This window comes from Hyperoodon ampullatus (assembly GCF_949752795.1).
Source record: "Hyperoodon ampullatus genome assembly, chromosome: 6".
NCBI lineage: Eukaryota > Metazoa > Chordata > Mammalia > Artiodactyla > Ziphiidae > Hyperoodon > Hyperoodon ampullatus.
The window spans coordinates 6,430,745-6,565,220 of record NC_136919.1 but is presented as its reverse complement, the minus strand read 5'-3'; the positions used below and the strand labels follow the sequence as shown (position 1 = coordinate 6,565,220).

At 41.3% G+C, this 134,476-nt stretch overlaps 1 protein-coding gene and 1 pseudogene across 2 annotated transcripts; one reads left to right on the top strand and one right to left on the bottom strand.

Moving 5' to 3' along the window:
* Window positions 1–13,326: 13,326 nt before the first annotated feature.
* FNBP1 (formin binding protein 1) lies at window positions 13,327–112,282 on the bottom strand (the record flags this gene model as incomplete). Its single annotated transcript, XM_079707059.1, has 16 exons — window positions 112,181–112,282; window positions 102,390–102,505; window positions 86,047–86,103; window positions 85,219–85,366; window positions 70,304–70,366; window positions 69,768–69,872; window positions 41,752–41,880; window positions 40,078–40,224; window positions 37,937–38,134; window positions 36,807–36,902; window positions 31,219–31,233; window positions 26,726–26,835; window positions 17,819–17,951; window positions 15,782–15,903; window positions 15,341–15,477; window positions 13,327–13,505 (listed from the first exon to the last, which is right to left on the bottom strand). Exons 4-16 carry the CDS (start codon window positions 85,324–85,326, stop codon window positions 13,327–13,329), a joined length of 1,542 nt encoding a protein of 513 aa, XP_079563185.1. The 5' UTR covers window positions 85,327–85,366; window positions 86,047–86,103; window positions 102,390–102,505; window positions 112,181–112,282.
* LOC307054245 (HIG1 domain family member 1A, mitochondrial-like) lies at window positions 23,364–23,706 on the top strand (annotated as a pseudogene). The gene has a single exon. The product of its transcript is annotated as an HIG1 domain family member 1A, mitochondrial-like (transcript).
* Window positions 112,283–134,476: the final 22,194 nt, after the last annotated feature.

Sequence of the window (134,476 nt, the reverse complement as noted above, 5' to 3'; positions counted from 1 at the left end):
CATGTTTGCATGAATTCTTGCAAACGGCTTCTTACATTTTCTGGAATGAAAAGTGAGAATTTATTTTAAAAAGATGTGCTTTTTTTAAAATATGTAAATTTATTTATTTATTTATCTTTGGCTGCGTTGGGTCTTTGTTGCTGTGCGCAGGCTTTCTCTAGTTGCGGCGAGCGGGGGCTACTCTTCGTTGAAGTGCACGGGCTTCTCATTGCAGTGGCTTCTCTTGTTGCGGAGCACGGGCTCTAGGAGTGAGGGCTCAGTAGTTGTGGCTCGCGGGCTCTAGAGCACAGGCTTAGTAGTTGTGGCACACGGGCTTGGTTGTTCCGCGGCATGTGGGATCTTCCTGGACCAGGGCTCGAACCTGTGTCCCCTGCATTGGCAGGCAGATTCTTTTTTGTTGTTTTTTTTGTTTTTTTAAATAAATTTATTTATTTATTTTTGGCTGTGTTGGGTCTTCGTTTCTGTGCGAGGGCTTTCTCCAGTTGCTGCGAGCGGGGGCCGCTCTTAATCGCGGTGCGTGTGCCTCTCACTGTCGTGGCCTCTCTTGCTGCGGAGCACAGGCTCCAGACGCGCAGGCTCAGTAGTTGTGGCTCACGGGCTTAGTTGCTCTGCGGCATGTGGGATCTTCCCAGACCAGGGCTCGAACCCGTGTCCCCTGCCTTGGCAGGCAGATTCCCAACCACTGAGCCACCAGGGAAGCCCCAAAAGATGTACTATTAAAAAAACCTGATAAAACAGTTTTTTGAGCCTATATATTTAAAAAACAAAAAAAGAGTGTGTACTGTAACTCTTGAATTCCTGTGTGCAGCTTTCTTCACATGGAGCTTATCTACTCCATATCTGTGTTTCCCAGTGATTCACTCTCCTGTGAGATGGTACACATTTGGTTCAGAAACCAGTTTTTATTTCTCCCATTTCCTGTCTTATCAAGATTTTGTTGTTGTTCAGCTTGAATTACAACACCATCATTTGAATATATGCAATTCAGAAAAACTCCTTGACGTGTTCTAGCCTTAAAGGTCCTGCATATATTTTAAACACATCTTAACTATCAGCTAGGTTACTGTACTGGAGACTGTTTAGTGCTTTGCTTTTAGGGAAACAAATGTTGAACCTCACATTTTTATAAGGTAACAGTATAATTAAAAGGTGTAAATGTCTTCATCTCTTAGGCTTGCTTTCTCCTAAGGTTGCCCAAGCAGTGGGTGGATTTTATTCACATTACTGCAGAAATAATACTGAAGTTGGATAAGACCTTTCTATGTTCATGTCTTTCTTGGGGCTAGCATCCCTGATTCAGTATAAACCACTTGTGTTTAAGAGTAAAAACAGTATATGCACTTTTCACTGAACTTAAAAATGAAAATCATGTCACCCTATTGTAATCTGTTGGTGCTTTTTTAGAATGTAGCTTAATCACGACAGACCTTGATGTTTATTTCTTATTTAAACCCTCTTCTTTACACTTAAGCATTTTTAGAAGGGTCAGATTTCTTGTTTAACTTATATGGAACTGTGTATAGTACAGCCCAGTGATATCAGACAAGAATTAACATTTCACTCTATTTCAAATGCTTATAAAGCTTTTATTGTGAGTTAGATTGCTAATGCAAAGTTTACAGCCTTCTGGTACTGAAAACTAGATACACAAAACAATGTTACAGACGGTGAAGATAAAGGGTATGTTTTCTTTTAAGGGCTTTGGAAAATATCACTTAAACTCTTACTACTGAATAGAGTAAGCCTAGAATCCTATTTATATTCCAGGGAAAAGAAAGTCTGCATTTGTTTCATGGCTTAAAGCATCTGGTTTATACATATTACATTGCAATAGTGATATTGAAAAATTGTTTCTTGCCTAACGTTTTTACTGTCCTATGAACAGGAATTAAATTTTAAAGTGCTGCTTGAAGATGGCTGTGCTAACTAATGTCAATGCAGCAGCAATATTTTTACCTGTTTCTAGATGACAGTATTACTAAAATTTCTAGAATGAAGGCATTTGTTTAGTCTCAGTTACTTAAGAAAAATATAAATTGTAAAATGGACTCAGATAAATCATGATGAACTCAGAGGAACTTTCAGATCGTCATTGTTCAGAAGCCAAATAAATACAATGGACCATCAAAAAAAAAATTAATGTGACAAATGACCACACACCACGGGGGGATTTGCATGGCTCCCCGAGAGTCAGCTCATCCAGAGGCTTCAGGAGGAAGTGGAGGCCGAGCTGCTTTAAACACCCGTCGGCCTGTGTCTTTCCTTTCCTGGAACCACAGCCCCGGCCCCAGAGAAGGGGGGCCAGATGTGCTCAGGGGATGAGGCCAGCACAGCCCACAGGCCGCTCCCCTCCTGGCATCCCACCACGGACTTGGTGCCTCCCGGCTGCTCAGAGAGCAGCCTCAGAGCAGGGGCTCCCCTCTCTGGACCCTACGAGGGCTGCACTGGGGGTACCCTTTCCCTTTCCTCCCCTGACGGCTGATGTCGGCACCTCCATCCCAGCATCGTGGTTGCTGGTGTGTGGCATCGGGAACTCCCCCACATTTAGTGATGCTAGTGGTTTATGGTCCCTGTGGTTTTGGTTGGTTCTGTTTATGCTTTGGGGGTTTGGAGGGGAGGGGGGAACTTGAGATTTTATGTATGACTTTAAACACTTACTTGTGAAATCCCATCAGACACGCATGTGCAGAAACAGGTTCAACACAGAGTGATGAAACAGGTGACAGATACCCGCCCCTAGGCAGGACTGTTACCAGTTCCACTGAAGCCCCTTCGGGGCCTCCTGATCACCAACCCCCTGCCCACCCCAGAGGAAGCTCCTTCCCTGCGTTTCCTTCAGCCCTCACTTTTCTTTATAGTTTCACAACGTACGTGCGTGTCTGAGCATCATTTTAGCTTTGCTCACATTCCAATGTTGGATCCCATGGTACAAATTTTGTGATTGGCTTTTCCTGTTAAACATGGAAGATGGGAACGGGAAAGCTTTGTCTGGAGGGTTGCTTGATCCGGAGGTCTGGAGACATTCATTTGTTGTATGTACTACAGGAAGGTGAGAGAGAGAGGTAGGCACCAGTTGGCCTTAAGATGTTTCCTCTATACTTTCCCTTGAAATAACCAGGCTTGTCAGTGGCTCGGCCGAGATGCTGGCATGTGAAGACAGGACAGGAGCGTGTGGTTGTTCACCTCCAGTCACAGACGGGCGGAGACAGGCAGTGCTGGGCGGCAGGGGAGGCCACCTCTGTGTCCTCTCTCCCACGTGGCGTCCCGTGGTCGGGCTTCTCCTCCAGGCTGGCCCGGGCCTCGATCCAGCGACACCTTTTAGAGTCACAAGCCAGCCGGCAGACTGGGGAGTTTGTAGGCCACATGTGTCTGCAGGCCTTTCCACCTGTCTGTGCTTCTGCTGACAAAGCTGCATCAGAAAGTACATTCCCTGGTGGTCCAGTGGATAAGACTCTGCGCTTCCAAGGCAGGGGGCACGGGTTCAATCCCTGGTGGGGGAACTAGGATCCCACGTGCTGCACGGTGTGGCAGGGAGGAAACAAAACCAAACAAAAAACATTTGCAAGGTGCAGCCACCCCAGGAGTATAGCTTCCTACCTTTGTTCTAGTTGGAATTATGTGCAAACGTAAATTATCCTGCGAGTCTTTCACGACCTCATTTTGAGCCCCAGAGAGCCTCTGGGGAAGCAAATGGTGTTTTGGAATCATACCTCCCTCTGGCTCTCTTCCCTACGACACCTTTACCTACAGCAGAGAGAGGCCCCGTTGGTCGTAGCAAAGGCACAGGGTGCAGAAGAAATTGATGCCCTTGGGAAAAGCTGGGAAAAAGAGTCGTCCTCATTTTGGATAAAGTGTGTCCTGGAAGGCTGCCCTAGGGACGTGTTGGGATGCAGCCTCCAGGCCTTGCTTGGACCTGACACCAGCGAGCAGCCCAGCTGAGGGCTGTTTGGAGAGCCCGAACTGCGGGCAGGGCTCTTGGCCTGGCGTGTGGGAGGATGTGCACCCCGTGAGGGGCACGAGGCTCCCAGGGCAGAATGCCGCAGCACCCAGGGGATCCTCCCCGCCCCCGCTGCTTCCGGGGACCAACAGAGGAAAATGAGGAAATCCCCGTTTCCTTCCGCGGCTTTTGGTCCCTTAGCTCTGAGGACAAAGCCACGTTGGGGGCCGGCCATTCTCAGTTTATGCTGTACCTTCTGTGGCTCAGCGGCGTCTCCAGCTAATGGGAGGTCATTTAAGTAAATGGCACTCACTGTACCGTCTGGACAGAGACAGCGTTTAAGTCAGGGCCTAATGCACGCAGCTCCGGAGAAACGGCCCCTGGCACTCTCAAAGAGGCTGCGAAGTGCGAAGTGCGTGCGAAGTGCCGTTTGCAGCGTTTGCGCGTTAATCCCCGGTCTCAGAGGGCGCTGGCAACAAGGCTTATGCCTCCCCTTCTCAGAAAAGGCCAGCAGAGGCCAGGGAAGAGGAAGAGAGGCCCCCTCCAGGCCAGGTGGGCCCTCACTCAGACCCGCACCATCCATCTCTTGCTGTCCCGTGGATCGCACAATTCCAGAGATCTCTTTTGCTTTAGTTTAAAAAGTGACGGCATACTCGAATCCCCCTGCCTCTGCCCACTTCCATTTCCTTCCTGGTCACCCTGCTGGGGACCTTCGTCCTTCCCTCCTCGCCCGCCGGCTTCTCTCCCACTAGGGGTCGCCAGCGCCTCTGCGCGGCGGCTGCGGCGGCGGCGGCGGGGGGGGGGGGGGGGGCGGGGCCTGGGCGTGGCCGGCAGGTGGGGAGCGGGGAGAGGCGGGGCCGAGCAGGGCGGATGCTGAGATTCCCAGACCTACCGGAGGAGCCTGACCGACGGGTCTGAGTCAGGGGTTTCTGCGCTTACAGAGGCTGCCTTCGGGAGCACACCGGGAAACCAACTAACTGACCGCAGCACATACTGCGCTGCCGCCGCTGGTTTCCCTGTGCGATGGGGTGAGGCGTCACCTCCCCAAACGCTTGAACCAAGTAGGTGCGTAAAGACGGGCCAAGCTGGGAGGCGGTTCAGTGTTTCAGACCCGCGAGCGCAGTGTAAGGTCACAGAGGTGCCAGCCGTGAACTCTGTCCCCGAATCAGAATAACACAGGCTCCATCACGGAGCCGGGAGGGAGCTCGGAATCAGAGCTGACAGCTAAGATCTGTGGCTGTGGAGGTGGCGTCCACCAAGTGTTTTCCCCACTACTGGGGAAACTGAGGCCCAGGGAGGTGGGGACACGCGCCCTATTCAGACCCAGCTCCCAGCCCCTCACGATGGCGGGGTCCTGCAGGGGGGAAGGTTCTACGTGAAACAGAGGGAGACATTCTTTCTCTTACCGACTGTTAGAGATTAGTCCCCAAATATTGATAAAAGCCCAGAAAGAACATGCTGGAGACATTCTTCCCAGATTAACCTTTTGCTGACAACCTGGACAAGAGAGCCTCAGTAGGACGGTCGTAGAGCCACCTAGTTCCCTTGACCATCCCGTCTCCTGCTGAGAACCCCGACTGGATTGTTTGGAGGCCTTGGCTGCTGGACACCATCCTCCCCAGGACCGACGGCAGCAGACTTGGCTGAGTACTTGGCGAAGCTCTTGCTTGAAAGGCCAGTCACACGCGTCTGTGGGAGGAGGCCGCGGCCGCAGCGAGGCCTGGCCCCTTACGGGTGGCCTCACCTCCCACCCCTCCGCAAGCGAGTGGCACTTGGCATTAGGCCGCCCTGCTCACTTAATATTTCACTCCCTCAACAACTGTCTTCCTAAATCAGCTCTAAAGAGCCTTAGGAAACAAAGAGGTGTGGGCACGAACCAGTCTTCCCCCCAAAGCCCGGGGTGAGATTTTCAACTCAGGGTATGGAGAGGTCCTCCCTCCGGCTGCATGCAGCCGCTTAGCGCAGGCACGAGGCCCTCACCCTTAAACGCTGCACGCTGTCCGTGGCCTCATAGAAACCAGTGATTATTCCAGCCAAGCTGCCAAGGAGAGGGTGGGCTTGAGCACTCGTGACACCAGACCGCCAATGAAACGCAAGCCCGCTGCGATTTCCCGGCCCCTCAGTCCCCACAGTAGGGTCCCCGAGACCCCAGAGTAGCTGCCAGCTGAATTTGCATGCACAAAAAATGGCCTGGGCCTAAGGAGCCTCCCCAAATCCCTGCACTGACTCAACCGAATCCCACATCACTGAGGTCTCTGACGGTTTCCCCCAGTGGGTGGGGCTGGAATTTGGAGCTCCCTGGGTCTCAGGCCCCTCCCCAAGCAGATGGCACCACGACACACAGTAAATCAGTGACATGCAGATCGGAGCCCAGCCTCCAGCCCAGGGGACTCTGACTGCTTCTGTGACCCGGGTCGCCTCTTGTGCAACAGAACAGTCCCGCGATACCGTGCCAGAAGTTACACTTTTATTTAACATTTAGAGGATTAACATATAGTTACAAGGTCAATATAAGCCTTCCAATGGAAGCAGTTTATTTGGTTTAATTCCATCTCCAGAGACAAATGGGCAATTCCATAACCTTTACGATGGCAATGGGCCGTTTACAACACTGAAATGCCTCCAAAGTGTAGAATTAGTGCAACACACACAGATAAACCAAGAAGTTTAAAGGTGCTCAACACCAGGTTAAAATAAAATTTTTGATCACTTTTTAAAGTTTTTTGATATAAGCACAGGAGGCAGAGCCATTAGGAAGTATGAAATCGACATTTCTGGAAAAATACTTAGCATCAGCATAACTTTTTCATGTTCAGTAAACTTTTCCCCAGTAATTACAAATGTTACCAAAAGGCATTAGAGGCCTCTGCGCTACTGCTGGAGAGACAGGCTGCTCGCACCCAAAAGCTTCAGGATGATCGTGATATAAACCCAAAGGAAAATCCCGTTACAGCTTTCCATGCCTTTTTACTTTTCCTGTCCTGCAAAGGAAAAATTGGGTAAGCGACAGGTTCCTCTCTTTCATTTTGTTTAAGTTATTTTCAGGGTAGCTTCTTTAAAAATGAGTTATTCTTACGGCACAGCAATATCCTAGCATTGGTGGAGAAGTGACGGGCAGTGGATACGAGGGAAGGCTGAGAAAGAAGCACATGGGAAGTTCCACGTTTCTACTCTATGTGAACTGCTCTATAATAATATATAGATGATTTCACAGTAGGATTCCCAGAGTAAATGATATATCTCAACTATCCTATAATAACTTATTTCCTTTACTAAGCCCAGCTGGTACAGCATTGCCCTTTCCCCATAGCCACACAGACTGTCAGAGAAGCAAACACCAAGGTTAACATTGAAAAGCACTCATTATCCATTCTTTTTTGGACGCAGGTGGTACAGAGAAAAAAAAGGCACAGGGGATACAAGAAGATACCAGCATATTCTATTTTGGGTTTAACAGACATTAAAAGAACAAATTACTGCACTTTATGCCTTTTCCCCTAGGTTGTAAGAAATTCATCTATCCTGACCCCTAATATGAAAGATGCAATGCACATGCATTCCCAAGGCTCTAAAATCAGATTTTTAAAAAATGTTTAGCATCCTTGTAGAGTGAAGAGCGGGCAGCTTGACTTGGTGAGATTCAGAAGTTCCTGAAGACACCCGGTCACCCTGCCACTGGGACTGTCCATAGGAACCACGCACCTGCTGGTTTGCAGGGACACGGGTGAGGCCCTGACTCTCCTCGCCCTTTGGCATCCTGGCTTCACCGTCATCCGCCAAGACAGTCCTCTCATGAGACTGAGGAGTGTGTGACAATGGGGCCGCCCCTTGGGTGTTAACGGAGCAGCCCTCAGATGCCCACAGCTGCAGAGGCTCAGTCTGGGGAAGAAAGAGCGAGGAGGTGTCTCACGCTTGCTCAAACCTGAAGCCACTTCCTCTTCCCCTGCTTGCCCTTGGTATTTGCTCCCTCTTGGTTTCTTGTCACCAAGGGTTGACTGAGCCACTCTCAGAGGCTGGTGTGTGGTCAACCCTGGTTTGCCGAGAGGAACCGTATTCCTACCACTGAACAAAGGCCCGACCCTCAGGACCTGTCCTTTCTGTCCTTGTCCCTTCGGCTCCTGTAAGATTTCCTTGTCTTGATTCCTAAGTGTTGAGAAGCAGTGAGGATGCTCAAGGCGACCTCCTGGTCACCAAAAGCCAAACAAAAGAGGAAAGATGCCTGGTGGCATCCTCGGGCTTCTGACGGCATCCTCGCTCACAGAAACTCACAGCCAATGATTTCTCTGGGCTGTTTCTGCACCAAATAAGTAGAGAAGCTATGCTGCTCTAAGGCATGAGTGACCACAGGGTACATGACCTCATGTCTTCCTCAAAGATCCATAAGAGGAAGGAAATTTAGCTCAAAAAACAAACTTGATTAATTCCACTTGGCCTGGAGAGCAGGTGGGAAAATGTGGAAGCTGTAGCCACAGGATCACTTGATGGACCACAAGAAGCACAGGGTCTTTGGTGATGAAAGCACTAGAATCCTAAGATGCGGATCTTGGACTTCATGGAAAGGGGAGAGTCTTCCCTTGGCAATGAGCTAATGCAGAGGTGAGACGCTCGTTCACGATCTGCAGTTCTCATTAACAGGTGGCCAACGGGGAGGAGGTGGGCTGGGGCCTTCCTTGACCCCGTGAAAGGTGGACACAGGCAGGGCAGCAGGGCTGGCCCAAGAGCTGGAATTTGACTTTCGCTGTGGACTTTTCCAGGCCACTGAAGACAGGGCCCCAAACAAAAATGTGTGTACGTGTGTGTATGTGCGTGTACATGCCCCAGTGCCTGCCACGGACATTCTCAGGCTGTGAAACGTTTCAAGGGCCAATTGTTTACTATGAGGTGAGGACGCACAGTCAAGAAAGGACCACCGAATACCCAGTGGACTTGGGAAAAGAGTATTTTCTAACGTAAAGGACACAGGGACACATGAGTGACATTCGGGCGCCCAGTCCACCTGGTGCAGGCCTGACCCTCCTTGTTCAGATTCGGTTTGTCTCCCCAGGAGACCAGTGGCAAAGTTTTCACGAAAGGCACGGTGTGAATTGTGGACGGGCCGGGATGCGCCAGATGGACTGAGGGCCGAGGCCCAGGAAGGAGGGACCACGCGTCAAGCCGCCTTCTGTGGCCCCGAGTTGGACGGGGACCGAGACAGGGACAGACCTCCCCGCAAGAGGCAGCCAGGCTGGGCCAGGGGAGGAACCAGGCTACGAGGAACATGCTGTAAAAAGAAAAGAAAGAAAAAGGCAAGCAGCTGCACGTGGGGATGGATGTCGCTTCAGGCTTAGGTTCCGAGGGCCACACACCAGCAGAGCCCCAAGGTGCTGGCGGGCACCCAGGCCTGTGGAGACAATCAGGCCGAAGGTTTCTCCTGGGAAGGCTCTCCCGAGGCTCTGGCTCCCGGAACCATCTTTAGGAATCTACAACACAAAAGACAGAGAAAGGAAAAGGCTGTTAGAGTGGCTGCAGCAGGTCAGGGGCGGGCACTCTGCAGCTCAGAGCAAACTGCACCGCCCTGGGGAGGGGGGAGGGGAAGGAGCATTTTGAGAGCAATGGGTTACCACAGGGCGAGTCGGAGATAAGGAACTTTCACGGTTTTATCTGCAATCAGAGCAGCTAGTCTTTCCTTCAGGGGTAAGAGAAGCCGCCTGCCCAGGAGATGATGCACCCACGCACCCGAACTCATCTTTCTCATAAATTGAGTTCTGAGACAGAGAAAGAAACCAGCTTCCCAGAAGGACGCCGGGAGCCCAAAGGCCTGGTTCTCCCTCCGACTGACACTCTCAGTTCCTTGGCAGTAAAAGGCGACACCTTTGGTGAAAAGGAAAATCTGTCACTCAGCGTTTACTCAGCAATAAACAGTGAAAGTTCTTCATCTTGAGGGGACGGAAGAGAAACAGGAGACAGACTCCTCAAGCCCGGAGGTGAACACAGGGTGAGAAACAGAGGTGTCATCATATAAAAGGGGGAAAGGGTAGGATTTTTTTTTTTTTTGGAAAAGCATTTGGCTAGAAAATTCCCCATTATTGAAGACGAAAGAGTTAAATACTCGGATTACACAGAATAATTTTCTCGGAAAGGTGGAAAATCATTTAAAATACACAACACTGAGAAAAATATAACGTTTATTAGAGAGGCAGATACGAGGGTACAACTAAAAGGTGCCAGACAGATTCTTTTCTTGTAAGATAAGGAGAGAGAGAAACAGTCACGTTGGCCATATTCAAACAAAACTTACTCAGAACCCAAGTGTCTACAATAAACTCAAGTGTGGATCAGCCGGCAGGGGACCTAGCTACCACTGTAACCGTCCTTCCGGCTCCCCCAGCGGTTACAAAAACAAAAAGGTCATTAGACATCAGAATCACCAATAAAACAAACAGAAAGAAGAGTAAAACATTAAAACAACGAATTCAAGTAATCCTTTTAGTTTTTCTATTGCAGTATATACAAATCTATTGGGGCGGGGGGCAGTTATGGATATATTTCACAGAGAGCAATTAAAAAAAACAAAACCAAAACCATAAAAGAGGACAGTCACAATTCAGTTGACCAGTTGGAACTTACTCTAGTCTAGCTATTTTGGCAATTATTAAATAGTCACATGGTAGACACCACACACACACAAAAGTGCACTGGCATTACTGACAATAAAACAACTCCTTTTGAGTTATGGGCCTCGGAAAGCAGCAGCCCCGCCCACCTGGGATGGGCTTAAGGGGAGGGCAGTGTTTATGGAGCAGGCTGAACAGATTTATAAACAAGGCAGGGAAGGAAGGCTTCGACATACATTATTAACCTCTAAGTGTATCTCTAAACAAAAGGAGAAAACTTTGTACACAAGCTGAGACTTTGCTACTTTTATTTTAACAGATAACTGTTGGAAGTACATAAAGTATACTTTGGGTGGAAACGGAAATTTGTGATTCTCTGCGAATCAAGACTTTTGCTAATCCTCTGTGCATTGACTAGATGGACCTGAAACTACAAAATATCTTTCACTGTTGAGTCGCTAGTACATAGATTCATCTGGTAAAGGTACTGAGGCATACAACCTAAAATAATGATCATACTTTATGTGCCCAAATCGCCCGTCCCATCCCCGAAAGCCAGCTGAGCTATTTCCTGAAAGAGCAGGGGAAAAACTAAAGAAACAACACCAACCAACCTCGTGGAATGCCGTACTTTTCAAGTCAGGCTTTTAAAAGACTAATGTTATCCTGCCTCATTTTAAGACTTTTTCAGTGCTTAGTTTGCTGTCTCCAATAATTCACAGTCTGGAAATGAGTTCATCACAGGATAGAAAGGTTAGGTTTGAATATCTTAGGGATCCACTTGGTTACCTGCCCAAAGCTGTGACCACCTACTGCTCGTTAAATCCCCGTGGTCAGCTGATTTTCTTGCTGCCGTAGTTAAAAGGAAGAACTGAAATGATTCTCCTGAGAGGTCCGGGGTCAGGGTGAGTGGCTTTATCAATATTACGGCAGCAAAGGCATAATAAAGCAAAATATATCTGAATTACAAAATTATACTTTAAAAAAATCAGGCTGGCCAGGGTCGGTTTCCCGCTTTTGATATTGGGCCACAGTTGTGTCAGATGCAACCACTGGGGGAAGCTGGATGTAGGGGATCTCTCTGCGCTATCTTTGCAACTTCCTGAGAATCTATAATTATTTCAAAATAAAAAGTGTTTTAAAAATCAGACAGTCAGGGCTTCGCTGGTGGCGCAGTGGTTGAGAGTCCGCCTGCCGATGCAGGGGACACGGGTTCGTGCCCTGGTCCGGGAGGATCCCACATGCCGCGGAGCGGCTGGGCCCGTGAGCCATGGCCGCTGGGCCTGTGCGTCCGGAGCCTGTGCTCCGCAACGGGAGAGGCCACGACAGTGAGAGGCCTGCGTACCGCAAAAAAACAAAACAAAACAAATCAGACAGTCATTAAGTAAAGGTTACTAAATTCCATCTTGGCGGCCCTCGGGAAACGTAAGAGAGCTTTCTGCTAGACTCTGCAGCAGTCCCCCGTAACTCCTGCCAGCTCCTAGACCCCTGATGTGCTGCTGCCAGTTTTAAAATCAGCTTTAAATTGATCTGACGTTCTAAAAGGAGCCCACAGTGTAGAAGCAAGGAGCTAATTTCCTATTTAAGAGTAGGAAGGACATGAATAAATAATTTTCAAAGCCAAATAAAGAGAATCTCAACCCCATACCTTTATTCTGACTCACTTCTAGCTGGTTCTCTGTGATCTCAGGGAAGATTCTAGAAATGAGCGCAACCATTGGGCATGTCACCAATTTCACTACCTATCCTGCCAGTTTAAAAATGCAAATCCCCATGTGACCCAGATTCTTTTAAGATGGTGAACCATAAAACGAGCTAGAAATTCTAAAACAATTTTCAGTAAATTCACACTTTGGGTCTTAAAGATGCCAATGATTAGAAATCAAACCAAAAACCCTTGAAAAGTGACGTGCTGGGGTCTGTGTGTAGAAGCAGTTGCTTACAAGGGTCTATTCACAGCCCCACCTGGGCACGTATGAGCGGAATACAGCTCCACCTCCCACAAAACCCCCAACAGAACAGAATGAAGTGAGCTGTTTTTATGTAAGTTTATCTAAACAGCACTAGCACATCTGATCAACTCTGTCAATTGGCAGAAGGAAGGAAGATCAGTAGTCATATGTAAAAATCAACTGGTTGATCGACCAAAGTTTTCCATATTTCAATTGGTTGTTTAGGATCATATAGACATAACCTGAAAACACGGTGATCTAACAATTATCTTAAACATGTTTAAGGAAATATACACACTTTTGGTACCAATCTTATTCTTTACTTATTCTATACTTCATTGATGACTTCCTTCGAAGTGAATGACTGTAAAATTTAACAAACTAGCGTAGTTCAGTTTATGAAGTTACAAAGTGTAACATTCTAAGGTAGTTCAATTTCTGGCAGATACTACATCTAAATAAGAGAACTGGTCTTCTGCACCCCTAGGATGTGCACGGACTTTTAGATTCAGAAATACGGATTAGAAGCTAGAAGGCAACTTTTTGGTTATCTACAGATGCTGCCCAAGAAGAAATGTTTATCAGATTTCAAAGGACACAGTTGTACATTGGCAGCTGGCAGCTTTCCAAGTAAAATGTCATTAGCAAGTGAAACTTGATTATCGTCAAAACCAGCCCAGGAAATTCAGGTGTAAGATGCCTGAACGTCCACCTCGTCCCTAAAAGAAACTGCGATGCTCCCCATCCAGTCTTTTGAAGAACTGCCTGTAACAGTCATAGTTGTGGGGAGAAACAACTCCAATGTTTTAAAGTTTTTTGTTTTTTTGGTTTTTTTTAAGTTGTATTAAATATAAGTCTTAGCACCTTTGGCATTTTTGTCCAAATAGACTTCGACGTATGAAGTGGGGACATAACCCTCTTCATCTTCATTTCTCCGGATGCGGGTCCATCCGTCCCCTTTGTCTTCCTCTATAACGTACAGTGTTTCTCCTTCAACTACTGAAATGGTTCCTTCGTTCTGACCTGGAAAAGCAATATCAGAGTATTTTAGGTTTCTTGTCAAATCCGGGTTGAGAGCACAGCTTTGCAACGAGGAAACAAGTGTAGGAAAAGATGGATGCACTGACCCTTCTGCTCTCCTCCCACACAGAAGCTTCGAGGTCCTCACCTTGCGTCTCTCTAGGACCCTCTTCTAACTCCTCCTGGGAGCCCTCTCGTTCCTCCCTCCCAGAACAGGAGGTATTTTCCGCAGAGGAAATCTTGGGTCCGCTTCTCTACTCTTCCCTGAAGGTACTCCTATGGCGTCAATTACATCTCTTTACACAGCACCCCGACTTTTCTTTCTCCTGTTCTGGTTCTCGTCTGAGGTAAGGTTCCACTTGGCCTTCTGCCTGAAGCCCATTTCCACCTTGATGGTACCCGGGCACGTGGAACGCGATAGGGGTGAACCCGGACTCACTGTTTTTCCTCCCAAACTAGATCCTCCTCCCACTTTCCCCTTTCAATGGCCATCTCCATCATCCCAGGAATGCAACTTCAGGGATCATCTGTGATTTCCTCCCCTCTTTGTTTATTGGCTGCAGCATCTCTGCATCCATTCCTTAATCAAGGCCCAGAACGCCATTTGCTAAGACAATATCAAAAGACTAGCCGCCATCGCCCAAGCAGTGTCCTGAAAGGCAGACTGTTTAGCGGGCTGTTAATAGCGGTACTGTGGGCGCGGCGGGGAGAGGGATGGTGTGGACATGAAGTAAAACCGGGAACATTTAACCTGGTACTTCTCTTTCTTATTTTGTCACAATGAATATTTAGTTTATTAAAGGCTCTAAAAGTCCTAGAGTAAAGGGAATTCCCTGGTGGTCCAGTGGTTAGGACTCCGTACTTCCACTGCAGGGGGCCCAGGTTCAATCCCTGGTCAGAGAACTAAGATCCTGCCAGCTGTGAGGTGTGGCCAAAAGAAAAAAAAAAAAAAAAAAAGTCCTACAGTAAAGAAATTCATTTATCCCAGGGCTTCTGAAAATGATCTGAGCTCTGATTGCTTCTTTCACATCATCCTTATCAGCATCCTGCAAGATGCCGTTTCAAGACTCATCGGTTTAGGAAACACTAGGCTAGTCTTTCTAACCAATTTCCCTGTCTTCTAACTGATCCTACACATACACTAAATGTCTCAAGGTACAGCTCTGCTTGTGTCAACAACCTGCTCAAATACTTTCAGTAGCTTCTCGACGTCTGCCAGATAAAATCCAGATGTTTCTGTTACCCGTCCCCCCACTGGCACCTCTTACCCCCTCAGCTTACCACCTAAGACATCTGAGCGCCAGCCATACGAACCCCATGCCTTCCTCACTCCATGCCTGGCAGTGCCCGTGCCTCTGACACACTTCAGCACGGAAAGTTCTCCAAATCCCCTTAAGGAAGTGATCTCATCCTCGCGGGAATCCCCCATCACTCTGTACCCGTCCTCTGGTGAATACTGCAGGCGGCCCTCTCTCTCCGTGTGTCTGCTTTATTTCCTCCAAAGGTGGCTGCCAGAACATACCATCTGCCTCCCACCCTTTCAGGGGTCTTTACAGGACAGAAGTTCTCTAAGTATTGAATGAATGGATGAAGTAATCGTTATTCCATACTATCTGCTTCAGTGAGGCTCACTGAAAGTTGTCTGAAAGTACAGACCCAAAGGTAAAATATACAGCCATCGACCAGATCGTAATCATAATCACAAATACCACGGGCAGAGCAAAAGAGCAATGAGGGAAAGTTCTGGATGACTTCAAAAGAAAGCCTGATGACAGAAAGAGCAGAGTGACTCAGACAGTTCACGAAAAGGGGGGGAATTAGGTGACACGCAGTGTTACCTTCGAACGTGTAGAGAGCTTTACACGTCCCTAGGGCGGGGAGGGACTCCTCGTCATCAAACTCGTCGTCGAAATCCGTGGCCAGCACCTTGACCTCACTCTCCTGACTGTGCTCCTCCGTGTAACTGCCATCCGGGCTGCTCAAGAAAGCAAAACACACAGCAACTATAGCCACTGACCCCAGCGAGGACTTGAATTCAGCCCCCGCGGGAGCAAAGTGCTTGCAACCCGCCCCCGTCCCCATCCCCCGACTGTTTTAACTAGGACCATCTTCAATCACCCCGCAGGCTCGGGCACCATCCACGGGGAATTAGACACCTGCGCCGTGGGAAACATCACAGACGCTTGGGATCTAACAGGTACCTTGGGCTCGTCTCTGATTCCAGAATCGAGAAATAAATACAAAGCCAAACAACAGCAGGCGCCGCACAGATACTGTACCTCTCGCGATCCTGTGCGCAGCTGTTGACGGCTGGGGCGTTCTGCACGTCGTACATGCCACTCTGCCGACGGGCCTGTTCGCTGCGTGCTGGGAGTCTGCCTTCAACCTCGGCCAGCCAGGCCTGCAAACAGAAGCCATGAAAGACTGGTCTGAGCTCAGCTGAGGGCCTGACCATGCAGGCTTCAGGCCCCAAATTTGGGCTGCTCGTTGGTCATTGAAGCAGACTGGAGAAGGACCCCGTGGGGGCAGAGTCTCCAGTTTGTGTGCCTTGACTGTATAAATGTACTCAAAGGCAGAGTTGGAGAAGTACAGGCAAACTTATATTTAGCCACTGCTCATAATGTGGCAGAAAGACACTGGCCTCCGTTATACTCCTGGGCTTTTTGAGCAGCTGTGTGATTTTGGATAAGTCACTTCTAGTTCCTTCTGATTCCAAGAATTCTGTGACCATGAGGTCACACTGGGAAACATGAGGGTCCTGCCACACTTAAGCCATGACTCAGTTTGAAAGCCACACTTCCCATTTTCGTTAAGGAGTGTAACATTTTTCTTTTTTTAAATAGTGAAGAAAACTCATACATAGGAAATCAAAGTAGATCGAAGTGTCTTCAGCAACATTTGAAATAGTGTAGAAGAATCAAAATGATCAGAAAAGGACATTTCTAGGTTCTAAAATCTCAAATGCTAATACCTTATTGACAGATTCTAGAAAGAATGAAAAAAGCCATATTTGACCTTTTATTGCTAGAAATAATCTATTCTGGTTGGAATGCTCAGTTACTAATTTATTTTTCCAGGCTCTGTAGTCTTTACATTTCGAGGGGAAAAAGAAGCCTTCTGCCCACAGCTTTTGAGTGCCCCGCTCCCTCCTTAAAAGATTTATTATTTGTGTTTCTTCCTCATTTCTTATGTGTGTTTCCTATTGGTTTTCACATATAACATCTTTTGATAATGGATGCTTTGAAAGAACAATAACATATTTCAATGTTCCCCCCCACCCCCACCCAGAAGTAAACCCTTGTATTTATGATCAATTGATTTGCGACAAAGGGGCCAAGACAATTCAAGGAGGAAAAGGCCTTTTCAACAAATGGTGCCGGGACAACATAAAAAAGAACGAAGGTGGACCTCTACCTTCAACCATATACAAAAATTAACTCAAAATGAACCATAGACCTAAATATAAAAGCTAAAACTATAAAACTTAGAAGAAAACATAAGCATAAATGTTTGTGATCTTGGATTAGGCACTGGTCACTTAGCTATGACACCAAAAGCACAAGTGATAGAAGAAAAAAAAATTGATTCCATCAAAATTAAGACTTTTGGGGACTTCCCTGGCGGTCCAGTGGTTAGGACTCGGTGCTTTAACTGCCGTGGCCCAGGTTCAATCCCTGGTCGGGGAACCAAGATCCTGCAAGCCGTGTGGCATGGCCAAAAAAACAAAAACATAAATAAAACTTTTGTGTTTCAAAGGACACCTTGAAGAGAGTAAAAAAACTATCCACAGAATGGGAGAAAATATTTGTAAATCATAGATCTGAAAAGGAATTTGCATCCAGAATATATTTTGAAAACTTTTACACTGATACCAAAGCCAGGCAAAGACATTAAAAGAAAATTACAAATATCAATGGTTTTTAAAAAATTGTCTTTTTGATTCACTGAGATGATGGACAACTATATATTCCCAATTATACCCACTGTCAACAGGAGATGAAGCAGAACAACTTAAGTGAAACACTTAGATGAAAAAAAAAAAAAAACAACGAACACTGTATACAAATATGACCTTAAATAGTGTCCCTTGTAAGGGACACCATTAAAATAGGATATGCTGAAAAGCTGAACACCCAGTGGACGACAGTGTCTTTTTCCTTTTATCATAACTCGTGAGACACCTGATTTTTCCAGCCGCATCGCTCACAGGGAAAGAAACGCTGGCGATTTACAACCATATGCGTCTCGTGACCCCCTACACCCACTTCTATTTCTTTTTTTTCCAACAAAGCTTTTCCACAACAGCTTTTTCCTACCTCAAATTTCTGGGCCTCCAGTCTCAGTTTTTCTATATTTTGGCTGACTTCTGCTAATTTGTGATCCAAACTGGCGGGGTCTCCCATTTGCGGATTCTTTAGGTAGACATCTTTCATTTTTGTGATGGCATCTCTGAAAAGGAGAAGAGGCAGAACGTGGTAAAGGTGAATGCGGTCGTCAGCCAGTCATACTCTCCCACCACCATGAAAACTACGGGAATGAGGGCGTGGCGAGACTGCACCGCGGTGTGGACTGGAGGGGGATACTGGGTCCGCCTCCCTTCTAAAACATCTCTATAAGGATTCTGCTACCAAGGTCTGTATGATCCAGAGACCCATATTTAAATTACAGTTGCCTTTTCGGAACGAAATCTCCCTCTTGTCTTTAGCGAGTGAGAAACATAAATGAATCCTGCACATCACTTTGCCCTACATAACAAGAGACAAAACCCCAATATTTCCATGTACGTGTTTTGCGTGCAAACCATGGGTCTCGTGGGCTGCAATGTTTACCTCATGAAGAAGCGCAGGTCATTGATTTGGGAATTCTAAAGATTAAGTTAAACAGTTTGATTTCAACTATTAAGAAACGGAACCCACAGTCGGGATCCATGACAGGTGGGCAACAGAGCCTTAAAGCTACACACTGCAAGATCCCACACCCCTCCTGCAATCCTGTCTGGAAGGCCGCCCATAGCAGCCCTCGGAAGGTTGTTTCTAGGACCAGAGAGCTCTGCTAACTGGAACCCTGGCTTCAAGGGACTTCAGGAGCATTCGAGTTAAGTTTAGAGCAAATGACTCCCTGCCGAGGGTGAGGGGCTAACTTTAATGAGCTTCAGCAAAAGAAACTCTACACCAATCACCCAGCATAAGACCAACAACACAAACTGTATTTTGAGTCATGGGAAATAGTTTAATCAAAAATACAGAAATAAGTGGAAGAGAATTTCCACAAGTCCTCACCACCCCTCCACCTGCCCCCTTGCCTCTGAGCCCGTATTGCCCCTTGGTGGGCACAGTGAACCCTCTGTTCTTCCCTAAGACCACGTCTCCATGGGAGCCCTCCACCCACTTGTCCTCCCAGCCCACTTACATCACTCTACTTTCTTTTACTTCCACTGCATGTATCTCTTCCCAACACTACATGACTTGTTATTATGCTTATTGTTTACTGTCTGTCTCTCCCACCTAGAACAGCAGCTCTCCGAGGAGCCTTCTGGGCTCAAGCCCTTTATGACCATGATAAACCCCCAGTGACCGGACCACACCTGGTGCACTATAGATGCTCACTAAGTATTTGTTACATGAATAAATGTCCCTACAACAAACAAACTGCAAGGTCATCCACATGTACACAAGTCTTCTCTTGACTTCATGGCCTATACCTCCAGTACCCTATTTCTCAGCAAAACTTCTCAAAAGAGTTGTTTAGAATCACTATCTCAGGCTTCCCTGGTGGCACAGTGGTTGAGAGTCCGCCTGCCGATGCAGGGGACACGGGTTCGTGCCCCGGTCCGGGAAGATCCCACATGCCATGGAGCGGCTGGGCCCGTGAGCCATGGCCGCTGAGCCTGTGCGTCCAGAGCCTGTGCTCCGCAACGGGAGAGGCCACAACAGTGAGAGGCCCACATACCGCAAAAAAAAACCCCAAAAAACAAGAACAAACAAAAAAAATCACTATCTCCCATTCCTCTTGTCCAGGTCTCTCCTAATCAATCTCTGCAGGTTTTTCAATCTTGTGAATCATTTCAAGGAACCAGCTTTGGGCTCTGTTCATCCTCTCTGTTGAATGTGTGATTCTTTCTGTTTCATTAATTGATACTCTTTCCTTTATCGTTTCCTTTCTTCTATTTTCTTTGGTTCAATTTGCTACTCTTTTTCTAACTTCTTGAGATGGATGCTTAGCTCATTGATTTGCAGCCTTCTTTGTTTCTAATATGTATTGGAAGCTTTAAATTTCCTTTTATAAGCATGGCTTTAGTGACATCCCCAAAACGAAGATAGAGAATGTACGTTAAGGTTAAGGCTCAGTTCTGTTTCATATATTATCTAGTATCTATAATGACTTCTTCCTTAATCTATGTGTTACTTAGAGCCACATTTCTTTCTTTTTTTTTTTTAAGCAGTAAAAACAGATTTTATTTTAAAAAAACCAAAAAACAATTGCAATCGGGGAAAAGACACCTCAGTTTAGAGCTGGGCTCAATTCCTAATACAGTAAAGACAGCTGGGGATTTTTAGCCAATAAGCAGAATGAGGGACTCAGTGGATGGAAAATCAAAAGTGAATGGATGATTCCTGCTAAACCAACTTAACAGGATTCTTCCTGATGTCATGCCAGAGTGATAACAAGGGTGGGGAGCCTTTCTAACTTGACTGAGCAGGCTTCATGCTGTAACTGAGCCATGCGGAGAGCCACATTTTATTTTATTTTTTAAGGGGGTATAGTTGTTATACAATGTTGTGTTAGTTGAGAGCCATATTTCTTAATTTCTAAATTTTTGTTGTTGATATCCAGCTTAATTGCAGCCTTCAGAGAACATACTGTGAATGATGTCTATCCTTTGATGTTTGTTGAGATTCATTTTATAAAACCAGGATATGCCCAATTTTTGGAAATGTTCTATGTGTGCTTGAAAAGAATGTGTAGCATGCAGTTATTGGATATCTGTGTATTAGGGCAGTTTTGTTAATTATATTGTTCAAATCCTCTATCCTGACTCTCTGCTAATCTATTCTATCAATTACCGAGAAAAGTGCATTAAAAATCTCCCACTATAATGATGTATTTGTATTTCTTGTACTTATGTCTGAAGGTTAATAGCATAACCTTTTCTATATTTTGAGCTGATGCTATTATGGTTGTACAGATTTAAAATTGTATCTCTTCTTGGTGAATTGAGCCATTTGTTATTTGAATCATTTATTTTATGAAGTTGATCCTTTTAAGCTGAATAGTTTGGGGTGTTTATTGGCCTGAAAGTCTTCTCACACCAGTTTTCCTTCTGGTCAGTACCTGCATGGTCTGTCTTTTTCCATTCTTTTTTTTAAAAAAAATTAATTAATTAATTAATTTTTGGCTGCATTTGGTCTTCGTTGCTGCATGCAGGCTTCTCATTGCGGTGGCTTCTCTTGTTGCGGAGCATGGACTACAGGCATGCGGGCTTCAGCAGTTGTGGCATGCGGGCTCAGTAGTTGTGGCTCACGGGCTTAGTTGCTCTGCGGCATGTGGGACCTTCCCAGACCAGGGCTCGAACCCCTGACCCCTGCATTGGCAGGCGGATTCTTAACCACTGCGCCACCAGGGAAGCCCCATCTTTTTCCAGTCTTTACTTTCAACCTTTCTGCACTTTATGAGTTGGACGTGTCTTCTGTAACTAGCATACATGTGGGTTTTAGTTTTTTGTCCAGTCTGAAAATCTCTTAGTTGGAACATGTAGTCTGTTCACATTTAACATACTGATTCATTTTATTTTACAAACACAATATGCCAGGCACTGTCCTCAGCACGTGACATACCCTGACACACTTAATCCTCATAGACAGTCATATTAACTCCCTTTTCAAGGTGAGGAAACGGAGGTGCTAAGAGCTTAAGAATCTTGTCCAAAGTTTGCAAAAGAAACAGGTGGAACCAGATTGGAATCCGGGGTGTCTAGTGTGCTTGGTATTTTAAATCTTCCACTCTATTTTGTGCTTTTGATTTGTCCTGCCTATTCTATATATTAATATTTTTTCTCTCCTTTCTTGCCTTTTTGGATTATTAAAAAAAACAAAACCGAAAACAAACAAAAATCCAGCCTTTTCCAGATCATGCCACCTCTGCTCAAAACCTTTTATTTTCTGTGCCTCCTGCACAAAATGTGAGTTGCATGAGAACAGATGTTTTTGATGTTTTGTTCATCGCTTTATCCTCACTGCTATACCTAGAATATTTCTTTGTACACAGTAAATGCTCGATAAACAGAGGCGAAGTGAATGGTTGAACGTGATTTGCCTTATTACCAGCAGGCGCTGCTCTGGGGTTTCAGACGTTAACCAAGTTCCATGGCCACAACCCAAGTGACAGAGAAACTTTTCTGCATGATATCAAACAATTAGAGAGAGTCTGTCAACAACCTATAAAATGTCATTTCAGATACTTGAGTCATACCTTGTTAGTCCTGTGCAAAATATAAGTGCTCACTTAGTAAACAGCAGGAGGTTTATAATACATTTATAAACCCTTTTATATTTGGTCCCAGATGTTATAAAACGTACAAAGACTTTTATTTATAAAAAGTACAAAAATTTTTATTTCATAAAGTATATTTTTAATATAAAACTAGAACAAAGTTCATCATATGTGTTCCTCTTTTTAACATACTGCAAAAATGTTTATAAAACGATCTATTTTTCAGGAGTTGCTCTCCCAGAGATTTAAAAAAAAATCAAAACCCACTTTTCTTTTGCATGTACTCAAACTGACTGCCTTACCAAGTTTGTTTGTTTATTTTTTGCACAACCAAGTTTTAACCCCAGCTTCAATATAACTAAATTTATGTAGGACTACAATCTGGCCTACTTATAGAGCACAAAATCTCAAGTTATCTTTTAAGTTCAAATCGCCATTAATGATGATTCACTTAATTCCCTCAGTAAGAATAGAGAAGGTGAGAGAATAAAAAGTGGCTGTTCTTTTCTTTTTTTTAACTGGAGTACAGTTGATTTACAATGTTGTGTTAGTTTCAGGTGTACAGCAAAGTGATTCAGTTATACATATACATATCTTTTTTTTCCAGATTCTTTTCCTTTATAGATTATTACAAAATATTGAGTATAGTTCCCTAAAGTGGCTTTGCAATCAGGATTATTAGCAAGTATCCCCTAAATGATGTGAAGGTATTATTCGTTATAAATGTGGGAAGGAAGTGCAAATGGGAAGAGATATTGAATCTTTTCCCAATTTTTTCTTTTCTTTTTTTGCATATGTACCAACCTACCATCCCTAAGATCAAACTTATAGAACAGCTCAGAAACCAGGGGACTCTCACAGTGGGAGCCTGGGCAGATGGGCAGATGCTTGTCAAGAACAAGCAAATATTTACACCTCTAATGGCTGGTGATGTGTACAAGACATACTGTGACTTGTTTTCTAGATACCATCAACACACTCTATAAAAAGACAAGAAGACATGAGGATCTATAGGAAGGCTGATTTTTACTTACCCTCAAATAGAAAGACAAGTACATTTTGTATCCAAAGCTCGGACGTGGGGCAAGGGAGAGGGTGGGGGTCATGCCACTTTGCTCCTCCTCACTTGTACAAAAACTTCACCTCTACACTCATGATAGAGAGGTAACAGGAGTTCCCTGGTGGCCTAGTGGTTAGGATTCCGGGCTTTCACTGCCACAGCCTGGGTTCAATCCCTGGTCAGGGAACTAAGATCCTACAAGCCACGTGGTACAGCCAAACAAAACAAAACAAAAACCAACAAACAAAAACCACCAGAAAATCTTTTTGAAGCCAGTTGGAGCCTGAGATGTCTTGTCATTGTCTGAAGATTCTTCAATCACTATGCCAAGCGACATAGATGTTTCTCTTTCTTCATATGATGAAGATCAAGGATCTAAACTTACCCAGAAAGCTAGAGAGGCACCATTTGTCCCCATTGGAATGGCAGGTTTTTGCAGCAATCATATGGATTTGCATATGGATTATATAGATTGAAGAGCAGGGGAAATACTAAAATGTCTGTTTATTTGATCCACATGCAGCCCAAGGCTTTGTTATGGGAGCAATGACTCTTGGTGTGGGCTATTCCATGTATCGAGAATACTCGGCAAAACCTAAACCTTGGAACAGGAGATGCTGTCTTGGTCTTGTTGGCGGTGCTTGCTTTAGTTAGACATCTCATATTGAGATTGTATGTTTATGTTGAAAATAAACTGGATCAGACAATAACATGGTAATTTTTTTTTTTGGCGGTACGCGGGCCTCTCACTGTTGTGGCCTCTCCCATTGCGGAGCACAGGCTCCGGACGCGCAGGCTCAGCGGCCATGGCTCACGGGCCCAGCCGCTCCACGGCATATGGGATCTTCCCGGACCGGGGCACGAACCCGTGTCCCCTGCATCAGCTGGCTGACTCTCAACCACTGCGCCACCAGGGAAGCCCAATAACATGGTAATTTGAACACTGGTGTCCTTTCTTGCAGGCTTGGTTTGCCTGGTGACCAAGTTACCGTGACTAGTTCACTAGCTAGTTCACTAGCTAGGTCATTCAGGGGAGTCAAATTAGCACAGAAGAAACATGTCACTTTTAAATGCACTTGGTAGTGGTACAATGTCCACCTTATTTTTTTTTAAGATTTATTTATTATTAATTAATTAATTAATTTTATTTTTGACTGTGTCAGGTCTTAGTTGCGGCATGGGGGATCTTCGCTGTGGCGCGCGGGCTTCTCTCTAGTTGTGGTGCGTGGGTTTTCTCTTCTCTAGTTGTGGACTGCGGGTTTTCTCTTCGCTAGTTGTGGCGCACAGTCTCCAGGGCGCGTGGGCTCTGTAGTTTGTGGCATGCAGGCTCTCTCGCTGAGGCGCGCAAGCTCAGTAGTTGTGGCGCGTAGGCTTAGTTGCCCCGCGGCATGTGGGATCTTAGTTCCCCGACCAGGGATCGAACCCGCGGTCCCCTGCGTTGTAAGGTGGATTCTTTACCACTGGACCACCAGGGAAGTCCCCAGTGTCCACCTTCTTAAACTCTTCTGATGAAATTAGGTCTAAAGAGGACAACACGCCAATCAATCCTGAAATGCTCCCAGTTAGTTGCTGCAGAATATCATATGCTTTTGATGTAATGTAGGACTCTTATTTACCCCAGTTAATTTAACTCTTTCTGACTGCCTGGTGGACTGAGTACTGTTTTGAGGGCTGGTTGGCTTTTGAGGAACGCTTTCAGGAACGGAATACAACATTATAAACCTCCTAGCAATTATGTGTATGTTTTTAAACCAAACCTAAAAAGCTGATAACAGAGCTGCTTAGAAGTAGTATTTATTTCAGAATCATAGTTGTAAACATGAAAATAACTTAAGGGACTCGCCTGGTGGTGCAGTGGTTAAGAATCTGCCTGCCAATGCAGGGGACATGGGTTCGATCCCCGGTCTGGGAAGATCCCACATGCCACAGAGCAACTAAGCCCGTGAGCCACAACTACTGAAGCCCGCGTGCCTAGAGCCCGTGCTCCGCAACAAAGAGAAACCACCGCAATGAGAAGCCCGCGCACAGCAACGAAGAGTAGCCCCTGCTCGCCGCAACTAGAGAAAACCCACACGCAGCAATGAACACCCAACGCAGCCATAAAGAAATTAATTAATTAATTTTTAAAAAGAAAATAATTGTAGATCCCCGTTTAGCACTTTTGTAATTGCAGGGCTATATTTTGCTGCTGTTATATTAGAATATTATTTTTTATTGGAGTAAAATTGCTTTACAGTGTTACGTTAGTTTCTACTGTACAATGAAGTGAATCAGCAGTATGTGTACATATATCCCCTCCCTCGTGGACCTCCCCCCTGCCCCCGCATCTAGGTCATCACAGAGCACCAAGCTGAGCTCCCTGTGCTATACAGGGAGGTTCCCACTAGCTATCTATTTCACACATGGTAGTGTATTTATGTCAAACCTAATCTCCCAATTTGTCCCATCCTCCCCTTCCCCTCCGTGTTCACATGTCTGTTCTCTACATCTACATCTCTATTCCTGCCCTACAAATAGGTTCACCTGTACCATTTTTCTAGATTCCACATATATGCGTTAATATACGGTATTTGATTTTCTCTTTCTGGCTTACTTCACTCTGTAGGACAGTCTCTAGGTCCATCCACGTCTCTACAAATGAGATGTTGTTCCTTTTGTTTCAATGTTGTTCCAATTGTGTTCCTTTTTATGGCTAATATACATTTTGAAATAGAAATGTGTTTTTTAAGTGCTAATGCAAAGGTAAATGAAAAACACTTTTTTAAATGTGTGCAGTCTGTTTATTTTCTCTATAAGAATCCTAAATATTAAACTAAATAGATTACCTATAATGGAAGTGATTTATGAGCAAACTGGTTTGGTCAGACATTATATAAACTTCGGTATGCTACAGAATGCTTTGCTGTACTTGTGAAATTTTCTTGTCTAACCTAAATTTACATTCCATGGTGATAACATGGTAAGTGTAGCATTATTAAAGTAAGTGCACACATACAAAAATAAAGAAGATAATCGTATGTATTTTGTTGCCCAAACTCAGAATAATACCTATTTGTTAAAAGAATCCTGCCTGGGCCTCCCTGGTGGCGCAGTGGTTGAGAGTCCGCCTGCCGATGCAGGGGATACGGGTTCGTGCCCCGGTCTGGGAGGATCCCATATGCCGCGGAGCGGCTGGGCCCGTGAGCCATGGCCGCTGAGCCTGCGCATCCGGAGCCTGTGCTCCGCAACGGGAGAGGCCACAACAGTGAGAGGCCCGCGTACCGCAAAAAAAAAAAAAAAAAAAAAAAAAAAAAGAATCCTGCCTGTCTTTAATAAAGCAATCCAGTAGACTACAACCAAACACAGGGCTAAAATAATCACTTGGATTAAAATCTAATTTAGGGCCTCCCATCTTTCCAAACTGAACTCAAATTTCTCTCTTTTTTTTTTTTTTTTTTTTTTTTTTGCGGTACGCGGGCCTCTCACTGTTGCGGCCAGTCCCGTTGTGGAGCACATGCTCCGGACGCGCAGGCTCAGCGGCCATGGCTCACGGGCCCAGCCGCTCCGCGGCATCTGGGATCCTCCCGGACCGGGGCACAAACCCATGTCCCCTGCATCAGCAGGTGGACTCTCAACCACTGCGCCACCAGGGAAGCCCTCAAATTTCTTAATAAGTCATATTGATCCACTCTACCTTTGATCCATCTCCTTTTGAATTTCTTTATTTAATTCATCGACTTTCTGTTGTAGCTTTTTCCTTCTCTGTTCAGGTGGGAGGTTGCTGAAATCTTCTGGAGCCGCACCCTGCAGATGCAAATAGAAATAAGCCAGAAAACCTCACGGCACTCCTTGACAGAAAGACACGGAGGGAAGTAGCCTGCGGGAAAGATCACCCAGACAACAGGGCAATGCAGACGTCTGCATGTGTTTTCATGAACTAAATTAAGCTCTTTCCCACGACACCCAGCTGAGATGCAAAAATCAGTGCATGCAAACCTCAAAAGGCCCGCAAACCGTTTCATGCCGGCCCAGACACCTCCGACAAGGCAGGGAGCACCGAGACAGGAAGATATACTTTTGACTCCAGAGAGGATCAATGAAAAGCAAATTTGGAGACTGATTCTGCACTTTACTGTCAGTGTCGGTGGCAACACTGAAGCTTTAGGTTTATGTTTCTTCACATAAAACTGGTAAGTACCCCCGCCAACTGTTTCATTTTGATGGCACTGCTTCCCCCCACCCCACCCAGTCTGAGTATTCCTTCCCGTCTCTTCACACAGGCTGAGGCCAAAAGTTTCCATCCCTGTGAAGTGACAGATGGGACGTCTAGCTCCTCAGAGAATGTGGGTAAAAGGGACATTTAAAAAAAAAATCCCCCCCCACCTCCTTCCCATGCACTCTTCTTGCCTCTGCTGCCTCTAAAACTCTGGTCGGTTCTTTTTCGTCATCTTTAGGATCATCTCAGAGAATTCATAGAGAACACCGCCCCCAGCCCCAAATTCAAATCCAACTTCCCACAGTGGATGAAATCAGCCTCAGCTGTTTCTAATTCATCAGAAGAAGTGTACTTTGATATCTTGATTCCCTTTCAAAAAAATTGCTCTCTCTCCTCTGTGCATGTGATTTAAGTGGAAAATATCATCCGTGAGTTTCTAGACTCCTACCTACGCTTACATGTCAGAAGCTGTAGCTAAGTTGTGGCCATCAAGTGCTTTTCCTTAAATGAGGCTATTTTCATAAAGAAAGATAAATTTATCAATAGCCAGGGATAAGCCAGGGAATTTAGAAAAGAGATTTTGCTTTACAACCAATTAAACAAAGGCAAGACAGGCTTGCCTGGGAGCGGGTGGAAAAGAAGGGACCCGGATAATGTAATTGCAAAATTAGCTTGAGTTTGCCAAGCAGCTTACACGGGGGCTTGTGACTGAAGTTCCTAGGCTGCTTATGAGAAAATGCCAGGCTGCTGGGCTGGAAGTTTGTGATTCAGCAAATAGTTCACCACTAAGGCCACCAAAGACCTTTCAGCTAATAGTCTCAAAGACTTGTGTGTGTGTGTGTGTGTGTGTGTGTGTGTGAGTGAAAAGCAAAATAGAAGTGATTATTCCCTAATGCCAAACCAAGGAAGTTCAACTTGCTTCTAAAACTAAGATGAAGCCAACTATCTTCAATATAAAAATAAAGCAGACTTGTTTTTCCTTTTCCATATACTATTGTGCTATAACACTTGAAACCTTAATTAAGTGCTTTTCTTTTTCTTTTTTCCAGTACGCGGGCCTCTCACTGTTGTGGCCTCTCCCGTTAGCGGAGCACAGGCTCCGGACGCGCAGGCTCAGCGGCCATGGCTCACGGGCCCAGCCGCTCCGCGGCATGTGGGATCTTCCCGGACCGGGGCACGAACCCGTATCCCCTGCATCGGCAGGCGGACTCTCTACCACTGCGCCACCAGGGAAGCCCTAATTAAGTGCTTTTCAATTTTCTCAACTCAATCACTGAACCTGAAAGCTCAGTACTTTTTCTCATGCTGAATTGACTTAAAACAGATCAGCATGTTTTCTAGAACAGAGATTTTGTTTTTGTTTTCATTTTTGTTTTAATGCTAGAATGCGACAAAACACAGCGTGAGATACGCTGCTGCAGAAGTCAGCAAACCTAGTAAGCAGTCAGTGTTAATTCATACATATTTATTGAGCCTCGCTATGTGCTATGAGACCCAAAAGAACTTTCTCAGTGATGGAAATGTTCTCACATCTGCACTGTCCAATATAGTAGCCACATATGGCTGTTGAGCCCTTGAAGTGTGCCCAGTACAACTGTGGAACTGAATCTTAAAATTTTAGTTACTTTTCATTTAAATTAAGTTAGATTTAATTAAGTTACCTGTGGTGAATGGATACCATATTGTACCACATAGGTCTAGACTGTGAACAGGGTGTAAGATTTGCACTGGATAAACAGGTGCAAAGAAATCTGTAGTAAAAAACACTCTAACTTATGACTTATAAATAGATAGCCCAAACAACAACAACAAGAAACGCAACCCTGATTATCTACAAAACGAAAGCAATTAAATAATAAGTGAATCCTCTTCACTTGATCAGGAGTTAGTTTAACTGACCAATTAGGTCCCTTTCAATAGATATTCTATATTTCTGTGTTGTTATTTAAAAACTAATCCCTGTAACTATGCCTCAAACAAACTTCATGTTACCATTGGAGATTCAGGTCAACAGCTTCTTCTAGATCCAAAGAAACTTGAGGTTTCTGGAAAGTACCTTCAAAGGTTCATTTTGTCCTATTCACCTTTTTTTTTTTCCTTTTTTTTTTTTCGGTATGTGGACCTCTCACTGTTGTGGCCTCTCCCGTTGCGGAGCACAGGCTCCGGACGCGCAGGCTCAACGGCCATGGCTCACGGGCCCAGCTGCTCCGCGGCATGTGGGATCTTCCCGGACCGGGGCACGAACCCGTGTCCCCTGCATCGGCAGGTGGACTCTCAACCACTGGGCCACCAGGGAAGTCCTGTCCTATTCACCTTCTGAAGCTTGAATTCTTTCGAACAATACTCTCACCTATGATTCATTTTGCCACAAAGGAATTTTTATTTCTACCTTCGAGTCAGAATAGATTTTCTGAACTCTTTGGAGGGACCCCTAGGATACTGGCAGTACCAGGGTTTGGAAAAGGGGCCAAAGTACGTATATTTTCAATGGCTGTGGCTCTAAGAGGATCTTGTTTTACGTGCTACTGGAATCAAACACTTGCTCCTGGGCAATAACACGAGCTGCTTCTTGAGTTTTATTATTTTTACACCCAAGCCATCTGTGTGTAACTTCTTTATTAGCTTCAACGTAAGGGCATCAAGCAACAACTCAGTACAAGGTTGGTAAAATGTTTGATCTCAAACAGAAACACTGCCTGATAATATTATCTTTAGCTGCTAGCATGTGAGCAAAAGAATAAGTAAAGGGCAAAAAATAAACCCCGACATCTGAGAGACTCCCAGTTAATGGATCCAATTTCTCCCAAATTCATACTGCTGCTAATGACTGATGTTCATTTAAGATCTTTCCTTCCGCAAAAAAAAAAAAAAAAAAAAAAAAAAGATCTTTCCTTCTTGTAGAACTCTTCTCGGAATTTTATTTTGCTGACTAAGAAATGTTTAATTTAATAAAATATTCCTTTTCCTTAGGGCTGGAACAGTCGCCAAATACTGAGTCAGGTAGAAAAATTATGTCTATATATGTTTATGTATATACTGAAACACATATAAAAGTATGTATAAGGATAACCATAAAATACTGTCCTACATTCTCAACAGCAGCACATAAAATGCTGATCTTATTCCTGGTTGAAGTGTCACAGTTCCTGGTTGAAGTGTCACAGTTCATCATTGTCCGTAATTTTAGGATATTTCTCAGCTGTGGTGTTTGAGACTATTACGTAACTTACACATATTTGAAGTACAGTAATGGGTTATGTGGTTAAGAGTTTCTTTTAATAGATTTAATGATTAGTTTGACTATTTACTAGGGCTATGGAATTAAAAGTAGAAACAACACCGAACACTAAAGAAATCATTTTAGAAAGGCTTAGGAGGCTCTTTTCATTGTCTATAAAATTGTCTTTGATTTCTTAAATCAGCTATGCACAAGGCACCAATGTATTTATGTAGCAACTTAAAGATTTCATGACCTCCAATTCTCGAAGGTGCCTTAGACCTGAGTTGGAGCCTGGCATCATTCCTGCATGTCTCCCTCAGGTCCCCAGCATTTTTCATCTGCTTCTGTGGCTCCCGGGGAGGAGCAATTTTCAACGATTATATTTGCTTTTATTCCAAATGATCCAAAACATAAACTCCCTCATATTTAATATTCATATTTATGTTCATATTTAAATAAAGTTTATCAACATCTGTCATCCTCTTAAGACTCCAGTGGTAAAGAAAACCAAATCATGAGTTAAGCGTTAATTTTCTTAGCAACTTGAAGAAAAGATTACGATCACCTCTGTTAGACTCTGGACCTTTGTATTCCAGAGGTCTAATAAAGAAACACCAACAAAAGCACACACAAGAGAAACACAAATCAACAGTTAACTCTGAAGATTTGTTGCACAATGGCACAGCACCCACAAAACATACACCAAAAAATCTGATTAGATTCAGGACATGCATGGAGGAATTGTGCTTACCAGCTTGAGAGAAAGCTTCGTGTAAAAATTGAAGGGGTGACAGGGAAAAAAAGAGAGCGAGAGAGAGAGAGAGAGAGAAACAACAACACATGAGAAGAAGAGGAACTTGGTCCATTCCACTGAATTAACATAACACATCAATTCACCTGGCGCTTTGTGAAAATGATTTTTAGCGGTTCTGTGCCAAAGTTCCCAAGAGGGGCTGATCGACCAAAACCTTTCTTTAGCTGCCACGTTGCCAGAGCAGAGAATAAAGATACAAAAGGAGAGTTTCCGTTTACTGTTCTGGATTGGTCACATCAGCCTGAGTATAAACCAATATAAGTTTGCAGTCGGTGAAACAGCATGATTATAAAAGATGGAAGTAATCACATAGCCTTTTGTTCACCAAATTTCCCATGGAAAGTTTCACACAGACTAAAAGCGTTGGGAAAGCGATTAGTTCCACAACATCCCAGTAATATTTTTATCTTAAGGAGATCTAATAAATACGAACAGTGGCATTTCCTAAAGGTATTAAGGCAAAGTCTCAAACTGGTAAATGGGAACAAAGGACTGGAAGATGCTCTAAGAACCAACCTCCAGGGAGCCTTTCAGCGCCTGGCTGGAGGTGGAAGCATGATGCTCTCTCCCACCTGTGGACGGCATGCACCTCTTGCTCTGCAGAAGGTGTCTCCTGGGGCTTTCTATCGAACTCAGAGCCCTACCCACAGGGGTTCTATAGCATCTGGGGAGTTAACAGAAGCTGCTGCTCTTACAAGTTACCTTTAGGAAATAGATAGCCAACTGTCTCAACTACTGAGGTGTACTCTCTCCTTGCTATGGATTTCCTGTTAATTACCAGGACACAGCAGCTGCAATTCTGCTAGGCCTGGAGACTGGCAAAACTATACTAATTACTGGATCCAAAACCAGATTAAAAGGCATCTCAAAATTAGGAAAAGAAACCTTGGTTCTTCAGAAACAGGTGAGACATGCTTTTTGGCTATAAAGCAGTATTTTGAGAGCTCAGTGCACACTTACTTAGCTGTTATCAACCCTAAAGTTTAGGCAATTGGTGGTAGGATCCAAAAATATGTCAGAGACAAAGTACCAAAGAAAGTGTCCTTTGATTTTAAATTGGGAGGGGAGAGGGTGTTAAAAGTTCCTTAACTAGATTTAAAAAATCTTATTCTTCAGATTAACTCAAAGTTGATACTTCTTTGTGAACAAGCATTAAGCTTTTAAAGAAATTGTCCCTGTGGGGAAAAAGACTTTTAAGGAAAAAAGTAGCAAGACAAAACTCTGGGGGCAACAGGTACAGTCATATTCATGACCGCTCTCCCGTAGGCAACCTACACGAATGCCTTGAGCCCCTCCTGTGAACTTTAGCACAGATTCTGTTCATCACAATTTCAGTTCTTTACAGACAACACGTATGGTGCACAGCAGAAAACTTTGCAAATATCTTCCCTGCAAAGCATACGACCATATACAAATGTTTCTCAGACATCACTGTGTAAATGTCGCTAATTTGAACTCGGCACTCTATCTGCTTTCTATTTGGCTACTTCCATTGCTTAAAGTAATATATTCTTTCTTAAGCATTCCAAAAACAGAATTCTAACATCAAAACTAAGAGCATAGGAATATAACCACTTCGTAATAAAAACAAGTCATTAGGATTGAGAACAGATCCCAGTAGAGATAGGCAATATCGAATTCTCAGACACATTCAATTTTCTGAAGTGAACAGTGATGGATAATCTACAAGAAGTGCCATCACAGTATATGGTATCCTTTTTAACAATTATAAACTGGTTTTTGGTCTTAAGCTGTAAGCCAGCCAGTTAGATCATTTCAAATTAGAAACTGAATCATCTGCCAAGAGAATACTTTTAAAGGTTGCATTAAGTGCATGGCAAGACACCTGAAGAACTAAAAAGCTGTCAGTTTCAGGCAACAATTACGGAGCCTGGGGAGCCACGAGTGTCAATAACACATGAGGGCACACAGAGCTGGCAGATCCATGTGTTATTGGGCCGTCACAGGTACTAACCTCAAGTACAAAGAAAGGGGACAGTGAACATGAATATCTAAGTATCTGGTTTAAGGTCCATGGAAAGTCATTTCACTGCTCTATGACCTTGCTCAGCCTTCGCTGATTTTTTTGGTTGTCCCTTACGGATCCACGGATCCATCTGTTTCAAACGTGGGTGTGGGTAAGCGTGCTACACGCTGCCGTCTGCGAGAGTGTCATTCTCCCGTGACCAGCTGCCTTTTAGGGGTGAAATTCTGCCGTAAAATCATACCCAGTGACAACAGCTCAGACGGCAATCCCAATCAATGAAAAGGGGAAAAACACAAGATCAGCTCACTGACATTTTTAGGAAGTTGGATAGTTTGGTTCCTTTTTCCATGTAACTTTTCCGGAAGAAGAAGCCTGTGTGGTTGGATCGATACAGTGAGGCTTTTCCCAGTGTCTGGGTCAGAGAGCATCTGGGTCCCCAGTCTTGGTGCTGTCACAGGGGTTAGTGCCTGTGCCGTGACCGTATGACCTAGCCGTCACAGGTTAACTTACAAAATAATCCCTAGCTTCAAAAGCATACGTGGGTTTCCCTATCGTCCTCTTCATGAGTTCTTTGTGAAAACAGAGAGACTGAGTCTGCCAATAATCAGCAAGAGAACAAGGTAAAATAAATAAAATGAAAGTAACCAGAAGATTGTTACATCTGACAAACAATTGGTAGGGATTTTCTGATCAACGATGATGGTATTTTTCCGTACAATTAACTCTAAAACGTGGGGAAAATATGTCCATATTGTAGATTTAGAAGCCCCTTGCTCACACCAGAAAAAGAAATGTTAAGACAATAAAGTTACTTTGTAGACTGCAAATTGAGAACACACAATCTAGCTTCATTTTTCTTTGACTTCGGTAAAGATGAAATAATGGTTAATAATGGTGGCATGCCAATCTTTAAAGATGTTCAATGAGACATTTGCTTACAAATGTGAATGATTTACAACAAAGAATATTTTATCCTACTTAGCTCTTCAAAAACGAAATTATTTATGCGAAGAAATGTTTGCATAGGATTTATACATTCTGATAATAGAAACAAATGATTAAAATCTGGATCTGAAAGCTGCAAAATATGATAAATTAAAAGACATTAAAATAACAGATTTGTTATTCTCCTAGAATCCTTTTCCTATCTTTGGTGCAACAGTCTTAAAGTTAAAAAGTAGAATAAATGAAATAGCAAGGACAGCATCATTTTAGTCATGGATCCTGTTAAACCATGTACCTTCCGTTTTGAAATTGCTTTAAAATCAAATTTATTTCCCCAAACTTCAGATTTTTTTAAACTTCCTCATTTACTTCTATGATGTATTTCCTATCCTTTTTTTTTTTCTGCACTGCTACTTCCTGAAGAAAAGTACATCAAATCTGATCCTAAAAACAGATCAACTAAAAATGAGGGAAGCAAAAATATGTTTCTATTTATTCACTGATGCTTCTAGTGTGTGTGTGTGTGTGTGTGTGTGTGTGTGTTCTTGAAAACACACGGTTTAGGAAATTTTTTTTAAAAAATAGAAGTTTGCTGAGCACAGATTTGAGGTGTAAGAAATAAAATTTATTTTTGCTAATTATTTTTTTAATGGGATAGGGTTCCTTTAATTAATCAAAATAACCTGTTTCTCATTTCACTGTTTTTGTTTTCAAGTGTTAATTTTTTCCTAGACATCTTTTCTTACACTTATTGATTACTGACATTCTTGGTCTCTTCCTAAACATTTAGAGAACACCATGAAACATGATTCAGAAACCATTTGCAACCAACAGACTGTGATATTGAGAGAAGAGTGGAATAGATACATACACAAATGGTAAACAATCATGAATATTCAACATCCTTCATTATGAGATTCCAAAAGACAATGCAGAGATATTTTTATAAATATAATAAATGAGTGCTATGTGAAGGTTTTGGAAGCAGCAGAGATGGGGTAACTGATTTACAGTTAATGTAAAATTTTATAGTCTATAGTCCACTATAGCAACACATAGTCATATGTTGAAAATTCTTCGATGAACAAGGAGCAGAGATGGATGGAGAATTCTAAAAGCCAGCATAATGGAGATCTAATTATAGAACTCAACACGATTCATCATCCACTTTTGAAGCTATATTCTGCCTTCCAACAAGGCCTCTCTTGAAATCTTTAGGAAATTAAATTCTAATTCTTAACCTGGATATGCTGGGTAACCTTAAAACAGGATAATTCCACCAACTGCATTCTTTGCATAAAACTTTGAGATTCCATTACTAAAGGAACTCTGCATATAAAGAAATGAGGTTTTTGTCCCTTATTTTAAAAGGTAACAATGTAGCTATCTACTATATTTACAACTTTTTTACACAGAGGAAGGGAAAAGTAAAAATTATATTTGTACAAGAACACATCCCACTACAACTATATTTCAACTCCCACAGGACAGGACAAAAGAAAACCTTACTGGATATGTTAATGCACTTAATGTTTGTTTACTCATTATTCATTATAAAGAATATCTGGGGATGGCTTAGACTAGACTGACCATTTAGGTTTATTCAGGAGGCTAGGAATGAGCTTGTTCCAATCTTTTTCTAAAAAACCGAACTGGTATCTACTTTGGATTGCTGATCAATTCCATAAAACCCTGTGACTTAAGCACATGAGATCTTAATTAGGATGGCAAACCTGAGTCTAAATAACATCCACTTATGAGTCAATCATAGTATAATAGATTCTCCCTGAGTATGGACTCATAGAATCTCAGATCATAAGCAGGCTCCCTGGCTTTAAATCCTGGCTGTCTATCTTCCTAACTTCATCTTTGTATGCACCAGTTTTCTTATCGGTAAAATAAAGAGCTCTTAGTACCTAGGTTCATAGGATGGTTGAAAAAAGTAAATGAGCGCATAGAACAGAGTCTGGCAAATGACAAGCACTCAGTAAATGTGAGCTGCTGTTATTTCCCCCTTTAAGATAAATACGGCATTAGGCCTTTTTGCAGTCAGTCTGTTATCAGATATTTAATCAACATCTTGTACATCACCAAAATAGCTAAAGAAACCGCTGTAACCCATACCATTTCGCCTCAAATCCTGAGGCATAGCTCAGAGAAAAGTACCCTCACTACACATTGTTTCAGTAATTATTAAGCAAATATTTTCTGACTCTGCAGTGATTTCCAACGCCTCAAATGTTGCTAGCTTTAGAAACGAAATCCAAGTTTCCTTTTTTGGTAAAATCAAGGTAAAATATTAATGACTTAGATGTTTCAAAAGGGAAACGGAGAAAGGTCCATCCAAAATGTACTACAGACAAAAAGAACTCTGGGGTGGCTGGCTCCCCACCCCTCCCCCACCCATCCTGCTTCCTTCCTTCTTTCCTCTCTCTGTGGCTCTTCTTCTTTCCGGCTATAATGAATCATAGGTTCTTATTGTTTTATGTTATGGGAAAACACAATGGAGTCATTCACAAACAAAATAAGTTATGCAGAACAAAACATGCAACCAAAGCGCACAAGAGAGACAGGATTCCAGAGCAGAACTTACCCCACGCTTTAGACTCCTGAAGCAGTGGATTTTGGGTTTGGAGGTCATGAACTCGTTGAAGCGATGGGAGAGGGGTTCCTTTTGCTGCTTGGGAGACTGGGGGCCGTTGGGAACAGCAGAGGGTGAGGCAGAGGCAGGGGGAGGTGGGGGAGGCTGATGGGGGGATGTTAAAAGGGACATAAGCTACGTGTAAGAGACGGAGCAGTGACAGAGTAAAAAATCAGAAACAAGAAGATAAGACACAAAACAAAAATAAGCATCAAATAATATTTGAAACCCAAAGCAAGTCAAACACAAACAATTAAATATTTAGGCCATGGTCCAAAAGAAAATATGTAAGGATATGTTAAATGAGAATATGATGAAAGTGGGAGTTTTAGTAAGGAAAGCAACAGAAGAATAGCAAGAAATATCTGACAAGAAGCTCATGCAGACTTTCACATGCAAACTACTGTTCTAATTAGTTACTCTAAACCAGTGTAAGCCAGAAGGGTAAATATTTCTAAACCACCTAAACTAACACAGCTTGATGGGAGAAAATGAAAGTCCTTAAATGCTAAGGTTGTGAAAACAGCAAAGACAGTCTTGAAATATTAAATTATTCTAAGGTTAAAGCAGTCATGTCGCCTTGATCATACTTTATGCCTATGTTAATGCTGTCATGCACTTACGTATCACACTATAAAAAGAAAATGAAAAATGTTCATGGATACATATGTTAACATGAGTTGGAAACCAAGTTATTAACCCATGGAAACAATTTCAATTAGATATGCTGATACATGGTTATAGAAATGTTGTACAATTTTCCTTCTCCCAGCCCAGGTAACCAGCAATCTAGGAGACTTAGGAGTGAAAGGCATGATGCAAAACAGGCAGAGGTCAGTAATTTGTTAGTGTGGGTGACACGGTGCAGGTGATAACGCATCTGAAATAAGACAAATGGCCATGGCCAAGGTACCATCACCAAAGAGAGATACTGTCTTAAAATAAAATAGCACACTAGCTTTTTTTTTTTTTTTTGCATTCTGAAACAAGCTTAAAATCTTCGTTCCTTTAAGACTAAAAGATAAAGTGAACATCTGCACACTTTATAACACTCATTTCACACTGGGTCCAGCCATCAGTACCTTATTTTTTTTGATGAACGGCCATAACTTTCCTTTGGATTTGCCAACAAATTTGAGCTCTGATTTGCCTTCTCCTCTGGAATTCGAAAGGCTGTTATCTGACACAGTGCGCTTCATCGGCTGAGTGTAATCCTCAAATTCAATGTCTCCAGGCGGCTCAAAACCGGACTTATAAGCTTCTATGGCCAGCTGTGAATCCTGAAATTACACCCATAACACACAAATACGTTCAAATGCATGCAAATACCTTTTACACAATGAACTATGATGACCTCATACAGATGATATTCTAAATAAGTTATATTGATTAATAATAGATTTTCTAGTAATATTTTTATCATTAGAAAGAATAATTTGTAAAGCTACATGTCTAGCTGAGATTTGAAGATACTTTTAATAACTAACCATTTTTCTACATTTACAGAAACAAATATTAATTAAGAATGACTTTGCTAAAAGCAGAAAAATTGGGCCATTTATTATGCAATTCCCTTGAAAAATACAGTAGTACAAAAACTGCTTCTCATCAGAAGGTCTTAAAGCAATTTGGCATACACAAAGTCAAAGCAAAGAGTAGATAATCTCTCTGATTTCTTTGGTTAATTGTGGTTCAAAGATATGAATTTATTGAATAAGTTTTCTTTATGTATATATTTGTTCACAGCCTCTCCTCTACTAGAATGTAAGCTCCCTTCTGTTTTTCCTCCACTGTGTCCCTAGTACCTAGATGGTGCCTGGTGATAATGGTGCAATAAATGTTTGCTGAAGAAGTCAGTGAACTGATTGCCTACTCTGTGCTGTGCACCCTGCTAGGAACTTTGAGTTCAGAATCTTCTTGGGGTCGGGTGGTGAAGACCAATGTGTAAGGAAACGGCAACTGTCATGTCAAAGATAGACAGATAGATGTATAGTTAAACCGTTACAAAAGCACATGTGATTTGTAATAACTTTCTAACTCGGTGATCATCTGATTTAAAAAATCTACTAGATGGGACTTCCCTGGTGGCGCAGTGGCTAAGAATCCGCCTGCCGAGGCAGGGGACATGGGTTCGAGCCTTGGTCCGGGAAGATCCCACATGCCGTGAAACAACTAAGCCTGTGCACCACAACTACTGAGCCTGTGCTCTAGAGCCTGTGAGCCACAACTACTGAGCCCACGTGCCTAGAGCTCGTGTTCCGCAACAAGAGAAGCTGCCGCAGTGAGAAGCCCGCGCACTGCAATGAAGAGTAGCCCCCGCTTGCTGCAACTGGAGAAAGCCCACGTGCAGAGACCCAATGCAGCCAAAAATAAATATTAAATAAATAAATAAATAAATAAATAAATAACTCTTAAAAAAAAAAAAAAACTACTAGAGAAGACAATTTGGAAAAATCTCACCTTCCTACAGTGAGCCCACATTTTAATTTGCCGTAGCTATTTCAGTTGACACCGATTTTGTAGGTGTGCCATAGGCATCAATTGTCTTGCAATAGCCAATCACCCTTCCTTCTTAGTAACAAGAACCCTGATTTTAAGTCAGGCACATGGCCACCCAGCAAAAAGGCTTCACTCCCCAGTCTTTTGTACAGCAGGAGGTGGCCCCTAAGTTTTGGCCTCTGAGATCTCTTGAGATGTAGGCAGAAGTACAGGGAGCAATTTTAGGAAGCCTCTTTAAAGAGACGGCATGGGCCCTTCTCTATATAATGTTTTCTGGAGTTTGGATGTGATGGTTGGAGCTACAGAAGCCATATTGAGTTTGAAAGTCATATCATCAAAAGCTTTTAACTAGGAGAAGCCTGGGTCGCTGAGAACTTGTGGACCATCTGCCCATACCATGGTTGGACCCTCTTGCCTCTAGACATCTTTACATGGAAGGAAAAATAAACCACCTTAAGACACTATTGCCATTGTTATATGAACCTAAACCCATACTAGCAGATTCAGCTCTACAATCCTAAGTGTGCCAGGGACTATACTAATCCAAAACACAGAAGGCTGAATTAAAAAACTCTAAAATGGTGCTGCTACTGTTGAAAAGTATTTGTGACCACTGAAAGCAACTACTTTCAGGTGATTAAATATGGTCACTGTGGAAAGGGGCAGGGAAATAATGGGACCCCAAACTCTTAGTTATAAATTAAGTCCAAACTATAGTACTTACATTTTTCGGATCAATTGACTCGGCTGCCTTGACTATTCCATCCAAGCACTTCCCGATGATTGGAATCACCTGCCGATCCAGCTCTGCATACGTCCTCACTGATTCTCCAATTCTCACTATCCTCCTCTCCTCCATCTCTTGTATTTTCTGAAACGTTAGAATTTGCATAAAATTAATTTGGTCCACCGTTTTCTGGGTTTTAAAAAAATTAATTAATTAATTAATTAAATTTTGGCTGCGTTGGGTCTTTGTTGCAGCGCGTGGGCTTTCTCTGGTTGTGGCGAGTGGGGGCTACTCTTCGTTGTGATGCGCGGGCTTCTCATTGCGGTGGCTTCTCTTGTTGCGGAGCATGGACTTTAGGCACACGGGCTTCAGTAGTTGTGGCTCGTGGGCTCTAGAGTGCAGGCTCAGTAGTTGTGGCACTCGGGCTTAGTTGCTCTGTGACATGTGGGATCTTCCCAGACCAGGGCTCGAACCTGTGTCCCCTGCATTGGCAGGCAGATTCTTAACCACTACGCCACCAAGGAAGCCCCAATTTGGTCCACTGTTACTTAAGGAAGTTTTTTTTTTTTTGGCAGCACTGTTACCTCTAAAAAATTCTCTAGGCGGGAAACAGGCCTATAAAAAGGTTAGAGTTACAACCGTAAATTTCTTGTGCCTCTACCTTAGCCAGCTGGACACCTATTTTATGAATTGCTGGGCTGCCTAAATGTACACTTTACACAATTCCATTCCAATTTCAGTAAGAACCCGAAACTCAAGTAGTTTTACTATTAACACCATTTGGTATTAGATTTTAAACATCTCTATCTTTGAGGCACTGCTTTATCCTTTACCAAAAGTATGGTGTTGGGCTTCCCTGGTGGCGCAGTGGTTGAGAGTCCGCCTGCCGGTGCAGGGGACACGGGTTCGTGCCCCGGTCTGGGAAGATCCCACATGCCGCGGAGCGGCTGGGCCCGTGAGCCATGGCCGCTGAGCCTGCGTATCCGGAACCTGTGCTCCGCAATGGGAGAGGCCACAACAGTGAGAGGCCCGCGTACCACAAAAAAAAAAAAAAAAAAAAAAGTATGGTGTTTGTTTAACTGCCTTGACACAACACAGGCTTACATTAACTAGTATACCTGCCTTCTACAAGCTGGAGGTTCTTGTTTGCTGTGTAGATACTATGACACAAATATTTATTATTTTTTCTACAGTTGGACTTTAAGTTGTAAAAAATTCCCAGAGTGGGAATGTATGTATCTTTTCTCACACTATTTTTGACAACCTAAAGTAGCCAAAAGAAAAACAATTCAAAGGAAAGAACTGCCATCTATTCAAATCCTACAACTGTCTCAATGCTGCTTAGATTCCTAGAGGTAAGTTGGAATTTTTGTAACCAGAATGGTCCTTTTAGCAAAAAGAGTGTTAATCTGAGAATCACAATTCTAAGGCTGACCAAGAATGGCTGCAGGGGCAAACCAAGGAAGTTTGCGAAGGCTGTTGATTAATCTTGAGATTCATGTTATATTTCATCTTAATGTCAGTCAGTGCTTGATCTGAATGTTTAAAAAAATGGTTTGTATTAGAGGAAACTTAGAATTATATAAATACTTAGAATATAAGCCCAGAAATCATGATTCCAAGGCAACATTTTTCTAAGCAAAGCAAATCTGAGAGATCTGAGCTCCTTACCTGAAAGATATTGGGAATGTGAGTATGGTAATATTCATGCTGCTCGTGGTTGAATTTCTGAAGAATTGATGAGTAATCTGCTTTGCTGTCCTCTGCCATTTGGTGACGCATTTGAGCTTGTTGTCGTGCCTTAGGGCAAAAAATGAGAATACCCCCATGTTTACACATAATAAGTAAAAGTCTAGGATTGCAAACTGGAAGAACTGGGGGATCAAATTTACCTCCCATTTGTTGTATTTAGCAGGTGCTGTTTTAAAAAAAATTGTTTAAACAATCCAATCCAAAAATGGGCAGAAGACCTGAAAAGACATTTCTCCAAAGAAGACACATAGATGGTCAACAGGCACATGAAAAGATGCTCGACATCACTAATTATTACAGAAACGCAAGTCAAAACAACAGTGAAATATCACCTCGCGCCTGTCAAAATGGCTATCAGGAAAAAGTCTACAAATAACAGATGTTGGTGAGGATGTAGGGAAAAGTGAACCCTTGTACACTATTGGTGGAAATTGGTGCAGCCCCTATGGGAAACAATATAGAGGTTCCTCAAAAAAATAAAAATAAAACTACCATATGATCCAGCAATTCCACTCTTGGGTATATATCCAGAAAAAAAATGAAAACATTAATTCGAAAAGATACATGCACCCCGATGTTCATAGCAGCACTATTTACAATAGCCAAGACATGGAAGCAACCCAAGTGTCTATCAACAGATGACTGGATTAGGAAGATGTGACACACACACACACACACAGACACACAGACACACATATACACACACAATGGAATATTACTCAGATATAAAAAAGAATGAAATACTGACATTTGCGGCAACATGGATGACCCTAGGGAATATTATGCTTAGTGAAATAAGTCAGACAGAGAAAGACAAATACTGTATGATCACTTACACGTGGAATCTAAAAAAAATAATACAAATGAATATCAGACTCACAGACAGAATACAAATTTATGGTTACCAAAGCAGAAAGGGACAAATTAGGGGTATGGGATTAACGATACAAGCTACTATATTTATAATAGATAAGCAACAAGGATATACTGTATAGCACAGGGAATTATGGCCATTATCTTGTAATAACCTATAGTGGAGTATAGTCTGCAAAAATACTGAATCACTATGCTGTACACCTGAAACTAACATAATATTATAAATCAACTGCAATTCAATTTTAAAAAAAGGAAAAAGAAATTATTTAGAATTTGAATTTACTTTAGGCAAGGATGTGCACCCTAATTTTTCACAACCACCAACATTCTCTGTTGTCTTAACTTGGCCTTACTTTCTAGTTTGACACACATGCCAACATTCTTCATTGTCTGCACTTGGCCCAATTTGCACATTTATGTTACCTAGATTTAGGTTCCCTTATGGGAACCGCTGATCATATTTTTTATTTCCTGAGGAGGGGACGGGTGATCCATAAATTTTTTAATCCAATTCTCAACGGAGTTCATGAATTAAAAAGGCATATCGGGGCTTCCCTGGTTGGTGCAGTGGTTGAGAATCTGCCTGCCAATGCAGGGAGGGGACACGAGTGTGATCCCTGGTCCAGGAAGATCCCACATACTGCGGAGCAACTAAGCCCATGAGCCACAACTACTGAAGCCCGCGCGCCTAGAGCCCGTGCTCCACAACAAGAGAAGCTGCCGCAATGAGAAGCCCGCACACCGCAACGAAGAGTAGCCCCTGCTCGCGGCAACTAGAGAAAGCCTGTGCACAGCAGTGAAGACCCAAAGCAGCTATAAATAAATAAATAAATAAATATTTTTTAAAAGGTACATGAATCACTGATCTAAAGGGACCTTTCTAAAACTGTCCACTATGTTTATTTTCAGAATATACTTTAAAGAAGCAGTAAGTATGGTGCCCTCTTTGTGCTTTTTATGTGTGTGTGTGTGTGCGCGCGTGTGCTATTTTGTGTTTTACTGCATTGCTTTTCTCCTAAATAATAACAGAATTCATACACTTGTTTCTCTCTTCTCATTCATTTTTTGGCTAATTACACACAGGCAAGAAAGGGGCTCTTAGTGACAAGCTGCAGAATCGAATTGAAAGTTCAAACAAGAATGTCTGTAAAGTCGAAAGTCCTCCACAAATAGCAGAGATTGTTATGCTGGTAACAGCTCCTCAGACTCCTTCAGCACCTTGGAGGCGCCTTGATAAATACAATCTCATGAATCTCTAAGACATCTGAGGTCCGTGCAGGGCAACAACTACCCCCTGCCAGATGAAGAGGTGGCTTGGCCTGTATACTGGGCAAACTTACCACACTGAACCAAGAACACAACAGGAAAAGGGCCTTGTTCCAACATACCCAAGGCAACTTTTGTTTGTTGTTTTGTCTTGTTTTACTGAACCTAACTGCTTAAAAAAAGAAAAAGAAAAAACAAAGAACCGTTCAAATGCCAACACGAAGACGAAAGGCTGGAGTCGTTTGTCCCACTCTCTGTCTGATCACTGGTACCAGATCGGTTTCTTCGCACCTCCATGTCCTTCATTGGTTTCCTGCCTCTGTGACTTGAAGGCTTAACCTGATTTCACTTCCTTGATATGCTTCGCTCATCTGTGTATCTGTGAAAGCCCAAGGTGGTCATTCAGAGCTGCTTCCTTTATTTTCTTCTCTGTTCATACGTAAACGCTTCCCAAATGCAGGGAACAATCTTAATATTTCTAAACTGATTTCCTTATTACCTGAGGCTTCTTAGTTTCTTAAGACCTTTAGGTACCTCAAAACCAATTTACCAACTTCTCACCTCCCCTCAGTTAGTTCAGCTGCCACATTCTTCCTCTTTGTCAGCGGACTGTTAACTCCCTTCCTGACCATACGCTCTGGCTTCCGCTTTACTGTGTTCGCTAGCAAATACATTAAGCTAGTCCCCAGCATGTTGAGTCCCCAGCTACCCTGCAAAATCCATGCCTTTCCAATACACAGTAACCCTCCTCCATTTAAATAGTAGCCTCCCCACCTACGTGCACTCCATCTGTTCCCCTGATGCAACCAGCTCAAAAATCCTTTTAACTCTTTCAATTACCTAGAATTTTATCATTTCTCACTCTATTATGACTATGGGGGAAAAAAAACACACAAGGAAATTCCCAGGTAGACTCCCATTTCTAAAACATTCTCTCTCTCATTTACAAAACTTCCTCAGAAAAAAAGCCTCAGAAAAATCCCAGGGGAGGGAGGTTCCGTCATCTCTTTTGTAAGGAGAGTAGCAAGATGGACAGTCTCCTTATTTATTTATTTCGCAGAAATGATTCTAATTTGGTGAAAACTTAAAATAGCTTAGTTCTGAAACAGAGATCAGAATGTCATCATTAAGTATGCACTTATGTGTGTATACACACACACACACACATACACACAGCCCACATAAGCAGATGAATGTTTCCTGACAATCAAGCCATCATAACGACCATGGAATATTTTACTCATGAGAACTGGAGGTGAACCTGCCAGAGGGACCCCAGCACCATCTGATTGGAAGTGGTCGCCATCCTCTAACCTCTGAACTCCCCAGAATCTCTAATCATGTTTTTGCTTTGGCTATATAATTGCTTTTATTAATATTAATTCATAATAGTTTAATATTAATTAAACTATTAATATTAATTCATAACAATTAAATTATTGATTAAACTATTAATAATTAATTCATAATTAATATTAATTCATAATAGTTTCACAGTGCCCTGCACAATGCATTCCTGAAGTGTAACTAGGTGACCAGTAGATGTAAACTATGGAAGAAACTGAGATAAGGAAGAACATGGATAAAATCCAGCCTGGAAAGTGAGCCGAGTAGAAGCAAACAAACAGACCCCAGAGGGAATGGGTCTACCTTTTGTAAAGGAAGCATGATCTCTCTGGGAGTTTTCTTGAAAGGAAAAGTTTGGACCTGAGGTTGCAAAAGCCTCTGTACTTCTGCAGATTCTCTCTGACTCACTAAAAGGATAAAGCAACATTTAAAAGCAGCAAAATATTGTCACACATCAGATTCTGCAAGGCCACGGCAGGAAGACAGGACTGTCTTACTCTCAATCCCAGCATCCAGCTGCTTTGAATTAATACCCACGGTTGAATCCCAGGCCCAGGAATGTGCCATTGTTCTGACCAAGATTTACTGTGGAAATCTATTTTTGTTTCGTAAACTGCTGTGTTTATTTTGCGATGGAACTTCAAGAGTCTCTCTCTAAAACTAGTGCTGAGTCAGTTACTCATTACTACAAATATGTTTTTAAAAATATCTTTTAAAGTATTTTCAAAAACTTACTTGGAGTAACCGCTAAGTAACTAGATATTTTCGAGAGTGTATCTCCTAATGACTAAGGCTACATGAAGATTAGAAGCATCACAACTCCTTCCTTTTTAAGTCCATCTGAAAATAGCAACTATTATCTTAAAGAGGTATAGTATTTCTATTCTCAGCCAGACCATTAGCTATTTCTTTTCATTCATGTTCTCATTCTAAGAATAAAAGATACTGCATCTTATAGCAATATTACTGTAGGGCAGAGAGACGGTCAGAGGATTTTTATTTTTTAATGACTCAGAGTTACAGAATTTAGAGATAACATTCTAAAAAAGTCCAGAATGACCACAACTGCCTGAGGCTGTAATTCACAGACATCATTAAATAAGAACTACACCAGTTTCACTGTCAATCAGAAAGACTGAATTTAAATTTTAGAATTTCTTTGACAAATCCTTGGGAATCTCCCCAAATAAATCCAAATAGGCCTAAGTATGTATTGCTTAAGCACTACTTCACTGCTTAGTAATTCTTAACACCTCTAACTCAACATCCTATGGAAATAAAGCTGTGCTGCCTGAAAGGTCAGAGTTACAGTTTCTAAATAAAGAAAACAATATTTTAGAAACTGAGCTGCAGCCCAATGCTTCTAAATCCTCACAAGTTTAAAGACAAGAATACTAAAATCCATTTAGTTAGTTAAATTTAGATGATTAGCATGGCCAAAATGTGTAGCTATTTCCTGTTCAATTCGCTATTACCTTTTCCTTAATATTTCAAATAATAAGAAGAAAAGAACACTGCTGGCTGAGTCTCAATTGTCATAAACAGAGAAAATGAGCTATATTAAGGAATGGGGTTATACTTACTAGGTTATACCCTCACATCTTTTATCAGGGCTGCTTATAGCTTTTGACTTTTTAATAAAATGAGCAAATATGGACTGGTTCTATTTATATATTTATTGTTAAATACATAATGAGATGTATTAATTTTTTTTTTTTTTTTTTTGCGGTACGCGGGCCTCTCACTGTTGTGGCCTCTCCCGTTGCGGAGCACAGGCTCCGGACGCGCAGGCTCAGTGGCCATGGCTCACGGGCCCAGACGCTCCGCAGCATGTGGGATCTTCCCGGACCGGGGCACAAACCCACGTCCCCTGCATCGGCAGGCGGACTCTCAACCACTGCGCCACCAGGGAAGCCCGAGATGTATTAATTTTTGAACATGACCTCAGACTTCTCAGGACTGTATACACTGCTGTTCCTTAAATGATAAACTATTTATTGCAGCAGCATTCCTAGTTTTGGAAAGTCATAATTTTCCTTGGTTAGAAGTATGTAAACATAACAACTTAGAAAGGCCCCACTTGATTACCAAAAATTTGGGGAGCACAATGAAAAATGTTTCATCACTGGTAGTTCCAACAGCAGTAAATGTTCTCTGGAGCAGCTGGACTTTCAATATTTTATTTCATCATTATCATAAGAAGAGATCAATTGTATTTTAGGCCAGAGGGGAAAGGAGGGCTAAATTGAGATTTTTTTCTGAATTTACTGTTCTGAACCACAGCTAGGCTGTCCATATTTATTATCCAATAGCCAGTGACCTGCAACAGCTCCACTTAGGGGGCAGATGGCCTGACCACCAGCCCCGAAATCCAGCCAAAAGGGCACAGAGCCTGGGCTGGAGACACAGCAAGAATCCAGCAGGGCACCTGGCTCTCGATTCACCCCTCTGCAACTACCTGAGCTGCTGACTTAATATTGTGGATAAAATCAAACTTACGAATTTAATAACCTGGGTTATCTGGCCTCTCTCCATCTTAGTTCTTTTTTCACCCAATTACAAAAATATGCTTGCTGTAAATAATTCAAGTTTACAGAATTGTAAGGTTTAGAAAGTAAAAGTCCCTGCACATTCCACCCTCTGGTAAACATTGGTAATAGTGACAACCTAGTGTCCTTCCCTGGTGGAGCGGGATCTGAGATAACACTGAGAGGAGGTAGAGCAGCCTTGGGAAATTCACTGGAAAGTTCCAAGAACACAGCTGCAAGGACATCATTAAATGACACCATCACATTACAATGATCCCCAATCAACAGCTGGCAAAGATGGTGAGTCTCAGAGTCACCAGTAGCTCCAACGATTGGAGCACCTTTCCTTTTGGACGTGGCCAGGTTAAAGAGAAGAAATGCACACATTTTCACAGCATACAAGAGAGGTAGGGGCCACTGGATATTGTGACCTATTCTCTAGGTGTGTCGTTTCCCCCCACCCGCCATGGAGCACCACACAGCATGTGGTATCTTAGTTCCCCGACCAGGGATCAAACCCACACCCCCTGCAGTAGAAGCATGAAATCTTAACCACTGGACCACCAGGGAAGTCCCTCTAGGATTTTTTTTTTTAAATAAAGGATGTACTTTTTTTTTTTATTTTATGTAATTTATTTATTTATGGCTGCATTGGGTCTTCATTGCTGCGCCCGGGCTTTCTCCAGTTGCAGTGAGCGGGGGCTACTCTTCTTTGCTGTGCACAGGCTTCTCATTGTGGTGGCTTCTCCTGTTGCGGAGCACAGGCTCTAGGTGCGCAGGCTCAGTAGTTGTGGTGCACGGGTTAAGTTGCTCTGCGGCATGTGGGATCTTCCCGGACCAGGGATCGAACCCATGTCCCTGCATTGGCAGGCGGATTCTTAACCACTGCGCCACGAAGTCCTCCTCTAGGTATTTTTGAGACCAGAAAAACAGCAATCTATTGAGAATCCCTCAACTTCTAACTGGTAAACTGAATTTCTCTATGATTTGTCAATGATTAGGAGTAAAACTGATTTCACCCTAGTCTTTGACCCAGCAATTTTACTTCTGGGAATTTATCCTAATGAAATAATTTTCGGTGTTCACAAAAGATATCCACACAGAACTGTTTATAATAGCTAATAATTTGAGACAATGTCCAGTAATGTGATTGGTTAATTATATGTCATACCCTTGATGGACTATTGTGTAGCCTGGAAGAAAAATAATGCGAAAGAGTATTTAATAAGGGAAAGTGAAAGCTATATATAATTTAATTTTTTTCAAGTTTCTAAAACAGTATTTACAGTATAATCTCATTATTATAAAAATAAAACATTAGGGCTTCCCTGGTGGCGCAGTGGTTGAGAGTCCGCCTGCCGATGCAGGGGACACGGGTTCGTGCCATGGTCCGGGAAGATCCCACATGCCGCGGAGCGGCTGGGCCCGTGAGCCATGGCCGCTGAGCCTGCGCGTCCAGAGCCTGTGCTCCGCAACGGGAGAGGCCACAACAGTGAGAGGCCCGCGTACCGCAAAAAAAAAAAATAATAATAAATAAAACATTAATAATGATCACTTCTGAAAAGAGTGATTAAGTTAATTTTGCCAAAAAGCTTAGTGAAAGAGGCAAATTCTAATGCAGAATTCCAGAAACAGTGAAAGATTGAAGAGGTATGGCTTGCCTTTGAGGTACACACACACACACACACACACACACACACACACACACACACTACTCTGAAAGATATAGTAGGAGGGATATTAACAAAGGAAGAGATGGAAAAGCTCTCTGTCTGGAATAATGTTGTTGTATGATAAATGGCATTGTTTCAATTTCCCAGCAAACTGTTGCATCTAGAATATATTTTCAAGTTCAAGACTAAAATGCATCTAAAAATTCCTATTCAGACAGAGCACCGTGAGTTTGTGTTGGAGACTTCCAGGCCGGGACTTGCCAAAACAATGAGTCTGTCTTTGATAAATTATAAGGGCAGCTAAAATACAGAACACAGAAAAACTTCAAAATAAGTTAACCAAAGAAATATGCTTGAAATATTCCAGCAATTTCCTGACTTCTTTTTTTTTTTAAACAGGCTTACAACTTCTAGCCCCAGCATTGTAGGTTACTTTAGTGCTGAAATAGGAGAGAATATGGAAAGATAGCAAATGAGACCAGCATCTCAATCCCTCAGGGGCCATTCACTTGCTAAACAGTTTTAAGAAAAGGCCTTCTGTTTCCCTATACCCCAGTTGCCTTATTTAAAAAGTAGAATTAGAAGGTGAGTGACAATTTCTGCTGAAACAGAAGCCACTGCTGATATGGTTGCTCTTGATGCTGGCATACCTCCAAGTTAAGCTGGTGAAAACAAACTTGGTATGAGCTCAGAGGTCTTGGTAAAATATAAATCGTGGTCTCCAAGACTTGCCCCCTCCTCCTCCCTGGCTTCTAACACAGGATTATTGGCAAGGGTCTGGAGTTTTCAGTTATAGTAGGTTGAGACTGATGATCTCTTTCTCTTCCCTTTCTCCCCTTAATAAGTAACGTCACCCCAAATATGACACGCACAAGGTTCCATACGTGCACAGCTGAAGAGAACAGCCCGGATTCTGGAAAGTTGATGCCTATATGATCACCATTCTCTATGGCTGTGGCATTATTGAGAAGAGCAAAAATACTGAAAGCACTCTGAAATGCAGTTCTACAAAACATATATATTCCTTAGAAGAGTAGAAAAGATTAATCATGTTATATACCCCAGAAAAGAAATGAAATACCATGAAATCTGAGGTATATATATGTACACACACACACACACACACACACACACACACACTGGAATATTACTCAGCCATTAAAAATAATGAAATAATGCCATTTGCAGCAACATGGATGGACCTAGATATTATCACATTAAATGAAGTAAGTCAGAGAAAGAAAATACCATACGATATCACTTATATGTGGAATCTAAAAAAAAATGAGACATGTGAACTTATCTATAAAACAGAAATAGACTCACAAAACAAACTTCTGGTTACAAAAGGGGAGAGCGGAGGGGGATAAGTTAGGAATTTGGGGTTAACAGATACACACTACTATATATAAAATAAACAACAAGTACCTACTAGATAGCACAGGGAACTATATTCAATATCTTGTAATAACCTATAATGGAAAAGAATCTGAAAAAGTATATATATATGTTTATGGCTGAATCACTTTGCTGTACACATGAAACATTATTTAAAAAACTACACTTCAGTTAAAAAAAAAAAAAAGAGAAATCTGAGGTGTTTGGTGAGCAGCTGTTCATCCTTAGTACCCAAGTCACAACAGATGTTTAATCAGGAATGTTTAATTTAATGTTTAATTTAAAAATCTTACAGATGTTATTTTCAGTAATATATTCTTAATAGGTCAAGATAAAAGATTACAGGCCCTTCCTGAATTTTGACCACAGTACTACTTTCCTCTGCATTCTTTAAGCTGGCCAACACCTAGCAAAACTTCTAGTGGTCAAAGAAGACAACAAAGAAGTTTGATTAGGTATCAGGCTATGGGATGATGTGGGGTAAGAGTGTCCTCTGAGAAACAAAACCTTAAGCCTGTGTATACCATAAAGGTATTGTAAGAATCTCCACCACAAGAAATTAACATAAAAATCGGCCCCAGGTTGTCTGGCCAAAATAAATACAAAACCCTAATGGGAGTGGGGATACACCCACAATCCTGCTTTTAAGGGATTCCCAGAGGAAAAAAACCATCCCTGTTGAAGGTATGCTCATATAAAAAATAATAATATTATCAATCATAAACGCACAAGGAAATAAACCACTGTGAAAGCTGACACAGTAGAGAGAAAAACTATCACCATAAAAACTTGAGCTAGGGACTTCCCTGGTGGTGCAGTGGTTAAGAATCTGCCTGCCAATGCAGGCAACATGGGTTCGAGCCCTGGTCCGGGAAGATCCCACATGCCGCAGAGCAACTAAGCCCGTGAGCCACAACTACTGAAGCCCGCATGCCTAGAGCCCATGCTCTGCAACAAGAGAAACCACTGCAATGAGAAGCCCGCGCACCGCAATGAGGAGTAGCCACCCTCGCCACAACTAGAGAAAACCCACACGCGGCAATGAAGACCCAACACAGCCATAAACAAACAAACAAACAAACAAACTAATTAATTAATTTTTAAAAAACCTGAGCTAAAAGAAAAATTTAAAGAACATATAAAACAAGAACATTTAAAAGGATTAAAGAAATAAAAGAAGCAACAGAAACCACAAGAAAATGAAAGACATTATAAAGATGAAGTATATCTGAGAAAGAAGCAAATGGAACTTCCAGAAATAAAAAATGCACTCATTGAAATTTAAAAACTTAATAAATCAGTTAAACAATAGAATAATTGAAGAGAACTCATGAAGTAGCTGAGAAAGTTACACAAAGTGTAATATATAGAGATAAAGAAATGAAATGAAGGAAAAAGAAGTTAAGAAGCATGGGGAATAGAATGAGAAGTTTCATACATATCTGAGCCCCAGAACCAACAATTCAAGAGAATGAAAGAAAGGCATATTTGAAGAGTTAACACCTGAGAGTTTTCCTACATTTATGAAAGGAACAAATCCCCAATGAACCCTAAACAGAGTAAATAAGAAACAAAAAGTCTGTACTTTGAAATATCACAGTGATGCCACGGAACACCAAAGGCAATGATAAGGTCTTAAGAGCTAGGGAGGACAGTCAAATATCCACAAAAGGAACACAGTTAAGTAGTTAGCCAACTTCACAAAAGGAACAATCAATGATAAAAGACAATGGAATGAGGTTTTCAAAATGTTTAGAGAAAATCATTGTCAGCTTAGAATTCTATACCTAACTAAACCATCCCATTAGAGTGAGGACAAAATAAAAACATTTCAGCCAAATAAAGAACTTGCTACTCACAAACCCTTATGGATAAAAATAAAAACAACCTATCATTCAGAAAGGAGGGAATTTAACCCAGAAAGGAGGAATATGCACGAAGTAACAACACTTGGCCTGCCTTAGTTCATGTCTCTGGCTGTGTGGATAGATGTTGAAGACATGGCTGCCCCCTTTAGATGGTCCCTGAGCCCACTTCTCCTTACTGGGCCCCTAGTACATACTGAGGCTTCACATCAATTGCTATTTATCACCTTATCCCAACCCATTATCACCAGCCTAGTTCTGTAGGCAAGAGCAGTGGCTAACAATAAAGAGCTCATTTAATATAAACCAGGAGTGAAAAGATATGGTACACTGGCAAGGACACTGAATTCACAAAGAATTCATAGACATGTGCTTCAGTCTAGCTCTCCCACATCCAGCATGGTCATTTTAGGTTAATGGCAATTTTTTTTTTTTTTTTTTTTTTTTTTTTTTGCGGTACGCGGGCCTCTCACTGTTGTGGCCACTCCCGTTGCGGAGCACAGGCTCTGGACGCGCAGACTCAGCGGCCATGGCTCACGGGCCCAGCCGCTCCGCGGCATGTGGGATCTTCCCGGACCGGGGCACGAACCCGTGTCCCCTGCATCGGCAGGTGGGCTCTCAACCACTGCGCCACCAGGGAAGCCCGGTTAATGGCAATTTTTAAAATTTTTTTCAATTTTATTTTTATGGCTGTGTCAAGTCTTAGTTGTGGCACGTGGGATCTTCTTTCAGGTGTGCAGGCTCTTCATTGTGGCATGCAGGCTTCTCTCTAGTTGTGAAGTGCAGGCTTTTCTCTAGTTGTGGTGTGCGGGTTTTCTCTTCTCTAGTTGTGGCACACAGGCTCCAGAGCGCGTGGGCTCCGCAGTTTGTGGCACACAGGCTCTCTAGTTGAGGTGCACGAGCTCAGTAGTTGCGGTGCGCGGGCTTAGTTGCCCCGCGGCATGTGGGACCTTAGTTCCCGGACCAGGGGTGGAACCTGCATCCCCTGCAGTGGAAAGCGGATTCTTTACCACTGGACCACCAGGGAAGTCCCAGGTTAATGGAAATTTAACACTGTATAGCCTTACCTTTTTTTAATCTATAAAGGGATAAAAGAATTATGGCAAGGACTGAAACCCTCTTCAAAAAAAATAAAACACGTTCCCAGTGTAAGTTTTTTGAGAAGTAGGTTCAATACTATTTCATGCGGATCACATTCATTCTCCCATTTCACTCTTAATATCCTTCACAATCCGTTCTCATGTCACCTCTCTGGGAGATCCTACTCAGCTCCCCGTTCTGTCAACATCAGCAGCATGCTTCCCGCAATGCCTGGGATGAAGTTCTCTCCATCTCAGATGCTCCCTCTCTGCTCTATCCATTCAATTTCTACCCATCCATCATACTCAAGTCCTGATTCTTCCTTCAGCCCTATCCCAACAACCTGTAATCCACATGGAGCTTTTTCAGCTGCAGAATCTATGAGCAACTTTTAAGCTCCTAGTATTTGCTGGTCATAAGACCAGGTGATTTCACATATGATGTACCTCATTAATCATTTTTTAACTACTGCTGCTCTGAATATCTTCACCCCGCAGCTTAGCATGTTATTATACACATTATCTGATTCTGCAATCGACCCGAGTTTTCCTTGTCTCTCTATCTCTTTGTTATCTGCTAACCAAGGCCCTCGAGAAAGGTATTCATTATAATCTTACGATGCTCTGAACTATTTGTTCAATAAATACTCTAATAGAATGTCTAGGATGTTTAAAATATACTTAATCAGGGACTTCCCTGGCGGTCCAGTGGTTAAGACTCTGGGCTTCCACTACAGGGGGCTCACGATTCTAGCCCACGCACCTAGAGCCCGTGCTCCGCAACAAGAGAAGCCACCGCAATGAGAAGCCTGCGCACCGCAACAAAGAGTAGCCCCCGCTCGCTGCAACTAGAGAAAGCCCGCGTGCAGCAACGAAGACCCACCGCAGCCAAAAATAAAATGAATTAATTAAAAAAAAATATTAAGAACCAGCTCCTGGCCAAGATAGACCATTTACTGTCAGTAAAAATTAAAATATTTTATTAAATGAGTTGCCGTACAAAAGCCTTTAGAACAATGAGGGGCACAAAGGAAATGCCAAGTATTGAAGCCACACACACACACAAACACACACACTCAAATAAGTAAATATCATTTATTTATTTTATTTTATATTCATGTTCATATATTCGTATAATATGAATATTTGTATTCATGTTTTATTCAGTTCACTTTTATTTTCAGATCTAGGGTATGGGAATGACCTATCATCTTACTTCACTCTAGTGCTATTTTGAACATTCACTTAGAGGCTTGTTGTTAAGTGTACTAAAGCAAAGTTAAGATAGATTCCCATGTTAGCATTTTCATGTAAATGACATAATGCATACTGGAAATAGTTCACTGACGAGGCTTTTAAAAGTATTTGGTCTTTATATACATTCACTTTGGGGAGGACCCCACCCCCCAACACTTCAGATGCTCTGAGATTTTGACATTTTGACTTTCCTGTTACTTTTTTTTTTTTTTTTTTTTTTGCGGTACATACGGGCCTCTCACTGTTGTGGCCTCCCCCGTTGTGGAGCACAGGCTCCGGACGCTCAGGCTCAGCGGCCATGGCTCACAGGCTCAGCCGCTCTGCGGCATGTGGGATCCTCCCGGACCGGGGCACGAACCCATGTCCCCTGCATTAGCAGGCGGACTCTCAACTACTGCGCCACCAGGGAAGCCCCCCTGTTACTTTTTAAATGTTTGTTTACCCAAACTCCATTTGCTGTGTAAAAACCACTTATTTCCAAAGCAAAGAAGCGAAAATTAAGGTCAACAACATAGAGGCTGTAGTAATTGCTAGCAAATGAACTAAAACTGGGAGCTGAATGCAACGATAAGAATACCTGTACGTGAAACATCTAACCATAGTAAATAATTTTATGTTTCAACATTCCTATCACAAATTCATTTTTTAAATATTGAGTGTCACAGCCTTAAAAAAAAACAAACCGCATCCTACTAATATTCAAAGTTGCGTCCTGTTTCCAAATATAAATACATTTATTCCACATTTGATAATTGGGGAAAATTTCCATTAAATTCCATTTCCCATATGAAGCATCAAAAAAGAAGAAAACATACCCGTATTACTCAGGACAAACATTAAGCATCAAAACAACCGAAACCATTCAGGATGTTCACTTAATACAGGCACACTGAGAAGCAAAAGAAACAAAACATAAACTCTACAGATATGACTGCTTACAGGACATATATAAACAAGAGGATAACAAAGATGACTTTTCTAGAATCTTTGATTTGAACACTATCCACTTTTAAAGAATAGTCGCAGCAACGATATCCATTATTCTATACATTTTTCTCTTGTTGCAAACGAAAACAATTTTAAACTAAAAGATCAAGCTGCCGTTGAGAAATGTATTTCCTGCATTCATACAAACCACTTCCTCTTTTGAAAAAAAAATTGTTTTCTAAATTGTTACAGTGAACAATTCCTTCAGATAACCAGTCAGACATTTGATATGAAGCAAATTTGGGGAAAGCCCCAAAGATATTAACATGTTTAATATAGATGTCAACCTAGTGGTTACAGCAAGGGCAGAGAAAATAATTTAATAGTACAATTCCTTATACGTACAATAACTAAAGTAGTCATCTTGCTAGAGAATGTTTCCCCAAATGGTAAAAAAATTTAACACTCTGCTACTCAGCTGGCTTCAGTTAGAACAGAACCAACTTTGTCCTGCCCGTGCTTCACAGAGCAGGCATCCCTGATTCCAAGTGAGGACAGCCTCCCAAATTAGTAAATTTCATTTGTTTTATCAAGATAATTATCAAACTGATAATCATTCCAAGTAAATTCCTTCATTCTTGCTTAACACGGACATAGATTCCTTACTAAAATTGTATTTTTCTCTTTAAAAGATCCTTTTATGTAATATATGACACATAAAAAGAGTGCATGCATATTTTATTGTCATTAGAAATGTGAAGTTTTATCACATACTTCTTAGAATTCTACCTTAATTCATAAATGACTCAGAATGTCCTATTCTACTTCATGATAGGGGCATCTATGTAGAATTTAAAAGCTAACAATGTTCAAAGCCAAATATGTTTGGAAGCTGTAATATCACACAAAAATGGAATGCAAACTCCCTAAGAAATGAATACACTGTTCTAAGGGTTCATGGTCAGCATTTTAAGTTAATTTAACTTTTAAAACATTTCCTTAAATCGGGTTATACAGTAAAACTCATGATTAGGCCAAATAGGGCAACTTCTCACATTGTATAGAGAATTCTTCTGGTTAGTCAACACTCAGAACTGCAATGAATTTGAATTACGAATCCAAGTTAACTGTTTGATGGCAAACAACTGCCCAGAAAATGAAGACGTTAGCAGTCCAAGAATCACTCAAGTTAAATGAAACTAGACCTGTAAGAAAAGGAGAAATTGATGCCAGAGTTTAAAAACCATAACTTGAGCTCACTAACAACTTCTGCAGCTACTTGTAACCAGGAACTGCAGTTTCTGTTAAACAATATCCTATTTTGCACTTAGAAATTATGTAAGAGCCAACAGTCACAAGGCAAGGGCGAATTAGAGAAAGGGAATTATTCATTGCCTGACATGGATGAACTCAGTTTAATGCATGCATTTAGAAAACACTGTTCTCTCTGTTCGGAAATATTAGTTCACATTCCATTCATTTTGATAACCTTTTCCTTTTTCGTCCCAGCACCGCACTAGCCAGCTGCAGCATTATCAGAAAGCTGAGATTAGGCACTGCCTCTCATCCACATTTGTCTAGCATGTTATTATTCCAAAGCACAGCGACAGATAAAACCCGACTTTAAAGTGTTTGTCACCAAAATGGCATTCAAGAAGTATGTAGGGAGCACATGGGAAAATTCACCAAACAGTCACTAAGTATTAGGAAGAAAACGAAAGGCAAATTCCTCAAAGTCAAGGACTGTGTGATTCCACGACGGTATCTATGCCACCACCACACCTCACCAGCACACAGGCAACAAATAATGGGTGAGGGAATGAATGGATGGGAACACTTCACAACTCAGGAATTCTGTCAACAAGTTAGATGCTTTTTAAAAATGACAATAAGGCCATGAAATCATGATTCCATTAGAATTCTCTTAAATTAAAAAATACATATATACGGTAACTCATTTGGGAGCCCATGTTTAAACAGAAATAGACAAATTCGGAATTTAGTTGGATGAAAAGCTATACCAAGCAGAAGCAAACTGCAAGAAAAAATTTACTAGAAACATTTTAATAAAATAAATTAATGGCTACTTAGCATTCTGATTCTTCACAAGTAATCTCCAAACTCTATAAAACTTGAAATACTGACTCCATTAAAAAGTAGTCTCTTGCCCACCTCTTTACACACTATACTCTACCCCCGGCCCCCCAAATCGAGAATACATCAAGAGTTTAAATGGTCCTTTGGCACCATGTCCAATCTGATGGCACTGGTCTTCTGAGAGATGGGGCCATGGAGAGCTGGGCTCTCTGTATTTCTAAGCCGGTCCTTAAAAGTGTGTAACTTGGAAATGATAATATTCTGGTTGTCTAGGCTTTTTCCACCACACAACAATATTTTAATAGCAATGATGAAAATTTTAAAATAAAAGATGACCCACATATCGATGAAAGGCATAGAGAAGGCTTTATTGGGGGTAAGTAAAGATAACTGTATTAGTATATACATACATACATATGTATATATGTACACACTCACACACACACACACACATATACATACACACTCATATACGAAGTGTATAAAGAGCACCTGTATGCCAGAAAGAAGAAAATATATTTTTAAAATGAGCTAAAGGGACTTTCCTGGTGGTCCAGCAGTTAAGACTCCACATTTCCAGTGCAAGGGGCCCGGGTTCAATACCTGGTCAGGGAACTAGATTCCACATGCCACAACTAAAGATCCCCCATGCTGTGACTAAAAATCACACATACCGCAATAAGACCTGGCACAGCCAAATAAATAAATAAATAAATAAATTTTAATGTTGACCTTGAATGCAGTTAAATCACTGCACTTTATTTTTTCTTTTCTTCTTTTTTTTAATGTTTTATTATTTTATTTTTATTTATTTATTTTCGGCTGCGTTGCTGTACACGGGCTTTCTTCTAGTTGCCACGAGCGGGAGCTACTATTCGATGTGGTGCGTGGGCTTCTCATTGCGGGGGCTTCTCTTTTTGCGCAGCACAGGATCTAGGCGCGCGGGCTTCAGTAGTTGTGGCTCACGGGCTCTAGAGTGCAGGCTCAGTAGTTGTGGCGCACAGGCTTAGTTGCTCCGCGGCATGTGGGATCTTCCTGGCCCAGGGCTCAAACCCGTGTCCCCTGCATTGGCAGGCGGATTCTCAACGACTGCACCACCAGGGAAGCCCCTAAATAAATTTTTTTTAAATAAAATGAGCTAAAGATTTGGGCACTTCAAAAAAGAGGTTACTCAAATGGCAGATAATGGCATACAAAAAGATGCTCAACATCATTTGTCATCAAGGAAATGCAAATGCAAATTAAAACCACTACCAGAGTCCACTCCATGCTCATCAAAAAGGCTAAAATAAAAGGACTGAGAATACCAACCGTCCATGAGGGCAAGGAGCAACTGCCGCTGTGTGTCGGTTGGTACAGCCACTTTGTCAAAGCTCTGACAGTGCACCGCGCCAAATACGCACCCGTGACTCAGGGTTCCACTGCACCTCAGGTACACGCCCAAGGCAGAGAGACCATGGCCACCAACTGACATGTATAAAAATGTTCACAGGAGCTTTTCTTCTTTTTTTTTTAGGAGCTTTATTCTTAATTTAGTCTCAATATGGAAACAGTCCAAACATCTATCAACCTGAGAATGGATAAATTGTGGTACATCCACACAATGGGCACCACATGGCAACACAAACCACCCCTGAATGACAAAAATATGAATCTCACAGACATCATATTGAGTTAGAGAAGTCAAACAGAAGAATATATATTATGTAATTTGTATGAAGTACAGAAATAGGCTAAATGAATATATGTCAGAGGTCAGAATAACAGTTATTATTATTATTATTACAATAACTTTGGGGTGGGGAGAGGGTTCCAGGGAGCCTGCTGGGGTCCTAGAAATGTCCCTTATCTGGGGTGGTGGCACACGATTTCATATATATGTAAAAACTCATTGAGCTGTCCACGTGACATGTGGCCATGTTATGGTATGTAAATTACACCTCAATAAAAACCTATTTTAAAAGGTCTATAAGAACACATACCAATGGCGAGAGTGACCACCTCTGAGGAGGGTCTGGGAGGTGGAGGGCTGGACAGCAGAGAATACTTCCACCTGATCCTCAGTGCTTTAAGTTTTTTACAAGAGACTCCTATATTTGAGTAAGACATAATATGGTTTGATTTTTCCATGTTCCCTTGCAGTCCTTTGACTGCTCAATATTACAAGACAGATAGTAAGGACTACTTTTTCCATGTCCTTAAAAAGGAGGAAAAAAGTCTGGTTTTACCTTCAACTTGAGCGTATGGGTCACGAGCCATGAGATGACCTATTCCAACCTCTACTGGTTCTTTGACATAGCCAGCTTCACTAATTTCAAATCACTACAACTCATTCCAAGTCTTCAAATCCAAAGCTTTCTGACAGTGGCATAAAAACCATTCCATTGAACTGATTTTCTTTCCCCATCATTCTTCTAAGGCACATGGCATCCTCACAACATACAAATACGTTCACTGGCCCAGAGGTAAAACTGTCAGTTTTTTTTTCTTATGTCTACTTTCAACGTGTAAATTTACATTTAGTTAAACTGGGTGCCTCAAGGCTAACAAATACCCTCTTGTAAGCAAATGACTAAACATCTGGCCACACACGGAACACAAAGCAACAACGTGGACTCGAGCAGATTTAGGCAATTTGAACACAGAGCCAATCCCTCTGTGGAACATTTAACTTCCCAAAAGGAGAAGAAGAAAATCAGGCTCCTACCCAGATCCTACGCAGCTTAGAAGATGCATGCACATATAGTTCCCATGAGCTGTGTCATCAAACACAAGCGTAGTTTAGGAAAGTCCATCCTACTCATGGTGGGAGCAGCTACAATGTCTTTGTAAACACAGGCATGGCATTCCAAATGTCGTGGGGCTGACTGCTGGAAAAAGGAGGGGGAGTGATCTTGAATACAATTGGATAATTTAATCATGGGCAGAAACTGGAGGAAAAGATTTATATTAGATCTGAAGGCTATTAGAAGTCAAAATGGGAAATTACATTAAGTATCCATAAGAACTGAAACACTGCGTCCTTTCAGCTTGTTACTGACAAGAGGCTTCACTGCTGATAATGCAAAAACTGATATAACAATCAAATCACAGTTTGTTTTGGGGAAATTACAGTGCTTCAAGTGATACTCATAAGCAAAATAACTTAAGAATTCCAATGTTTAGACATTGCTCTATGAGCTTCAACATTTGTGATGCTAAAATCCAGTAATTTATCACATCCTTAGGGAGGAGGTAAATAGTACTTCCATAAAAAAAACAAAATGACTCTCTACGTATAAGAAATAATAATAGGACTTCCCTGGTGGCGCAGTGGTTAAGAATCCGCCTGCCGATGCAGGAGACACGGGTTCGAGCCCTGGTCCGGGAAGATCCCACATGCCGCGGAGCAACTAAGCCCGTATACCACAACTACTGAGCCTGCACTCTAGAGCCCGCAAGCCACAACTACTGAGCCCACGTGCCACAAGTACTGAAGCCCGCTCGCCTAGAGCCCGTGCTCCACAAACAAGGAGTCACTGCAATGAGAAGCCCGCACACCGCAATGAAGAGTAGCCCCCGCTCGCCACAACTAGAGAAAGCCCGCGTGCAGCAATGAAGACCCAACACAGCCATAAATAAATAAATAAGTAAATTTAAAAAGAAAAAAGAAAAAGAAATAATAATACATCCTTGGAAATATTAAAATAGTTGAGGAGAGCAATTCAATTTGGTAGCACCTTCCAAAAGTCCTAAAGCTGCAACTGGACCCAGCAATTGCACTTTTGTTAAGTTAACTACCTTGGATCTGACCTGAGGGAGGAAAATTAAAAAGTCATCCTGGAAATTTTTCAATCACAAAGGACTAGAACTCACACAGCATGTGTGGATCCCCAACCCCAAGTTGGAAATTCAGATTGATGCAGTCCTGGCCTGGTAGTGACCCCAGGTAATGCCAGCTCCCTGGAGAACCCACTTTAAATGTAGGCCAGAGATGAAATTCCAAGAAACGCACATTTATAATCACACACACTCTGTTTTGAATCTCACATGTTTTTCTGCTGTGACATACTTTCTTATGTGACTGAAATATAAGGCAATGATGTTGGTATAACATAGAAGGCTTGCCAGTCTATATGCAATTTTTCACAGTAAATTAATGTTTGGAAGCAATTACAGGTAAGCCTTAGCAAGGTCATGCAGATTTTAAGAAAAAGGGTAAGTACGCCTGAAACTAATATAATATTGTACGTCAATTATACTTCAATTTAAAAAAAAAAAGAAAGAGGGCTTCCCTGGTGGCGCAGTGGTTGAGAGTCCACCTGCCAATGCAGGGGACGCGGGTTCGTGCCCCGGTCCGGGAGGATCCCACATGCCGCGGAGCGGCTAGGCCCGTGAGCCATGGCTGCTGAGCCTGCGCGTCCGGAGCCTGTGCTCCGCAGCGGGAAAGGCCACAACAGTGAGAGGCCCGCGTACTGCCAAAAAAAAAAAAAAAAGAAAGAAAAAGGCTAAAAATCTACAGAATTGCAACTAGTGGCTGCTTCAGTGGCTTCAAGAACTGCTACAGTACTCATTCTGTTGAACTACCTGGTAAAGCTACGTATGCAAAATCTGGAAAGATATTTCCACCTGTGGCAGAACAACAGATAAGTGCAGGAAGTATTTATCCAGAATCAGATTTTTCATTTTGCTGAAAGTGAATGCTTCCAAGGACCTACATGTCTTAAGGACCTAATACTCAGAAGGACCTACATCTTAAAGGACAAGGGCTGTGATACTCAATTCAAACGCTAGCTGTTTTACTAGGATTGTTGTTTTGTTGGTTCTCTGGTTACAAAGTTCTGTAAGTATTGAGTGATCTATTTCTAAGCCTATTTTCCCCTAAGTCCTGTTCATTACTTTTAGCAGCTCTTTTTTTTTTTTTTTTTTTTTTTTGCAGAACATAAAGGTTTTCAGCAACGCATTTATGGCATTATAGAAGAAAGGACAAAAATATAGGAGGAAACAAGTCAGCAGACACAACAAACTGAAGAAACAGGCCCACATAAATTGCAGATACTGAAATTAATCAAACAGAGAATATAAAGTCAGTGTGTTTAGTATGTTTAAAGTAAAATATGGTACAAGGGTGTGACAAAGCAACAAGAAAATAACAAATGACTATATAGATTTTAAAGAGAACTACAAAGAACTTCTAGAAATGAAAATGTAACAACTGAAATTAGAAACTCAATGGACATGTGAAACCACAGATTAGACACAGTTTAAGAGAGAATTACTGAAATGAAAGTTATATCTAAAGGAATTACATGGAACACAGCAGAGAGAGAGAGAGACAAAGAGATGAAAAATACAAATATAGCTTAATAGGCATGGAGGATAGAATAGATATTTTAACTAACGCCTCATAATCAGAGTTCCAATGGAAACAACAGAATGAGGAATAGGCAAGCAACAGAAAATTCCAATCTGGAGGCAATAAGCCCAATGAATCAAAAGGTAGATAAAGAAAGTCACCCCTATTTTAAGACAAAAAGACAAGAAAATAGATCTTAATAGTTACTAAAAAGAAGAGACAGATTATCTTCAAAGGATTAACAATTATACTGGCTTCTCACACACTGTGACTTCTCAACTACAAACGGGAGTCAAAAGATGGCAGCATAAGACCCTCCAGGTGCAATACAATCACCCTAGGGCTGTACACATGGAGAAATCATGTTTCAAGAATGAAAGTGAAAAAAAGACAGTCCTAATCAAACAAAAACTGAGATTTTACTGTAATAAATCTCTGCTAAGGGAACTTCTAAAGGTGTCCTTTGGGAAGAAGGAATAAGACCCCAGGTACAAAAAGAAATGGTGAACAAAGAAAATAGAAAGCATACTTACAGAAGTATAAAAAAAAATTAATGCAGTTGAACCAAAAATATTCACAAATACATTGCAATGTTAAGAGGGAGCTGGTTTTAGTTAAAGTTGTCTGGGTGGACATTAGTAAAGATCCCAATTTACTTTATAGTTAGGCTGAACATATATGTTAAAATGTCTAAGACTTCCCTGGTGGCGCAGTGGTTAAGAATCCGCCTGCCAATGCAGGAGATACGGGTTCAAGCCCTGCTCCAGGAAGATCCCACATACCACGGAGCAACTAAGCCCGTGTGCCACAACTACTGAGCCTGCGCTCTAGAGCCCATGAGACACAACTACTGAGCCCACATGCCACAGCTACTGAAGCCTGCGTGCCTAGAGCCCGTGCTCTGCAACAAGAGAAGCCACCACAATGAGAAGCCCGCGCACCGCAACGAAGAGTAGCCCCCATTTGCTACAACTAGAGAAAGCCCACTCACAGCAACAAAGACCCAAGGCAGCCAAAAAAAAAAAAAAAAAAAAAAGTCTAGGTTTACCAAATAAAGCACAGAAACAGAATACATAATCTCCAAAGCAGTAGAGGAGAAAATGGAATGAGGAAAACAAAACACAATTTTCAAAAATCCAAGAAGGCAAGAAACAGAGAGTACCAGGGAAAGGGGGAAGGAAACATAGAAAAAGTGAAACAAATAGAAATAAAATGAGAAGGTATACATCCATCCAAACTCTCCAGGTGAAAGGTAAAGACCATCAGACTGTATTAAAAAGAAATCCAGCTATATGCCATTTACAAAAGACACATCTAAATATGGGAACAAAGAAACATGTAGACTAAAACTATGGGAAAGACTTGCCAGGCAAATGCTGACCCAAAGAAAAGGCTGGTTTATGTTGGGTAAAATAGACTTCAAGGCATAAAGCATGACTGTGGAAAGAAGATCACCATATATCAGTAAAAAATTAAATCACATTGAAGACATTACAATTCTAAACTTTATTCTTTAATAAAACAGCTTTACAATGGAAGAGCAAAATGGACAGAAAATGACAAATCTTCCATCGTTATCATCGTAATAGTTAACGTAATGATCACTGGCCACTGCCATAAATGGCTTTGAGTATCTTGTACATATTATCTCAACCAACACTCGCATCAATCTTTTCCTTCTGTGTTCCCATTTTACAGACAAGGAAAGTGAGGCACAAAGAAGTGACATATCTCTATCAAAATACTTTACAACAAGTAGACAAAAAATCCTTAATTATAGGAAGATGTGAGTAATCAGCAAGTTTGCTCTAATGAAAAATGTAGAACTCTGCGACCAAGAAATGGAAAATACACATTCTTTTCAATTACTTGGAGAACATTTATAAAAACTGACCCTGTACTAGGCTATAAGACAAGTCTCAACAAACGTAAAAGTCTCAAACTCAGACTTTCTATAACCACAATGCAATTAAATCAGAAATCATTAACAAAAAGATAAGTTTAAATACGTCATACAATTGGAAATTTAAAAATATGCTTCCAAATAAATTACTGGAGAGACTAAATAGTAAGTGAAAAATATCTGGAAATGAACAATAATAATACTACTGCATACCAAAATTCGTGGGTTGCAAATAAAACGGTAGTTAAATGGGAACTTTGTTCCTTAAATGCTTACACTAGAAAAGAAGAAAAGTTGAAATGAGGAAAGCATCTGAAGAAAGAAATTTTTAAAAGGGCAATAAAATAAATCCAAAGATATTGACAGAAGAGGAAGAGGAGGAAGAAGAAGAAAAAGAAAATAAATAAAATAGAAAGTAAAAAGAAGTTCCATAAAGATAACTTTTGGTTCTTGTAAAATACTAATAAAAAATTATTTTAAAAAACAGACCCTCGGGACTTTCCCGGTGGTCCAATGGTTAAGACTCTGTGCTTCCACTGAAGGGAGCACGGTTCGATACCTGGTCGGGGAACTAAGATCCCCCGTGTTGCACAGCGTGGCCAAAAACAAACAAACAAACAAACAAATAAATAAAAGATGAAGACCATTAATGTCCTTTGAAAAAAAAAACAACAACAGACCCTCGGAGTTCCCTGGTGGCACAGTCGTTGGGAGTCTGCCTGCTGGTGCAGGGGACACGGGTTCGAGCCCTGGTCAGGGAAGATCCCACATGCCGTGGAGCGACTAGGCCCATGTGCCACAGCTACTGAGCCTGTGCTCTGGAGCCTGTGAGCCACAGCTGCTGAGCCCATGTGCCACAACTACTGAAGCCCATGCGCCTAGAGCCCATGCTCTGCAACAAAGAGAAGCCACTGCAATGAGAAGCCAGCGCACCGCAAAGAGGAGTATCCCTCACTCACCACAGCTAGAGAAGGACCGCGCGCAGCAGCAAATATCCAACACAGCCAAAAATAAATAAATAAATAAAAATGTAAAAATATGTACATTATTAAAACAAAACAAAACAGAACAGACCCTTCCCGGGACTTCGCTGGTGGTTCAGTGGTTAAGAATTGCCTTCCAATTCAGGGGACGTGGGTTCGATCCCTGGTCGGGGAACTAAGATCCCACATGCCGTGGGGCAACTAATCCTGCACGCCGCAACTACTGAGCCTGTGCACTCTGGAGCCCATGTGCCACAATTAGAAAGAAGCCCACGCCGCATCGAAAGGTCCCGCGTGCCACAACGATGATCCCGGGTGCCACATTTAAGACCAAATGAAGCCAAATAAATAAATAAATAAGAATTGATTTTTAAAAAAAGGCCCTCCCCAAAAAGTATAAATAAATAATATTAGGAATGAATAAGGGGGACACAATATATGCAGCAAAAAATTAATATGGGATAATATTATAGGCAACTTTTGGCCACTAAATTTGAAAACTTGGGATGAGATGGATATATTTCCAGAAAAATATAACATACTAGGATCAACCAAAGAAAAAGACAGTAAAGGAATTGGATCAGTAGTTAGAAACTCTCCCACAATGAAGTATTACAAAATATTTAAGGAACAGTTAATTTCATCTCACATATATTATCCAGAGAATAAAGAGCAACACTCCAAAACTAAAAAGAAGTAAAGCAAACTAGAACAGCCAAGAAAGAAAAATTACAGATCAATTTCAATGACTATAGATGCAAAATCTTAAAATGTTAACAAAATAAATTCAGCTCTGTATAAAAAAAATACATCATAACCTAGTTATATTCATCCCAGGAACGCTAATTTGGTTCAATACAAGAAAATTTAATAATGTAATCTACCCGTTAATGGATTAAAGGAAGCAGAAAAGGTATTTGATGATGTTCAATATTAAGTCAAGCTTTAAAAAAAAAAAACTTCTTGGCAAAATAGAAAAAGAAGGGAAATCCCTTAGCCCAATAAAGGGTATATTATAATCATGCTTAATGGGTAAACATTTAAAGCACTCTCTTTATAATCTAGAACGAGATAAGGAAGTCCACAATAACTGCTACTGCCAGCATAATAGAGGTCATAACAAGCAGAGCAAGACAAGAGAAATAAATAAAAGACATAAAGATTGAAACAGAAGAAATAAGACTGTCATTATTTACTGGTGTTATGACTGTCTCTATGGAAAACCCCAAAATAGAAATAAAAAGAGAGTTTAGCAAGCATCTGGCTCTAAAATTAATATATAAAAGTTATGTGTCCTATAGTCCGCACGAATTAAGTAAAAAACATAATATCAAATGAAAAACAGTCAAGTCACAAGAAAAGAAATGAAAGTATGATTTTGTTTCTATAAAGGTGAAAAGGGCGCAAAATTATGAAATAAACTCTTTGGAGATACAGACACCTTCGGTAAAGCTATGAAGAAGCGAGGAGATGATTAACACCAAATTAAGAATAAAGTTTACCTCTAGGGTGAAGAGAAGGATGAAGTTAGGAAGGGAGACTTGAAAAGCAACAATAAGATTTTTATTTCTTAAGATAGATTGTGGATTAGCAGCTGTTCCCTTTGTTACTATTCTTTACACTGTACATGTGTAGTATACATAATCTTTTTTAAAGAAAAGGCTCTGAGGGAATTCCCTGGCGGTCTAGTGGTTAGGACTCTGTGCTTCCACTTCAGGGGGCACGGGTTCGATCCCTGGTCAGGGAACTAAGATCTCGCAAGCCACGCGGCGTGGCCAAAAAAAAAAAAAAAGTAAAATAGCTTTGTTTAGAGACCAGGAAGGAATGGTGGAGGCTCTGAAAGGTATTTTATTAACCACAGTTGGATGTTTTAATTTTTTTCTCCCACTTCATTTGGTTGTATTTTCAGGTATTTCTACAATGAGCAAGGATAGATAGCTTTTTTTCCAAGAAAAGGTCATAATAGTAATGCCTTTTAAAAAGTCTTTCAATAAATAAAAATCACTCCAATTTTACATTTAGGGTATAAAATATTTGCTACAGAATGTACACCTTTGTGCCAGGCATGTTTCTGGGACACATATACTGATTTTACCTCCTTTAACCCCAAATGTTTTTTTGATAAACTTTGGGTCAATTTATTTCAATGGAATAACATATTAAATACTTCGGGGAATTAATATTTTATGAGAACTTATAACAAATTTATGGTAACTTTACCAGCAAATTAATATATCTTTTGGTAAAGTAAGTATCTCCACTCAAGATCAAATATAGACATTAAGAATGTGGGGCTTCCCAGGTGGCGCAGTGGTTGAGAGTCCACCTGCCGATGCAGGGGACACAGGTTCGTGCCCGGGTCTGGGAAGATCCCACATGCCGCGGAGCGGCTGGGCCCGTAAGCCATGGCTGCTGAGCCTGTGCGTCCGGAGCCTGTGCTCCGCAACGGGAGAGGCCACAGCAGTGACAGGCCCGCGTACCGCAAAAAAAGAGTGTGTTTTCTAATATATTAGATAATTTTAGAGGAAGGCATGCTAATATATACCTAGGCTTTAAGCAAGGAATTTGGCAGAATTGGGCAATAAATAACGAATTCACACTATTTTCTGAGCAAATCCAACTCCAAATAATCTGGCAAAAGTGAAAGAAATCTACGCAAAAGCAGGGGTTTTCCCCACGTAAAGCATGAGTCTGTGAATGACAAAATAGCCCTGGGCAGTCACCAGTGAATACTGTTATTTAACAGCCTACTTTTGTTTACACTAACATTGATGACTTTTATAAAAAGAAACTTTAACTTCCAGGGGAAAAAACACAGAGGGAACCACAGGAAGACACAGTACAAGCTTTATAATAATATTCCTAATTGCCAATACAAGTCCATTTTGGGAAAAGCTTTTGGGAGGACTTTCCAATGCAAGCCTTCAAGTACAACCTGTTATCAACCTGAATGAATCCATTAGAACACAGGCCACTTGTGTGAATCTCTTTACCTTTTGAACAGAAGCACTGTAAGCGGCTGAGCTCTTCCAGATGGCACTGGACAGTCTGCTCCAGCTTTTAAGAGGTTGACTTTTTCTTTGAAAAGCCATTAAGAGAGAACCACAGTCTGCGGAAACCACCCCCTAAGGTATGTTCATGGTCTAAGTCTCCGTGTCTGATGACTAAATAAATCAACAAAACTGCTCAGATCATAACACCGAAGATTCCCCAAATTTTAGATTCTCCCCCTGCCACCCCACCGCCAACATCCCTCCGTTGACACAAAATGAAAATGATCCCAAGTTAAGTGGCCTTTTGTGGTTGCAGCAGAAAGGAGAACTTGGGGACCAGCAGTCTGGGAGGATACGTGATGAACATTAAAAAGGGAAATGAAAGAAAGACCCTCACTTTCACCTTACCTTTTCAACATCTGCCTTTGTAACATTTATGTCAGCATCCATTTTCTCAAAGTACTGCTGGGCTCGGTCAGCCTCTTTGCAATCCCGCTCAAAACGTCTTTTACTCTAAAAGCAGAGGAAGACGGTGGGGGGGAAAGTAATTTTTAATGAAACTATGAGATTCTTATGAGAAGATGTAATTTTATCGACATCTGCCCCCCACCACCACCGAAAGCTTTCTTCTCCAAACTGATTTGTTCCGTGTCATCATTTCAGGAAGTTATTTCAAAATCCACATTTATTTCCATCCAAACTGTCTAATCTTTGTTCTTTCCATATGATTTTTAGAAAAAGACTCTGCTTGAACTCTTTTGGGCTTAACATTTTACTTTCAGTAATGATTTCTCGAAACCAGTTAAATTCAAATTATAAAAATCTCTCAAGACAATAAATAGTGTCTCTGTTTGTTTTGTACTTACTGGTTGATTCAAGCTTAAGTTAAATTCAAACGAGAAAATCTATAAAGACATTTCTTGAGAGGTTCGGTTTTCACTTACTGATTCTAGTTGCTTCCAGCAAGTCTCTATGTGCTGCTGTGCCTTCCGTCCGTCATGAAAGTGCTGGAGGGGGGAACAAACCCATAATTAGTACCCCCTCTTTCTCATATTAACACTTGAGAAAGAAAAATTCATCCACTTCAATGATATTTAAATATTGAATATCTAGCATGTGCATGACAGAGAAGTTTAAGAGTTAAAAAATAAATGGGAAATGAAAACAGTAATAGTCAAGAGTTCACTTTCAAACTTTAGCTATAATAATACTGAATGCTAAGACTTACATACACCAGTTGTAAAAATGACAGGAATGCTTTATTAAGACGGCAATCACTTTGATCTTTATTTTTAATTGCTTTGAGATGTAATTCATATACCAAAAGATTCACCCATTGACATTGTTCAGTTCAATGGATTTTAGTATAGTCACAAAATAGGCAACCCTCACGTCAATTTTAGAACATTTTTATCACCCCCCAAAAAAACGCCGTACCTCTTAGCTGTCACCCTAGGCAACCACCACACCACTTCCTGTCTGTATAGATTTGCTTATTCTGGAAGTTTCATATGAATGGAATCGTACAATATGATGTCTTTTGTGACTGACATCATGCCTTCATTATTTCATAATGTTCACTTAGCCTAATGTTTTCAAGGTTTATCCACATGATCACATGTATCAGTACTTTATTCCTTTTTATTGCAGCGTGATATTTCTTTGGGTGACTATACCACATTTTGTTGGTCCATTCACCAGCTAATGGGCATCTGGCTGCTCCCAGTTTGGGGCTATTATGAATAATGCAGCCGCAAACATTTGTATAAGTTTTGTGTGGATAGATGTTTCCATTACTTAGATTTTCTTAAAACTTAAAATTCATCTCCCTGCCATCTGCAAAGGCCCTGAGGCAGGTATGTGCTTGGTGTTGACCATCAAGGACACCAGAGGGCCAGACCAAAGTGAGCCTCAAGAATATGAGGAGATGGGGTCAGAGAAGAAAGGGGCAGCCTGTGCAGGGTCTCGTAGGCTTTTTGTATGAATGAGCAGGGGATCTGCAGATGCCGTAAAGGAAGGTTCCGGGTGGGAGTCTCTCTCCAACCCTGGAAACGATGGAGACTTGGACCATGGGGTAGCAGTGCAGGTGGTGACAGAGGCTCAGATTCTGGGTGTCCTTTGCTCAGGAAAACGACTAGGATTTGCTGGCGAATCAGATCAGACGTGGGCTGTGAGATACGGAGGGGTCCTAGTGATTCCAAGGTTGTTCAGACTTGCATGGACTACGTGAACAGAAGCCCTTGCCCTCTGGTTCTGTTAGATTTGCCACGGAGAGGGTTCTGGCATATCAGAGGGCGTGAATTTCCATCTGCAGCTTTCCCTCGCTAGGATGCCAGGGGCTGGCCAGGTCCTTTGACCAAAGGCCACAGCTCCGTTCAGGCAGCACCCCTGCAGCTGATCTCTGAAGTTCCTTCAAGGCTGCCTTGCCCTTTGAGACCCAGGGCCATGGCAGCTCCCCACCATGATTAGCCTGGGGGTACCGGTCCATCCCTTACTGCTTTTCCTGAGACCTTTCCACAAGTGGTAAATGCTCCTTTTAATAAATGGCCTTCCCTCAATGACTAGGCTTGAATGTGCTGTCTGTTTTCTGGCCGCCGAGGTAAGCACGGCTGGGAAGGGTGTGCTGTAGAGAAGGCATGGTGAAAGGGGGACAGGCACGGACAGGTCCCCTCGGTACAGCCTCAGAGCCTTCTCTCTCAATCGTCAGTGCCTATGGCTTAGCCGAGTCACAAAAGGTAGCTGACTCCTGGGAGGCCAGGGAGGAGGAGACAAAATCAGATTTTTTTTTTTTTTTAAGAACAGTGCTCCTTTATAAGGGAATGTTTTCTTGTCTCTCTTCTGAGGTCATGTTTCACCATTTTAAGCGCCTCTTGACAGCAAGGTTTATCCATCTAGCAATTTTTTGGTCTAGGGGAGCCCCGTGGGGCTTCATTTTTCAAGTCTCATAATAGACACAGGGATAGGACCGAAAAGAGATGGAGTCAAAGGTAGGAATAAACAAGCAAGAAAGGCTTGGGCTTCGGGAGGAGTAAGGTAAGCTGAGAGCAGAGTTAGGGAGCTTTGGAGGAAGTACAGGTTTTCTGAAAGCCACATATATCATTTTAAAGAAGGATGGAAGGGAAGGAGGGAGGGAGGGAGGGCCTGGGGAGGGAGGGGGGCAGGAGGCTCCGGAGGGAGACCAAGGCTCAGCTGTGACCCTCAGCCCTGAGAGTCCCTCGTCATTGTCCCAAACAGTCCAGAGGACCAGCCCCATTTCCTAAGCAGGTCCCCTGTGTTCTGCAGTTTGCAGAAAAGATACCTCCATCCCCCCAAATCTTACTTCGAGATTCAAAGACAGACACAAAAAGAAAAAGAAAAGCTCAGCACCCAATTCAGAGCTGGGCTCTAGGCTTCCGCTCCAACTCGACAGCAACTCTGAAGTGAATGTTTTCACAAAACGAAAGCTCCCTCACAGCCAGGGCCGTCCTGATGGAGAGGAAACGCACACAAAGAACACGGACACGGCACAGGAAAGGTGGACTGGGCTTTACTAGCAAAGGAATCTTCTCTGAAGACAATAGTGTTCCAGAAAAGGTCATGTTTTTGGAAGCACGAGGGATGATTTTTATTGAAAATCTACTACATAGTAAACTCTCTTGTCACTTCTTCATTCCAAGGTTCAAAAATAAATATGAATTTATTTTTCAAGCACGGTGTGGACCTTGCTTGACGTTACTGGTGAGCTTTTTGCCAGGAAGGACTCCTGTCACAACACACCCCATGACACCACAATTCGGTGGGACTGAAACAATTATCTGAGAACTACACCTGTGATTGCATTTCATGTAGAAAAAAAATCTAGGTGTCACTGATTTTCCTTCCAGTCTTTCTTGCCTAGTATGTTTTCCTCCAAAATGGATTTGCCTACAACACACAAAAACAACCTTGTGGGCTTCCCTGGTGGCGCAGTGGTTGAGAGTCTGCCTGCCGATGCAGGGGACGCGGGTTCGTGCCCCGGTCCGGGAAGATCCCACATGCCGTGGAGCGGCTGGGCCCGTGAGCCATGGCCGCTGAGCCTGCGCGTCCGGAGCCTGTGCTCCGCAACGGGAGAGGCCACAGCAGTGAGAGGCCCGCGTACGGCCAAAAAAAAAAACCCAAAAAACCTTGTGCTGCCTGATCCCTTAGGAAACTAATGGATGGAACAAAAGCCCTCTTGACAGTTCTGAGCATCCCATGACCTAAATAGCAGCGGCCCTTTGTAACCAGCTCCATCTTCCCTCCTTTAATCGGAAAAGCTACCTTAACAGTTACAAAGTTAAACAAAGCAACCAGCTTGCCAGATGTGTTTGTTGTTTATTAACAAACAATGGTCGAACATTTCTTCGCTGGGCAGATAGCAAGTGTGGATCTAAAAACTGTGTCTCCAAGCGCTAAATAAAGAGGAATTGTTCTCTAGAAAAAGATAATAGGCACTTCTTTTGGAGCCACAGAGTGAAGTCATCACAGCTCTTTTCTCCTATCAGAGAAGAGACAGGAAATGTCATCTCTAGAGACCCAGAAAAATGCTCTTTGCTTTCTCCTGTAATAAGATGCTTTAGTTTCTCTTCAAACATAATAATAGACCTTTTAAAAATGCCTGATGGTATCTGGGATGACAGCTAAACTTACTTTCATTTCAACTTTTTGGTCGAACCTTAAAAATATACAGGTAAAATCTATACAAATAAAATCAGCCTTGAAAAATTTTTTAGAAATCTCCTGGGGACCAGGGGTAGCTGCGATAAAAAAATCACAGGGAACCTAAAATAGGCAAGCATTAACTTAAAGCAAAATGACAATGACAAAGCTTCTAAGGAGATTTTACTGCACTGCAAGAAATCATACTTAGGCTGAATAGACAAACGGTGAGAATGTTTATTATTCACATGTTACAATTAGGTACAACAGCTGCTCATTTTACTATATATATATAATATTTCATTAATTTTTAAAACTACATTTAAAAAAGCAAAATATGGCATTGATGTGAGAACAGCCACTTCAAAAAAAAAAAGTGGAAAAAAAAAAGAATAAACACTCAACTAAGGACAGTCAGCCATCTGGAATTTTAAATAAAACTCAGATTCCACAGATGAAAACAAAGGAACACAAAAACTTGAAAAGGCCAAGAGAAAAGGAGCTTCCAGAAAACATGTCTGCGACAAATATTAGAATTTCCTCAAAACCTACAATGTGGTGGGTTTGAGTACTAGCAGCTTCTAAGCCTGACTCAGGATTAATTAACATAGCGATAAATCTGTGTGTGTAGATCTTTATGTGGACCGTGTAGGAAAGCTGTGAAGCATCTTCAGACCTGCTCAAGGGAGCATTCTGTCACCTCACCGAAGTCCCAAACCATAAACCCAGAAACGTTCCTGACAGGAGTTGCATTCTGCTTTTCTTCAGTAAGGCCTGTTTCCCCCAAATTGATTTATAATAAAAATATCTTCTCTATGAACTTGTTTAAAGTTCCTAAAAATGCCTGCCTCCCCGTGCCATGTTTTCAGTTATTTAACTTCCCCCGTAACACTGACCATCCAGGCACTGGGCAGCCCCCCCACTCCTACCCCCACCCCCAGTCCAGGTCCAGGTCCAGCAGCCCTGGCCAAGTTTCCTTCATCCCCTCTCCTGCTGAGCCCTTACCCCACCGACCCTCTTATTCTCATGCTGGCTTTTACTCCCCAGAACTCTCCCCACATCCACACTTTTTTTTTTCTTGGCTTTGCCGTGCAGCTTGTGGGATCTTAGTTCCCCGACCAGGGACCGAACCCCAGACCTCGGCAGTGCGAGCACTGAGTCCTAACCACTGGACCGCCAGGAAATTCCCCATATCCACACTTTTTACCTAGACTCCAGTAGTCTTTTTTAAACTGTTCTTAAAAACGATCCCTTCTTTCACATCCCTTAAAATTCTAATTCCTCTGAAGAATCCCGATTAACTCAGGATGAAAGGATCTTCAAATAATCAGTATTAAGCAGCAAATGACTCAGATTCCTCACTTGATCTCTTCCAAGGGTATGAAACTGTTCTTCCAAACCAAAACAAGGAAAATCGCCCTTAATAAGGATTTTAGGTAGAGTGCGAGGTTGATGGGTGAAACTTTCGGGACAGTAATCCTTCCTTGGGCTGAAAGATCTTAAAATCTAACTCAAAGCGTTCACTCGACAGGTGTTAATTCCACACCCACATGTGCAGGGTGTTGCTTTACTTGTGAATTAAAACAAAGCCCCTTTCCTAGTGAAATAGTGGACACAGCAGTAAGAGAAAGAGGGTAAGGAACTAAAGAGGAATGGGTGTGGGTGCAGGCAGCATTTGGATAGGGCGGTCTGGGAGGATGCTTGAGCAGAGACTTGAATAAAGTGTAGGAGTGAAATTGCAAAGTTCTCGGAAACACCCTTCCAAGCAGCAGGAACAGCTAATGCAGATGCTTTGAAGTGGGAAAGGGCTTGGCGTATCCAAGGAACAGCTAGAAGCCAGTGCAATTAGACTGAGAGGAAGGATAAGGCAGAAGAAGAAGGCAAGGGCTAGACCGTGGACAGCCTCCCAAGCCACATGAGCACAATGGAAAGCTACTGGAAATTTTAAGAAGGGAAGGGACATGGTCTGATTTGCACTATCACAAGGTTGTGCTGGCTGCTGTATAGAGAATGGACTGAATGGGGGCAGGAGGTGCAGGGGGACCAGGCAGGAGGATGGGGACCACCTGCCTAAGTATGAGCTGGTGGTGGAGACAGAGATGGGGAGCTGGATCACGGACCATGGGGCAAGCCTGGAAGCAGAGATGAATTAAAAATAAAAGGCTTAGGACAGTCCTCCAGATGAGAGATGATGAGAGACTGGATGTGGCGACAAGTGTTTGGATTCAGAACAATTACTGAAGGGGGAGCCGACAGGACTTGACATTAGACAGAAGATGGGGCATAAGGGTAAAGTAAGTCCTGGGTGCCCCACGTTTTTGGCCAGAACAACTGGGTTAAAAAGGACTGCCATTCACAGATGACAGGAATTACAGTTTGGAATGGGGCATGATAAAGGATAAACTTTGGGGAATCCAAAGTTTGTTTTGGACAGGTTGACAGGGCCACCGCATTGCACAGCTCTGGGGCATCCTTCACACTATTGCTGGGCTCCAGGGCCTCTGCTGACAGCGGTGTAGACATGGGTGATGGGTGATGCTATATCGGACATTTAAGGGGAGATGACTGGATATAGGAGAGTCAGGTGAGACACACCACAGTAGTCAAGAAATTCTCACACTTTTAGAAGAAAACGAAGGTCTCATTCTAACTTACAAGGGGGAAATACAAAACCCAAAGTCGCGTTTCAAATCCATGAAATCAAGGACAGAATTTAAGGATCCTGATAATTAAGTATGTGACCCCATAAATGAGAAAATAAAATTTATTTGGTTCACCAGGCCAATGGTTTTGCAGTGACAGAACCACAGTGGGGACAGGGTGTTAATTAATCGAATGCCGCTGTCACATGTTCTTTGAAAACAAAGAGAACAGAACAAAACAAAATACACCTTCTAGACATACATTAAACCAGGGGCTATTAGTGGGTGCTGTATAAGCGTGACACGCAGAAGACCAACAACTTTGATAGGGTTCCCCGCTTTTTGATTTATTTAAATAAATGCAGTAACACCAGTAAGGAAGAACAGCTCTTTAGACCCACTGCTTCTTTTCCAGATCATGAAATCTAAAATCTGCCTTGCTTTTCTGTGTTTTCTTCCTACAGGTTCTGGCTTTATAACAGAGTATCCACAGTTGAATCTCAATAGGACTGAATAAATCAAAAACAGATTTGGAATTAGCTTGGTCATGTAGATATGCTCCTTCTACTTTTTGCTTTCCTTCATGCTAAGTTTTGTCTCTTTGCTGTCATCTCTTATAAAAACATGTTCTAGGGAGTGCCCTGGTGGTCCAGTGGTTAGGATTCAGCACTTTCACTGCTGTGGCCCAGGTCAGGGAACTGAGATCCCACAAGCTGCATGGCACAGTGCAGCCAAAAAACAAACAAACCAACAAAGACCAACCAAAAACCCAAAACATGTTCTAAACATATTAGAGTCAGTCTGGGCTGCAGAACTGCCTTATAGGAAATTAAGCCCCTTCGTAAGTTTCATAAATAGGACATAGCCAATACCTAAACTTTTAAATGTGTGGCTTTTATTTTATTTATTTATTTTAAAATTTTATTTATTTATTTATTTATTTATTTATTTGTGGCTGAGTTGGGTCTTTGTTGCTGCACATGGGCTTTCTCTAGTTGCAGCGAGCAGGGGCTACTCTTCGTTGCGGTGCGCGGGCTTCTCATTGCAGTGGCTTCTCTTGTTGCGGAGCATGGGCTCTAGGCACATGGGCTTCAGTAGTTGAGGCACGTGGGCTTCAGTAGTTGTGGCTCACGGGCTCAGTAGCTGTGGCGCACGGGCTTAGTTGCTCCACGGCACATGGGATCTTCCCGGACCAGGGCTCGAACTCGTGTCCCCTGCATCGGCAGGCAGATTCTTAACCACTGTGTAAATGTGTAGCTTTTAGTATCCATTTTTAAACATTTCCAAAACCTTGGGGGGAAATTTCATATTGTCAATTCTCAGTAATGTGGGGTCTTGCAAGCATTATCTGAGATTTATAAAAATTTTAGTGAGTCACTGAAGGTATAATTATTTCCTCCAGAACTCTTCAGATAACTATTGCCAAAAAGTGATTCTGCTCCTTGCCAAAATTTCGTAATCAAGCGTTCCTTCCACCTGCCAGGAGAAATGTAGTTGGAGGTTCCAGTAAATGTTGGCTGGAACCTCCGCGTTCCCCTCCTGGAGCTATAAATCTCCATAAATCCCTCATATGTGGTCAGTGGTGACCACTGCAGATAACCCTACACAGACTCAAAGGTTGGAGCTGAACCTCTCTCTCTAAAATTCTTTAATAATTTGATTCAGAGTGCAAAAATTGCTAGTAAGAGCATATTTATAATAGTTCTTTCACAGGAATCTATCTGATAGCAACTCTGAATTACCCACATCTCAGATAAGCCAATTCACACCCAAGTTGATCCTTTCAGCAATCTGGGAATCTCATCTTTTCTTCTTTTAAAGACCATCAATCTCACAAATGGCCAAAGTTTAACCAAGAACCATGAATCTAGTCTGCTTTGACCTCATAGTCTCATTTCTGGGAATTTAGCTTGGAGAAATAATCCCCACCCCACACACAAAGAAAACAGCTACAAAAGTAAAGAATTCACAGCAGTATTATTTATATAACTAACTAAATAACTAAATAACTAGTCAGAAACCACTAATAGCCTATGATCAAACAATAATTAGTTAAGTGAATTATGTGTTAGAATAATACATTGCCACTAAAATTCTAATTATGAAAACTATATATTTTCATGTAGAACCATATAAAGTGTTTATGATATTGAATGGGGAATAGAGAAAAACAAATTATACCTATACTAGGACTAATACTCTTAAATATTATATGTATATTATATCCATATATAGAGGATATCAATACTTCTCTATATAAATAACTATCTATATATCTATAAATGACATCCAGAAGGAAACTTGGAAAAATGATGATTTTGATTGATAAGGATTGTGAGTTTTTGTTCTTTAATTTGGAGTTTCAGTAACATTCTTTAAAAACTTTGGTAACTAATCAATGAATCACAGCAACTCCCCTTAAAAAGGGAAAGTAAATAAAAGAAACAGACGTTCTTATTGTATGTGGTCAGCTTAAAGAGATGAGGGATCTGTACTTCCTGTAAGTTTGTAAAAATCTAGGAAAATCAAGCAAGTATAAAATGTCTAGACTTTACACATTAAAACTAATCATGTTGCCTTAGAAAGAACTGTTGATTTTCCAGTTATTTCTATCCATTATCATTGAACACCAGTAAATCCCAGACATTGTCACAGAATCAGATGCATTGATAATTTATGTTTGAGAATAAAAGACTGAAGGCAAAACAAAGGAACGGTCACTGTGTACTTTGACTTATATTCACCCCAAGGACTGGCCACTGAGTCCATTACCTCTAAAGAGAAGGTGAGTATCTTGCCAAAAATACAGTTGCCTTAAGTGGAGCCCATGAGGTGAAGAAATTAAGAGCCCCCCTCCTCTCAGGCTTCCAGGAGTGTTGGTGTTTCCTAATGAGAACTGCTGCTGGCTTGAACACCAGGCTTTGGAAAGAACCTCAACGGCTGTGCTCTTGCAAATGGCAAGTCAAAGCTCTCTTTTAAAGAATTTCCTTTTACAAAATCAACATATTCTCATCAAAACGAGCAAACGGATTCTTGTGTGTCAGGACCAACACTGGTTATTCATAATATTATGTGAGTGGGATGCATTGTAATAGGAAAACATAGCATATGTGGAAACTGCTGCATAAAAATCATATTTTCTCAAGTCTACAAATAACAAATGCTGGAGAGGGTGTGGAGAAAAGGGAACCCTCCTGCTCTGCTGGTGGGAATGTAAGTTGGTGCAGCCATTATGGAAAACAGTACGGAAGTTCCTCAGAAAACTAAAAGTAGAACTACCATATGATCCAGCAATTCCACTCCTGGGCATATATCGGGACAAAACTGTAATTCAAAAAGATACATGCACCCCTATGTTCACAGCAACACTATTCACAATATCTAAAACATGGAAACAACCTAAATGTCCATCAACAGATGAATGGATAAAGAAGATGTGGTACATATATACAATGGAATACTACTCAGCCATAAAAAAGAATGAAATAATGCCATTTGCAGCCGCATGGATGGACCTAGAGATTATCGTACTAAGTGAAGTAAGTCAGAAAGAGAAAGACAAATACCATATAATATCACTTATATGTAGAATCTAAAATATGGCACAAATGAACCTATCTACAAAACAGAAACAGACTCACAGACATAGAGAACAAAGCCAGGGGCGGGGGGGTGGGGGTGGTGTGGTGGGGAGGGAGAGGGATGGACTGGGAGTTTGGGGTTTAGTAGATGCAAACTATTACATTTAGAATGGATAAACAACAAGGTCCTACTGTATAGCACAGGGAATTATATCCAGTCTCCTGGGATAAACCATAATGGAAAAGAATTTTTTTTTATGTTGACAAAGTCTTTTCACACTTTTGTTTGTTTGTTTTTTTGGCCGCACCATGCAGCATGTGGGATCTTAGTTCCCCAACCAGGGGTCAAACCTGTGCCCCCTGCTGCGGAAGCACAGAGTCTTAACCACTGGACCACCAGGGAAGTCCCAAAAGAAATGTATATATATGTGTGTGTAACTGAGTCACTTTGTTGTACAGCAGAGACAGGCATAACATTGTAAATCAACTATACTTCAATAAAAAATAAAATAAATTTAAAAAAATCATCCTTTCTCCCAAAAACATGAACAGCAAGTACTATCCTATTTCACTTTTAAGACTTCAAGAGTTTTTAAAATTAATTTTTATTGGAGTATAGTTGATTTACAATGTTGTGTTAGCTTCTGCTGTACAGCAAAGTGAATCAGTTATACCTTTAAGACTTTAAGCTTTTGTTTAAGATCAAACAGCTGGCTCATGAGCACGATATGGCCTCAGAGGCAAGGAGAATATCCATCTCTCCCACTATGTTACTGTCTTCTACTTCCTTTCAAATCCATTCAAAAAAGGAAGGAAACTTCATCTTTTGCATGGTGAGCTATTTCTCACCAGGCACTCTTGTTAGAGATTCATCTATTCAAATATCGCAAAATCTACATGAAAAATAATTTTCTACTAGTATTCTGAACTGAACTTGGAAATCCTCTCTATATGCAGTAACGAGATCCAGCAGTAATCCTGTAAATTCTAAATCTTCCCTTTGGGCAGGGAGGATTTCGCCACTGTATCAAATGGCCCAAAATGTATTAGGCTGATGGCTAAGAATGGTACTTAAGCAAGACACTATTTCTAGTCAGCCATGAGAAACAGTAACTCGACCTAAAATTTTAAAAGCGGCTTGTTTTCAATGCCATCAGCCAATTCAACATTTTTTAGACTGGTCCTGTTATGGACAATATTTTTATGACATATGGTCACAAGGAGACCTGTATCTGCTCCTGTTTTCTGTAGTAAACCCTGATCAAACCCTTTCTGCAGTAGAAAGGAGATTCTGTATTGAGAAACAGAATGACCTGATGGAAGGTACCAGATATGCAGTGCCTATATATCAATACACAGAATGTGATGCTAGGCGGTTTGTACCTGTCTTCTTGTGATCCTCCCCTGAACTTGGGAAGGTGGTTTATTATAATCAGCCTGTTATAGATGCAGAACTGGCTGCTCAGAGAGTTACATAACCTGCCTAAGGTTTCCTAGCTGGTGGGGCTGCCGGAGTCCTGAGTGGGTTTGTTGACTGCAGAGCCTGGGTCCTTTTCCTCTCCTCCCTGACGGCCGGGAGCTGTGGCTCTCTGGATATACTGCTGATTGAGGCTCTCCTCTCCTCTAAAGAAGATCTTAAGTTCACTGTCAGCCCTTCATGGTCCTGCATCGAAGCAGCAACTGCATTTGACCCCAGAAGAGCTGGATTTGGGCTCTCGCTCTGTTGTGGCACTTTTGCTGATAATTGCTGTCACCAGAAAGTGGAAACCATTTCTACTGGAAAACATTCTACTGTGGTTTTGATAGTCATCCTTATGAAAATTAGATCACTTACTAAGAAAAGCCAGGGTAGCCAAAAGTGAAAGGTTGCAAGGAGAGATACTGCATAGTATGAGATGATCTCAAGGAGCCCTTTCTACAGCTGACTGCTGATGGAGACCTTCACACCAGTCAGCCCAGCATCCTGGGGTGGAAGGTCAAGAAAATAACTCAGTGGGAACCAGAGCATGTGTGTGAATGTGCGCTGCCCTGAGACGTGGGCTGCCTGGTAGCAAAATGTAAGATAATGAGCACAATGTATAAGATAACAGCCCTCCCCCTCCCCCAGGGACGCTGTGAGGATAGAAGTCAGTTATTATAACCTGTAAAAACGAACACTTGAGGCCAAACAGTTAAATATCCAATATTATGAGAGTAATTTTAGAAATCAGAGAACATCAACACAATGCCATATCATGCAGCCATTCAAAATAATGGTAGCTATTACCCACATAATAAGCAAAGCAGAAATGTTCATGATGCATGATATTAAAACACCACAAATGTACATGTACTTACTGATATTCTTTCTAGAATTTTAAAAGGTTTCACAATTTCCAAAATTTTCATCTCAATAGAATTACAAAAGGCTTTAAGAGAGCATACTGTTTACAGCTCCTCTCAACAGAATATCTGACTCAGAGACGTGTACATGTAATTCTCCTTAAAATAAAAGGAACACTATGCATCGCAAGATATTATTTAACCTGTGTCTGCACCACCTATAATTTACTCATTAAATTACTATAATTTTTTATTAAAAAAGGAAAAGAATTCAAAGTACAGACATGACAGACTATAAAAAAGACATGATTACCAGTGAGTAAATAAAACAAAAGGACACAATCATAACACAGCAAAGAAATACAAGGATCTGCAACTAGTAAAACAAAGTCTAACTGAAAACTAAGCTATGTCGAAGAAGGCTGCTTCTACTTCTCAATTCTTTCTTTCACTCCAAGAGTATTGATCGAGAGCCTGCTTTGTGCCACACTGGGCACCGTTCCAGGGACTGAGACTACAACAGTGGACAAGAAAATTCTTGCCCTAGTGGAGCTTACAACATGGGGTGAAAGAAAAACAAACAAGTAAATACATAAAATGTTAGATGTTGGTTAAGTACTAAAGAAAAATAAAGCAGGGGGAGGTGGTAGAAATGGGGTGGAGAAGGTGGGGGGACTTTGTAATTTTAAATAAGGTAAACAAGATAGACCTCAATGAGATGATATTCCTGAGAAAGAAGTCAGGAAGTGAGTTCTGCAGATACCTGGGGGAGAAGCTTACCAAGGCAAGAAAAGCCAGTGCAAAGGCCCTGGGGCAGGACTGCAAAGGGCATGGATCGCACAGGGTAAGAAGGCCATGTGGTTGGAGGAGGAGAATTCAAAAAAGTAGGAGGAGGCCATGTTATGTGGGCTTCACATTTCATGATTCACTCCAGAAATACAATTAATGATTCTTACTAAGGTAAATGCACAGAGTTTTTGTTTAGGGTGTTGGTTAAAATGCTAAACGGTATGAGTGAAGGAAAGTCAGCAAGAGACACAGCCACTGCCCAAAGTAACAAATAAGAAGAAGGTATAAACTTTGCAAGGTCAAGGGAAAGTCAGGAACCAGGGAAGTAGGCCAGCATCGTGTTCAGATTTACTGTGTTTACTTTATGATTATATTAGGTATTTTGCTTAATTCCAAACCTTAATATCCTGTTTCACTTCTTCCTTTCCATCATATAAAAGAAAAGCTCTCCTTTTCTTATAAAAGACCAGTCTCCATGGTCTATAGAGACTGTCACCTAATTGGAGCTCTGGTGCAGGGTTTCTCAGCCCCTATGGACATTCTGGACCAGGTAATTCTTCGTTGTGGAGGCTGTTCTGTGTGTTATAGGATGTTTAGCAGCACCTTTGGGTTCTACCCACTAGATGCCAGTAGTAACCCCCCAGCTATAATGCCCCTAACAATCAAAAATGTCTCCAGACATTGACAAATGTTTGCTGGGGTGGGGAGCAAAATTGTGCCTGCTTGGTAATCACTGCTTTAATGTGAATAGATAAAAACATCAGCTCAGTGTATTAAGCCTTTTTTTAATCCAATGGGTTGATCCTAAGGCATATATCTCTTCCTAACTTCTAAACATACCCAAAGTTCTTTGCTACATATTTACAGTTCAGAAAGAACTAAATCCCTCAGATGTTCCAAACACAGCTGCTCCCTATATTGAATGTTTGTCCCATGCAACTCCTACTTGTCCCTCAAGTCCCGTTAAAGCCTTAACTGTCAAGCCCCCCAGGAAGCTTTCCCATGATCCGGAGCATAAGCATGTGAGGTGTTCCCATTCATTATATGTTCTCACGTATGTACTCGTACTTTGTCGAAACTATCACAACTGCAATTAAATAAGTATTTTGGTCATTATTATTTAATATCTCCCCTATTTCAGCAAGAACCCTATCAATCTTGTTGTCTCATGTATCTCCAGAGCATTACAAGAATTACTGTGGACTCAAATTTATATAGAAAAGCATATCACTGGCCAATTTTGGTACTTTATTACTAACAAATTATTATGCACCTCACAGGTGATCAAAGTACCATGACACAGACCACCATGTCTTAATGATAAATCTCTTAGGGCAAAATCTTGACTATGAATATATTTTACTTGAGGGTACATTTTTCCCTTTTGTTAACAACAAAAGCTATGAAAAGACTGTAATGATGACAAGAGGAGCAAAAAGGCCCTCTTCATTAGATGACAATGAATGAGCCATGGAACGGAGTGGCTGTAGCTGAGGTCATCTTTCTGGCTCCTTTGAACTCCTTATAACATTTATTTTAACACAGTTTATTCCACACAGCATACATCATATTGTATTGCTTACTCTTGTATATCCGATAGCCACAAATATATTTAAATTCCTCAGAGGGGTTAGTATTCTGGGATCCACAAATGAGTTTCAGAATGTCCGAGGGACGCTTGAAATCGTATGTAAAGACCTAGAAACACTTTCTACGAACAGGGTCAGGAAGGTTTATACGTGTCTCAAAGGTGGCAATTTAAGACCCACCATCTCATATGATTCCATTTACTGATAATTTTAAAACTTGTAGGGATATTCCCATCATCTTTGGTCCATCTCGTAGGAAGAAAAAACAAATTTTAGTTACCGATTTCCTCTCCTGCTTCAATTCCTGGACGTAGCGTGCTAACTCCACGGTGATCTGGGAGGTCATATTCTCGGAGATGACTTCATGCTGTCCAGCATAATCGTTCATCTCATTCAGGGTGGAAAGGAAGGCTTTACATGCTGTATACCTACGGAACAGAACGCACACCCCTCCTTTTCAAACAAGGCACATCCTCTCTCATGTTGCTTCCCACCAGCGAAATAGTAATTAAAATCAGGTTAATTTGCATCCAGCTCCCATAGGGTCTTGACAATTCATTACACATAAGAGGGTTCTCATCAAAATGGCGCAGAATAAATTACAACTGAAACATTTTTCATTTTGTAAAGCCAAATTGCCCTACATAAGGCACTATTTGGCTTTGTTAATAGCCCACATATAACCCAAAATACATATACGTACTATAGGTACTAATATAATGGATATTTAGATCTAAATTATAGATAATACTTTTGGACTTTTCACGTTAAGATGTCTTAATTGCTGTCTGAAACAGACATATTTCTGGGATGAATGAGACGCCTGATATTACAAAACCAAATCAAGATGTAGAATGCATGGTCCACACTTCCTGTATTTGTTTAGATTATATTCTAAGCTTTTCCTAATTACCTTAATTGAAACAATCTGGAATAGGAGTAGGTTTTTATTGTCTTTCCCCCAATTTAAAAACTGGCACAGATATGAATGAGGAAGGCAACTTGTTTTTGTAGATATATTATATCTACAAAATATATGTAGATTTCCTTTATAATCATCACCAATGCCACACAGATATTACCACATAACAATCAATGATAAACACACCTGTATTCTTCTTCCTCCTTCGAGTTCTTTTTAGGTTGGTATTTCTTCGAAAGATTCCTAAAACAAAAAGGCAGACATGTCACCTTATACAGAAAGATAACTGAGAAATCAGGAATGAAAGAAGTCAGTGCTTTTGTTTACAAGTTAAAAAAAGAAAAGTCACAAAATGTCCACAGCTGAAATCCATTTGTTTCCTTCCATTTTTCAGGGTGAAAGACTTGCATAGCTTTGACTCTTTTACCTAAAGGTAGAGCAAATAAGAACAGAAATGGTCGCCAACTGGTTGTTTACCTGGATGTTAAGACCTGACATTATTTAACCGGAGAGGGCAGACCATGTGTTTCTATGCAACCATTATTGCTCTAAATCCAAGGCAAGCATATCGACTGAGTCCAGATGTTTAAATGAAAAATCAAAGTGTCAAGGGCAGGTTTTCAAGGCTGTGTGCTGCTCTCCCAAAACCTAATGAAAACTACTTGTGAATAAGTCTTCTTGCAGGAAGTAGAGACAATATTTGGGGAGATGTTTACGCTAAGACATTTAGCAAGGAGAACTTTTAACCTGCCTAGCAGGCTTGCACTGAACACGCTCAGATTAGTCAAAATTGTTCTAATCTCTCTTCCTAATCCCATCTCCAGGTCAAGAATCCAGATACTCCCCTCTACATTCTGCATGTTTCAAGTTACACAAAAACTAAGAGGTAATCTTGAAAAAAGAAAACTCACTAACATCTGTTCCACTGATTGATTTCCTTTGGGTCCTGATTTTGGCTTCTGTAGTTAGAACAGCCATAAAGGGACTTCCCTGGTGGTCCAGTGGTTAAGAATCCATCTTGCAATGCAGGGGACACCAGTTCGAACCCTGGTCGGGGAACTAAGATCCCACATGCCGCAGGGCAACTAAGCCTATGCGCCACAACTAGAGAGAAGCCTGCGCGATGCAACAAAAGATCCCACGTGCCGCAACTAAGACCTGATGCAGCCAATAAATAAATATTGAGAAAAAAGGAAGAAGAACAGCCATAGATAAAGAAGATGTGGTACATATATACAATGGAATACTACTCAGCCATTAAAAAGAATGAAATAATGCCATTTGCAGCAATATGGATGGACCTGGAGTAAGGATGGACCTTACTAAGTGAAGTAAGTCAGAAAGAGAAAGACAAATACCATATGATATCATTTATATGTGGAATCTAAAATATGGCACAAATAAACCTATCTATGAAACAGAAGCAGACTCACAGACATAGAGAACAGACTTGTGGTTGCCAAGGGGGAGAGGGCTGGAGGAGGGATGGACTGAGAGTTTGGGGTTAGTAGATGCAAACTATTACATATAGAATGGATGGACAGCAAGGTCCTACTGTATAGCACAGGGAACTATATTCAATGTCCTGGGATAAACCATAATCGAAAAGAATATGAAAAAGAATGTGTGTGTGTGTGTGTATATATATATATATATATATAGAGAGAGAGAGAGAGAGAGAGAGAGAGAGAGCTGAGTCACTTTGCTGTACAGCAGAAATTAACATCAACTATACTTCAATTAAAAAAAAGAAGTGGGCTTCCCTGGTGGCGCAGTGGTTAGGAGTCCGCCTGCTGATACAGGGGACACGGGTTCGTGCCCCGGTCTGGGAAGATCCCACATGCCGCGGAGCGGCTGGGCCCATGAGCCATGGCCGCTGAGCCTGCGCGTCCGGAGCTTGTGCTCCGCAACGGGAGAGGCCACAACAGTGAGAGGCCTGCGTACCGCAAAAAAAAAAAAAGAAGAAGAATAGCCCTACGAGTGAACTAGTGGTCCACAGTGGGTCTCTTCATATGACAGCATCTCAGTATTCACTTCCCTGTTTATTCCATGTTGCTATTCCTCTTTCATAGTAACTACTTTCATTATTTCACATTCTATTTCTTTCATTTCCCCTGAATCTACAGATGTGCCTAGAAAAGTGTGCAGTAATAAATGTACAATTTTGATCATGGTACGTTTTACAGACAAAGTGAAATGTGAGTTCACCTCTAACAGGTGTTACTAGGTGACATGAGAGGCAGAGGACTTTAGTAAAAAGGACGTTGCTCTGGGAATCCAGAGGCCATGTGACTAGATGGTGTAAACTCAGACAAAGCAATGGGCAAGCCTGTGCTTCCAGTTCCTCATCTGTAAGCCCGAGGCAGGTGGGTGAAATGACCTCTATTGTCCCTTAAAGTTTGGAAGTTCCCAGGGAATATATATCACCCAACAGAAATAGTGATTGTTGCAATTTAAAAAGAAGTCATGGGGCTTCCCTGGTGGCGCAGTGGTTGAGAGTCCGCCTGCCGATGCAGGGGACATGGGTTCGTGCCCCGGTCTGGGAAGATCCCACATGCTGCGGAGTGGCTGGGCCTGTGAGCCATGGCCGCTGAGCCTGTGCGTCTGGAGCCTGTGCTCCGCAACGGGAAAGGCCACAGCAGTGAGAGGCCCACGTACAGCAAAAAAATAAAAAATAAAAAAATAAAAAGAAGTCATGGGGCTTCCCTGGTGGCACAGTGGTTGAGAGTCCACCTGCCAATGCAGGGGACATGGGTTCCTGCCCTGGTCCGGGAAGATCCTACATGCCGCGGAGCGGCTAGGCCCGTGAGCCATGGCCACTGAGCCTGCACGTCCGGAGCCTGTGCTCGCAACAGGAGAGGCCACAACAGTGAGAGGCCCGCGTATCAAAAAAAAAAAAAAAAGAAGAAGAAGCCATGGGTATATAACAATTTAAAAATTATAATTAGACAAACTGATGAAAGAAAAATGTACTGACTTGGAGGTTGCTATCACGTGAGCTATGCTTAAACAAACTACATTGTGTTTTCTCTACTGATACTCTGGATACACGGTAAAGATTATCTAATAGATCTAGATTTGAAAGAATGTGAAAAAGCAGTATTTCCTTAAAGCATGTGCCTTAGAGAAAAATTAATGCAAAAGAGAGAAATTTTTGGTTTTAATTTAATTTAATTTTTTAACGTCTTTATTGGAGTATAATTGCTTTACAATGGTGTGTTAGTTTCTGCTTTATAACAAAGTGAATCAGCTATACATAGCTGATTCACTTTGTTAAAAGAGATAAATCTTATATACTGAAAGCATGGTAGAATTCTTTGAGTTGCCTACCACATTTAGTCCTTAAAAAGGTAGATTTAATAAAAACAATAGCTCCAACTTACATATACCAGGAATAAAGAGGAGCCATGGAAAGCAGATGACTAATCAATAGGTTATTTTCCAAATATATTTAAAGCAGCATATATGGGACCTGCAGTATTGAAAAGCCTAGAGGTTACATGTGAGATATTTTTAGTGCATGGTTTTAAATATCGACCATTTCTTCTGCTAACTATAAATTACAAATGGAAAATGTCACTTCTAAATTCACATCTTATATAAAAACTCATTCAAAACTGTTATTTTAGAGGTTGATTTAAATCTACATTTTCTTTTTAGCTTTCAGTCATTAGCAGACGTAAAAATAACTTAAACTTTATATCTAGTTGAAGGAAACATAGCTTGAAGACATCCAGGTGAAGTCAGTACTTTTTATAGTTCCGTTTTACCAGTCAAATCCTAACCAGGATTAAAGACCTGTTGTGGGTGATCTCCAGTAAAGACGGTCCAGTACTGAAGAATGAGTATCACTTTGACGATGTTAGCATATATAGCATTCAAAATGCTTCTTAAAAGCATCAATGAATAATTCACTCTATAAACACCAGCAGAAAACTAAAAGCTTAAGAGGTCTAGAAGGGAACTTCAGATCTCAGGATATTTCTCTCAGGGACCACTACAAAAAAAAGAGCAACTTGCATTTCCATTCTCTGGAGGCGGGCTTTCTTGCCCTATTTGTATGAGGTTATTTTAAAAATAAGCAAGCAAATAAACACCAAAAACACCTTTAAATTTATGGGGTCTTTCTGAGAAGTTTAAATTGTTTTATATACTTGCTCTTCAGATAGGCTAATTAAAAGGTAAAAGGAAAATATATATCTTTTAATAAAGATACTGGATTTAAATTTGGTTGGTCCTAAGAACTGCAGTGAGGCTTCTAAAAAGGAAACACTTGGGCCTCATTCCAGACCCTCTGAAATGGAAGGTCCAAGGCTGGACACAGGAATGTTTTGTGTCTTTTTTTTTTTTAATCTGTCTTTTATATTTTAAAAGCTCACCACAGATTGCCAGATAAAGATGGCACAATAAAATCTGATCAGAGAATTGCGCTTTTCCAACAAGAGGCGAAATAAAAGCCAGGAAATTTTCAACAGCAGAAAATAAACCAATGAAGAAAGGCACATAACCTCAGTCTACACACTTTGAGAAGTGGTGACCAGCATGAGGGACAGAAAATTCTGGAACAGTGTAGAACAGATGCTTGACCCCACCCTCACAGTCACAGGGAGGGAAACAAGTCCACAGAATCCTGAAAACCGATTCAGACAGAAGTAAACTGAGGGGTGAGTAAGCGCTCAGGGAACAGTGACAGAAAAGATCTGAGAGGAAGACATGCAGGCTGACCACCCAGATGCCAGGACTTGGCAGGAGCTGGGGCTGGCCACCTGGGTCTCTACTTCCCAGGGCTGCAGGGTGAATGCCTAGGGAAGATCACCACAAAACCTAGCGATTCCCAAGGAATAGGGATGAACGCCTTTGACCTAATGGAGTGAATGCTAAAACAGAACCTCTAACAAAGTTTCAGAACAGACAACAAAACTCAGAGTCTCAAAGACAACATATACAAAAACAAGTGCTTTTGAGACCATGCCCCATGGGGTTAATAAAAACTGGTGACTAACAGAAATTCTTGAGCTTGCCTTCCAGTTTATTAAAAACCCCTGCACGTGTAACCTGCCTTCACCGATCAAGCCAATGCTTTAATTGTTGCTACAAAACGCTGAGCTGTCCTCCAAGCATCACACAGCCGAAACAATAAGATGTTTGCCTGGGTTGTTTTCCAGGAACTTAGAGCTAGCTGTGTCTAGCTCAAGCTCAAGCCAGCTAAGACTGGTTGGGACTACCTAAAACAGGGCCTGCACAGGTGTCTGGTAAATGACATTTTGACACCAGAGGGCCAAAAACCCCACCCTCAGATCATGCTAAGCGCCTCCATTTTTGAACATGCATCCCATGAAGAAGCAAGTAACTCAGATACGCCTGCACAGAACACTAATTACCACACCTTTTCCCTACCTGCAGTCCCCTTTCCCCATGCCTAAGACCACCCTGCTTCTTTATCCCATAAATATCCCAAGTCTCTCGCCTTCAGGGAGATGGATCTGAGACTTGTTCTCCTATCTCCTCACTTGGCCGCCTTGTGAATAAACCCTTTCCCACCTGCAAACCTCGGCATCTCAGTGTTTAGCTTGCTGCATGTTGGCAAACGAACCTGGTTTGGTAACACTTTCCTCTACCCTTACCCTATAAGGGAGCTCAGAGGGAAAGACCAATGGCACGGAAGCACAGCAGTGATCATTCACATTCTATCATATCAAACAGGGGCACTGGTGTTGCTTGTGTTAGTAACAAAAACATGCTTAGGCATCAGCCTAAGACGTTTACATGTTTTATCTCATTAAGTCCCCTCAAGAGGCTTATAAGGTGGGAATTATCAACATTATTATTATTCACATATTACAGATGAAAAAGACAGAGCACAGAGAGTAATTTGTCCCAAATCATATTACTATTAAGTGGAAGAACATCCCAGGCATTGGGACTCTAGAGTCTGTTACTTGTAACCACTTCACTAAACTGCCTGTATTAAATATAAGCAAGGTGAAGGGATGTAGTATGTAATACAGAAGAAAAGGAAGGGACTTCCCGGGTGGCGCAGTGCTTAAGAATCCGCCTGTCAATGCAGGGGACACAGGTTCGATCCCTGGTCCAAGAAGATCCCACGTGCTGCAGAGCAACAAAACCTGTGCGCCACAACTACTGAAGCCCGTGCGCCTAGAGCCCATGCTCAGCAATGAGAAACCCACATACCGCAACAAGGAGTAGCCCCCACTCACTGCAACTAGAGAAAGCCCGCTTGCAGCAACGAAGACCCAATGCAGCCAAAGATTTAAAAAAATAAAAATAAAAAAGAAGAAGAAAAGGAAGGAAGAAAATGACATAGAAAAACCCAATCTGGAAGAAAACATACAAGGAAATGAAGCAAATCCTAACTCCTCCAGAATATTTTACACTATGAATAAATTTAATAAAAACACAAAGCCAATAAAGCAAGAATCCCCAGCCTACAGGATAAAACAGAATGGGATGAAACTGGGAGGCTGCAAAGCTAAGGAAATGAACTAGGAACTAAAACACACCACTCCAGAGCTAATAAATAAATTAGGCTGGATATCAAATTTAAGAGAGGAAAGTTTTAAGACAATCATAACGTGGAAAGCAACTCTCATAATCATAAAAAGAAAAAAGATATGAAGAACAAGATGCTGTAACATAAGGAAAATGGATCTCTGAAGCATATGACCCAATAAGTAGAATAGAAAAAAATTCAGATATAATTGAAGAAAGTTCCCCTGAAATAAATTATTGACTTTTCATATGAAAGGGAAATTGACAAAGAGTGATCAACCACAAGACATTGCTTGGTAAAGTTATCAAACTGCTCAGTGGAACAAAAAATTCTTCACATACAGAGTCAAAAAAGCAAGTCACCTACAAAGAATAAAAATTTGGCTGGCCCCAGACTTTTCAACGAGAAGACAATGCAGCGACAAAGTTTGGAGAGAAAAGTATGACCAGAGAATAATCAAGTCAAATTGTTGTTAAGTGCAGTCTACCCTCCACATCTGTGGGGTCTACATCCACAGAGTCAACCAACTGTGGATCAAAAAAATTGGGGGGAAAATTCCAGAAAGTTCCAAAAAGCAACACGTGAATTTACTTCATGATGGCAACTGTTTACACAGCATTTACATTGTATTAGGTATTATAAGTAATCAAGAGATGATTTAAAGTATACAGAAGGATGTGTGCAGATTATACACAAATACTATGCCATGTTATATAAGGGACTTGAGCATCTTCAGATTTTGGTATCCGAGGCGGGCGGGGGCAGGGGGTGGTGTTCCTGGAACCAATCCCCCACGGATTCTGAGGGATGACTGTATAGTGGCATTCTCAAACAAGAAAGAACTGGAGGATTATGCCACAGGCTCCTATAGGGGGAAAATAACCCTATTTTTCTTGAGGCCAACGAACAAGTAGAGAGGCTGTGGTAGAAGGAATGGTGATGAGCATAAATCTATAATTAAGACAAATTAACTGTGAGACTCATGTTACAGACTAAATTATATAACTCAATTAGGAGAGGAAGTAAAACAGGTAAATACCATTTTCTTTATCTTTCCTAGCAGTGTGAGTCAATTGAGCCTGTTTAAAATTACAACATGAGTTAAAACAAAAACAAAAACAAATAACAGGAATGACACCCTACACATTTTTCATAATCTTTTTGCTAAACCTTATAAGAATTTGTTTAATATTTCAAATTCGCTAAATCCTTCAGTTTCACTTTAATAAAATCTTTTTAATTGTTCAAGTAAATTTAAATTTAATACCTTGCATATACAATATGCAACATATTTTATAAAATGACTTTTACACAGTTACCTTTTATTTACAATGAGATCCAATTAAAAAAAAAAATTGACCAGGACAAGAATGGTTCATCAAGAAGAAAGTACAAACGGCTCAAATGTATAAAAACATACTCAACCTCATTCATGCTAAGAGAAACACAAATTACCTTTCAGACTTGGCAATTTTTACTTAACAAATCGGCAAAGATAAAAAGGATGGGTAACAGGAAGCATTGAGGGTCAAGGCCAGTAGCACCGCCGCCACGCACTCTGAAATGGTGATAAGGGTCACAACTTCCGAGAAGGGCAACTTGGCAAATTCTACCAGAACCAAAGTGCTGCTTTTAGGAACTTATTCTCTAAATATGCTTGCCCAAGTGTATCATTCAAGGTTATCCAGTGCAACTTTGTTCAGAGTTGCAAACAATTGGAAACAACATATCCACCAATTCAGTGCATCACTGTATAGCTGTAAAAAATAAAAATGAACTCTCGGAATAATTTCCAGGATGCAGAAAGGCAAGGGCACACTGAACTGCTGGGGAAGCAAGGAAGAAAACACACTTCCTTGCCTGTGTATCCATAATATCTCCCTGGAAGGATACGTAAGAGACAGATAACATTTATTGTCCCTGGGAACAGGGGTAAGAGAAGGGACACACCACTGTAAACCATTTTGTAACTTTAGAAGTTTTAATCATATGAATTCATTACCTGGTCATAACAAATAATTTAGTTTGTTTTGTTTTTGTTTATTTGTTTGTTTGTTTGTTTGTTTTGGCTGCATTGGGTCTTCGTTGCTGAGGGCAGGCTTTCTGTAGTTGCCTGCTTCTTAACCACTGTGCCACAAGGGAAGTCCTGTTTATTTTTAAAGAAACAGTTGCTAAGGGGCAATCAGTAGTTGGTTCTCTTATATAGGTCATGTAAGATGTTTTAAGATTATATTAAGGGGACTTCCCTGGTGGCGCAGTGGTTAAGAAGCCACCTGCCAATGTAGGGGACATGGGTTCAAGCCCTGGTCCGGGAAGATCCCACATGCCACGGAGCAACTAAGCCCATGAGCCACAACTACTGAAGCCCGCGAGCCTAGAGCCCGTGTTCCACAACAAGAGAAGCCACCACAATGAGAAGCCCGCGCACCGCAATGAAGAGTAGCTCCCACTCGCCACAACTAGAGAAAGCCCACGCGCAGCAACGAAGACCAAATGCAGCCGTAAATAAAAAATAAAAAATTTAAAAAAGATTATATTAAGAATTTGGGACTTTCCTGGTGGTCCAGTGGTAAAGAATCCGCCTTCCAATGCAGGGGACATGGGTTCAATCCCCAGTCAGGGAACTAAGATCCCACAGGCCACGGGGCAACTAAGCTCCTGTGCCACAAGTACTGAGCTCATGCACCTCAACTAGAGCCCGTGAGCCCAAACTACAGAGCCCACATGCTCTAGAACCTGCGCATCACAACTACAGATTACACGCGCCCTGGAGCCTGAGCGCCACAACTAGAGAAGAGAAAACCGACACGTCACAACTAGAGAGAAGCCCACACAGCACAATGAAAGATCCCACATGCCTCAACGAAGATCCTGCGTGCTACAACTAAGACCCGATGCAGCCAAAAATAAATAATAAATAAATCTTAAAAAAAAAAAAAGATTGTATTAAGAATTTGACCCTATGCTGTCTTGAATGGATAATAACTATAGCAGGGGTCAGCAAACTTATATATAAGCACATATATATGTATATGCTTATATATAAAAGCAAATTTATAAAGGGCCAGACAGTAAATATTTTAGACTTGTAAATATTTTAGACTTGCCGCCCCATAGTCATGGGGCTGCAAAAGCAGCCATGGACAATACATAAATGAATGGATGCACCTGTATTCCAATAAAACTGTTTACAAAACCAGGCAGTGATGGGTTTGGCCATGGCCATGGCCAGTAGTTTGTTAACCACTGACCTACAGAAATCAAAGCCCTAATTATCATCTTTCATGTCTAAAATAAGTTAAAGTTTTTTTTCCTCTAATGCAGAAAAGAAATTATTTAACGACAGACAACTCCCCAAAGAGACCATGATGGTTTTTCAACATCACATTGATGTTTTAAGCAAGTCTTTGTTGAATATGCTCCAGTCACACTGGTCTTTCCATTCCTTGAACATGTCCCCACCTCAGGACCTTTGCACTCACTAATTCCTTGGCCTGGAAGAACTGCTCTCAGATCTTTGCATGCCTGCTTTCTCCTTGTCAGTTCTCAAGCAATGGATTTCCCTGGCCAGTCAGGCTAAGTAAGCCTTGCCCCCCATCATGTTCTAATGCATCACTGGTTTTACTTATTCGGGGTGATAAATGCTATCTTTAAATGATTTACTGCCTTGCTTATTTGCATGTAGTCTTTTTTCCATAGTGAGAAGGTGAGTCCCTCAGGCTCAGGCACTTCCTGTGTCTCATTCACTAGAGTCCCCCCGCCCCCAACTCTGTTGACACATTATTAGTTGTTCTGTTTGTTTTTAAACCTTCATCAGCTCCCATAGGCCTGTGCAAACACATAATTCTCCTTGAAGCAGTGCTGACCAAATATTGTAGACCTGTTCCCTGTTGATTCACTCTTTCTACAGCTATTTACTAAGCACCTATTTTATGCACTGTTCCATACTACAGGGATTCATTAGTGAACACAGCGCAAAGAGCCCTGCCCTTGAGAGGCTTATATTCTAGCAGGGAGGGAGCAGAAGTCAATGAACAACACAATATATAAGAAGATTACATAATGTTAGAAAGTTATCAGTGCTTTGGAAAAACCGAAAAGTCCAGCAGGGAGCAAAGACTTGAAGGAGGTGAGGGAGTCAGCCACATGGATCCTGGGGGATGAACCTCTAGGCGACATCTATATGAAAGGCCAATGCAGCATCCCTGGGGTGACAGCATGCCTGGCACGTACAAGATACAGCAAGGAGGCCAATTCTGTTAGAGCAGAGAAAAGAAGGGAGAGAGAGAAAGAGATAATGTCTGAGAGGTAGAGAGACCCATTCATGTAGGGCTTTGTAGGACATCCACTGTAAGGATATTCGATTTACTTCGAGGGAAATGGGGAGACGTTGGTGTTTTGAACGAGGAGTACTGTGATCTGGCTGTCTTGTGGAAAAGACGGACAGTAGGAAATAAGGGAGGAATAAGAAACCAGTTAGAAGACTCATAGTAAGCCAGGTAAGAGGTGATGGGGACTTGGACCACAATGCCAGCAGTGGAGGTGCTGAGAAGGGCAGGGATCCTGGATCAATCTGGAAAGCAGAGGCACCAGGACTTCCCGATGGGGGCGGGGGAGTGTGGGAGAAAGACAAAAGCCAAAGATGACTCTGGAGTTTTTGACCCAAGCAAGGAAGGATGCAGCTGCCCTCGAGCCGAGCCGGGGAGTTGCGGGGAGCCGGGCTGCGGAGACGCAGATTTTGTTGGGATTTTTTTGTTTGTTTTTTGGCTGCGTTGGGTCTTCGTTGCTGCACGTGGGCTTTCTCTAGCTGCGGCGAGTGGGGGCTACTCTTCGTTGCCGTGCACGGGCTTCTCATTGCGGTGGCTTCTCTTGTTGTGGAGCATGGGCTCTAGGCGCGCAGGCTTCAGTAATTGTAGCACGCAGGCTCAGTAGCTGTGGCACACAGGCTCAATTGCTCCATGGCATGTGGGATCTTCCTGGACCAGGGCTCAAACCCATGTCCCCTGCATTGGCAGGTGGACTCACAACCACTGCGCCACCAGGGAAGCACCGGAAATGCAGATTCTGAGTAACCTGTTTCTGGAGTTCAGGACAGAGGTCAAGCTTGGAGACATATCTGTTGCCGTAGAGATCGTACTTAAAGCCATCACCAGGAGAGTATAAATAGAGAAGGGAAGATGACGGAGGACTGGGTGCCGGGGCACATCGGGGTGAAGTGGCAGAAGGAGAGGAGGAACCGCGAAGGGGGTTGAGCAGAGCTTCTGAAGAGCTTCTGGTGAGACAGAAAGGAAGCCAAGAGACTGGGGTTTCCGAGGCCAAGCGAGCAAAGTGTTTCGAGGAGGGAGCATCCACCCCTTCAAAGATGCTGAGGGGTCAAGGGCGGTGAGGACTGAGGACAGGCGACTGGGTGGGACAGGATGAAGGGCACTGGTGCCCCGAGGAGCTGTTCTGGTGCAGAGGTGCAGGTGAGCTTAATAGGGGGAGGAGGGGAACTGGAGAGACATTGTTGGGGAGGTTTGCTGCAAAGGAAGGCAAAGGAATGGTGGCAGCTCGTGGGGGAAGTGAGCTCAAGAGAAGTTTTGTTTTCTTGTTTGTTTTTTAATGATGGGAGACAGTGGTACATTTTTGTGACCATGGGAATAATCCAGTAGAAAGTAAAGCCTTGATAACATAGGAGACAGAGGAAAACTAGTGGGAACAGAGCTCTGGAGTCGGAGAGATGGGGGAAGATCTAGTGTGCAAGAGGAGGGCTTGGATTCAGCCAGGAGCATCAGAGGGAGGGGGCATCCAGGTGTGGGAACAGATGCTGACAGATGGGTTACAGGGCCTGAGAGTCTGAGGGTGTTTTCCTCTATCTGCTTCAATTTTCTCAGTGAAGTAGGAAGCAAGTGGTGAGGATGGGAAGGGAGGTGTTGGGGTTTGTGGAAAGAGAAGCTATGAAAGACGCAGGCAAGTGGGAAAGCAAATCAACAAAGGGCAGAGTATGATTACTCATCAGCATCAAGGGCCCTACCCAGATCTCAGTCCAAAGGATTAGAAAACACCTCCAAAGGATTAGTAATTGTAGAAAACACCTCTAAAGGATTAGTAACTGTAGAAAACAACTCCAAAGGATTAGTAATTGTAGAAAACACCTCCAAAGGATTAGTAATTGTCTTAAATTGTCTTCAGTTACTCATAATCTTTTTTTTATCAACTTCTCCCAATAAGCACAAATTTAGATACTTTGCAGGGATGTGATGAAACAAATGTTAACATTTAAATCTCAGGAAAAGGACTTCCTAAGAGATTACCATCATAGCAGTAATACCGCTACTCTATTTCAAGTCATGAAACATGATCCAGAACAGGGTAAAACGGTCGATGGAGAGCTATTAAATGTTATCCCACACCTATTACTGGGATTTGGAGTCTTTTCCAATAGCCTCCAATTTTGTTACCTAAATATCACTCCCCTCATAGAGGGGGATGAGAAAGTGCAGGGAGCCAGATGCTTCCCAGAGGGAAACAAAGAAAGCACCTTCCCTTCATGACATAGAACTGATGGAGAAATTTGCTGAGAACTGACTTAATGACATCCCATGACAAACCTCCAAAGCAAAACAAGACAGTGGATAAGGCACCAGGAAAGAAGAGACCAGGCTAAGAGAAAAAGAATACAACAAATATAGAGAAATCCATTAGATGAGACCTTACTTCGCCTAAAGCTGTTAGGTAACCCATTTCCACATGAGAGACAATATTTTATGACAGTGCAATGTTTAAATAATCAACACAAAGCAGCTCATTCTCCATTCACACTTTCAGTTTTAAAAGCCTTAAAGTGATAATGAGGCTGATACACATACAGGGCACCAGAAATTCATCTGGAATAAAATTTATTTATAAAAATAAATTTACTTATTAAATTCTTATTAAGTAAATTTAAGAATAATTTATTTAGGGCTTCCCTGGTGGCGCAGTGGTTGAGAGTCCGCCTGCCGATGCAGAAGACGCAGGTTCGTGCCCTGGTCCGGGAGGATCCCACATGCTGTGGAGCGGCTGGGCCCGTGAGCCATGGCCGCTGAGCCTGCGCATCTGGAGCCCGTGCTCCGCAGCGGGAGAGGCCACAACAGTGAGAGGCCTGCGTACCACCCCCCAAAAAAAAAAAAAATTTCCAACAAACAAAAGTCCAGGACCAGATGGCTTCACAGGTGAATTCTATCAAACATTTAGAGAAGAGCTAACACCTATCCTTCTCAAGCTCTTCCAAAAAATTGCAGAGGAAGGAACACTCCCAAACTCATTCTATGAGGCCACCATCACCCTGATACCAAAACCAGACAAAGATACTACAAAAAAAGAAAATTACAGACTAATATCACTAATGAATATAGATGCAAAAATCCTCAACAAAATACTAGCAAACAGAATCCAACAACACATTAAAAGGATCATACACCATGATCAAGTGGGATTTACCCAGGGATGCAAGGATTCTTCAATATATGCAAATCAATCAATGTGATAAACCATATTAACAAATTGAAGGAGAAAAACCATATGATCGTCTCAATAGATGAAGAAAAAGCTTCTGACAAAATTCAACACCAATTTATGATAAAAACTCTCAAGAAAGTGGGCATAGAGGGAACCTACCTCAACATAGTAAAGGCCATATACAACAAACCCACAGCAAACATCATTCTCAATGGTGAAAAACTGAATCCATTTCCTCTAAGATCAGGAACAAGACAAGGATGTCCACTCTTACCACTATTATTCAACATAGCTTTGGAAGTCCTAGCCACGGCAATCAGAGAAGAAAAAGAAATAAAAGGAATACAAATTGGAAAAGAAGAAGTAAAACTGTCACTGTTTGCAGATGACATGATACTACACATAGAGAATCCTAATAATGCCACCAGAAAACTACTAGAGCTAATCAATGAATTTGGTAAAGTTGCAGGATACAAAATTAATGCACAGAAATCTCTTGCATTCCTATACACTAATGATGAAAAATCTGCAAGAGAAATTAAGGAAACACTCCCATTTACCACTGCAACAAAAAGAATAAAATACCTAGGAATAAACCTACCTAGGGAGACAAAAGACCTGTATGCAGAATACTATAAGACACTGATGAAAGAAATTAAAGATGATACCAACAGATGGAGAGATATACCATATTCTTGGCTTGGAAGAATCAATATTGTGAAAATGACTATACTACCCAAAGCAATCTACAGATTCAATGCAATCCCTATTAAATTACCAATGGCATTTTTTACGGAACTAGAACAAAAAATCTTAAAATTTGTATGGAGACACAAAAGATCCCGAATAGCCAAAGCAGTCTTGAGGGAAAAAAACGGAGCTGGAGGAATCACACTCCCTGACTTCAGACTATACTACAAAGCTACAGTAATCAAGACAATATGGTACTGGCACAAAAACAGAAACATAGATCAATGGAACAAGATAGAAAGCCCAGAGATAAACCCACACACCTATGGTCAACTAATCTATGACAAAGGAGGCAAGGATATACAATGAAGACAAGACAGTCTCTTCAATAAGTGGTGCTGGGAAGACTGGACAGCTACATGTAAAAGAATGAAATTAGAACACTCCCTAACACCATACACAAAAATAAACTCAAAATGGATTCGAGACCTAAGTGTAAGACCGGAACTATAAAACTCTTAGAGGAAAACATAGGAGGAACACTCTTTGACATAAATCACAGCAAGATCTTTTTTGATCCACCTCCTAGAATAATGGAAATAAAAACAAATGAGACCTAACGAAACTTAAAAGCTTTTGCAAAGCAAAGGAAACTATAAACAAGATGAAAAGACAACCCTCAGAATGGGAGAAAATATTTGCAAATGAATCAACGGACAAAGGATTAATCTCCAAAATATATAAACAGCTCATGCAGCTCAATATTAAACAAACAAACAACCCAATCCAAAAATGGGCAGAAGACCTAAATAGACATTTCTCGAAAGAAGACATATAGATGGCCAAGAAGCACATGAAAAGCTGCTCAACATCACTAATTATTAGAGAAATGCAAATCAAAACTACAATGAGGTATCACCTCACACCAGTTAGAATGGGTAGCATCAGAAAATCTACAAACAACAAATGCTGGAGAGCGCGTGGAGAAAAGGGAACCCTCTTGCACTGTTGGTGGGAATGTAAATTGATACAGCCACTATGGACAATAGTATGGAGGTTCCTTAAAAAACTAAATATAGAATTACCATATGATCCAGCAATCCCACTACTGGGCATATACCCAGAGAAAACCATAATTCAAAAAGACACATGCACCCCAATGTTCATTGCAGCACTATTTACAATAGCCAGGTCATGGAAGCAACCTAAATGCCCATCGACAGACGAATGGTTAAAGAAGTTGTGGTACATATATACAATGGAATATTACTCAGCCATAAAAAGGAATGAAATTGAGTCATTTGTTGAGACGTGGATGGATCTAGAGACTGTCATACACAGTGAAGTAAGTCAGAAAGGGAAAAACAAATATCGTATATTAACGCATGTATGTGGAACCTAGAAAAATGGTACAGATGAACCGGTCTGCAGGGTAGAAGTTGAGACACAGATGTAGAGAACAAATGTATGGACACCAAGGGGGGAAAGCCACAGGGGTGGTGGGGATGGTGGTGTGCTGAATTGGGCGACTGGGATTGACATGTATACACTGATGTGTATAAAATTGATGACCAATAAGAACCTACTGTATAAAAAAATAAATAAAATTAAATTTAAAAATTAAAAAAAAAGAAACAGAGCCTAAAAGCACTAACTTGGTTTTTATGTTTACTGTCCTCTAAAAAATAATTTTCAATATTAAACAATTGCTTCTACTGAAATATAAGCTTACATGAAAAGGGAAAAGAAATACTTAAAGGATTATACATTTATAGTATAAAATGAGGATATAAATTATCTTTACATCCATTCTGCAGTTAACAAACAACCTTACTCAATATCAACTTACCTGAGTTGCTTTGCATAGCTGAGTTCAATCTCTGTCCTTTCCTTTACAAATTTGATGTATTTCTCAAGAATATCAATTCCCCACTGTGTGTGTTTTTCTAAGTTGTCAAATTGATCCTGTTAATAAAAAACAAAGGGAGAGCTTGTAATCTTTCTCTGTGATTAACGTAACTTCAGTGAACAATTCTCTCAACAATAAATCAGTACGTAGAAAGCAGTTCTAACATTTTCCATGATCGTACTTGGGTGCTTTTTCGCTGAGCAAATTTTAAATCAACATTACCAAATTTGGTTTGAAAACTGCCTGAGATATTGAACTCTGACCCCTCTGCTCACGTCCCCTATTCCTGTTTGAAACATGGTGCTTGGATGTATTTAATGTCCTAGCGCAAAGCAAAAACTGAGAGATGAAACACACTCCCGTGTCAACTCAGTCACACTATTAGCACCTTAACTGTTATCTCTGAGTTAGCATTCAGGATAAGCTCACTGAAATTTGGGGCAAGGAAATGGCAGGAAGAAGAGTTACAAAATACTGCTTTCTTCAAACAAATGACTCATGCGGACTTCATTCCAACATTCAACCATGCATCAAGCCTACACTATTTGCCAGGAATGGTGCTTGGGGCTGGGGAACAAGAAAGAAGAGAATTATAGCCACGATGTACAGGCTGCCTCAAGATTCCCAGTCTGGAAGAGAGCGGGTAGGTATTCCAGCCACCCCTAATGCAAAGGCAGGGAGAGGCCCAGGAATCAGGGGCACCGGCCCTGCTGGAGCTCAAGGTGGGGGTAGGGCACAAGGGAATGAGTGGCGGTGGGTGACGGAACTAGAGGGTCCGGGCCTGATCACCCAGGGCCTTGAATGCCGAGTTAAGGTGTCTAGACTCTCTGGTGGGCACAAGTGAGCCGCTGAAGGGCTCGCAAAGGGAGTGGCACACCAGAGACATGTTTAGCATCACCAGCAGCTGGATGTCAGGGGACTGTTCAATAGTCCAAAGCAGAGAAACTGGGAGCAGAGGGGAGGATTTTATAGACCATGAACAAAGAATCAGCTAGTCTTAGTGACTGATTGGTTGGGGAGGCTGGAAGGGATATGCAGGAGAGGGGAGGATTCTAGGGCGACTCCTTGGTTCTGCTTCCTGTGAGTACACAGGCGGAGGGGCAGCAGTTTGGGGTGAAGTGACATGTGGAGTCAGGGACTGACATGTCCAGAAGAGAGTTGGAAACACAGATGGATTCAGGGCTCAAGGACGGAGGCCAGGGAGCTGGAAGATCTGAAACAATAGCCAAGGATCAGAACCCCAGAGTCGGCTGCAGCTCTGCACTGAATTCATAAAGTGGGCCAAGCCCAGGGAGGAGAGCCCAGAAGGACCTACGAAGGTGGGGTGTTAGCACAACACTGGGGAAGAGAGAATTTGCAAAGGTGAAAGTCTCCTCATGAGAGGTAACAGTAATAGAGGATGAGGTTCTAGCCCCAGCTCTGGGACTTTGCAGAGAAAGGCCATGGAACATCTCAAGGTTTTAGTCATCCACCTACAAGATGAAGATAGAATCCCTGCCTAATTTGAGAAATCGGTCGTGAGGATCATGTAAAATGGAAAAACGCCAAGTCAAATATAAAAACACAAAGCCACCATATACATTCATCATCATCCTTCAGCTTATTGTTTAGATCCAGCATCTTCAATTTTAAATCTATCATTGTGCTTTGATTCTATTTTCCATTCAAAGCAGTGCCAACTGTAACATGAGAAAACGTTCCATATACTTGACTTAGAGCAGGAGGGTGGCAGAGTCAAGACACTTTTTTTCTCAAACTTGAGAAACCCTGGGAATTCCCTGGCGGTCCACTGCTTAGGACTCTGCGCTTCCACTGCAGGGGGCATGGGTTCCATCCCTGGTTGGGGAACTAAGATCCTGCAAGCTGCACAAGAGAAACCCTCCTCTGAAGAAAAATAATTTCCTCAACCTTACTCCTGCCCAGGCCTACAGAACAGTTTGAGAAACCTCAACTTAAGAAATTCAGGCTTTCTTTTACAAGAATATTTTCTAATTGAAAGTAATCACTGTACAATGTTTACCTTTATACCTAATAATTTCTAATATTATCATAAAAAATCAGAGACCATTTAAGATTTTCATTGATTCTTGGTCCTCAATAACATATTCCACAAACTCTGAGATTTCATTTCAAGAAACACTGCTCAAGAATGTTATTTATTGGGGCTTCCCCGGTGGCGCAGTGGTTAAGAATCCGCCTGCCAATGCAGGGGACACGGGTTTGAGCCCTGGTCCGGGAAGATCCCATATGCCACAGAGCAACTAAGCCCGTGCGCCACAACTACTGAGCCTGCACTCTAGAGCCCATGAGCCACAACTACTGAGCCCACATGCTGCAACTACTGAAGCCCGTGCGCCTAGAGCCCGTGCTCTGCAACAAGAGAAGCCACCGCAACGAGAAGCCCGCGCACCGCAACGAAGAGTAGCCCCCGCTCGCCACAACCAGAAAAAGCCCACGTGCAGCAACAAAGACCCAACGCAGCCAAAATAAATAAATAAATTTATTAAAAAAAAAAAAAGAATGTTATTTATTTATGTTACCTATAAGGTCAAGGGTTGTCAGGCAAATTTATAGTGTAAACAAGACTGTAGATCTCTTTAAACTACTTGAGAGAGCAAATATACAAAAGTTCAAGTAATGATTACAATCATTCCTAGTTGTATAGAGCAAGGCTTCTTTAAAGCTCTCTGCTAATCGGTAACCCTTTGTTAATATAGTTTCATATTGACCTTATTTATTTAAAATTCCTTTTCACACACCTCCCTCCGTTTGAGAGCCCTCTCTCTGTATAATTTCCTGTCTCCAGAGCCTTACGATTTTTAGCAGTTATAGATGTTATAAACATCTATAGATGTTTATAGATGTTTCCTTGAAGACTTACTAAGATAGTCTGCTCTTAGATTTCACCCTTGTCCTGCTAACAACCTAAGTTCATATTTTTCCTTATTATATTACTTTGCAATTCTTTTTAGCCCTAATATGTATAATATAAAGCAACAGCTTTTGAGATCAAAACACTTTTTTTAAAATCTACATTTGAATTGAGTCCACCTTAAAAATTACAGGCCTCAAACCAACAATATGTTTTCAATAAAGTTATCTGTATTCAAGAACATTCTGCAAGCTATAATAAAGCACTTACTAAAATAACAGGGTCCAAGTGAGATAGAAGATCTTAATAATAAAAAACCTGACTCAGTAACAAATAAACTAGTACTTGCTTGTGAATATAGCATAGTTCTTTTTTATGCTACATTAAAACATCTCCAATGTCACCAGACTTTACTGCTGCTGTCACATGGATGGCCACAACATGGACTTTCTTGACAGCAGCTACGAGAAAATTCAAAACAGATGAAAAACTAATCAACCCACTTACATTCTTGACTAAAATGTGGAAAACTTAATGGAAAAAAACCTCCAAATCTTAAAAAGACGCTTTTGTCAGCAAATATTTTAAGTGGTGTTTTTAAAAATAACCTTTGCTACTTTGGGGATGGTACCGCTATCAAAAATGAGTCCTTTCCATTATCTGTGAATTATACCTCAATTAAAGACAGGGAGGGAGGGAGGGATGGAGAGGGAGAGAAAGAGAGAGAGAAATGCATCCCTTCCTGTTTAATGTCACATGATGACAGTTTTGAAGACTCCTTTGCCCTCTTAAAAATCGTTGAGGAGGGCTTCCCTGGTGGCTCAGTGGTTAAGAATCCATGTGCCAATGCAGGGGACACGCTTTCGAGCCCTGGTCCGGGAAGATCCCACATGCCGCGGAGCAACTAAGCCCGTGTGCCACAACTACTGAGCCTGTGCTCTAGAGCCCATGCGCCACAACTACTGAGCCCACAAGCCACAACTACTGAAGCCCACGTGCCTAGAGCCCGTGCTCCGCAACAAGAAAAGCCACCGCAACGAGAAGCCTGCGCAACACAACAAAGAGTAGCCCTCACTCGCCTCAACTAGAGACCACGCACAGCAACAAAGACCCAATGCAGCCATAAATTAATTAATTAATTAATTAATTTTTAAAAAATTGTTGAGGACCCCAAAGAGCTTTTGTTTACATGGTTTATAGCTATCAATATTTACTCTATCAGAAATCAAAAACTAAAAGATTTTTAAAATACCTATCAATTCATTTAAAAAGACAATAATAAATCCATTATATATTAATGTAACTAGCATATATATTTTTTTAAATTTTTTGTTTATTTTTAGGAACTTTACTTTCCAAAACAAACCAAAAAAATGAGAAGAATGGCACTGTTTTACATTTCTGTAAATCTCTTTAATGTCTGGTTTAATAGAAGACAGCTGGATTCTCATATTCTTTTACATTTAGTCTGTTATGAGTCTTTACTTTGGTGGAAGTACATCAAAAAATACAACTTCACACAGATATGTAGTTAGAAAGTGGAGAAGTATTTCAATGCCTTTTCTAGGTAATTGCAGATGTTCTTATTTGACACCATACCCAAACTCAACAAATAGTAGTTTCTTAAAGGCTAGCTGCAATGTGAAATCTGAAACCACGGCAATGAATTTTTCATACTGGTTACAATAAAATGCACTAGTCTATCTTGCACTTTGAATGGATCTTTTACCTATGTATGAGTGCATTATGCATTGGTCATTTGGAAAATATTATTTCACTGATATATGCAGATCTTCCAAGTGTTGACACATTTCAGTATAAAATATTTTAAAATTCCACGTTTATTTCACTACCTATCTTATCTGATGAGTCTTTAAATATTTGGAAACTGTCAAGCTCACAGTGCCATGTACACATTTTCCAAAATTCTAATTTCCACTTAAAAGCTGGAATTTTATCATTGGCAACAAATGTTGTCAGTTGTTTCCTTGAGGTGACAGGCTCACTTCATTCATTTTTGAGAAAATGTCTGCCAAATGCCCAAGAGTTTGTCTGTCGATCGTTCTTTGAAGTAAAAACGGTGTCCTATGATAAAAGCAGCTAGACCAGCTCAAAACAATCACTTAAGTATTTTGGTTTAAGCATACTTCCTGTCTGTCTTGTCACACACACTATTAAAAAGATGTATGATGTATATTCAAAGGTTGAGATTTAATAAAATTAATAATCTTTACTGTTTCATCAAGGACATTTAAAAATAAAACTGGGGCTTCCCTGGTGGCGCAGTGGTTGAGAGTCCGCCTGCCGATGCAGGGGACACGGGTTCGTGCCCCGGTCTGGGAGGATCCCACATGCCGCGGAGCGGCTTGGCCCATGAGCCATGGCCATTGAGCCTGCATGTCCGGAGCCTGTGCTCCGCAACGGGAGAGGCCACAACAGTGAGAGGCCCACATACCGCAAAATAAATAAATAAATAAATAAATAAATAAAAATAAAACTGATTTTTTTTTAAACAACTAATGGTGAAGAATTCAGTAACTTCTACTACATTTTGGAGCCACCACCCTGATTCCTGCTAAGGCACCAGCCATCCTACCCACCACTGCTTTTGCACCATCAGTACAAATGCCAACACAGTGAAAAAGACAATGTCTTACTATCATTATGAAAATAGTTTTTACCTCATGGACTCCATGAAAGGGTTTCTGGAACATCCAGAGGTCCAGGGACCACACTTCAGGAACCACTGTAATATGACACATACTCTAAAATTTCTACTAGAAAGCTTCATATTGCCAAAGATGAAGAAAGTCAGATAATGTAGGACCTAATGGAAAATGTTTAATTTATAAGAGCATACTATATATACACTCAACAAGTAACTCCAAAATTGCCAAAAGGACTGCAAATGGATGTGTCCAAGTAGCTGGTTACAACCTGACAGGTACCTTTCCAGAATCTCCCCCCTCCCACAGAGCCTCCTCTTCAATTCTCATTGCTCCCTGAATTCCAACCAACCAAAGGCTCCTGCCAGGAGCTTTCAGCTATAAGGGGCTGAGTAAGCTGAAGACACAAATGAGGAAAGTTGCAATTGTATTAATCAGCATACAATTGCTGTATTTTACAATTATTTTTCAGGTGTGGTTTTCTGTCCTAGACTGTGATAAAGCTCCTTTATACGCTGAAGATTGAACCGAAATAAGCATGAACTCTGGCATTTGTTTGGCTCATTATATCTTCATGAGTTTCTAAAAAATCATGAAGCTGGGACTTCCCTGGTGGTGCAGTGGTTAAGAATCCACTTGCCAGTGCAGGGGACACCGGTTAGATCCCTGGTCCAGGAAGCTCCCACATGCCACGGAGCAACTAAGCCCATGCACCACAACTACTGAGCCCGCGTGCCACAACTACTGAAGCCCACGCGCCTAGAGCCTGTGCTCAGCAACAAGAGAAGCCACCGCAAAGAGAAGCCCTTGCACTGCAATGAAGAGTAGCCCCCGCTCACCGCAACTAGAGAAAGCCCACGCGCAGCAACGAAGACCCAATGAAGCCAAAATAAAAAAATAAATAAATTTATTTTAAAAAATCATGAAGCTGAATACAAACAAATTTTGCCTTCCTATATACCTACAATATAAACCCACCAATCAGGGTTGAGACTGGTCTCTGTAGGTCAGCATACAATGATTATTCTTAGTCATTTAGGAAGACTTCTGAAATCTGATTTTTTTTTTTCAAATGATGCAAAAGAACTAACACAGGAACTACATGCACAAAAGCTATTTACTTTAAGATGAGGAGACCAAATCAGCCACAAGGAAGTTTTCTCCAAAGTGTAGGTCAATTTTTAACACGATACTTCCCGTAATCAAAAAGTATTCTAGGGACTTCCCTGGTGGCGCAGTGGTTAGTACTCTGCGCTCCCAATGCAGGGGGCCTGGGTTCGATCCTTGGTCAGGGAACTAGATCCCACATGCATGCCACAACTGAGGAGCCTGCCTGCCACAACTAAGGAGCCCGCCTGCTGCAACTAAGACCCAGCACAACCAAATAAATAAATAAATAAAGTATGCTAAACAGATACATTCAAAGTCCCTGGAAAAAGCCAATCTAGTAAGAAACTAAGTTGTTAAAGTTACCTCTGTGTAAATGGCTCAGACTCAGAGGAAGGGTATACTGAGGGTAGCTCTCCTCCACTTAAATCAGTCCCTCTGCAGCAAGTTACTCAGTTATCCCCGCCATATCACTGGGGCACTTCCATCTGTGCTATCAAACCACCATGTTAGGATACTTTAATTCTGTAAATATCCACTTTCCTAAGGACTTGGGCACTTTATAAAGCGGCAGACCTTAAATGGCTCCATTTCAACAGAATCGCTTGGAATGCAGTTACCGGTGTTGGTTTCCTCTTCTCTTTGAGCGAAGAGTGTCAGAAGGAATTTGAAAAAGAATAGATACAGGTATATGTATAACTGAATCACTTTGCTGTACACCTGAAACTAACACAACATTGTTAATCAACTATACTTCAATATAAAATAAAAATTAAAAAATAAGAGTGTCAGAAGGCATAGATTTATCCTCAGTAAATGTAACAAAATCTCCATTTAAAGTGTTTTTAGGGACTTCCCTGGTGGTGCAGTCAGTGGATAAGACTCCACACTCCCAATGCAGGGGTCTCAGGTTCAATCTCTGGTCAGGGAACAAGATCCCATATGCATGCCGCAACTAAGAGTTCGCATGCCACAACTAAGGAGCCCACGTGCTGCAACTAAGACCCGGTGCAACCAAATAAATCAATTTTAAAAAATGTTTTAAAAAATCCATTTGAGTCTGAATAGTCAAGTGGCTGCATCTAGAGGAACAAAAAAAGTTTTATAAAACTTTACAAACAAGGGACCTCCCTGGTGGTCCAGTGGTTAAGAATCCACCTTCCGATGCAGGGGACATGGCCGATCCCTGGTCGGGGAACGAAGATCCCACATGCCGCGGGGCAACTAAGCCCTCGCACCGCAACTACTGAGTCCACACACTCTGGAGCCCATGCACCACAACTAGCAAGAAGCCCGTGCACCACAGTGAAGATCCCACGTGCTGCAACTAAGACCCAACGCAGCCAAATTAATTAACTTTAAAAAAACTTGATAAACAAAAATGTGTCATCCAAAATAGCACCTGCAATTCTATTTCTTGAATGTTTAACAAAGACTTCAATTCATTTTCATGGACAAAAGAAGACTTGTTTTCATACATTACATTAAAAGCAGAAATACCCCCAAATATAGGTTCAACATAAAAGTTGTCAAACCTTAAAAGTGATGAAAAACCATTACCCAAAGTGACTTCAATGTTTGACCACAGTAGATAAAATGTGAAAGGCAGCATTAGAGTGTTTCTTTCAAGCAGCCAGAAACCCTTGTATTTTGGCAATACAAGTAGAGGCAGATTCTGTCAAACCATATACACAATACCTCTGCTGATTCTGAAACGGGTCCTGTGAATTAGTGTGGTGTGCTCCTTGGGTTGAAAATGCCTACTCAAGCAAGAGCCTGTGACATAATTGACAAAATAGGGGCTCTGATATCATAGGGTCATGGCTGGACAGTCAAGTTAGTACAATGGATTTTAATTAGGAAGGGAATGCACGCAAAATGAAAGGTTTTCCTGAACTCAATCTCTTTAAAAAGCAAGTCTACAACATGTCATAAAAATAGGTATACAAATTTAGGTATATTTATTGTAACGAGTCACCATCGAACACTCTTTCTGTTGTGAAAATACTAAAGAATTAGTCCATGTTCATGGTTCCTTCCAGCCATTGCATTGGAAACATGAGAGGTAAGAACATAAACAAACACAAGATGAAAATACATGTATGAGTCAAAAAAAAAAAAACTGTAGCTGAAGTTTGAGGCAACAGCATATGGATGAAGTTAGTGACATGAAGAATGTGGAAAGGCGCACAGAACATGAAAAGCTGCATTTTGGAATTTTTCTAATGATAATTATATTGTGTAAAAAGGGCAATAAAGAGGCTAATGTTGGATGTACATCAAATGAGAGGCCCCAGAAAGCAGAAGACTTGGGGTTAATGAATGTGGGGTGCCCTCAGCCAAATGTGATGCGATTTTAACTGCATCCTGAAGTGAAAAGAGAAGGTTACAACTATAACATGGAGAAAAAGTACCAGAATTTTGACTCTACCGGAGTCCAAGCAGATGAGATTTGGAGGGGAAATTGCTATGGAACGTATTCCTTTAAGAAGCCACAATGGGGACTTCCCTGGTGGCGCAGTGGTTAAGAACATCTGCCTGTCAATACAGAGGACATGGGTTTGAGCCCTGGTCCGGGAAGATCCCACATGCCGCGAAGCAACTAAGCCCGTGTGTCACAACTACTGAGCCTGCTCTCTAGAGCCCGTGAGCCACAACTACGGAGCCCGAGTGCCACAACTACTGAAGCCCACGTGCCTAGAGCCCGTGCTCTGCAACAAGAAGCCACCGCAATGAGAAGCCCACACACTGCAACGAAGAGTAGCCCCCGCTTGCTGCAACTAGAGAAAGCCTGCGCACAGCAACAAAGACCCAACGCAGCCAAAAATCAATAAAGTAAAAAAAAAAAAAAAGAAGCCACAATGAGCTTCTGGGCTATTTCAATGTTCTTAGAACACCTTAGTCACTTTCCACCCCTATCTCTGCTCCTTTGGATACAGTAAAAGCAACAAAGAAACATCTGTAACTGCCCCAAACAGACTGAGTGAAAGAGACTGCAAAGGATAAGATTTTCAAGGAAAAAACATTTCAAAGAGCGCTTACTTTCTTTCATTAAAACAAACAAACAAACAAACAAATCCACTAACTTTGTAAATGATTTTTTTTTTTTTTTTGCGGTACGCGGGCCTCTCACTGTTGTGGCCTCTCCCGTTGCGGAGCACAAGCTCCGGACGCGCAGGCTCAGCAGCCATGGCTCACGGGCCCAGCCGCTCCGCGGCACGTGGGATCTTCCCGGACCGGGGCACGAACCCGTGTCCCCTGCATCGGCAGGCGGACTCCTAACCACTGCGCCACCAGGGAAGCCCTGTAAATGATATTTTTAACAGTATTTTTCCAGATAGGCATTATCAAATATCTTTAAGCAGAGGAGGCAAAGAATTAAGGATGATGGGGTCAGGGGGGAGGGATAAATTAGGGAGTTTTGGATTAACAGATACACACTACTGTATATAAAGTAGATAAACAACAAGGACCTACTGTATAGCACAGGGAACTCTACTCAGTACTCCATAATGATGTATATGGGAAAAGAATCTAAAAAAGAGTGGATATATGTACATGTACAACTGATTCACTTTGCTGTACACCTGAAACACAACATTGTAAATCAACTATACTTCAAAGAAAGAAAGAAAGAAAGGAAGGAAGAAAGAAAAAAGGATGATGAAGCTATAAAAACTAGGTTCAGAAAGCTGGGTCTAGCTTGTAAGTAGTGGGCTGAATCAATGCTAATTGAAGATAGAAACTAGTCAGAGAACAAAATCTTGCTCTTTATAAGAAAAAACGCTCTGTCTCATTGTGACAGCACACAAGAGGGGCTTTGCTTTGTCAACTCATGACTGTAAGATGAACATCTGTAACACAAACAGCCAGAATCGTTACTGTCTGGCTTCGACCTGGCACGGAATCTCCTCATTCATTTCCTGGTTTCTGTGCATCAGCTTGGAACATTGAAGGTTGTCTAAATATGAACTGGTTCCTTTCCCGAGCCCACTCCATCAGCAGGTGCAAGAGAGTTCAGTCCCCTTCCCCTCCTCCAGCTGTCCAGCGTTCCTCTGAGCCCTGGAGGACTCACTGTACCTCTCAAACATCCCACACTGTCCTCCACGGGTGATCCTCTCCTCCAGGAAGCATGTTCAAGACCAACCCAAGGGCAGAAGAAAAGAAGCAGGGAAAGAGGAGGAAAACACACTCTAAATACCAGGAAGAACTTTGAAGGCAGTCCAAAGACTAATGAAGAGCAAAGTATATAAGCTAAATTTTTAATGAAAAGGAAAAGCCAGATTTTAAAAGTCTGACTTATTTCTAAACTCTATAAAAATATTTCCAGGTGTGTGTGGGGCGTTGGGCAAAATATTATAGAAATATCACAGGGAAAATTTTTTAAGCCCTGGCACCTGAAACTTAGTTAACGTCGATGAAAAAGATTATCTAAACATTTAGCAATTTACTCACTTCCAATTTTAAGTAAAGAACGTTAAGCAAATACAGGCTGTCCCTTTCCAAGACAGGGGATACCAAGTCTCAATCCCACTGCCACAACCCAGTGTCTGACCCAAAGAACCCACGTGACAGGCTAGATTGGACCCATCAGAAAGTCTCTGGAGGGCTTCCCTGGTGGCGCAGTGGTTAAGAGTCCGCCTGCCGATGCAGGGGACGCGGGTTCGTGCCCCGGTCCGCGAAGATCCCACATGCTGCGGAGCAGCTGGGCCCGTGAGCCATGGCCGCTGAGCCTGCACGTCCGGAGCCTGTACTCCGCAACAGGAGAGGCCACAACAGTGAGAGGCCCGCGTACCGCTAAAAAAAAAACAAAAAAAAACACCTCTATCTCTTACAATACATACACAAACTAATTCCAGGTAGATTAAGGACCTAAATGGAAAGGGCAAGACGATAACATTTTCAGGAGACAATACAGGAGAATATGCTTTTCTGACCTTGTAGGAAAGGATTTTTAAACAAGATACAAAAAAGCATTCACTGTAAAGAAAAATAGATTGATAAACCTGACTGTATAAAAACTAAAAACTTCTGTTCATGAAAAGATACCACGAAGAAAGTGAAACGATACAGGAAAAACTGGGAGAAGATATTTGTAACACGTGATCAACAAAGGGTTAGTAAGTATCTAGAATATAGAAGGAACTCCTTCAAATCAATTTTCTTTTTTTAACTGAGGTATAACTGACATATAACATTATATTAGTTTCAGGTGTACAAAATAATTATTTGATATTTATATTGTGAAATGATTGCCACAGTAAGTCTAGTTAAAATCAGTCACCATACACAGTTACAAAAAAATGTTTTTCTTGTGATGAGAACTAAATCATTTCTCAAAAAGAGGAAATAACCCAATAGGAAAGGGGGCAAAAATCATAATAATTTTAAGAATGAAATGATATTTAGCTTTATTAGTAATCAAGAAAATGCATATTAAAATTATACCCACCCGCCTGGCAAAATTTTAACTCAGAAAACACCAAGCGTTAACAAGGACGTGTTGCTAGGTGAATGCTCATATACCGCTGGGGACCTTGGAACACAGATTGGTTTACCTAGTAAAGGTGAGCATTTGCCCCTGTATGACCCAGAAATTCTTCTGCTGGAGATGTATCTTAAGGTCTAGGACCAAAACAATAAACTCTTGCTCATGTGCACCAAGGGACATGCAAAGGAATGTTTATAGCAGCATAATTCACAGCAGCAAAATACAAACAACCCAACTGTCCATCTGATTCTATTTATATAAAGTCCAAAAAGAGACAAAACGAAACAATGTATTGTTTACCAATATATTCATAAGTGACAAAAAACTACAAAGAAAAACAAAATAATATTTTTAATACAAAATTTTGAATAATACTCAATTAGGGCAGGAGACTATGAAGGTGGAGATGTGATCAGCCTCATAGAGGGCTTCTGGAGTGGAGTAAAGTTCTATTTCTTTCCCTGGGTGAAATGCACATGGATGTTCATCTCACTGCTATTTCTGTACACATCATTCTATCCATACAGTTTCATACATTCATTTTTAATATACCATAATTAATATTTAATTGCTAGTTTACAGTTGGATTGATAGGGAAATCTTCAGTATAAGAGGGACTTAAGATCACTTGAACCTCTGCGAACTGGAGATCAAAAATAAAGATACATTTATGAAAGAAAAAAAATGAAGTCAATAGAAACATCTCACCTAAAGTATTGAGCTATTACTTTTTCCTTGATTGATGTGCTTATTTTGTTCCCATAAAAAATATAAAACGTTCTTCAGAAGATGGGCATCATTTAATACCCAAGTATGGACTGATTATTGATTGCAAAAAAAGACTTCACACTTAGAAAGAAAAAACTTTTTAAAAATCCAAGACTATTATTGTCTAAAAGGCAGAAACATTTTTCACATACTATCACAGGAATATAATAGATAATTTCTCTCAAATAAAATGTCGATGAAGTTTAAGAGAACACAAAATATTACAGTCAACAACAAATGCTGTTTCTCCCCTATGCCAAAATCACATTCATCCATTCATTCATCCAGCGATCTTTTATTGAGCACCTACTATGTGTTAAACACTATTCTAGGAACTGAGGGCGCAGCAGCAAAGAGAAACATAAATTTTCTATTCTCATGGAGCTTACATACTACTAGATCTTTACTGTACAATGCTATAAAGAAATCTCAGAAAGATTAATTCAAAATTAGTTTACATTCCCTTGAGAAGAACTACTGGGTCTCCAGATGGAAACATCTTAACACCCACTGATACCTATTAGCAGAAGTGAGAGTCAAAATATTTAACAACCACTTATCAACTGACTCCCCATCCAATCAGAACAGAGGCCAACTGTGTGGTAGCATCCTGACTGAAAACCAGCCTTGTCTGCTGCCCAAGCCTCTTCCAAAAAAGGTGAACCAATTACACCCCACCAACAGAGAACAAGGGTCCCTATCTTACTAAACCCTGACCAGAACTGAATATTACCATTTGTAAAACAAAGAACAAATGAACAAAAAAAAACAAAACAAAAAAACCCATTTTGCTTATTTGGTAAGGAAAGTGCTTTATTATGAATTTCTTTGATTATTCGTGGAATTAACCTTTTTTAGACATGTTCATTAGCATTTGGAATTTCCTCTTATAAGGGTTCTCTTCTTAATCCTTATTCACTTCTCTGTTAGAAATTTTGAAATTATCTTATTGTTCTGCATAAGCTCATCATATCTTAGAGTGTCATATTTGGTATAAATGTTGGATTTAAAATTTGATATGTATTTTTGACACAGAAATATAAATGTACGTTTATCTAGGGGCTAGAACTGTGACTATTTTCCACTTCTCTGTGTGTTCCAAATTTTCTTCAATGAGCATTTTTCCTGATTATCAATATAGTACAATGCTAATTTAGTTATTAACAAGTTATTATTTTAAAGACACCCAAGGAAATAACATAAGGAAGTATCTATTCTGGAAGTAACTTTTACCTTCACTTTATTGTATTACCACTTCCTTCCAGGTAGTAATTCATGATAAAATAACATAAATGTTGCCATTTTACTCAAGTTTGATGCTTTTAATAAAAGGAAAAACATCTCTACTGACATATCATGTAACATTAAATAGAAATCCAGGGTTCCCTTTCAAATGTCTTTTCCTCTAAATTTCTAAATCTACTGCCAAGTGCTGCCACCTTCTTACTAATCAGTTTACCGAAGGTGCACCAGGCACTCTTACCTGTAATCCCAACACCAGTTACCTCTTTCACTGAGCACGACCTCATCTGAGCCTGACTCACTACATCTTGCACCATCAGTCAAGACTAACATGGCACATACCACCTGGGGGCCCTTGTTAAATATTTGTGGAGTGAATGAATGAGTCAATGGAAACTCCTTCAGCCGTCACTGTAATTCTTCTGCTATTTAATTCCTTCAAGCCCATTATCAGAGTCAGTTTAGTTCACATATGCCGTTTATTTTCCTGGACTTCAGGATAATGTGTGCCAGCCTCTCTGCCAAGAGCTAAGGATGCAACTGTGAACAGAAAAGTACCCTGCTCTCATGAAGCTATTAAAAATGTTACTTTTGAAGAGCCTGCAGTAACATGAGATTTTACATATATAGGGTTGCTTTCTTTTTTTTTGTCTTGTTTCTTAAACCTCCAATCATACCATTAGGAGCACTTAAGTCCCTGAGCTCGGGTGCAAAAAAAAGCTTAAAAAAAATTCTAGTACATGGCTGCTTTCCCTAAGCTGTTGCCAAAGAATGTGAGACAGCTAAATGTTTAGATACCTATAATCCTGGCACAAGTGTTTTCTTTTCATTAATTAAACACGGATAGTCAGTTTTCTTAATAACTAAAAGCTATTCAAGTTTTAAAAATAAACATGAATAGATAGTTCAAAGAAAACCCGCATGTTTGGCTCTATTTTTGAGTGGTTGTAAATTATTTCTAGCTGCATCTTATTTCATTCTTTTGAGCTATTTCTGTGTTACAGATTTCTTTTGGGCAAATGCTAAATATAACCCATACACTATACTAATGCTTTAAAAACAAACGAAAATGAGTAAACTAAAAACATACAGCACTGTTGGTCAGGCTAAGTGATTTATTGCAGGGCAGGGGGAGGTTTGTGGACTCTGCGGCATGAGACTCCAGTCTCGGCGCCTCACTGCACTAGCAGTGTGAAGTTGCATAACTTCTGTGTTACAGTTTCCTCACCTGTAAGTGAAAATAATAATACCACACTTAAAGCCATTGAACTGTATACTTAAAAGTGTCTAAAATGGCAGGTTTTATATTATGTATATTTTACAATAAAAAATGTTTACGAAAAAGACTATTAAGAGAAGTCAGAAAGATCACATTAGACTAGACAATATAGGGCCATGCCGGCCATTGGAAGGAGTTTTAGAGTAGGTTGGGGAGTCACTGAAATACTTTGAGAATAGTGAATTTGTTCTGATATTGCTTATTGACTTTCAGTATTCATTTTTCACCCCTTCGAAGTTTCTACTTTACCATAGAGACTAGAAGGCTAAAAACTACATTTCTCAGACTCTCTTGTACGTAGGGATCTGTGTTTAGGTTTCACAAGTGAGATAATGCTCATGAGATCTGAAAAGCGAAAATGAGGCAGTGGGGAAAAGAAGTACCAACCTGGTAAAGTGGTTGGGACATAAAATGAGTGAATATGGAGTAAAGTGCTGAGAATTGGCACCAAGTAATTAAGTAGCTAAATAATAGCTTACTGACAAATTAAACATCATAGTGATATCATAACACAGGTCAAATGGTTAAATTCTGTACCCTAAAAGACAGGTAAGGGACTTCCCTGGCCATCCAGTGGTTAAGAATCCATGCTTCCACTGCAGGGGGCACGGGTTCGATCCCTGGTCAGGGAACTAAGATACCGCATGCCAAGTGGTGTGGCCAAAAAATTAAAAATTAAAATAAAAAATTAAAAGACTAGGTAAAACCATCTTTTTTTTTTTTTTTGCGTTACGCGGGCCTCTCACTGTTGTGGCCTCTCCCGTTGCGGAGCACAGGATCCGGACGCGCAGGCTCAGCCGCTCTGAGGCATGTGGGATCTTCCCGGACCGGGGCACGAACCCGTGTCCCCTGCATCGGCAGGCGAACTCTCAACCACTGCGCCACCAGGGAAGCCCTAGGTAAAACCATCTTTAACACTAGATTCCATTCCTACTTTCTGCACATGGCTTACTCACAGTGTGAGCTAGTAAGGAATCCAACATTGCTAGTGGTTATGACCATAATCCTGAGTATAAGAGCAGAAATCCCAGTGTTCCAGGGATTTTGGGTAGGACCGTAGGAAACCTCTAATTCAGTGGGAAGTGCCCATATTTCAGGAATTCTTCAAAGAATTATGCAAACACAAAGGTGCAGAAGATGTTAACAACTCAAGATAATCTGCATGGTCATCCATCGACCGATGAATGGATAAAGAAGATATGATACATATATACAATGTAGTACCATTCAGCCATAAAAAAGAATGAAATAATGCCATTTGCAGCAACGTGGATGGACCTAGAGATTATCACACTAATTGAAGTAAGTCAGAAAGAGAAAGACAAATACCATATAATATCACTTATGTGTGGAATGTAAAATATGACACAACTGAACTTATCTACAAATAGAAACAGAGTCACAGGGACTTCCCTGGTGGCGCAGTGGTTAAGAATCCACCTGCCAATGCGGGGGACACGGGTTCGAGCCCTGGTCCGGGAGGATCCCACATGCCGCGGAGCAACTAAGCCCGTGTGTCACAACTACTGAGCCTGCGCTCTAAAGCCCACAAGCCACAACTACTGAACCCGTGTGCCACAACTACTGAAGCCTGCGCGCCCTAGAGCCCGTGCTCCACAAGAGAAGCCACCGCAATGAGAAGCCCGCGCACTGCAACAAAGAGTAGCCCTCGCTCCCCGCAACTAGAGAAAGTCTGCGTGCAGCAACAAAAGACCCGACACAGCCAAAAATAAATAAATTTTAAAAAGAAAAAAGAGAAAAAAAGAAACAGACTCACAGACATAGAGAACAGACTTGTGGTTGCCAAGGGGGGGGGAGGTGGGGGAGGGGTGGATTGGGAATTTGGGACTAGCAGATGCAAACTATTATATGTAAGATGGATAAACAACAAGATCCTACTGCATAGCACAGGGAACTATATTCAATATCCTGTGATAAACCATAATGGAAAAGAGTATGAAAAAGAATATATATATGTACATATACATGCATGTATATATGTACATATATATGTATATATATGTACATACATATATAAAACTGAATCACTTTTCTGTACAGCAGAAATTAACACAACATTGTAAATCAACTATACTTCAATAAAATAAATTTTTTAAAAAATGGAATCTTCAGAAACATCTTATTCTATGAAATCATACATCAATAAAACATTAGGGGACTTCCCTGGTGGCGCAGTGGTTAAGAATCCGCCTGCCAATGCAGGGGACACAGGTTCGATCCGTGGTCTGGGAAGATCCCACATGTCGTGGAGCAACTAAGCTCACAAGCCACAACAACTAAGCCCGTGTGCCACAACTACTGAGCCCGCATGCCACAACTACTGAAGCCCGTGCTCCTAGAGCCTGTGCTCCCCAACAAGAGAAGCCTCCACAGTGAAAAGCCGGCGCACCACAACGAAGAGTAGCCCCCTCTCGCTGCAACTAGAGAGAAAGCCCGCGCGCAGCAACAAAGACCCAACACAGCTGAAAATAAATAAATAAATTTATTTATTTATTTAAAAAAAAATTAAAACATTAGCCTCTGGGGGCGGAAAATGTCTTTTTAAAAGAAAGGTACAACATTGTAAAGCAACCATATTCCAATAAAAATTAATTTTAAAAAAAGGAAAGGAAAGAACCAATGCAGGTGCTTTTAAGTTTAAAATAAAAATTGACAATTTTTTTCCTTCACAAGAGCTAATAGGTTATTTAATGATCTTGGTTTACAGCACTGATTTTTTTTTAACTTTTTAATTAATAGACTTTTTTTTCCCCAGCAGTTTCAGGTTTACAGGAAAACTGAGCAGAATGTAGAGTTCCCATATACTGCTCTCCCCATCCCAGTTTCTGCTATTATTAACATCTTGTGTCAGTGTGGTAAATCCTATGAATCATTAGCCAATATTGATACATTACTATTAACTAAAGTCCATAGTTTACACTAGGGTTCACTCTTGGTGTTGTACATTTTATGGGTTTCGCCAAATGAATAATGGCATGTATCCACCATTACAGTATCATACAGAATCGTTTCACTGTCCAAAGAATCCCCTATGCTCCACCTATTCATCCCTCCCTCCATCTTAAACCCTGGCAACCTGTGATTTTTTTACTATCTGCATAGTTTTGCCTTTCCAGAATGTAATACAGTTGGAATCAGACAGTGGGTAGCTTTTTCAGACCGGCTCTTTCACTTAGCAATGCGCATTTAAAGTTTCTCCATATCTTACAAGGACCTACTGTATAGCACAGGGAACTATATTCAATATTATATAATAACCTATAAGAGAAAAGAATCTGAAAAAGGATAGATATATATATATATATATATATATATATATGGGATATGTACAACTGAATCCCTGTGCTGTACACCTGAAACTTACACAATTTTGTAAATCAACTATATTTCAATTAAAAGATTTTTTTAAAAAAGTTCCTCCATGTCTTTCTGTGACTTGATAGTTCATTTCTCTTTATTGCTGAATAATATTCCATTGTCTGGATGTACCAGTTTGCTTTACCATTCACCTACTGAAAGACATCACAGTTGTTTCTGAGTTTTGGCAATTATGAATAAAGCTATAAACATCAGTGTGCCTGTCTGACTGATATTTTCCCTTCCAAAAAAAATTCTTTTTTGTTCTGGAGTTGTTCTCTTTATTTCTTTATTTTAAAAAGCGACATGGATAACAAAAGAATGGCAGTATTATTTTAAAAGCCCACTGCACAGAAAAGTCAGGATTTCCTCAAATTAAGAAAACTTTCTCTTGGATGGTTCTCTCAGCACTATTAGGCATTTATAAGAAATTCTAATGAACAAAAAAGGACATGGCACCTTTAAGAATTATGAATAATTTAAGGTGGGGCAAATTGTAAGAATGCTGTGCAATTTTTTTCTTAAGGCAGTATTTGTAAAGATAGCATAAACTAGCAAGACAATATTTACTTCTCCAGGGAAGCCTCTTGAAATTACCTGGACTTAGCTGGCTCCCCAATCACAGTCTCATAATATTATGTACCTTTCTCTTGCGACATTGATCAGAATATAAATCCACATCTACCTGGGAAGTTATTTAATTAGTAAGCTCTAAGAGGGCAGACACCCTCTGGGTGCTCACCCCTGTATTCCCACAGGACATAACAGAATGAATATCTTGGCAAAAGTACCATTTTTTTTTTTTTTTTTTGCGGTACGCGGGCCTCTCACTGCTGTGGCCTCTCCCGTTGCGGAGCACAGGCTCCGGACGCGCAAGCTCAGTGGCCATGGCTCACGGGCCTAGCCGCTCCCCGGCATGTGGGATCTTCCCGGACCGGGGCACGAACCCGTCTCCCCTGCATCGGCAGGCGGACTCTCAACCACTGCGCCACCAGGGAAGCCCCAAAAGTACTATTTTAATAATATCAAAAGAGCCAGTGTTAGTGAGAAATTTCTTAAACTTAAAAACATATTTCTGGTTTTGAGAAGATTTAAATGGCATCACATTCATGGCTAATTAAAAATTATTGTAGAAAGAAAAGACAAAAGAATTACTAAGGTTCACTGCAATTTTCACTATCTCAAAATTGTGTTTTTAGACCTGCCACATAGCATATAGAGAATACCTGGATTACTTTAAATGCAGTCAAAAGAGTCCACTTTTATATACAGTTACCACTTAGTAAAATAAGAATATATGAATAAAGAAATGTGGTCTACATAAACAATGGAATATTATTCATCAAGAGAAAGACGGAAATACCACCATTTGTGACACATGGATAGACTTGGAGGGTATTATGCTAAGTGAAAGAAGTCAGACAGAGAAAGGCAAATTCTGTATGGTATCACTTATATGTGGACTCTAAAAAAGCCAAACTCAGAGAAACAGAGAGTAGAATGGTGGTTAACAAGGACCAGGGCAGAATATGGAAATGGGAAGATGTTGGGGAAAGGGTACAACCTTCCAGTTAGAAGATGAACAAGTCCTAATGTACAGCATGGTGATCATAGTTAATAATAATGCTATATTATATACTTAAAAGTCACTGAGAGAGTAGATCTTAAATGCTCTCACCACAAAAAAAGAGATGGTAATTATGTGACATGATGGAGGTGTTAGGTAACACTGAGGTGTTAGGTAACACTGAGGTGGTAATCACTCTGTAATATATAAGTGTATCAAATCAACAAGTTGTACATCTTAAACATATACAATGTTATATGTCAATTATATTTCAATAAAGCTCAGGTAAAGAAGAATATAATGTAGCTGAATTGTACCAGAAGAATTTCTACTAACTCTGAAAATTCTGCCCCCTGAAAATCTGAAGTACGGACTTTATTTCAAGCAAGTAAGAATCATCTTTTGCTAGCTAGAAATAGTAAAATAATACATTAAAAAAGACAATCAAATCATCATATTTTTCCCCAGACAAAAGCCAACATACACCAGCCAAGCTGATTTTTTGGATTGAACTGACAATCAGATTGCATTGGTTTCATAAAAAGTCTTTATGAGTTTAACAGTGATTTTGGATGAAAGATACATCCATGGAGTGATTTAAGAAAATATTTTGGAATACCAATTTTGTAATTTGCTCTGATGTTTACTAAAATCAATGAGTAAAGCTCCAAAAGAGATCATTATGACTGCGCCATCTGGAGCCCAAACTGCCACACAAATTCAAATCTGACAGTAATTAACTGGAAAGAAATAAACAATACCACCCCTGCTTGTTTTGTTGTTTGTTTTGGTTTTCTGAATGATGGCTGGCCAGGAAGGAACCTCAAATTTTTCAAGGGGTCAAATGCACAATGCTGATTTTATCTCTATAAACACTGCACTATTTTAACAGGACCCCACTAGATTAAAAACAAAACAAAAAAGGCTACAGAACTTGAAAGTAACCACAAGTCCCTTATAAAGCTGTTCTGATGATTTGCCTTTTAGGCAACAGAACTATGTTTTAATCATATTTCTCCATGTGGATACTAAAGGGGAAATTCCCATTGGCTGTCAAAACCCTAGCATGACACACATGCCACGAACAGCAGTGATTCTGCCTAGGAGACAATGTCATATGTGCTTATTTTCACATCAGCAATATACATGAACATAGATTTTCTCATTTAATCGGGGGTACTTTAGAAATGTCCTCTAACTTTTCTTGTGTTAGGCATTTTTCCCCCTTTTTGGTTTACTAGGTGTTGTCTATTTGAGACTCTTAGTGCAATAATAACTTTAAAACGACTGTTTCTGTAACACAAACTACCTCACGTCAACATAAAACCAAAGGGTACTAAGAATTTAGTAACAACACCAAAAATTACCAATAGGAAGAGAGCATTACTATGCTATGCCAACTCAGCAGAGATAGAGTCCAATTCAAACCTTAAGTTTCTTGTACTCTGCTCCGAATGCCTTAACAGATTCAAGGGAGGTTAGCACTCCAGAACTTTGAAAAGCTGCCATTTTCTCAAGTGGCAGGCAGCCTTCAGCCCTTCATTCCCACTGCAGGAACAACAGAGAATATAAAACCCACTGGCCCCTGTAGATCATGGGTGTCAGCATACAGCCAGAGTTAGTTCTAACATCCTCTATTACTGAGATGAATTAAAATCACTGTTAAATAGATACCCATAGATTCCCACCTCTGTTTTAAAAAAAAAAAAAAAAGACTTCTCCAAAATAATCTCAGATTGCTGGCTACTTTTCCAAAGTGCTTCTGACCTAACATAAAACTGGTCATTCAGAACAGATGGGTTTTTAGGTGTTGAAAAATTATGATAGCAATTTCTAGAAATCTCATACCTATTCAACTTAAGGACGGCTGTCAGATCTTTTCATACCCACCCCCTCGGCACCTCGCTCGGTGTCTTGCACAATGCATGTTTGTGGAAGTGAGTTATAACACAGGTAAACTGAATGATGCTTATAGTCAATCTAGCTATAGTGGCTTTAGAAAAAGAGAGAACCAAATAGGTATTTTCGGTCCCACGCTGCAATTACAGTAAGGTGTAAAAAAGTCAGCCTTGACCGCTCACTCTCAGTTCTATTCTCTTCTACTTCAAAACACTATCATTGGGCTTCCCTGGTGGTGCAGTGGTTGAGAGTCCGCCTGCCGATGCAGGGGACACGGGTTCGTGCCCCGGTCCGCGAAGATCCCACATGCCGCGGAGCGGCTGGGCCTGTGAGACATGGCCGCTGAGCCTGTGCTTCCGGAGCCTGTGCTCCGCAACGGGACAGGCCACAACAGTGAGGGGCCCGCGTACGGCAAAAAAACCCCACTATCATTAGCCAACTTAACTGAAAGCCACTAAATACTGGTTTGGGTAGATAGCTTAACAACTGATTTGGTGAAAAATTAATTTTGCAGAGACAACAGTTACCAATTAATTTTTTGAGTTCAGTCTCATGTTGTGGGTGTATTCTTAAATAGCACCTAATATACCCTTAGAACCTTTTTTGCAACAAGAATTCTTAGACAGTCACTAAGGAGACTTCAAACACGACACAGCAATCCTTTAATTATTTGGAAAAAATTTCTAGAACCCTTCTGAGAAGCTTAAACTCAATTGTTTTATACAGTGTTTACAATGGATTTTAAATTTCCAAAGACCAAGGAGCTTCCCAGATGAGCTGTTTGCCATCTTAGAGAGAACAAATATGCCCAGTACCAGTCTGCTTTTTTAGTCTTTTTTTCTTTTAAATTGAGGTGAAATTCACATAACATAAAATTAACAGCATTTGATTGTTGAGTGGATATCAAAACGTTTGATTACACACAGTTAGGGAAAACTCTAATACATGGCTGGTGAGAGCACAATTGTTAGACGCTCTTTGGAGGGTGGTTTGGTGATACTTATCTAAGTTCTTGGTATTTATCCTCCAAATATACTTACACGGATGTAAAATGACACATATAAGACTATTAATCTGTACTGTGTTTAATAGGAAAATATATTGAAGACAATTTAGTGACCATAGCAAATTTCAATATATCCATAGGATAGAATTTTATTTATTAAATAAGAATTAAGTTACATTAAGAAGAATGAGGTATGTATAGCACAGGAAATTATACTCAATATTTTGTAATAACCTATAAAGGAAAAGAATCTGAAAAAATATATATTATATACATATATGTATAACTACATCACTTTGCTGTACACCTGAAACTAACACAACATTGTAAATCAACTATACTTGAATTTTTTTTAAAAAAAGGAAAAAAGGGGAAAAAAAGAAGAAGAATGAGGCAGCTAAGGAAAACAAAACAAAACACCAAGATATTATAAGGGATAAAAGTAAGGTTAAAAAAAAGTGTGAATAGTATACTAACATTTGTATGGGGGGAGGGGCATCTGTTTATAAATGCTTGATAGCTCTCTGGAAGAACTCACATAAAACTGGTAACAGTGGTTGCCCCCAGGGAGGAAAAGAGGTATATCGTCTATTCAAATACATAAATAAATTCAAGACGTAAATAAGAAATAAATCATGCTTTTGAAATCATGACTTTTCCCCAATTTGGCTGCTTTAACAGAGTCTTCTATCATGGCTGAGCTCTCAGAGTTCACTTAAGTGTGGAAATGCATGAAGTATATTACGGGGACAAAACGACACACAAGTAGGGTTGGCAGGAGGAGGTGAAGGGGCACGTAGCTACCCCGGGCAAGGGTGTTCCTGGTGGAGGGCAAAGCTGGGACGAAGCAGTACAGAGCCCTGGGGGAGAAGCAGGCTGGTGCGCAGGATGGACTGAAAAGGCAGATGTGGCTGGAAGAGAGTGTCTAGGGGCACCGGGTAGGCAGACAAGGTAAAGGACTGTCTAAATTCAGCTTTTACTCTGAGATGGTAAAGGCCTCCTTAGGTTTGGGCTCAGGTCTGCCCCTCACCCACGGCATAGGAGGTAACCCAGGTTCCTACATGTTCTCCCCACAGTACCCCTTGGAGCTGCCTACAGGATCCAAAGGATGGGTCATCTTTTTAAATCTGGGCATTTAGCATTTACTCAGTTTCTCTGAGCTCAACCTTCTATTGACATCAGCAAATCTTACATTCCCTCTAGCTAGTCTCTCTTTTCTCCCTTTCTTTCTTTACTTTCATCCCATATGAGACTGCCTTGTCCCTAGGACGGGCCCACAATTCAAAGATGACCAAGCAAATAGTGTAGAAAATCCTTTAATCTCCCTTTGAGATACCCTAGTCTCTGCCACATTGAAAAACCAAGTTAAGTATAATCTTCAGCTTGGCCGACATTTGCAATCATTTAACAGCCAGCCCCACACTCCAAGCATGTGACCTGGGTGTGGTCTATACCTCAAACAAACACAATTTATTTTTAAACAAACAGATCTTTTTACAGACTACCGGACATGGGTAACACCTAACTGAGCACTGCTGATAGAGATAATCCTTTGCCCAATTCTACAACTGACTCTGCAATTGATTAAAGTTTTTAATCTTCTTCTTCTCTCCTTCTTCTTCTTCTTTGGTAATAATCAAAGAATGTATAGATCTGCTTGAAATTATCAGAAACATTCTTTATCCCAGCCAACTGTTTCCAATGTCTTTCATCTAACTGAGGGTTTCCTTCTCATCTAATTAGCTTTTCCTTTCACTTTCTCAATTACCAGCACTTCATAATCCAAAAATAATCCAGAAAGTAAAGGAGAAAGAAGTCATCAACCTGCATTTCATTTCCATCAGGTGCCTGAATATTTTTATCTAGAAATGAAGCACTTGCCTAAAGTTTTTCTGGAATGGTCTTATTTATCTACCTTATTTACCTACTGATCTACCAAAGTGACAAAATAAATTAAACATCAAGCCTTTCAGGTTTCTCAGCCAAAAAGCTTTTGTTCAGCAAAACAGTCCCTGATATTTCTGCTTATAGTGTCATACCCAAGACATTCAATCCATGTACAGAGTGCCTGACAACTCAAGGAATGTGCCTAATGATTCTATTTCTGTGTCACTTTTTGAATTGTTGAAACTTTTACAAACCTCCTATTAACATTATTGGCATTTCTTTGGGCTACAGTGTGGGAACTATACATAAAATTACTAAATAGAGTTTCTAGCCTTGGACATAGTTACTCTACCATAATTGACCTTGATGTATGCTCCGTGTATTATGAATCAGTACTCCTGGGACAACCACTTCCAGTGTCAGTTGATCCTGGAACTCGGATTACCCTAGAGCACTTGAGTTGAAGAGACTTGAGGTCATGCAGTTTAATTTACACCCAATTCACTGGTCATGTCTACAAAACCCCCAACAAAGAAGTATTCATTCAGTTTCTTCTCAACATGGAACCCAAGACGTGAACCCAAATATCACCGCAACCAGCAACATACGAAGGTGAATAACAATAGCCGATGCTCATAGAGCTTATTGTGTTGGACATTTAGTGCTCTAAGTAACTCATTTAATGTTCTCAATAATCCCATAAAGCAGGCACTATTATTATCCCCATTTTACAGATGAAGGAACTGAGGTTAGATGACTTGTCCCAAATTACTCAGCTAGGTTCATCACACTATGAACCAAGCAGTCAGCATCCAAACCCATGCTCTTGAACAACATGGCACTGACTAAACTGTAGAAATCTTCTAAGAATAAAACAAAAGAATTTAAAAATAAGCAGCCATTAGAGACTAGAAGCCCAAGTGTTCCACTCAGAGAGTGAAGATAGAGTGAGTAGCAGAGAGACAGCGAGATCCATATGCTTAGCTTTAGTCGGACAGATTCACTGCCTCCAGAATATTGTTTCTATTTCACAACTAAAGCTACAGAAATTACTGCGCTTTATTTTATATTTCTTAAAAAACACTTCTTTAGTGGATCAGCATGGCTTACATTTCAAAGGAGAGAAGATGAATTTTAGGGGGAAAAAACTAGAAAAACCATTTCTTACAAAAAGGATGGGCAATGAAATGTCCTCTTCTGTGGGTCAATGGCTATGACAATAATGTAGAAATTCTTGAGATTTTGTAAAGAATGACACAGCATCATCATAGTCAAAGTGTACAATCTTGTGACAAGAACCTTAGGACAAACTTAGTTTGAGGGGTTTACTTGCTCCTATAAGTCTTCATGTCAGAGCTTCTCGCTTTCCTAGTCCATCATCTTCACAGAAAGTAAATATAAATACTTCTTGAATGTTCCCCAACTTTTCAATTTCTTATTTGAAGGGATTTCTTCAAAGAGAAAGTGATTTTATTTTATTTTTAAGAAAAGGACACATGGTAGCCCTATTCTTAAATGAATAAACAAGGATAGTAGTAGTATTATCTAGCCTGACATCCAAAGATATTGTTCTAGTTGTTATTGTATAAGAAATCAGCCCCAAAACTTAGCTGGAGAGAACCATTTAATTATATAGGTCGGCGATTTGACAGGAACAATTTGTCTCTGCTCCTCCGTGGCTGGGGCCCCAGCTGGAAAGGCTTGAAGGCTGCGGGGACTTGATTGCGAGGGGGTACAATCATCTGGACACCCTTCACTCAGGCTGGCCGCTGATTACATCTGTTCGCCGAAACCTCAATTGGGTTGTCAGCTGGAACCCCTACAGTTGACTTCTCCATACGGATTCTCTATGTGGGCTGCTTGGGCTTCCTAACAATATGGTACTTGAGTTCTAAGCGGAAACATCCCAAAAGAGCAAGGCAAAAGTGCATGGCATATTTATGATCCTGCTTCAGAAAGGATCACATGGCATCATATGGCACCATTTCACCGTATTCTACCCATCAAGGAAGTCACAAAGATCTGCCTAGGTTCAAGGGGAAGGGATGTAAGCCCTCCCCTTCCCCTCAGTGGGAGGAGTCTCAATGTCACACTAGAAGAGCACGTGGAATTGGAGATACTGCTGTGGCCGTCCTTGCAAAACAGAATCTGTCACACATATGAAGTAGAGCTCCCCCCAAAATCAGATCAATTTGGTGATCTAGTATTGCCGATTTTAAACTATCTCCGAGAAATGTAAAGAGGAAAAGTAAGCAATATATCAGGTACGACAGAGATCTAAGTCAACACAGTGTAAACTGAATAATTCTAAACATTTGTTAATCATCTCCAAAGCAAATAGGCAGCTTTCAAAGAAGTAAAATTGAAAATCTTACACTGTCTGCAAAAACCTATTAAAATGATGCATGTGTGACATTAATTTCTAATTATTACCAAAAACTCACTACCCATCAGTGGCCATTTATTTTTATTTTTTCATTTACAAGTTGGTACATTAGTTTTATTTCTACACCTATCGAAGCTTCAAGATCTGTTTATTATGCTCACATGACAATTTACAAAACCAACCAACTCTTAATAGTCTATGCCCCTCCTAACCTAAATCAAGTTTCACATAATGATTCTCAGTAAGGCAAACAGTTCAGCAAACAGGGAGCACAGCCACTGTCCAAAAGGGCAACGTATTATGACAGTTTTTCCAAGTGACAGGGTTCTAAAGTTAAATAAGAGTGCTTGCAGGAATATAACTATGGCGAGAGCTTAGAATTTTACCATTATAATTCTAGCTTTTCCTACTTACATTGGGTAATCAGATCCAAACAGACCCAAACAGCTTGGATCTGTTCCCGGAGCTCCAGATGCATACAGTTAACTAGCTACTAGATACAAGATACTTAGATATCTAATAGGCATCTTGCAAAATGTCCAGCACTAAAATTCTGTTCTTTTCCCCATCAACCCTAATCCTACCGTTTTCAGTCTCTCAAAGCCTTATTTTTCTCCATAGCATTTATCATTATTGGATACATTAGCTATACCCTTATACTGGCCTTTAGATCACATATATTAAGGCAATTTTTTTTTTCTGTAGTTTACTGCCATTTTCCCTTCGCCTAGAACAAAGGGAAATATGCCTGGCATATAGCAGGTGGCCAATAATATTGTTGAATGAATTATGACTTATCTGGGTCCCTGAGTAAATCACGAGGAGAGAACCAAAGGAATAAAGGGATAAAGGAATAAAGGGTACCTTAGAACGATTATGCTTGTAAGTGGTTGACAGGGTAAGAAAGTAGCTCCAAAATATTGCTAGATTTTAAATTTTTTGTAAAGAATAAAAATGAGCAAAAACTGAGAATGTATGCATAGGAATCTTAGTGTTAAATCATGCTACCTAAGCCACATCAGAATTACCGAGGAGAGCTTTTAAATTTATAGATGCTCATTCTTGCCAGTTTGGGAAATGTTGGATGGAATCTCAGGGACGCAAGATGGAACAGAGATTAGAATTTAGAAGGTCTAAACATAACCAAAGGGACCTCCCTGGTGGCTCAGTGGTTAAGAATCCGCCTGCAGGGGACACGGGTTTGATCCCTGGTCTGGGAAGATCCCACATGCCGCAGAGCAACGAAGTCTGTGCACCACAACTACTGAGCCTGCACTCTAGAGCCTGCGAGCCACAACTACCGAGCCCGTACGCTGCAACTACTGAAGCCTGCGCACCTACAGCCCATGCTCCACAACAAGAGAAGCCACCACAATGAGAAGCTCCACACCGCAAGTAGCCCCCACTCGCCTCAACTAGAGAAAGCCTGTGCGCAGCAACAAAGACCCAATGCAGCCAAACTATCTATCTGTCTGTATCTATCTATCTATCTATCTATCTATCTATCTATCTATCTGTATAACCAAACACCCTGTAGTCTGTTTAAAGAAAGGATAGGTTAAAAGGAAAGGGAATCACTACATAGCATCTGTAAAAACAGACTCTATTCTATCTTTAATGTAAATCTATCCCTCTAGAAGAGATAGATGCCTCAGGCTTCCATAGCTTGGTGTCACAATCCATTAAATTCCTCCAACTGGATTTTGATTTTATGCTCTCCAAGAAACTGTGTATAGAATTTAGCCTGCCACATAGATTAGCCTTCAGGGAGAAAATGTGCACTTCAGCAAATATGAATAGCTAGTCTCCTTATGGATATACTTCTCATTATAAATATGAAACTTGCATTCTGGTTTGTGCATCAGTCTTGGGAGTTCAGTTGATGTGAATCACCTCCAAGGCATACTGAAAATACCAACTCTGTTAGCTTAAAAGAGCTGAGGAACAGACACTGGTAGCCCTATCAAGGTTGCACTGAGCAGAAACAAAGAGAGGGCAAGAAAGAAAGAAGTGACTGTAGGTTTTGGTTTTGTATCCAACTGGAGAAAAAACAAAAACAAAAAAAAAAAACCGAGGCTGATATACTTACTACTTAACCCACTAGCCAAAGCAGTGAATTGACCTCATCCTCCCAATGCCCTGGCTCACCACTCACGATGTACACTGCCAGGTCTTCTCTTGGCATCCAAGACTCCTTAGCAATTCCTTTTCATCAATTCTGCCCTTATAAACATGTGGAGGGGTACTCTCTGCTCCGACTCACAGGATAAAGCCAATCAGCCAATTAGCCTAGTCTAGCCCGAAGCTATCTCCCTCCTCTCCAGTCCTCTCCACACGGCAGTAAGGAGACTGACGATCTAGCCCCATAGCAACTGCTTTCAGCAGTTCAAGCGTGGGTGCCTTGTTTGCCCTCAAGGTAAAGCCATTGTCACCTGGTTTCAGCTACAGTCTACCTTTCCAGGCTCCTCTTCACGTGCTTGGCTCATTCTGGAGCTCTGTGTCCTGTTACACTTATGAGCCTTTGGACATGGCAGCTACTCCCTCCTCCAGAAAGACTGTCTAGATCACCCTCCCAACCTGACCACCTCCCTTCACCTGTGTCACTTATCAGTCCTTCAGGACACCATATAGATGTCATTTCTTCCCCAACTGAGTTATACTCCTGTGTACAAGTTTCCACGTAGTTACCCTACCTTAGTCCTTGTCACACTGTACTGCAATTTCCTATCTATGTTTCTGCCCCCCCCAACTAGACTATAAGCTACTTGTAGGCAAGAACCATGCCTGGGCACGTAGTAGATGCTCAAAGAACAAATAGATACTTTGGACAAAATATGGACATCTCAATCATTCTCATCTCTCTTGTCTGATATAATTCTTATAATTTTGGTCTCTTATGTACTAAAGTCACATTACTTGCCACCAACATCACCTATCCCTCTGCCAAAAACAGTAATGGAAATTAAGAATTACATGTATCCTGGGAATTCCCCGCAGTCCAGTGGTTAGGACTCTGTGCTTTCACTGCCATGGCTGGGGTTCAGTTCCTGGTCGGGGAACTAAAAGATCCCGCAAGCTGAGCAGAGCAGCCAAAAAACAAAAAAAGAATTACATCTATCCTAAGATGATAGGGAGACTTTTCATGTACACTTTAGTATTGTTTGAAAGTTGAACAATGCAAACAGATTGCTTTGCTAGTTTTAACGATAAGTAAATTTTATTTTTTTTTAAATTTATTTATTTATTAATTTATTTTTTGCTGCACTGGGTCTTTGCTGCTGTGCCTGGGCTTTTCTCTAGTTGTGGCGAGCTAGGGCTACTCTTTGTTGTGGTGTGTGGGCTTCTCATTGTGGTGGCTTCTCTTTGTTGTGGAGCACGGGCTCTAGGCACGAGGGCTCAGTAGTTGTGGCTCGCAGGCTCTGGAGCACAGGCTCAGTAGTTGTGGCACATGGGCTTAGTTGCTCCGCGGCATGTGGTATCTTTCCGGACCAGGGCTCGAACCCGTGTCTCCTGCATTGGCAGGCAGATTCTTAACCACTGCACCACCAAAGATAAGTAAAATTTAAATTTAAAAATTCAGTCATGCTGGGCTTCCCTGGTGGCGCAGTGGTTCGAGCCCTGGTCCAGGAGGATCCCACATGCCGCGGAGCAAATAGGCCCATGAGCCACAACTACTGAGCCCGCGTGCCACAACTACTGAAGCCCACATGCCTAGAGGCTGTGCTCCACAACAAGAGAAGCCACCGCAATGAGAAGCCCGCGCACCTCAATGAAGAGTAGCCCCCACTCACCGCAACTAGAGGAAGCCCACGCACAGCAATGGAGACCCAACACAGCTAAAAATAAAAATTAAAAAAAAAAATTCAGTCATGCTGAAAAATACAGTTTACATACATATACACACTCATGAAATACAAATTTCTTTGCCCAAACAACCATTGCCAGGCATTTCCAAATATATCTGTCCTAACACAAATATTTTAAAACTTCTTGATTCTCTTTGCTAAGAAGAAAACTATCTCAAACTAAGCTGATATGTAGAATAATTCATTAGCTGTCTCAAGCAGCAAATATCCAGCTTTTGGGGGGAAATATGTGGTAGAATTTTTTTAAGTGGTATTAATAGCCAAAGAGAACTATCTCCCTCTGAGGGATAACATTTAAATTATCCCTTAAGTAGACCCAAGTATATTGCTAAAAAATTAGTATGGTTAGAGTTTTGCAGTGCATTTTATATTTTTGAAAAAAAGGAAAAAGAAAAGAGATAAACATGCATAGTCTCCTATAATCCAGATATCCTTTCCAAAGCACTGATTTCCAGGCACTTTCCTACTATTAGGTTATTTTATTTTATGGTTCACATGAAAAAAGAATTTTAAATCAAAGGACAGACTGCACTGTGCAAACCAGAATTGCTCATTTTTCACAAGCCCCAGTTCCAGCAGGAGAGCTCTGCAATTTGTTCTCAAGGAACAGGAT